The sequence below is a fragment of the Pelodiscus sinensis genome, chromosome 18 (assembly GCF_049634645.1).
Source record: "Pelodiscus sinensis isolate JC-2024 chromosome 18, ASM4963464v1, whole genome shotgun sequence".
Lineage (NCBI taxonomy): Eukaryota > Metazoa > Chordata > Testudines > Trionychidae > Pelodiscus > Pelodiscus sinensis.
Window position 1 is genome coordinate 34,863,100 of NC_134728.1, and position 144,179 is coordinate 35,007,278.

The following is a 144,179-nucleotide window of genomic DNA, read 5'->3' on the forward strand; positions in this document are numbered from 1 at the left end:
CTGGGCTCTGCTCGGTGCAGGGCTTCATGTGCACCAAGAGGAACTCATCTTGGAATTGCCAAACCAAAGGGTTAAGCCAGGGGGAAGAGAAGCAGCACGGCTCCCCTGCCTCTGCTCAAAGCGTTAGGGGACTCCCTCCCCGGCTTGGGCTAACATGCTCCTGTCCAGCTTTCCTTTACAATGGAGGTGGTGAGAGCGGCTCCCCCTGGTTCAGCCTACTCTAAGCCCTGCGCTAAACCCAGTGGTACTGGGAGCCAGATTGGCCCCCTGATCATGTGTCCCAGAGCTACCGAGGGGGGAACTCTGCAGGTGGAAATCACCCCCCTACAGCATGGAAGAAGGTTCCGGTTCCCTATTTCTTGCCACCCTATGGAAGTCGTTCTGGGGGCAAGCGTCATGTGGGCCATGAGTAGGCGAGGCAGAGCTGGGCTGTGAGGCCTATCACTCACCAATCCCCTCTGCCCAACACAGACTGCCTGGAGATGGCCATGGATTCCCTGGCTCTAGTACATGTGTTGACGTGTCCACTGGGCTATGGGGCCACCCTCCGAGCCAGATAGCTGGTGGGCAAGAGGGAGGGCACAACAGGCTTCCACACCCCACTTGGAGATAGCTATGAACATCTAGAGGCCTTGCTACTCACTGGGCCTCCTGTCCCTTAGGCATAAGAGGTGCTGGACCAGGCCTCGTTCTCCTTGTGCACCAGTGAGAGTGGAGAATCAGACCCTTGGTCTTCAGAGACATGATCCCCCGATGTTCCTCCAGCAGCACACAATGCCCTTTCCTGATCGCCTACCCCTTAGGTCCAGGGGCATTGCACAATGAATTGAGTCATGTTTGCAAGGAGCAACAATTCCCGTCCCCACAGCGCCAATCCACATCGAAGGAGGAGGAACCAGAGTGACTCCACTCTGCTCTCTAGTTCTACCACCTCTGGGGTGTTTACTGGCTCTGCTCTGATTCCTGACCGCCTGGAGCTCAGAGGGTGACATTCCCCTCTGTGCAGCGGGTCAGCGTTCCAGCTGTGCATCACGTACGGTCTCATCTGGGGGATTTTAGTGGGACGTGAGTGATGCACAGGCTGTCGCTCTGAATGAAAGGAAATTCTCCCAGAGAATGTAACGCACTATGGATGAGCTCCCAGAGCCATTGATACCCAGGGCAAAACATGCATTGACCTCAAGGGAGCCAAGATTTCACCCTGCAGTACTGGCTCTCCCCTCCCCACATGCTGAAGGTGGCACATAACCAACCTATGCGCTCTCCCCTCCTATACATCCTGACAACCCCAACTCCTGACCCCTAATCAACCCTAAACCTAACCCGTAATCTCAACCCCTAAGTCTAGCCCCTAACCAACCCTAACCCTAACTCTAGTACTAACCCCTAGCCAACCCCAACCCCTAACTCTAACCCCAACCCTAACCCCCTAATCAATCCTAACCTTAACCCAAATGCCTAACCCCTAACCAACCTTAACTCCAGCCCCAAACTCTAACCCCCAACCCTAACCAACCCTAATCCCTAAGACTCACTCTAACCCCTAACCCTAACCAACCATAACCCTAATCCCAACCCCTCACCCCAACCCCTAACCAACCCTAACTCCTAACCTCCTAACCAACCCAAACCCTAACCCCTAATGCTAACCCCAACCTTAACCCCTAACCCTTGTCTCTAACCCTAACCCCTAATCCTAAATCCTAACCTCAACCCTAACCCCTGACCCAAACCCTAACTCCTACCTCTACCCCTCATCCTAACCCAAGGGAGGGCAGAATTTAGTCCTACACAAACAACAAGTGCCTGGCCCAGACGGAGCAGTCTGTTCCCCACCACAGCGATGAGTCCGCCCTTTGTCGAGTTTTCAAAAGGTAAGAGCTTTCAGGCTAACACGTTGGTTAATAATGCACTGGCCAATTGCAAACCACTTTAAAACGAGACCATCCATTAGTGCCACCCTCAGGGGGTTAGCCCTTTTTCGAGATATCCAGCCTTGAGGCCAGGCTTGCCCGGGAGCCCAGGGCCAGATGGGAGCATACATAATACAACAGGCTATTTCTGGAACAGCAGTTCTAGGGCTCAGATCTAACCCCCTTGCACGTCTCTCAGCTGTTCCAACACACGCAGGAAGCAAGCAGGCAGGACTATGGGAGAGTTTCTCCGGTTTGATGTCCAGCCTTTTCATGAGGTCAGCCTGTGCGGCCCCAGGTGCACACAGATCCCTTCCAAGGGATTTGATACTGAATGCGAGAGAGACTTAAACACACCTCAGCGAAGGAGACTGTGACCCTTGTGCATCTCTGCACCATCTGCAGTGGCATCAGGGTGTCATTGGCTCACGGAGACTGACAGCCAGAGCATTTTGGGATTGTGGCATACAGAAGGATGCATCATGTGACGGATCCTTATTTAGTCCAGACCAGGATTTAGGATCTGTGAGTGGCCAGGGAGCAGAAAAAACTGCAGGGTCTGTCTGTAGGGAGCCTCAATAAAGAATCCTCTCTGTATTCTTTACAGCCCAACTCTGTCTCTTTCCTACACAGGATATTTATATGGGCTCAGGCTTCAAAACTCTAATTGGAAATTGGGTTTGCAGTCTGGATTTTAGTCTTCATAAGCTGTCTGGAGTGGTTCTCGAGCTTGAGTGCCTATCGGCGGGCAGACTGTCAAAAGCAGGGCAGACACCCCAAATGGGTGGTATGTTCTACAGTTAGATGTCACCAACCCAGAAGTAAAGTAACAGCCTTATCATGGAGATATGGGCAACCCCCTTACGCATTCCAGTCCTCTTGCCACCCATGCAAGCTGCACTTAGTGATACACACACACACACACACACGCACACGTTACTCTCAGTCACCAGTCACCACCCTGGATCAATTTCTATGTAGGTCACATACCAAAGCCAATGCTGGCAGCCAGTCCTGTAATAAACTAAGTCTGTGTCTAGACTACACCTCTCTGTCGACGGAGAGACGTAGGTTAGGCATGTCGAAATTGCTAATGAAGCGGGGATTTAAATATCCCACGCTTCATTAGCATAAACATGGTTGTCACTTTTTCTCAAAACGGAACTTTTTCGAAAAAAAAACAAAAACCCTCGGCAGTCTAGATGTGGATCTTTCAAAAATAGATGTGGATCTTTCCCTTTTTCGAAAGATCCCTTATCCTACATAAAATGAGGTTTATAGGATATTTTAAGAAAGGGTTGTATTTTCGAAAGATCCATGTCTAGACTGCTGGGGGTTTTTTCCCGAAAAAGCTCTGTTTTGAAAAAAAGTGGTGGCCATGTTTATGCTAATGAACCACGGGGTATTTAAATCCCCGCTTCATTAGCAATTTCAATGTGCCTAATCTACATCTCTCTGTCGACAGAGAGGTGTAGTCTACACACACCCTAAAGGTGTATTAACTAGGAAAAAGGACTAAGAGTTATTTACAGGTCAAAGCAAGTAAGTATATCAGCACAAATAAGCTTCAGTCCATGATTCCAAAGGTGACACAGTTGTAGTAATCTATCAGTTCAAAATGTCTTTCGGGACGATCCCACGCTAAGCATCTCAGGGCTCTTTGCTTATGTTTAGAAAACTTTACCCTTCGAAGTCTAGATAATAGGAAAGAAATGGAGTTTCTCCTTGTCGGGGATGTTTCTTCCCTCCGTTCCAGAGTCTAAAACTGATGGGATGAGTTTATTTCTAGGTCTTCCCTTCCTAGAGGGGGTTAGCAATGCAAACAAGAGGGCTTCTCTCCTTTGATGCTGCATAACACTTTATTTGCTTCAGTGGACCATCCCCAGCATTTAATTCATGCTTCTTTTCCTGTTTGATGAGTTACATAACTGTGTGGTTTACTGTACAAACTATATTCCGTGGGCTATAGAGGTGATAAGTGAGATCAATGAATGCAGCATCCTACAAGCATTTTATAAAGTCTAAACACTATACACATTCTTATCAACTTAACCTCTAATAGAAATTTTGATCATGCTAACACATAAGTAAGCAGGACTGGCTTCTAGCTAGTCATTTGTAAGTGCTCAGTGAGTCCTGATACCTTGGCATAAGTTAACACCTAGTCTACTAGCATCACATAAAGTTCAGGGGGAACTGGATTTTATGCAGAGGCTCTCTAAAGGCAATGTTCAGAGAGTGAGGGAGCCCATGATATAAAGTTTGCATTCACCTAAGTCTCTAGATCAGACACTTTTGGAAAACCTAATACACAGAACCAATTGCTAACTCTCCTTATAAGTATTAGTTAGTGTGTGTGTGTGTGTGTGTGTGTCTGTATATATGTATATATAGTAATTAGAGATTTCTGTGCCTGTGTCTGTAAGATCAGGGTTTGGTTGTTCCAGGAAAATGGGATGTGCCTGGAATTTGATCGTTTTCCATACCACGGAAAGGGAGGGGACAGAGAAGGGAGGGACATGAGCCTCAGTCACCTCTGGGGGCAGCAAGCTCAGGGAGAGCTATCCTGCAGAGTCCCCACTGGGGGAAGCCGCACCCCAACAGAGTGGCCAGCTGTGGATGGGGCTCACCATCTAACCTTCCATAGGCAAGTGGCTTCCCTGCTTCAAACTCCAGTCCTCCCCCTAACACCTGGGCCAATGATGCAGCCCCTGCCCCCAAGAGCACCACCAGGGTCACCAGCTCAGCCCGGGCTGCCCCTAGAGGATCCACTGGAGGCTCCCCCCCACCACCACCTGCTTTGCTGGGCTGCCCAGTGTGGCCGCTGAGAGCCAGCCTACATGGCTCCTCCCTTTCCCCCCAACTCAAGGGCCAGGCCTGAGGAGCATGGATGGGAGGCCTGCTTGACTCCTTGCTTCCCCTGTGCTCCCTGGCTGGATCCCTCCCCCAGCCCTTGGCACCGGGCCAGCCCCCCAACCTCAAACCCCAAATCCCAAGTCAGCCTCCTTCCTCAAACCTCAGGCTGCCTCCCCCAAAGCCCTGGGCCGGGCCCCTCCTTTCCGGGCCAGCCCCTGGTAACACTGCCTGAGTGAGTATTTCCTCACAACAAAGAGCACGTCTGGCATTTGGTCTGGGTAAATTTCAAAGAGCTTTTCAAAGGAAATCCTCACCCCAATTTTAAAGACAAGGAAAGAAAGGCACAGGCCAGGCAGGAGATGCAGCTTCCAAGATCACCCCGCAGGCCCATGGCAGAAGCTCGTCTCTCTGCCCCCAGGTCGGTGCTCTGCCCGCTAGCCTGCTCCGTCATGATGAACATTTCTGTCAGCATTTTAAAGAAAATGCCTAGAAATGAAAGAGTTTGAAGGGGAGGGGTTTATTGTTCACTAGTGTGTTTACTCTGGGCACTTCATATGCTTAGCAAAAGGGAGGAGACAGTGGAGGTGGAGGGAGATATGGTCTTTCAAAACTGTCCCCCACTTACAGTGGGCACCACCCACGAGTGATCATTATAATCATTACAAACTGAGTTTATAAGCCACCCGTGCACTAAAACACCCACACACGTTCCTTCAAGGAGCTACACCAGGACTTAAAACTCAGTTATAAAACTAAATAAAGTAGTTCAACATCACAGTTAAAATGTCCTGTGGTTAAATCGATGCCGACTCTGCAGATACAATAAAGTATGTACTGAATGACAGTCAAAAAAAATATCCACAAGCCTCCACATAATCCTGTCACTTCCCAGGAAAAAATTGTAGTGGATTTGCTGGATTAAAAATATCCAGAGTGATCCTGTATGTGAGGATTCATACACGTGCACAAGACACGAGGGAGGCTGCATTTGGCTACCCATTTCCAATGTGAGTGAAATTCTGGCCCCACTACAAGTAGGAGTTTTGCCTTTAACTTCTCAGTGGAGCTAGGATTTCAGCCCATGTTTCTAAATGGCACTGTAGCATGCCAGACAGCATGTCCTGGGGTGGGGCCAGACAAAACATGGGAAGAACTGGAACTTGTTGGAACTCTGCCCATCTTATGTCTGCAAACATTTTGGTTCATATTTTTTCCAAAAAGAAAAAGAAAAATATTTCCCTCCCTTTGTCCCTCCCTGCCTTGTTACACTGGACATCATGTGAACAGACATATGGCAAGATTCTGATCTTCTCAGCTGAACTCAATGGGGCTATGCAGCTGTAGAACTGGCATAAGTAAGAAAAATGAGGAGCAAAGGCAGTACCCGGAGCTGTGTAGGCTGGTTTGCAGTAGAACCTCGATTGTCTTGCCTTCACAGAATCAAAGAAGTGTAGGACTAAAAGGGAGTCCGAGAGGTCATCAGGTCCAGTCCCCTGCGCTCAAGGCAGGACCAAGCATCATCTAGAGACCATCCCTGATAGATGTCTGTCTAACCTGCTCTTAAATATCCCCAGTGATGGAAATTCCAAAACCTCCCTGGGCAATTTATTCACACCTTGACAGTTAGGAAGTTTTCCTTAATGTTCAACCTAAATCTCCCTTGCTGCAGTTTAAGCCCATTGCTTCTTGTCCTATCCTCAGGGTATGTCTATACTTGCAGCCTAATTTGAAATAGGGCTGCAAATGTAGGCATCTGAAATTGCAAATCAAGCCCGGGATTTAAATATCCAGTACTTGATTTGCATCTTCCCGGCTGGGCGCCATTTTTGAAATTGACAAGACCGGAATAACTGCCCGCATCTACACGCGGCAGTGAAACGGCCGTTGGAAATAAAGCCCTATTTCGAACTACTCATTAAACCTCATTGCAGGAGGAATAAGTAGTAGTTCAAAATAGGGCTTTATTTCGAACGGCCGTTTCACTGCCGCGTGTAGATGCGGGCAGTTATTCCGGTCTTGTCAATTTCAAAAATGGCGCCCAGCCGGGAAGATGCAAATCAAGCACCGGATATTTAAATCCCGGGCTTGATTTGCAATTTCGGATGCCTACATTTGCAGCCCTATTTCAAATTAGGCTGCAAGTGTAGACATACCCTCAGAGTCAAGGAGAACAATTTTTCTCCCCGCCCCTTGTAACACCCTCTTAGGTACTAGAAAAGTGCTATCCTATCCCCTCTCAGTCTTTTCTTGTCTTTTCTTTTGCTGGGCATTATTTATAGAAAACTAAACAATGTCAAGTTGTATCAATAAAATGAGATTGCTATTATCCTATAAGCATTAATGCCTTGGTGCACTCAGTTGCTTTTGGACAGTATTTTGGATAGCCCACTGATTTGGGGAGGAGAGATGGACCTTATCAACTGAATTACTGTACTGGCTGATGACAGCAACTGAATTTATTAGCATCTAGCCGGGTTCCTGCTTAGTTTGGCATTATTTAAATGACTGGATTAGAAAATAAAATGTTTAAATTAAAATATACATTTGTATGTACAGGAAACCCCCAACATGTCACCACCCAAATTATGACCCCCGCACTTACAACCACTTTTGTAAGTGCGGAAAGGGCCGAAAAGCTAAGCCCTTTGTTTTAATTTTCTTATTCTGTTTTATCCAACAATCAAGATGCAGACAAGCAATCCCAGAAGATAAAAGTTTGTCTTTTATGCACCACTTTCAGTTTTCCTAGTTTCTATCTACCTAAGTATCTGGATCTATACTCATCGCCATGGTCTTTGGTCACCTGATTCATTTAGTGCTGAAGGATGCAAGATTTGTTGACTTCACTTTCAGAGTCTCGGGGATCATCCAAGTTTTCCTTTTAAACCTCCCCAGAATGGACAATTAACCTTGCAGTAGCATACCTCCTCTGTGAAGCAGAAACATCTGAAGATACATTGCTAGGTTAATCAAGCTTGAGAGTCATTGCTCCTTCATGCAGAAAAGCATGAACTGAATCTCTGTTGCTTCTCTCGTTCCTATGTCTCATATCCTGGGTAACAGTGAAAAAGGACAGGAAACATCTCAGAAACCTGGCCCGGTTTTGTGAGATGCTATTCCCCCACATCTCACAGCCCTAGGTTCTGACTGTGACCAATTGCATATACATATTACAGACAGTAGGGTCCCTACAGCCAACAGATGTGTTAGAAATGGGGCCCAAACCTAAGAGCAAATCTGAGCGACTCTGAGTTTGGCGCACTGCCTTTCTGGCTCACTCTCCCCCCACAAATGGGGAGCTGCTTGCCCGAAAGTAAGTTCTTTTCCAGTTCTGCCACACGCCATTCCTCTGGACTGGCTGAGGGGCTAATTTCATGGAGACAGACTCTTCCTGGCTGTGTCTAGACTACACCTTTCTGTCGACAGAGAGATGTAGGTTAGGCACGTCAAAATTGCTAATGAAGCAGGGATTTAAATATCCCGCACTTCATTAGTATAAACATGGCCGCTGCTTTTTTTTTTAAACAGAGCTTTTTCGGAAAAAAAGAAAATGGAAGTCTAGACGTGGATCTGTCAAAAATAAACCCTTTTTCGACAGATCCTGTATTCCTCAAAAAAAGAGGTTTAAAGCATCTGTCAAAAAAGGGTTGTATTTTCAAAAGATCCGCATCTAGACTGCCGTTTTTTGTTGTTGTTTTTTTTCGAAAAAGCTCTGTTTCGAAAAAAAGCGGTGGCCATGTTTATGCTAATGAAGCACAAGATATTTAAATCCCTGCTTTATTAGCAATTTCGACGTGCCTAATCTACATCTCTCTGTCCACAGAGAGGTGTAGTCTAGACACAGCCCCTGTGTCCTTCTTTTTTCCTCAGCTTAGCTTGCCAGGAAAACTGCAGCCCACCAGCCATTGCAACCACATCTGAGCAGGGAGTGGAAATGCACAGAGTAAGGGGAAGACAAGCTGCCCTCCCCAGTCAAATGCAACCTTGAGAAACAGCAGTCTTTGTATTAGGTTGAAGTTTCCCTCCGAAAAGCTCTGCAGCAAGGAGAACCAGCTGCCATGAGGGAGGCAGAAAAAAATGGCAGGAACTTCAGAGAAATATGAAGCATAAAGAATCATAACATGATTCTAGGATGTGTTAACGGGTGTATTGTGAGCAAGACACGAGAAGTCATTCTTCCGCTCTACTCTGCGCTGGTTAGGCCTCAACTAGGCTGTGTCTAGACTGGCATGATTTTGCAGAAATACTTTTAACGGAAAAGATTTTCCGTTAAAAGTATTTCCGCAAAAGCGCGTCTAGATTGGCACAGATGCTTTTGTGCAAAAACTGCTTTTGCGCAAAAGCATCCGTGGCCAGTCTAGACACAATTTTGCGCAAGAAAGCCCCGATCACCATTTTAGCCATCGGGGCTTTTTTGCACAAAACGGTTCTTCCCTGTCTACACTGGCCCTCTTGAGCAAGTATTCTTGCGCAAAAGGGCTTTTTCCTTAGCAGGAGCGTGCAAGTATTTGCGCAAAAAGCATTGATTTTGTACATTACAAAGTCAGTGCTCTTGTGCAAATTCAAGCGGCCAGTGTAGACAGCTGGCAAGTTTTTGCACAAAAGCAACTGCTTTTGCGCAAAATCTTGCCAGTCTAGACGCACCCCTAGAGTATTGTGTCTAGTTCTGGGCACCGCATTTCAAGAAAGATGTGGAGAAATTGGAGAGGGTCGAGAGAAGAGCAACAAGAATGATTAAAGGTCTAGAAAACATGACCTATGAAGGAAGGCTGAAAGAATTGGGCTGAAAGAATTGGAATAGAAAAGAGAAGATTGAGGGGGGACATAACAGTTTTCAGATATCTAAAAGGGTGTCATAAGGAGGAGGGAGAAAACTTGTTCATCTTGGCCTCTGAGGATAGAACAAGAAGCAATGGGCTTAAACTGCAGCAAGGGAGGTTTAGGTTGGACATTAGGAAAAAGTTCCTAACTGGAATAATTTGCCCAGGGAGGTTGTGGAATCCCCATCTCTGGAGCTATTTAAGAGCAGGTTAGATAAATGTCTATCAGGGATGGTCTAGACAGTATTTAGTCCTGCCATGAGGGCAGGGGACTGGACTTGATGACTTCTCAAGTTCCCTTCCAGTCCTAGTATTCTATGATTCTATGATTTCCCTGACAAAGCACTGGATTGGCAGCACAAAATTGACTCTCACAACATGAAGCGAAAGCAAACCTCATTGTTGAGGTAGAAAAGCTCTTAGGGTATGCCTACACTAGCCCCCTATTTTGATCTAGGGAGGCTAATGAGGGCCACTGAAATTGCAAATGAAGCGTGGGATTTAACTATCCCGCGCTTCATTAGCATGTTCCCGGCCGGTCGCCATTTTAGAAATTGACTAGCCCGAAGTAGCTGCCCGTGTCTACACGCGGCAGTGAAACGGGATTCCGAATTAAAGTCCTAACTCAAATTAGCTGTTATTCCTCCTGCAATGAGGTTTACCAGCTAATTTGAGTTAGGGCGTTAATTCAGAATCCCGTTTCACTGCCGCGTGTAGACACGGGCAGTTACTTCGGGCTAGTCAATTTCTAAAATGGCGACCGGCCGGGAACATGCTAATGAAGCGCGGGATATATAAATCCCATGCTTCGTTTGCAATTTCGGTCACCCTCATTAGCCTCCCTAGATCGAAATAGGGGGCTAGTGTAGACATACCCTTAGTTAAAAACACATCTCCATCTCAGCAAGGGCAGGGATTGGCTCTATAGAAGCGATCGGTCTGGGTACTGGTTCTGCTCAATATCTTTACCAATGATTTAGATACTGGCATAGAGAGTACTCATTAAGTTTGCAGATGATCCCAAGCTGGGAGGGGTTGCAAGGGCTTTGGAGGATAGGGCCATAATTCAAAATGATCTGGACAAACTGAAGAAATGGTCTGAGGTAAACAGGATGAAGTTTAATAAGGACAAATGCAAAGTGCTCCACATAGGGAGGAACAATCAGTTTCACACACAGAGAATGGGATGTGACAGTTTAGGAAGGAGTGCCACAGAAAAGGATTTACGGGTCAGAGTGGACCACAGGCTAAATAAGAGTCAACGGTGTGACACTTGCAAAAAAAGCAAACATGATTCTGGGCTTCATTAACAGGAGTGTTGTGAGCAAGACATGAGAAGTCATTCTTCCGCTCTACTCTGTGCTGGTTAGGCCTCGGTTGGTGTATTGTGTCCTGTTCTCGGCACCACATTTCAAGAAAGATGTGGAAAAATTGGAGAAAATTCAGAGAAGAGCAACAAGAATGATGAAAGGTCTAGAAAACATGACCTGTGAGGGAAGGCTGAAAGAACTGGGCTTGTTTAGTTTAGAAAAGAGAAGACTGAGAGGGGACATGATAGTGGTTTTCAGGTATCTAAAAGGGTGTCACAGGGAGGAGGGGAGGAAATTGTTCTCCTTGGCCTCTGAGGATAGGACAAGAAACAATGGGCTTAAATTGAAGCAAGGGAGGTTTAGGTTGGACATTAGGAAAAATGTGCTAACATTCAGGGTGGTTACACACGGGATTAAATTGCCTAAGGAGGTTGTGGAATCTCCATCACTGGAGATATTTAAGGGCAGGTTAGACAGACACCTGTCAGGGATAATATAGACCGTGGTTGGTCCTGCCAATAGGGCAGGGGACTGGACTTGATGACCTCTCGAGGTCCCTTCCAGTTCTAGTGTTCTATGATTGTACTGATGCTTGTGTGCTTCCTCATCACCAGTTGGTGTGGTGTGAGCTTTCTCCTTTGAAGTGGTGTAATTAGACCATATATCCCAGAGGCATAACATGCGAGAATGAATTAGGGTCCAATGGCAAGTGCAACAAAAATGGCACATAACCATAAATTCCATTTCATTATGAAAACAACTGCTTGGTCTGGCTGCAGTAAAAAAGAAACAGTTTAATAGCCTGAGCACAAAAAATAATCGTTGGGAATTACAAATCTCCTAGGACTTTGCCTATATAATTCTTGTGGGGTTTTATTTTAGGGCACTGCATGGAATACAAAGCCACCAGCCATTTAGAAGATAAAAGCCAAGTGACAGCATCCAGATGCTCCATAAGCAATTGATTCGGTGAGAGAAAGGGTTGGGGCGCAGTCTGTCCTTTTAGAGACATTAAGGCCAGCTACTGTGCTGTGGGAAGAGGCTTCATTAGAGGGCTAAATGCCCCTTAAATAGCTTCCCCCCCCCCCCAAAAAAAAATTACAACCCCAAGACACAGGCGAGAGTGGAGGAGATAAAGTAGGAAAGTCACATTCATAGAGTCATAGACTACTAGGACTGGACGGGACCTTGAGAGGTCATCGAGTCCAGTCCCCTGTCCCCATGGCAGGACCAAGAACTGTCCATCCCTGAGAGACATTTATCTAACCTACTCTTAAATATCTTCACAGATAAATTCCACAGCCTCCAGGGGCAATTTAATCCAGTGCTTCAACACCCTGACAGTCAGGAAGTTTTTCCTAATGTCCAACCTAAACCTCCCTTGCTGCAGTTTAAACCCCTTGCTTCTTGTGCTATCCTCAGAGGCCAGGAAGAATAAGTTTTCTCCCTTTGCCTTGTGACACCCTTTTAGACACCTGAAAACTGCTCTCATGTCCCCCCTCAATCTTCACCAGCACAGAGCGTTCTGGTTTCTGATGCCTCAGCTCTGCTGTGTATAATGGTCGTATTCCCAGAGAGAAAAGTCCTGGGAGTTCCAGCTGCAAAGCTCATGAACATCCAGCAGCCTCCTGAAAGTTGATGGTAAGTTAATTTACTTCATGCATTTAACAAGGGCTCCTTCACGGCTCAATGACAGACATCACAGATAGAAATCCTGGTAGATCCTCCAGTTAGACTCCTGGCCAATGCAGCTTTGATTCAAATCATTTTAGATGCTGCCGTGGGTTGGGGGTTGGGGGGGGGGGGAGAGGTGAGCTTGATTACTATGCTGTGAATCCAAAGCAACCATCTTAGCTTCAGCGGAGTAAGACAAGAGTCTGCTGTATGGACCTCACCAAGGGCTATTGGCAAGTGCCATTGGACCCAGATGCCAGGCTGAAATCAGCTTTTATGACCCCTTCGGGGCTCTGTGATGTCCTACTCCTGCCTTTTGGCCTCAAGGGGGCGCCCTGGCTTACATCAACAATATTTGCATTTTTAGCCAGACTCAGAGGGACCACATGTCCCAGGCCAGCCAAAGGCTAGGCTGGCTGCAGGGGGCTGGGCTGACTGTAAAGGCTGGGAAGTACAAGGAGGGGACGGCAGGGGTGTCTTTCCTGGGCCAGAAGGTGGGGAGCGGCTGCTTAAAGCCAGAGCTGGCAAGGTGGAGGCCATCAGAGATTGGCCAGTCCCCAGATGAAGAAGCAAGTCCAGGCTTTCATTGGGCTGGCGGGGCACTGCCGGAGGTTTGTGCCCCACGTTTGCTCCGTCACTGAGCTGTGTGAGAAGGGTGGTCTGGACCGAGCAGTGCCAGGGGCTCTCTGTGCGCTGAAGGAGGCCTCGGTCAGGCCCCAGTGCTGGTAACCCCAGCTTTGACAAGCCCTTCCTGGTGTTCCCCGACGCCTCCGACACAGGGCTGGGAGCGGTGCTAATGCAGGTGGACAGAAGGGGGAGCGATGCCCCATCGTGTACTTGAGCAAGAAGCTGCTGACTTTGGATCAGGACTACGCAGCTGTCGAGAAGGACGCCTGGCTGTGGGGCGGGCCCTCGGAAAGCTGCAGCCGGGTCGATTTGGGCGGCATTTCACGGTGGGCACCGGCCACTCTCTCCTGACAGGGCTGCGTCAAATGAAAGGAGCCAGCGCCGAGCTCTGGAGGTGGAGCCTGCTCCTGCAGGATCCCAACATGGAGGGGGCCAGTGTTAAGGGGAGCGCTAATGTCAGAGCCGATGCTTCATCACGGAATGGGGTCCCTGCCCTCCCCCAGGCCACTGGCTACATGGTGCGGCTCAGCTCAGCCTCGAAGGGGGGAGAGCTGTGACGAAGCGGGGATTGTATTCCTTTCGTTATGCTGCGTGTGAGTTCTACCGCCTATAGTAACCCCGTGGCTGTGCCTCAGTTTCCCAGGGCACCGCACTAATACTGAGATGGGGAAGCTACCCAAGCCACAGCATGTGCACAGTGGCTGATGCCTTTGTAACCTGAGTCCAAGAAGGGGTGCATACTTTTGCCTGGGAAGGAGAACGAAAGGCTGAGGAGGGACTGGGGGCCAGCGTGCAGGCAGGGGCTGAGTCAGCCGTGGTTGGCTTGGGGTGCTGGGAGGGGTTCGGGGGCCTAACTTTGAGCTCCTTTTCCCAAAATGGAAAGCACTGACAGCCAGGGGCAGATGAGAGTTTTGTGGGGCCCAGGGCAGCACAATTTCTCTGAGCCCCCCTTTGGAGAAAAAATAGAAAAAAGGCGTCAAATGCACAAATTGAAGGCTATTTTCATATTAAATGTGAATTGGGTAAATTGGATAGAAACTTAATTTAGTTGGGTAATTTTTATTCTAATTACATTGTAATTCATTTTTAAACAAAATTCCGCATTAATAAAAAAGGGGGGGAGTCCAAATGTTGAGCAAAAAAAGTGCCCTCCCCCAAAAAATAATCATGGCACCTTTAAATCTCACACTCCCCATCCCCACCAGACATGACAGGGCAAGACTGTCTCAAGTGGCTTTCCAGCTGAGAAAAACTGAAAATCCCAGACATTTTACTGGTCCCGTATTTTCTGGGGTTTTTTTTACCTGACAGAAGCCACAAATACTGGACTGTCAGGGCCAATACCAGACACCTGGCAACACTAGTCATAACTCGAGCCTGCATTTACAATAGGCCAAGGACGTAAGTCGGGGGATTCTGGCCCCTTCCCCACTTCGGGAAAAGGTGATAATGGTGTGTGGGGGGGGGGGGAGAGTCGTAAATCAGGCTGTTATAAAGCAGGGGCCTCCTGTATTTGTGGGAGGGGCGGGAAACCTCTCTTGGGTTAGGGGACACTGACCCTACAGAAAAATCAGCTGGGGCCGCACAAGCGGGCCAGGGACCAGCAGGTCTGGAGCAGGTCTGGCCAGGGGGTTCTCCCACAGGCGCTGCCTGGCCATGTGCTGGGGGATTAAAAGCCTGGGGGGAGCGGTGATTGGTGGGTTCCCGCAGCTGCCATTGTCCAGGTCCGGCCAATGGGCTTGTGCGGGGCGGCGGAAGCAGCCATGAGGGACCCTCCCCTGCCAGCTCGCAGCTCCTGCACCACAACGGGCCCGGCCACGCTGGTCTGTTCTGCGTGGGGAGGGGGGGGGCTGTTGCTGCCATGCGGCCGGACCCGACCAGCGCGGGGTTTGCTCCAGCTGCTGCAGCGCCTGCGTGGGCTGCCTGCTGCGGTGGGGGCGGGGTCAAGGGTCCAAAGCACCACGTCGGGCTCCCTCGCGGGCCCCAGGCTGCCGACCCTGCTCTGAGCAGAGCGGGTGAGAGTTTTCAAACACCGGTGCTGGCGCGGGGCCTGGGGCAGCCACCCCGCTCGCCCTGCCCATATCCGCCGCTGCTGACAGCTCTTGGTTCCGGGGCTGACAAGCCAGTTCTGCACTGTGTCCCTCTTGACTAAGAAACTTTCTCTTCTACCTGCTGGCTGAGTCACATCTGAAGGCGGGTGTGTGTGTGTGGGGGGGGGGGGGGGGTCCGGTGACTCGCTGACAGAGAACACATGGCCCTCGGATTTGAAGGTGGCCAGGTGCACTTAAAACAGCCCTACGGCTGCCAGGGACCAAAAAAGATCCCAGCTCTGCCCTCCTCCCTGCATTTGCCACATTTCCAATGCCGGTGAGGGACTGAACCACCCCTCTTGATGCGCCCAAACTATTTTCCTTTCAACCTGCCTGGGTTTCAGATGAAATGGTCTGGCCCGGAAATCTTTGCTGTTTGATCCATTGCAAAGAGTTCTGCTGAGGAGCGTACCAGGATGACACAACCGCTCGCTTGTTTTTTAAGACGAAATCGCCAAGAAAGGCAAAGAGAAATGCTCCCGTAGCTTTGTTTTCCCTGCGGACGGGCTGCAGGCAGCTGGGTTCGTATTGACAGCTCATTTAGACCAGTAATTGTGCCCTGTAAATACCGTTCTGCAAACTGTTTTCCTGAGAAAGCTTTTTCCTATTAAGCATTCCCGCTAGTCTGTGTCTGTCTCCAAAGAACCTGGGTGGTTCCTGGGCAGAAATAAAGAGCCAGGATTTACTCACCCAGCAGCAGATATTCCTGTCCCATGGGGCCTGGGACAGTACCGTAATACCGTAAAGCAGGTTGAAATCCCACTTGGGTAGCAGGGCCTCTCAAACAAAGGGCCCGGGGGAAACTGCCCCTTCTGCCTCACTCCCAGGTGGCCCTGGATTCAAACCTCGCTTGTGCCTTACCTACACTTGCTCTACAGTTTCAGTATAGAGCAGGGGTGGGCAATAAAATGGCAGCAGATGCCAGGGTTAGCCTCTGGTGGGCCGCTGCTGCTATATTTATCTGCACCTCCATAGGTACAGGCAATCACTGCTTCCATTGGTTGGGAACAGCGATCCATGGCCAATGGGAGCCCCGTACCTCTGGCAACACAGGTAAATATGGCAGTGTGGGGACCCACCAGGGGCTAACCCTGGTGGACTGGATCCGGCCTGCGGGCCAGTATTTCCCCACCCCTGGTATAGACCATACCTTGCTGACAGGAGGGGTTTTACCTCAACAGAATAATTCTTCCTTCAACCTCGCATTGTCTACCCCAGGGGGTTAGTCAGCTCGACTATGTTGCTCAGGGGGAGGGGTGGATTTCACACCCTTGAGCTACATAGCTGGGTCAACTTAACTGTTTGGTGTAGAGCAGTCCTGAGAGCTGACCGGATCTCTGCCTTTGCTAAGGCCTAACCCCTCAGCCACCTTACACCTTTTCGGCTGTGCCCCACCTGCTCTCCCCTGCTCTCTAGCCAGCCCTGTTTTGCATTGGCGCAGGACATCCGGGAGGGAGGTAGCACCAGTGTGACTGGGCTAGTGCGCAGAAGAAGCGACAGTAGCAATGTCCCTACTCTAGAGAAGCCCTTCATTTGTGAGGCTGCTATTGCCAATGGGCTTCCACCCAGGACAAATGAAAGTCTCTTTTGGAACTGGCGCGTGGCTTGGTCCGAAAGCAGTGTAGGCAGGACCTAGACGATCACGGGGACTAAGGCGATGGCTTTAAAAACAACACATGAGCTATCTGCATGGGAACCGATTTTAGGGTCGTGAAGCGCTCTGATGAAAGGGAACAAGTTCACTTCCCTCCTCTGTGCTGGTGTGATGATGGCCAGCTGCTGACTCCGGAGCCAGGCCGGTGTGCTTTTTGGAGGAGAGGGCTTCTGCCACTCTGCTCCGCGGCTTCGCTGGGTCAGAAAACCTCCCCTGGAGCATCGGTGGCAGGTAAGAGAATGGCAGAACTCTGACTTTTCCTTCTGTCCACCCCTTTCCTCCTGTCTATGGTTCATGCATTTGTGGAAGGGCTTTATTAACATGTGCCACTTACTGTCTTGGCCCTCATGTCCCTGTAAATTCAAACACCCCCTTTAATTTCAATTCAGTGTCAAATACTGCCACTAGCTGCGTTCACGAAGAAGTCGTGCAGAGAACAGTGCCTGTTCTTCCATAATCAGAGGCTCATTTAACTGCATATCCAGTAATGTGATCAATGCCATCAAATGCCAGCAGTGCCCCACTGCAAAATATATTAGACAAACTGGGCAGTCCCTATGGGAGAGAATCAATGGACACAAACCAGATATTCATAAAGGGAACATACAGGAACCTGTTGGTGAACACTTGAATTTGCCAGGTCATTCATTAAGAGATCTTCAAGTTGCTGTTTTGTTACGGACCAATTCCACAAGCCAAATACACAGGGAAGGGTTGAAACTACAATTCATTCACAAGTTTAATTTGCACACCAATGGTTTGAATTGAGATACCAGATGGCTGGGACATTATCAACCAACCAAACAATGAAGGTGCCAATGGTTCTTTGTCTGTGTAGATTCTGGTGTTCCTACTCTTCTTCTCTAATTGCTAACTAATGGTCCTTATCTGCTTCTTTTAACTATCCAGTTTTTAGGTGCTTACAGATTATCAGTTTTCTCTCTTACGTACCAGCTCAGTTTTCCCTTTGATATTTATATACCCACTGTCTCCTTTTGTCCCCCTCCCACCTCCTATTTTTTTCCTGTCCTTCCCTCTTCTCCCCTATTTATTTTGGTTCTGAACATACAACACTCCAGTCATATGAAGAAGTGGGCTGTGCCCACAAAAGCTCACGATACCATCTACATGTTTGGTTAGTCTTTAAAGTGCTACCAGACTATTTGTCATTTTTCAAGTTTGTTCTTCCATAGTAGCTCACATAGTTCCTACAATTTCTAAAAGTGGAGATCCCAGAAGAAAGCAGCAGAAGTTAAGGCACAAAATGGGGGGCATTTGAACGTAGAGCATTTTAAAGCTGCTCTCAGGTACTTTTTTCCTCTCTTAGCAAATGACAATAGGCTCACAGTGCATGCCTACACTAGCAAATTAGCCCATCATAACATGGGATTTTCAGATCTTCTCTCCTGAGCTCTCTCGCTCTGTCTCTCTCTCTCTCTTCCTACTGCCTCCCCCCGCCTCAGCTCTCCTCCGTCTCCTGCCTCTCTCTCCGTCTCTTTCTTTCTCTTCTCCTCCTCCTCCTGCCTCTCTCTCCCATCCGTCTCTCCCTGGCCCCCTTCCCCTTCCCCCCCGCCGTAGCGCTAGGCTGAGTGCTGCCTGCTCAGCCGGGCTGCCGTGAGGGAGGGGGGCGGGGCGGTGACGTACACGGCTGGGGCCGGGGCCGTGTACATCAACGGCCTCCCTTCCCCTCCCACCCCAGGGGAGCCCAAACAGGCCCTTGCGCTGCTGGCTCGCCCGGTGGCCCAGATGAGGGGCGCAGCACTCAGCTGAGTACCACAGCAGGAGGGAAAGGGGGGCGGTGACGTACACGGCCCTGCTCCCTGGCCTTGTACATCACCGCCCCGCCCCCCTTCCTGTCCCACCAGGCCCACCTGAGCAGCGCTCAACTGGGCCCCGGCAGGGGAGCGAGCAGCGGCAAGCGGCCCGTGGCTGCACCCCCCCCTCGCCAGGTCTGTTTCCCACACCCCATCTCCCGTCCAGCCCCACGGCCCCGATCCCCCCCCCAGGTCTGCTTCCCACCCCCTCTTCCTGCCGGCCAGCCCCACGGCCCCCCGGACACCCTCCCTGCCAGCGCTGCTTCCCTCCCCCTTCTTCTGGGCCCCCCATCCTCTCCTACAGCCCCCGATCCCCCCCAGCTCTGCTTCCCACCCCCCTTCCAGCCAGCCCCGCCCCCCTTCCCCTCCCTCCCCCTCTGTGGTGCTCTACGCTGCTCCCAGCTGAGCAGCACTCCCGCTTGGCTCTGGCGGGGGAGCAAGTAGCAGCAAGCGGCCCTTTAGAGTCCGCTTTGGGAGCGTGGACCCCAAACAGCCGCTTGCTGCCCCGGGCCCAGCTGACCTCTGCTCCCACCGGGCCCACCTGAGTGGCGCTCAGGCTGGGCCCCGGCGGGGGAGCAAACAGCGACAAGGGCTGCTTGCTGCCGCTTGCTCCCTCACTGGGGCCTGGCCTGAGCACCGCTCGGGTGGGAGCGGCGCAGCGCACCACAGCGCACCAGGCAGGGAGGGGAAGGGGGCAGGGCTGGCCAGAAGGGGGGTGGAAAGCAGAGCTGGGGGGGGTGGGGGCTGGAGGAGAGGATGGGGGAGGCCGGAGGAAGGGGGGAGGGAAGCAGCGCTGGTGACGGGGGTGTCTGGGGGGGCCCTTGGGCCGCTTGTTGCCACGGAGCGAGGGGAACGGGGGCGGGGCGCTGACGTACACAGCCAGGGGGCGTGGCCATATACGTCAGCGTTACAGACGCACAGACACTGGGCTACTATATAAATGATCACAAGGCGAGCGTCCCCACTACCAAGTCTGTTATTTTGAAATAAGGGGCATGTAATTTTGTAATAGTAACTCCTACTTATGAAGAGGAATAAGCTTATTTCAAAATAGTAAGTTCGGGAGTTATTATTTCAAAATAACACATCCAAGTTATGTATGATCAGAAAAGAGATGGGCAGGCCAAGTAGCGAGAATGAGACACAACAGATGGACCACACGTATACTCCATTGGAATCCACGAGACAAAGAAAGAACAAGAGGAAAGTCTACAGCACGTTGGGTGGATCCTGTATGGAGGATTCATGGAAGGACATGGACGAGAACGGCACAAAGCAGGACAGCATGGAAACATTGTGATTTGTATCAGTGGTGAGACTATTCGCACTGATGAAATCATGGATCTCCAAGCATTCCAATAACTTATTTCAAAATAACCTGGGAGTGTAGACATAGCGGCTGTGTCTACACTGGCATGAATTTCCGGAAATGCTTAAAACGGAATACTATTCCGTTTTCAGTTTTTCCGGAAAAGGTGTGTCTACATTGGCAGGCTGCTTTTCCAGAAAAGCCCTTTTTCCGAAAAAGTGTCTGTGGCCAATGTAGACGCACTTTTCCGGAAAAGAGTCCCGATCGCCATTTTCGCCATCGGGGCTTTTTTCCTGAAAAGACTACTGGGCTGTCTACACTGGCCCTTTTCCGGAACAGTGTTCTGGAATAAGGACTTATGCCCGAGCAGGAGCAGAATAGTTTTTCCAGAATAGCGGCTGATTTTGTACAGTAGAGCGTCGTTGCTTTTCCGGAAATTCAAGGGCCAGTGTAGACAGCTCGCAGCTTATTCCGGAAAAGCGGCTGATTTTCCGGAATAAGTGGCCCAGTGTAGACACAGCCAGCCACTGTGGTGTATCGCTGAAGTAATACGTATACTATTTTCATACAGATACGTTCCATACAGGAATATATAGGAAAATATTCTTATGTGGAAATATTCATGTAGCCAGATAAGTGTTAGTATATAAATGGCAAAGCCACTTTCCTGGTTTAAAAAAAATCCCATTACCCCTCCCCCACTAAAAGTCACATAAAAAGTAATTTGTGTTTCTCCTGCCCATATGTATCTCCCACTAATGAGATGGCCCTTTCCCCACTTTCCATAAAGAGACAGATCCCAAATTAATGTAAATCAAGGCAGCACTATTGGCTTTATTGACGGTCTGGTGATATACAATAGCTGAGGGTCTAGTCTACTGAGCTAAGCATGGGGTTTCAACCCAGGGAATTGTGGTCCCATAAGGTCAAAAGTAATCAGTAGAGGTCATGATCACCCTACTCTTCCTACATAGTTAGTGGGCTAGATCAGAGGGGATTCCCATGGTTGGGACTGGGTCCAGGCACAGAATCTGTAAAGCAACACTAGACACAACATGCAGAATTTCTCTTGGCTTCTTGATTACACATGTAGAAACACTCCTATCAAGTCCCTCTTTTCAATATATTCTCATCTAGAAAATCCAGTAATATTTCAGCTGGCAATAACTTCATGCACTGACATGCTTTTTTCAGTTTTCTTTGCAAAGTGTAAACCAAATCGCACCTTAGAAATACATTTGTGTGTGTGCTTATTTATGTTAGCATGTATAAGGTGATGTAAATTTCCCGTTAGCTCTTCCTGAGTGAAAGCATAACTGATCAGAGCTTTCAGAAAATGTCAATGTACAAGGAAGAAAATGTCCAAATATCCATTCAAGAACAGAACAGGGCAGAGGGTGAGAGGTGGAATGGAATGCGGTACAGCCCATTGTGAAATCAATTGGCAGGAAAAAGTGCATCTGCTAAGTGGTAGACCAATTCACGGATCTTTTTAAAGATTCTGATAGTATTTAATTGAGGTGCTTTTAGAGATAGATGTATGCTTTTATTTGTCAGGCAAGTAGACAAAGCTGCATTTTGATTGTTGAAAGGCAGATGACATTGGGAGAAAATGAATTCATCTATGTAGTTCCAGTTGTGTGTTCTCTATTGCTCCGCAATTCCAGAGAAAGTGAAACACGAAAAATTGGGATGGCATTTGATGGTGTTTGACTTTTATTTGCAGCCAGTCAGGCACGCAGAATTACTGGACAAGATGTTGGTTCCTCACAGAAAAGGAGGACAATATAACAAAAGCAATATGGCTTAGTAGTCGCAGATCTCAGACTTTGCAATGACGGTGGCACGGCTGGGGACAGTTTGCCAGGAAGTTACACTATATAAATAACCTCCTTGCTGTTTAGCTGGATGTTAAGGAGAGACTGTGAGCTGCTCAATATTATACTCTTTAGATAAGCATAATCTCCGAGGTCTTAAGCATCTTTACCAAGGAGTCAGTTACACCTTATCACCTGGGTAATATTTCAGGCCAGTGCCCAGTGAACAAGCAGGAAAGCTCATCCGTTCACTCACTGTAGTGTGTTGCAGATAAGCAGAAGGGAAAGGAAATTGCACTCCACTAGCTGCTGTCATAGGCAAAATAGCAGGTGTCCTTACCATATTGGGTCACACGGAACCAAAGTTTCAGTTAACAAGGGCTTGGGTCAGGCCTGTTTTCCTTGCCCTTGTCTCCTCTGTTGGTCCAGAGGCCCAAGGGCAGGTCCTCAGTGGATGAAGACTGGCAGCTCCAACCAAGTCCATGGCACTTGGAAGATTCTCCCCCAGTGAGAACTTGTGGCTGAAATTTACCATCAGCTACGTAGTATCTCACTGGTCACATGGCTGTATTTGCTGAAATACATCAGCAGGAAAGCAATACAAGTGTAATTTCACTGTGAGCTCCAACTTTGTCATTTAACTGCATAAGAAGAACATAAGAGCGGCCGCGTGGCTCAGACCAAAGGTCCATCCAGCCCAATGTCCTGTTTTCTGACAGTGGCCAGTGCCAAGTGCCCCAAAGGGAGTGAACAGAACAGGTACCATCATGTGATCCCTCCCCTGTCGCCCATTCCCAGCCCCTGACAAGCAGACTGGGGACACTATCCCTACCCAGCCTGGCGAATACCCATTGATGGACCGAAGCTTCATGAATTTATCTTTTTTGAACCCTATCAAAGTTCTGTCCTTCATATGTGTAAAGCATCCATCAATGGGGAATATAGTGGAGAGCTATGGTATTGTGGGCCACAGACAACATAGAAAATTCCAGCAAATATCGCTTCCCCTTTCTGCCAATTCTGTCAAGTTTCTAGAGTTCCCCCTCCTTTTTAATGCCAGCCTTGAAACTTGTCTCCTAAAAAGCAGGAATGGGGATATTTGTATCTCATGGAGAGTTCTGATATTTTACACCCATCAGGCCATCCAAAAAATGTCTGGCTAACACTGGTAGGAAATAGTGACATGGTTGTGATGATCAGTCTATATACTGGAGATGTAACCAGCCATTTACATGCTACGTCTTCTGATGGTATGGGTTCTCCATCACATGACTTTCAATCAGACGTGTACGTCTTTTGAAAAGACATGTTCTAGCTCAAACAGGTTCAAGATCTGTTCAATACCTTCATTAATGATTTCGGTATTGGCATAGAGAGGAGCTTATTATGTTTGCAGACGATCCCAAGCTGGGAGGGGTTGCAAGGGCTTTGAAGGATAGGGTCATAATTCAAAAAGATCTGGACAAACTGGAGAAATGGTCTGAGGTAATAAACACAATGAAGTTTAATAAGGACAAATGCAAAGTGCTCCACATAGGGAGGAACAATCAGTTTCACTCATACAGAACGGGAAGTAACAGTCTAGGAAGGAGTACGGCAGAAATGGGTCAAAGTGGACCACAAGCTAAATATGAGTAAAAAAAAAAGCAAACATGATTCTGGGCTGCATTAACAGGAGTATTGTGAGCAAGACACGAGAAGTCATTCTACCTCTCTACTCTGAGCTGATTAGGCCTCAGTTGGTGTATTGTGTCCAGTTCTGCACACCACATTTCAAGAAAGATGTGGAGAAATTAGAGAAGATCCAGACAAGAGCAACAAAAATGATTAAAGGTCTAGAAAACATGAGCTCTGAGGCAAGGCTGAAGGAATTGGGCTTGTTTAGTTTGGAAAGGAGAAGACTGAGAGGGGACATGAAAGCGGTTTTCAAGTATCTAAAAGGGTGTCACAGGGAGGAGGGGGGAAAATTGTTCTCCTTGGCCTCTGAGGACAGGACAAGAAGCAATGGGCTTAAATTGTAGCAAGGGAGGATTAGGTTGAACATTAGGAAAAATGTCCTAACATTCAGGGTGGCTCAACACTGAAATAAATTGCCTGGGGAGGTTGTGGAATCTCCATCACTGGAGATATTTAAGAGCAGGTTAGACAGATACCTGTGAGAGATGGTCTAGACCATGCTTGGTCCTGCCACGAGGGCAGGGAACTGGACTTGATGACCTCTCGAGGTCCCTTCCAGTTCTAGTGTTCTATGATTCTATGATAAGCATAAGTTATTGAGTTTGACGTAAGACCAAGGAGGTGAAGTTCTGTGGCCTGTTTTATGCACGAGATCAGACTAAATCCTCGTAATAGTCCTTTATGGCCTTGAACATGATATGTCCTTGCCACGAAGTTCCTGACCCTTCCCCGCTGTTGGTGGAGTTACCGAGGAAAGTCAGCTTTGCAGGCTGTCCTGGACATCACCACTGGGCAGAGGTCTGGATGGGAGGGTGCCTGGCCAGAGCGGAGGAAGCGAATGATCCAACCAGAAGACCCAGGTCAGTGATGAAGCTGGATCACGTCTACCTGTGGCATGTACTCTCAGAAGTGCAGAGTAGTCCCAGTGGGAGAGGCTGAGGCTGGCTTGGACAACTGCAAGCTCCCATGTGCTCTGAATGGAGACTGGCCTGGAGAAGCACCTCATCTACAGAGCCCTGACTCCTGATTGGACAGCCCCAGCGACCCAGCCAGGAACAGCTTGGACTGTAAGGGCACGTCTACACAGCAGAGTTATTGGCAATATACAAAAACCTGTAGGAGAACACTCTCCCTGGACACACAATAGCAGATTTCAAGGTAGCCATCCTGCAGCAAAAAAACATCAGGACCAGACTTCAAAGAGAAACTGCTGAGCTGCAGTTCATCTGCAAATTTGACACCATCAGCTCAGAATTAAACAAAGACTGTGAATGGCTGGCCAATTACAAAAGCAGTTTCTCCTCTCTTGGTGTTCACACCTCCACATCAGCTGCTAGAAGTGGGCCTCATCCTCCATGATTGAGTTTACCTCGTTATCTCCAGCCTGATTCTTGCCTGCATATTTATACTTGCCTCTGGAAACTTCCTCTACATCCATCTGACGAAGTGGGTCTTGCCCATGCAAGCTTATGCTCCAATACATCTGTTAGCCTATAAGGTGCTACAGGACTCCTTGTCGCTTTTGCAGATCCAGACTAACATGGCAACCCCTCTGATACTTGGCAGAATAACTGACATTACTCGGAAATAACATCGTCCATGTCTGCTCCACAAGCGGTTATTTTGACATAATGTCAAAATGCTCTCGAGCTGGAGGACTTCTTACTCTGACTCGTGTGACCCTCACTGCACAAGGCATAAGGAATGTCGGGGGAAGAGTGCTCTACCTTGGACATCCTGCTGTGTAGACAGAGCCAAAAGCCGAAATAAGCTATTTCAACGTCAGCTACGTAACTGATGTAGCGCAAGCTGTGTACCTTGTTTTGGCTTTAGCCCTGCTGTGTAGACGTGCCCTGTCTAAGCCTCTCTACCCCGGGTACTTGAAACTTGTCCCTTTCCTGCCTGCTCAGTAAAATCATGGTTCCCATAAGCCAAGTATCAGGACAGTTACCTGCCCCCACCAGGGCTAGTGCTGACAAGGCTTAGCTGCTGAAGCACCTGCACTGTTTGCCTCGGAGTTGTGGTGCACCTGGCATGCAACTGGCCGTTGGTCCTATCCAGCACCAAGCAGCAGGAATAATTACAGACCAAATGCTTGAGACCCAGCAAAGCAGCCACTTGTAGCAGAAGCTCCATCAAAGCCCAGACCCACGTGTGCACAGCAGGGAAAATATGGCTGAGGCCGTATCATCTCTACTGTGCCTCTGCCTGTCACGGGAGAGTTTCTGCACCCTGCAGGTCTGCAAGTGACGCTGTGCAAGTACCTAACGTACCAGAGATGCTGACTTCTCATTTTGCCAGTGGGGTGCTCAACCGCCCCCTTCACTCTAGGCCCCACCCCACTCCACCTCCCACCCCAAAACTTCTGCCCCCACCCTGCCTCTTCCTGTCTCTGATCTGCTCCCACCCCACCTCTTCGCCCCTCCTCTTCCAAGTGCACCCTGTCCTAGAATCATAGAATCCTAGAGTTAGAAGAGACCTCAGGAGTCATCGAGTCCAGCCCCCTGCCCAAAGCAGGACCAACCCAACTCAATCAACCCAGCCAGGGCTTTGTCAAGCTGAGACTTTAATACCTCTAGGGATGGAGATTCCACCCCCTCCCTAGGGAACCCAGCCCAGGGCTTCCCCACCTGCTTAAGGACGTAGAAGTTCTGTGTGGGCAAGGGAGAAGTTGGTGAGCATAGGGCCACTGGTGCATGACGCGGGGGAAGAGGCAGAGGGTGGGAGTTTGGCACCATAAGTATCTAGCAGCCTTTGAGTCGGCCCCCATCTAAATGTGCTTTGCTCATTTCTTCTGCCCTATCCCAGTGGTCTCCAACCCTTCTTTTTCATTCACAAGTCCCTACAAAATTGCAAATGGAGGCACGAATCCCTTTGGAAATCTCGGACACAGCATGCAACCCTCCGGGGGACTGTGGGTCACAGTCTGAAACCCACTGTTCTGTTCCACCTGGAATCCCAATTACATCCCCTGACTTGTTGATGTGGTGTCCAGAGGTCTGTTAGTTTGATCACCGTCATACCTGCGTGCGTCCAACGCGTTACTGGAATCCTGATACACCATGTCACCACTGGTAACAGAAGCACAGCAATAATCTCACACTCATTTCTTCTGAGCCGAGTCATTTGCGACGGCACCGCGGGGTGGTGTTCTACGGCATTCATCAACCGGGACTGCCCCTGTGACTTTGCACAGCCTTGGTTCGGTCCTGCCAGGTTCATGAGGACGGATCTGTAACGTGACCACACAGATCAGATCTCCCAGGAGTATCCAGCCAGGCAGCTATCTGACAACTCTTCAAGGGCAGGCAGATCTGGGGAGAGGGCCCGGCTAAAGGCCAGCACTCCTCCTGCTTCTTAGCCAATGCAGAATTCCCTATGGAACTGCACAGATGGAAAAATTTAGAGGAACTTTTAGGTTGCTCTAAATTATGCCGGGGCTATTTTGGTCCATGTCTGGCTTGGGATTGGAGAGGCAGAAAGGTGCCTTAGAACCACATTTTCCCACTAGTTTTTTCTGCTGTAAACTCAGTTCAAAAAACTTCCAGCTGGAAAATCCAGCGCTTTCCATTTGAGAAGAAAGGAGAGAAAAACATTCAAGGAACTCGTCTGAGAGAAAGAAAAGCAAGTCCCTCTGGAGGGAAGGAATGTTTCTTCTCCTACCCTGACAGCTTCTCAGAATGAAAATGAAGGTGATTATTACAGCTTAGATCTGCCCCTTTAATAAATATGTGTCAGACCAGCTCTTCAGCCCTCTTACTAGCTATTGTGCCAATTATCAGAGATCTCTGCTGAAAAGCAACTTTTTACTAAGCAAATCCCAGACTCTTCGGTATATGCAGACTACTATATCCATGTCCCACCTGTGAATTTAGTCATTAAGGTTAACTTCTACAAGAGTGTCGAAGTTTGGGTGAGTTAATTTTTGTGAGTCTAAGTAGAAATACCACAGGGTGTCTGAAGTTAGACCTCCAAAAGGTCATGGAACACAGCAACAGCTGTTCCTAGGGGAGTGCGGGGCCCGCGACAACCTCAGCCCACCCCAAGGCCCACCCTGCCTCTTCCCACCCCACCCTATCCCCCCTCAACCCTTTCCCCCCCCAAGTCCTGCCCCTGTTCCACCCCGCCGCTTCCTGCCCCAATTCCTTCCCCTCCCACCCCATTGCACCCCTTTCCCCGCCCCCTCCCCCAAGCGATGTGACCCAGAGGATTAGCTGGGGGCCTGCGGAAGTGGTGAAGCTCAAGCTGGGGGAAAGGAGGAGCAGAGCAAGCTGGGGCCCTCCACTTCCTGCATCTGAGTGCCAGGGTGGGCCCCACTCCTGTGGCTGGCACCAGGCCCCTGGTAACAGCCCAGGATACCCTGGGCAAAGCGCGGGGCCCAGGGAGGCTGCCCTGAACTGTCAGACGGATGTCCCTAAAACCATCCTTGGCAAAATGGGCAAGGGGGACATCCAGCTTCCTGTTCCCACGGCAGCAGCTGAGCGCTGCAGGGACCCCATTGCCTGGTGGCTGGGAGGCTAAGGGAGGAGTGAGGGAAGCCGATGGGAGAACTTCCCGCGGTACGGACGGCACAATGTCATTAACGTCCCTGGAGTTGTGTATCGGACGTCGACTCCCCCCTTGAGTGTATTCCTGGCTTGAGAAAGGACTGTGGGAGGATGTAAGGAATGAAGAGTTTATCAGATCTGATGCTTGATGATTCCCTGTTCTGTTCCCTCCCTCTGGGGCACCTGGCACTGGCCACTGTGGGCGGACAGGACACTGGGCGAGATGGACCCTTGGTCTGACCCAAAGTGGTCATTTCTATGCTCCTATGCTCTGAAGTCTTCTCAAGCCGTAGGCTGAGTTCAGGAGGATGCAGGCGCGGTGAGAAGGGCTATTTTAAATGTGCGAGGTTCGCCGGAGTTTCCAGAGCACTTCTCAGAGTCTCTCGATGGGTAACAGCTCATTTAGGCGCGGCCGTTTTGTGCACGTACTTGGGATTACAGTTTGCCGTGTGCATACTTTTCATTTGACACTGAATTTCTCGGGCCATTCTGTTGCCAAGTCACCCAGTTTTGCGTGATCCCTTCGTCACTCTTTTCAAACCGCTTTGCACTTAACTCTCTCCAGTACTTGTGTATCCTCTGCGAACTCTGCTCCTGTTGTAGATCACTTGTGTCACAGCCCTGATCCCAGTCATGGAGCCCCCATTAAAGGAGGCTAGTCCCTAGCTCCGCCCATTCCACCACCCACTCAGCTGAGGCCCTCAAGACCCTTCTCCATCCCCCTTGGCCAGAGAAGCCCCAGGATGGCTGGAGAGCCAAACAGACCGCCTCTCACCTGGAGGAGTCCTGGGCCAAATGAAGCCCTGACTGTCCCCGACCCACCTGTAATCTCTCTGCACCTTCCCTTCCCAGACCCCTAGTGGCAGTGGGGGAAAGCCTTTCACTCTCATCTGAAGAAGCTTTTCACTTGCCCCATACAGGCTCTGGAATCGCTAGGGAGGTGATATTCGCTACCCAGCTTCATCGGTAACCTCCTGAAATCTCCCGCAGGCAGCATAATAAAACAAGAACTTCTCCCCTAAAGCGTAGCAACTGGGTGTCTGGCAAAAGCCTCCCCTGGCCTATTAAACCAGCCACCCGTTATCCCCCAATACGTATCACTCTCCATTCTGAAAACGGACCCTGGCTTCCTGCCCTGTGGTTCCAGTTTTTTAACCCCAAGTGCCCAGCAAAGCTCTCAGGATCCTCTCCCGGCAAAGCTCTCTGAGCCTTTTGCTATTTTAACAGCCTGCCTCTGTTTAGAAGGGCAGGAGTTCCTAGCAGCACAGAACGTATCCCGCTCCACACGCAAGCTCAGCTCCCGGGTGCTGAACCCCCGAGTACCCACGGGCTACGTCTAGACTGGCAGGATTTTCCGCAAATGCTTTTAACAGAAAAGTTTTCCGTTAAAAGCATTTGCGGAAAAGACCGTCTAGATTAGCAGGGCGATTTTCCGCAAAAGCATCTGTGCCAATCTAGACGCGGTTTTGTGCAAGAAAGCCCCGATCGCCATTTTCGCAATCGGGGCTTTTTTGCGGAAAACAAATCTGAGCTGTCTACACTGGCCCTTTTTTGCAAAAGCTTTGTGCAAAAGGACTTTTGCCCGAACGGGAGCAGCATAGTATTTCCACAAGAAGCACTGATTTCAGACAGGAGGAAGTCAGTGCTCTTGTGGAAATTCAAGCGGCCAGTGTAGACAGCTGGCAAGTTTTTCCGGAAAAGCGGCTGATTTTCCGGAAAAACTGGCCAGTCTAGACACAGCCCAGGGGTTGATTATCCAGGGTAAGGAAAATGGGTAGTAGAGGGACCCGGGCCCTCCCTCGCCTCTGGGTCCCAGCCCAGGGCCCTTTAGGCAGGGCCTATGGCTCCCGCCCGCTCGGCGGGGAATCCGGCCCATACACGCCAAGCCGCACGATTTGTCCTTTGCCCGGGGCTGCATCCTGGTTCCCCTGGGGCCTATTCACCTCTGAGTCAGTACTTGCCGGGGCTGCCGTCAGGGTTGTGGGCGCGCTCCTGCCGGCTCTGTCTCTGGGTCAGGCACAGGCAGCGACTCCAGTCTCAGCTGCTGCAGAAACACCGATACGGCCTGGGCTACTTCACCCTGCGGCCTCCCTCGCTGCAGGGCTCGCTCTGCTTTTATTCCCAGGCTCTGCTGAGAGCATGCCCAGCAGGGCTGGAGGGCGGGGCCTTCTCAGCCAGCTGGGCCTGGGCTACCCCTGCTCTCCAGTGCGGGGCCTGTCTGCCCCATCACAGAGCCTAAGAGAGTTGGGAACCCTTAGAAATTCAATGTAAATGGCATGTCTATCTCCCATAGACCTCTTTAAAAATCCCAGCGGCTTGTCTCAACGCTGCTTCTCAGGAGCGTGCAGAATGCAGGGATGAGGACAGGTCCAATGCCATGTATGTAACTCCAGAACCGGCAGAACATTAGGAAGGTGCCTCAGACCATTACAACCAATGTTAATCCGAATTGATAAGAGTGACTTTATGAGAGAGAGGAAGGTGAAGGCAAGTGAGCTGAGCAAAGAACTGAGGCAGGGCATTCTAAAAATCGAATAATGCTGACACTGACTCTGTGTGGCCTTGGTCAAATCACTTAGCCCAGCTTTTTCGGTTTCAGATGGAGCTAATAATACCGGCCACCTTGCAGGAGTGCTACAAGAATCAGACAATGACATGGGCATGTTCCTGAGGGGAGGCTATTTGATTTTGGCAATGCATCTGCTCCAGCACTGGACCCCAAAATAAGTTATGTCTGCCCATGGTCCCCGAGGGACAGCTGGGGATTGCCAGAGCACAATGGTGCTTTGGCCAAGGCTCCTTCCCTGTCCCCATGACAGGGCTGGTGGGTGGCGAATGATTAGTGCAGGCACTGAATACACTGGCTTCCCCCACCAGGGAAATTCACAATTGGCCATTTCTGCCATCAAAGCAACACCGAAGGTTTAGAACGCAGGAGCGAGTCTGGTCCAATCTTTTTAATGTGCTTGCTAGGTGTTATTATTGCACATCTCTGTGTAATGTTTTGACTGGCTGGTCTTGTCAATTACAGTCTTTTTCCATTAAAACTGACCTTTTTAAGAAGCCTCAAAGCCTAGCTGAAAAGAAGCTAATTTTGGAGCTCACATTACCCACTGCAAATGCACCTCCGAACCACTTTTCCCTTGCTCTGTGTTGCTGCTCTTCAAACTCGGCAACAGAGACATTTCACACCTGTTATTTTTAAGACAAGACAGTCTTTCAAAGAGCCTACTCTGCCTGCGCTGGTGACAGAAGCTGTCGTACGTTACGCTCGTCAGGAGGGCTTAGACTATACCCCAATGGGCCTCTGTGGATGGGAAGGTTGAACTGGCGCTTTTTGCAGCGGAACATTCATTTTGCTGACAGGGTAACAATAAGGCCAGTAACTCAGCACATGGACTTTTAACATGACATTTGCTATTTACATGAAAAGCCGTTTTTATAAATGGGAAAGTGACTTGTCAAACATTCACATGTGTGACTTGTGACTGAGACGTTGGCTTGGTAGGTGAGGGAAAAGGTGTTTTGTCTTTTTAAATAGAAAGTGCTGAGTGTAGCCATATGAAAAACCCATCACCGATGTGCTAATAATGGGCAGACTGGGCTCCATTTATCCACACGCCATGTGCTTCCCAAGGAGACATCACCTCTGAACCAAAGTTTGCATGATATTCAAGGAGGCTGTGTATAAACTGGCCAGTTTTTCTGGAAAATCAGACGCTTTTCTGGAAAAACTTGCCAGCTGTCTACACTGGCCGCTTGAATTTCCACAAAAACACTGACTTCCTACTGTAAGAAATCAGTGCTTCTTGTGGAAATACTATGCTGCTCCCCTTCGGGCAAACGGGCCAGTGTAGACAGCTGAGATTTGTTTTGTGCAAAAAAGCCCCGATGGCGAAAATGGCGATCGGGGCTTTTTTGCACAAAAGCGCGTCTAGATTGGCCACGGACGCTTTTCTGCAAAAAGTGCTTTTGCGGAAAAGCGTCCGTGCCAATCTAGAGGCTCTTTTCTGAAAATGCTTTTAACGGAAAACTTTTCCGTTAAAAGCATTTCCAGAAAATCATGCCAGTCTAGACGTAGCCAGAGAGAAAAGGAGGGTATCTAAGTCTCTCTCACACATACAACACTGACTACACAAACATGCAACTGCTATGCAGCCTTCAGTTACTGACAGGTGGACCCTCAGACAGTTCAGCGTGGTTGCATACCCCGTATTTAAGCTGCTTATCCAGACTTCGGGCTTGATTTGTATCTGATGTAAGCAGCAGCAACTCTATTCTGTGAGAATTTGAGCCCCTCCTAGCAATTCAGGGAAGATCTCACCACTTTCTGGTGGTGACAAATGGCAGAATGAGGAGTGATGGTCTCAAGGTGCAGTGGGGGAGGTCTAGGTTGGACATTAGGAAAAACTATTTCCCTAGGTGGGTGGTGAAGCACTGGGCTGGGTTCCCTAGGGAGGGGGTGGAATCTCCATCCCTAGAGGTTTTTAAGTCCCAGATTGACAAAGCCCTGGCTGGGTTGATTGAGTTGGGGCTGGTCCTGCCTTGGGCAGGGGGCTGGACTCAATGACTCCTGAGGTCTCTGCCAGCCCTGGGATTCTGTGATTCTATACGTTTCCAGTGCTTTTCTTTCTAGACAGCCATTAACCCCATTGTCTTGTGGTATTTCAGCATTGTGAAAGGTACCAGACGGTACAAAAATGTAAAATGTTGGGGTTGCACGAGAGATTTTTAATCAGCTATTTCAGATCCTTTAAAATGAATTCACTTTCTGTTGCGGGTGATCTCTCATTTGCCCTAGGTGCGTGTCGCTGGCAGAGGTGCTAGAATATACCAAAAAGTGACCTTTCAATGTTTTCGTTACTATCTGTGGGGTTATTGTAAGTGTTGTTCCGATTATCTGACTCCCCAAAAGGGGTTGCAAATATTTTTTTTGTAAACTTAAGATTCTAAAACGTGCCAAGTGAAGGTGAGTGAAATAAGTGGACATGTGAAGAAACATGAGAAAGGCCAGACTGGGTCAGACCAAAGGTCCATCTCGCCCAGTGTCCTGTCGGCCCACAGTGGCCAATGCCAGGTGCCCCTGAGGGAGTGAACACAACAGGGAATCATCACGTGATCCCTCCCCTGTCACCCATTCCCAATTCCTGGCAATTAGAGATTAGGGATGCCCAGAGCATTGTGATGTGTCCCTGACCATCGTGGCTAATCACCGTTGAGGGAAGCTATCTCCCATGAACTTATCTTATTCTTTGTGGACCCCTCAGAGGGGTAGCCATGCTAGCCTGTAACTTTAAAAACAAGTGATCCTCTGGCACCAGAGAGACTAACCAAAACATGTAGAATCGTGAGCTTTTGCGGGCAAAACCCACTTGATCCGATTCATCTGAGGAAGTGGGTCTTACCCAAGAAAGCTCTTGATTCTATCTATTTTGGTGAGGCTCTCAGGTGCCACAGGACCACGCACTGTTGTACTTTTGGCTGTTACAATATCCCCTCATCTACTGGGTAGGTACCCTGGTCTTCCCTGATCTCAAAGTCATTTTTATTTATAATGTCTCCACCAGTCTTTGTATTACCTATCTGACTAGGGCAGGGGCCTGTTTTAGCCTGGTTTCCGCATTGAGTTCAGTGGCAGACAGTTGGGGTACGTCTAAACTAAATGGCTCCGTCGATGGAGCCATGTAGATTTGTTTGTTTGGCAAAGGGAAATGAAGCCGCAATTTAAATAATCGTGGCTTCATTTAAATGTACATGTACAGCTGATCAGCTGTTTGTCGGTTCCACACGGCAGCCATGTACATTTAAATGAAGCCGTGATTATTTAAATTGCGGCTTCATTTCCCGTTGCCGATCAGCCTAATCTACATGGCTCCATGTAGTTTAGACACACCCTTGCTGATGCACAGAACAGCCCTGTGGCTGGTAAGCGTTAAGAATGAAAAGGAAAGGAAGAGGGGAAAGAAGAGAAGCTGGGATGGGAAGAACACCCAGACCTGTGTTTCACAAACAGAGCTCCCACCACGCTAACCACTGCTCCCGCAAATGATCAAACCCATGGTCAAGACAGGACAGACACTGCAACAAAATTCTGTTTGGCGGGTTAATGACATTGGTAGGGCTCTGAGAAAGCACAGAATTCTCTCCCTTCTCTGAGCAAATGTACTGGCTCCAGGGAGAACGAGGGCACCTGTTTTCTGGAGGACACGCTGGGTAAGGGAGACACCTGAAATGACTTCACCACACTCTTCCTGCATCACTAGCATTTCCCCAGATCCTGCTGCGGACAGGTGCATGGGGGATGAAGCTGGTGGTTACAATCTGGGCCCTTGTCCATAAGCTTTTCTATAGCTCGTCTCATGGTTGTATCTGGGCAGGCTGCAGTTGTAATGAATTGATCTCTGGGGGGCCCGGGAAGTTAATGTTACTGTCCCACAGGAAACTCACGTCCTGCTGGAAGACTCATGGAGGAATAAGCAAAACATTCTCAGCCGGACACCCAGAGGTCTTGGTGTGCATCTGTGCCCAGCTGAATCTGGGCTTGATCCTGTTCCCATTGATAATCCCCATGGATTTCAAGATGTCACTATTGAATGAGTGATCCCAGCTTCCTTGTCCCTTCCCCTTGGCCAGCTTCTCCCAGGAGCCTGGGGATTTTGTTCCCACCTGCACAGACTCTGCAGTGAAGTGTACAGCAGAGCCTCCGTCCTTCCCTGGCCACAGGGCTTGCTGTGCCGCTAAGTGGCAGGGAGTTACAGACGTATCGACACTCCCCCCACTCACCTCGGTTCCCGTCTCATCACAGCTCGGCTTTGATATTGCTTCTGGTGGAAACGGAGGGTTTGAGATAAAAGGTCGGCAGGGCAACACAAAGGCCTTTTCGTTCAAACGGGTTTTCGTGCGTCTAGTTAGTAGCGGAGCCAAGCAGTCCAGCAACAGGCTGGCCTTCTGCAGCAAAGCTCCTTCCTTTCAAGCCTTCCTCCTTCGCTGCCTGAACATCGCACACGTATCAAAGCAGCGACCTGACCCGACGAGACGTTGTTCAGCTCTCAGGCTGCCAATTGCTTGCTCAGAAGGCGAATCTACCCCCCTGCGCCAGGGCAGGCAGGACGGGGTCCCGCTGACGTCCCATTTGATCGCTGGCGTTTGAAGAGGCTCTTTCCGGATAAAGCAAAAACCTTTGGAGCCAACGTATGGAAACCTCCCAAGCACCTGGCGCCGAAGAGGGAGCTGTCCTCTGGCTGACAGAGATTCTGAAGCAATTTGTCAGCTTTGCTGGGCTGAAAAGAGGTGATGGTCCTCCAGTGCGTCCCCAAGGGCTGCTTAGGAGTGGCTGTGGGGAGGGTCATCCAAAATACTTGGGGTAGTGAGTGGCACATTCAGGGGCCCGGAGAGGTAGCTCTGACTGAGGTAAAGGGCATCAGGATGAGGGCCAAGAAAAGCAGGGGCATTTTCTCACCAAAGTCAGGCGGAAAGAGCCTGATTCGTTTTCCCTTTATGGTGGGTCAGAACCTGGAAACAGACAGCTGAGTATCGAGCATTTGTGACCTGGCTCAGCCTTCCCCTGCCTTTGTGGGCAAATAGCGCAGCGAGAACGGAAAGGGCAGAAGCTTCGGTGGTGTTGGAACAACACAATGAGCATAACGAAGGGCCTAAGATAGACACTGCTCCTTGAGCTCTATCCCCCTCTCTCATCGCCCTGCTGGGGATCTCAGGCAAGCCATTTCTCCCTTTTGTGCCTTTGTTTCCTCTCCCACCCTGTCCATCTGCTCTTGATAGACTGTGGCTACATCTGGACTGCAGGCTTCTTTCGGAAGAAGCTTTTCCAGAAGAGATCTTCCGAAAAACTTCTTCCAAAAGAGAGTGTCCAAGCTGCCCAAGCGCATCGAAACAGCGATCTGCTTTTTCGACAGATAGCGCCACACTGATGAATGGACATTCTCTTACATTTCAGCTGTGATTACTACGGGCGGAGTGGCCACCAGGGCACCTGTGCTTTTTCCTCTTCCCTCTTCTGTCAAAAGAATTGCCTCTTCCCCATCCACACACGCCTTTTTCTGAAAGAGCTCTTTTGGAAAAGGCGTTCTTCCTCCTAGAAAGAGGTTTACCAATGTCGGAAACCACCCACCCTCGTTCTTTTGATTTTTTTCAAAAGAACACAATTGCAGTGTGGACATAAGTGAGGTTTTTTCCAGAAAAACGGCCATTTTTCAAAAAAACCCACTGTAGTGTAGACATACCCTGGGACTCTGTGGCAGGGGCTGTACCATAGGTACGTGCAGCGCCTTGCACAGTGGGGAATTGTTCTCCTTTGGTGCCTGCATAATTGATACCACACCCTAGAGGACATGCCCTCAATCAGCAGGCTGGCTGTTGCAGCAGTTACTAGAAGTTCAGTCTAAGAGGTTTATGGTTCAGCCCTCAGCGGTGCAAAGAGTCGGTGCTTCTGGCGTCCCATTGAAACCTGTGGGACTTTGAATAGGTAGCCGAATCTGCGGGAGGGGGTAGGGCAGTCCTTTGGGAGGAGCGGGGAATAATGCTGATGAACGTGCGTTCTGTGCGGTAGCCTCCCAATCAAAGAACCTCCAAGGGCTTGCCATGAGCTAAACACGGCAGTGGTTAGTGGCTCTGCCTCATCCATATCGTTAACTTCAGATTCATCAGCCCTCCTCAGAGATCCCCGGGCTTCCTGCTTCTTGTGTAGGCAGAAACACCATCTGAGCAGGCTTCCATTTCTGCCTCCTTCCAACAGACGATAAATCAGGGAGTGCGGAGACAAGTGAGGTTACACACAATAAATATGCCCCACCCCCAGTCTTACAGGATCAGCGCAGCTTCGCGGTGAGGTCTGGCTCATGTCTGTCACTGCACACGTGCGGGCGTCTGGCTCCATATAGTGTAACAGGAGCCTCCTCCCACACGGCCTACACAGAGAGAGGCCTGTAGTGCAAGGCCGATCTCTCTTCCCCACTGGGCAGTGCAACGTGGGTGACTCTGCGTCAGCTCGCTGTGCTCGGCTGGAGCTCCCAGGAGGACTGTGTTCTGTGCAGCCTGGGGTCACAGCACCGACTTCCTCCACGTAGATCCCTCCGCCTGAAGCCAAGGGCCGTCGGCTCCACCTGCAGTCACGCCTGGAGCACAGAATCCAAACGTTACTTTTTCCTCCTCATCTTTCTGAGTGGAGAGGAGCCTCCAAAGCCAGTTTGCAGCACAAGCCTGGGGAGGTGATTTTCATGGAGGCTAGGTCCGTCAATGGCCATTAGCCAGGAAGTTGGGAGTGCGTGGAGGATGATGTAGGGGTCAATTGCGGAAGAACTCTGTACGTGTGACGTATAGGGGTGGTGAGGCCTGCATTCTCCCGTTTCCCATCTCCCGCCCCTTCCCTACAACTGATGAGCCAGAAGCAAACCTCTAGGAACATACGTTATTGTAGCAAGAACGAATTGCAGATAAGGGCGGGGACGTAACAATCTTGTTTATTTAAATGTATTGATCATGTAAACAAAGTCAAAGGAAAAGCAAGTACGGCTGAGCCATTCTATAACAAGCAATGGGTAACCCCTGGATATTTCCAACCTTCCACAAAAAAGGTAGAGACACAGTATTTAAACGGCACCAGAGCTCAGCAATTTGAACCTCATCGATGGGCTTTGGGTACCGGCACCTTGGAAGCTGAGACAGTCTCCCACTTCATCCGCAGCCAAAATGGGGTTTCCGGCTAGCCGAAGGGATGTAAGAAATGCTGCTTTTCCGATCATGTTGTTCTTTTAGTTAAGGGGCACAGCTGATAGCCGTCAGGAAATAAACTGCTTGTGTTTGACAGATACCTGTGTAGCTGGTTTTTTTTTACTTTGAGAACCCAGTGTCGCACCTGAGACTTACTCTTGCCGGCAACAGACGGTCACTCGATGATCGCCCGTTGTGTGCGTTCCCTCTGAAGCAGCAGGCATTGGCCACTGTTGGAGGACTGGACACTGGCCTAGATGGATGACTGGTCTGAGCCAGTCTGGCCGTTTTGATGGCTTTATGCGACAGGGAACGTTTTCCCACAGGTACATGGTGTTTAATGACAGGCTGCTTACAACACGGCAATAAAGGAAGAACCAGGTGCCGTTTCCTGCCATTCTGCAGAAACAGAGCTGTTTCCACAAGAAATAACCCCCAGCTCTGTGGCAGACTGGAGACAGCTGTTTGTTACAGCAAGCCAGCGACGTACAAAGACAGGGCAGAGCTTGTGACTTTCACACCACTTATTTAGCTTCGCTCCCTTTCTCGGTCTCGTCTTTCGTTTGTGTCGTGTTGCTCAGACTCGCCTGACCTTGAGTCTGGTGCTTGCTGACGTCTGTACAGGGAATACACTGCTTCCCTCACAACTTGAGAGAACTAGGGCCCTGCCAAAGCTGGTGTTGCGTTACAGGCATTTGCAATGGGAACACTTTCACTTCAGCTGTTGCGGGTTTAAAATAAGCAGGCCAGCTGTATCTGTGCCCAGCGGCATTGTGGCCTGAGACAGTTCAGCTTCTGTTCTCAATAGAATTGCGAGGAAGGGCTAAACTTAGCCATCATTCATCACAGGGTTTATGGACCTCTGAAAGCTGCATGGCAAAGCACACTTTCCGTAATCAGGGCAGGACATTTTATTATGCTCCTCCAACAGCGTAACCTTAGCTTAATTCCAGGTTAATGGAACTAAGGGAAGCTCTGGAAGAATATAACTTGCCAGCAAGCAAAAAAATCCAAAATCTATATCCCTTAAGGCAGTTAACATTGTACAACCTTAGATCTGATCTCAGGAACAGGGTCAAACAAGCAAAAGGAATCTGAGCTGTAAGAGAGCCCAGAATTAACAGAGTGCAGTGAGCTGGACTAGGCGGGTGCTTGTCTTTCACTCTGTAAAAAGAGCACCCTATGCACAAGCAGGATGTCCTCTCGGTTACAGCATTGGGACAGAGAACAGCTCCCATCGCCGGTATGTTAGGGTATGTCTACACTACCACCCTAGTTCGAACTAGGGTGGTTAATGTAGTCAATCGAAGTTGCAAATGAAGCCCGGGATTTAAATATCCCGGGCTTCATTTGCATCTTGCCGGGTGCCGCCATTTTTAAAGCCTTGGTAGTTCAGACTCTGTGCTTGTGGCTACACGCGGCACGGAATAGGTTTTTCGAATTAGGCTTTCTAATTTGAACTACCGTTACTCCTCGTGGAACATGTAGCCGCGGGCACGGAGTCCGAACTACCGGGGATTTAAAAATGGCGGCGCCCGGCAAGATGCAAATGAAGCCCGGGATATTTAAATCCCGGGCTTCATTTGCAACTTCGATTGACTACATTAACCACCCTAGTTCGAACTAGGGTGGTAGTGTAGACATACCCTAACAGACTTGTACCGACGTCTTCCTACAGCAAAGAATTCCACCGCCGTAGCTTCCATAAAACAATTCCCCTTGAAAAAGGTTCTCTGAGCAATTATTTTAATGGAAGAACACCTTGATGCTTCTGGAGATGCAGCATGCTTTTGTGTGGACAGAGAGTCTGGAGAAACTGATCCATTCTCAGCTCTGCCCCTGAGCGGCTGTGTGGCCTTACACAAGACTCTTCACCACCGTGGGCATGTCTATCCTGCATAGCAAACCCACGTCAGGGCTGTCCAAGCTGGTGCTTGACCATCTGGACCACCTTGTGTTTCCCTCTCTTACTTGCAAGCTCTGCAAGGCAGGAACTCTCTTTCCATGTCTCTGCACTGTGCCTTTTGTAATGCCCTGCCTCTGGCCGGGTTAGCAGGAGCCAAGATTAACCGAGCGTGTTTGGACCAAAATGCATGTGCTTCAGCCATTTGAGCTAAACGCTCTCTCTCAATTAGCCAGGACTGTGGCAGGCTCAACAGCCAGTCTAACCTGAGACTGGGAGTAGCAGAAGAGCTTGTAGGCAGGTTGCAGACCAGGGTCAATACCAAGGCTCGAAGACCAAGTGAGGTTTCAGATCAGAAGGTGAGGTCCAAATCCTAGATTCCTAGGGCTGGAAGAGACCTCAGGAGGCCATCAAGCCCAACCCCCTGCTAAAATCAAGGCCAGCCATTCAAGAGCAGGAATAATCATGACAACTACAAGAGATCCATCACAAGAGCTCCCTGGACCATTCTTTGGGTTTACAGTGCAAGAAGCCAGTCAGGAGCCATGAGGATGCTGCCTGTTGAACCTCTTGAGGTAGGACTTCCATGGACTGTGTCCACCATTGGTGGTCAACAGTGGAGTGCAATCCAGCTCCAAGGGCTGCTGGGTGGCAGAGTAGAGGTGGTCCTACCTGGCAGCTCTAGAGACCCAAGTTCAACAGCCACTGGGTCTTGTATCTGACCTGGTGAGAGGCTGCCGTGCCAAGGGTGATGCGTAGGATCCTTGCAGGCAGTGTACCTGAGACTTTGGGATTGAAAAGCATGCACTTCTACAATTTTAGCAAGAGAATAATGCCTGGAGATGCAAAACAGTAGCAGCCTCGTAAGCCTTTATGTGTGGCCCAACCCCAAATCTGCACCGAGTTCCTGTGCTCTAGACAAGCACATTACAACGTGATAGGCATGGCGAAGCAGAGATGTAACCCTGAGGACCTGTACGGGACTGTCAGCTCTGCCCCCCAGGAGGCTGGGGGCATCTGACTAGTTCAGAGATATGCTGGAATTAGGACATGTGTCTCCTTGGCTTGTCGCTCAGCATGCTATCAAGGGTAAGAGGACCAAATCTCTGTCACCCTTCCCTGACATGTGATATGCCACCAGCTGTGCAGCCATGTGCGACGGATCTGCAGGATGAGTGACACTTGGCAGGCCTGAAGTCATTGCCATTGGACCTTCTCAGAGGAGGTTTTCTACAGGCTCTGTGGCGTGGGGAGAGGGCAGGAGGAAGCGGTTCTGTCCCTTTCTAGAGGGTTCTACCACAGCATTTCAGCCTGATATCGATTTCCCTGGGGGGACATAGAATCATAGAATCATAGGACTGGAAGGGACCTCGAGAGGTCATCGAGTCCAGCCCCCTGCCCTCAAGGCAGGATCAAGCTCCGTCTACACCATCCCTGACAGATGTCTATCTAACCTGTTCTTAAATATCTCCAGAGAGGGAGATTCCACCACCTCCCTTGGCAATTTATTCCAATATTTGACCACCCTGACAGTTAGGAATTTTTTCCTAATGTCCAATCTAAACCTCCCCTGCTGCACTTTAAGCCCATTACTCCTTGTCCTGTCCTCAGAAACCAAGAGGAATAAATTTTCTCCTTCCTCCTTGTGACACCCTTTTAGATATTTGAAAGCCGCTATCATGTCCCCCCTTAATCTTCTTTTTTCCAAACTAAACAAGCCCAGTTCATGAAGCCTGGCTTCATAGGTCATGTTCTCTAAACCTTTAATCATTCTTGTCGCTCTTCTCTGTACCCTTTCCAATTTCTCCACATCTTTCTTGAAATGTGGCGCCCAGAACTGGACACAGTACTCCAGCTGAGGCCTAACTAGTGCAGAGTAGAGCGGCAGAATGACTTCACGAGTTTTGCTTACAACACACCTGTTAATACAACCTAGAATCATATTTGCTTTTTTTGCAACAGCATCACACTGTTGACTCATATTCAACTTGTGGTCCACTATGACCCCTAGATCCCTTTCTGCCATGCTCCTTCCTAGACAGTCGCTTCCCATCTTGTATGTATGGAACTGATTGTTCCTTCCTAAGTGGAGCACTTTGCATTTCTCTCTATTAAACCTCATCCTGTTTACCTCCGACCATTTCTCTAACTTGCTAAGGTCATTCTGAATTATGTCCCTATCCTCCAAAGAAGTCGCAACCCCACCCAGTTTGGTATCATCTGCAAACTTAATAAGCGTACTCTCTATCCCAATATCTACATCATTGATGAAGATATTGAACAGTATGGGTCCCAAAACAGACCCTTGAGGAACTCCACTTGTTATCCCTTTCCAGCAGGATTTAGAACCGTTAACAACCACTCTCTGACTACGGTTATCCAGCCAATTATGCACCCACCTTATCGTGGCCCTATCTAAGTTATATTTGCCTAGTTTATCAATAAGAATATCATGCGAGACCGTATCAAATGCCGTATCAAACATGATAGCGGCTTTCAAATATCTAAAAGGGTGTCACAAGGAGGAAGGAGAAAATTTGTTCCTCTTGGTTTCTGAGGACAGGACAAGGAGTAATGGGCTTAAAGTGCAGCAGGGGAGGTTTAGATTGGACATTAGGAAAAAATTCCTAACTGTCAGGGTGGTCAAATATTGGAATAAATTGCCAAGGGAGGTGGTGGAATCTCCCTCTCTGGAGATATTTAAGAACAGGTTAGATAGACATCTGTCAGGGATGGTGTAGATGGAGCTTGATCCTGCCTTGAGGGCGGGGGGCTGGACTCGATGACCTCTCGAGGTCCCTTCCAGTCCTATGATTCTATGATTCTATGATTCTATTCCTCCCAGCTTCCCAGCACTCACGACCTCACTGTTGCAAACCGAACGTGTTGTTCCCAGTCCCCCTGCTGCATCTAGGATTAGCATGGACACCTTAAAAGACCCATCTGGGTCAGCACAACCAGGTTAACTCTGTGCAAGTGAAACAGGAACCCTGCCCAGACATTCAAGGATGCTCACAGCCATAGGCAGCAAGTGCCATGGGCCCGAGGTCTGAGAGGGCGTTTTTGAAAAGCAATCATTCTGATGATTTCGCATAGCTGTAGTAAGTATTTCTGCAAGATGCAGAATTGTTCTATAATGCAGCTAATGCAAAGGGGTGTGGTTGAAAAGGCTAGCAAGATTTTCGAATGCATAAGCAATGGGGTGATGAATAATACCCAAAAAAATCCTGTAGAGTCTTTCCATAAAACATCTTTAGCCATGCCAGTTCTGTAGCCAGTGCTATACTGGTTACTCCACCTCATATGTAGTAAAAGGGACCCTAACCCTCATGCTTTGAGGTGTAGCCAATATCTAACTATAAGGCTATGTCTACACTGCAAGGCTTTTGCGCAAAAACCCGTGGAGCGTCCACACCCCAAATGCGCTTTTGCACAAGGAAATCAAGAGTAAAAGGGCAGAACAGAGGGCTTTTTCCGCCATAGGTAAACCTCCTTTTATGAGGCAAAACTCCCTTTTGTGCAAGGCAAGTGTGGACGCTCCAGAGGGGTTTCTTGTGCAAGAAACCCCTATGGGAAAAAGCACAGGTGCTCTGATGGCCGTTCTGTGAATGGCCATCGGAGCTTTCTTGTGCAAGAGCGTCCATGCAGTGTGGGCGCTCTCATGTGGAGGTGCTCTTACGCAAGAAGTTTTTGCACAACAACTCTTACGCAAAAGGCTTCGTGGGCAAGAAGCATGCAGTGTAGACATAGCAAAAGGATATGTGATTCTGCAGGTAAAGCTAAGATTTAGGATGGAATCTAATCCCTCTTTCTGCCTATATAAGAATGGCCATACTGGGCCAGAACAAAGGTCCGTCTAGTCCAGTATCCTGTCTGCCAACAGTGGCCAGTGCCAGATGTCCCAGAGGGAGGGAACACAACAGGTAATCCTCACATGATCCCTCCCCTGTCATCCATTCCCAGACAAACAGAGGCTGGGGACACCATTCCTACCCATCCTGGCCAATAGCCATTGATGAACCAAACCTTCATGAATCTATCTAGCTCTTTTTTGAACCCTGTTAAAATCCTGGTCTTCACCACATCCTCTGGCAAGGAGTTCCACAGGCTGACTGTGTGATGGGTAAAGAAAAACTTCCTTTTGTTTGTTTTAAACTTGCTGCCTATTAATTTCATTGGTGACCCCTAGTTCTTATGTTATGGAAACAAGTAGATGACTTTTCCTTTTCGCTTTTTCCACACCAGTCTTGATTTTATAAACCTCTAGCATATTTAAATCTAGAGTTTGAACTAGGGTGGCAGTGTAGACATACCCTTATAGTGTGTTCCCTGTTACTACACTGTTCTATACCATCGCCAACCCAACAGAGTAATGAGATACCTGTAAGCTGTTGACTTTTGGGATGGGGGAAGCTTAAATGTAATCAATGGGTGACAAGATCGTTAGTCCAAAATGTGGAGGGGGAGGGGCACGAGGGCAAAGCGTGTAGTTGTTGGCTAATCCACATTAGCATGTTCTTTTGCCTGCAGCCATAAGGAGTGAGTTAGAAGCTGTGGGGAGGCAATAATCCAGGTGAATGCCAACACAGCAGCCTGTTGATTGTCCCATGAATTTTGACCCAATTCTAGATGCACATATGTGCAAACTTGCCCCATAGCAGAGAGGTAGCCAGACTTCAGGGAAGGGCGTGTTTCCCAGACCCCCCACGGTGCTAACCAGCTCATTCCACTCATAGGTGGCCTCGTCAGCCACCATAAGTTTGAAGAATCGTGTCGCACCCGTGGTTGGCTGGCCATCAGCATCTTGGAATGAAATATCCCTTTTCCGTTCAGGAACCACAGGAATGGTCATGTTCTCCAAATGGTGAAAGGCCCAAAAGGACAGAGCAGGCTTAGGTAGCAACCCACAGCCCCCACGCCCCAAAGCCTAAAGTGCTCTGCGGTTTTTAAGCACAACATGTGTGATTTTAGCATGCCCAGTTTGTGAACTCGTTTGCCCTCGACATGCTACAGGCCCCTCTTCTCTGCTGATGAAGTGAAGACTTTTTTGAAGGACTGAGCTATCAACGTCCTGTTTGAGGTCTGCTTGCGGGTCCGTCAACCTCTGTAGCCTCTTGTGCCTTGGCAGCTCCCCCGTACTCCAGCAAAAGCCGGGGCCTGCGAGCTCTCAGATGGGTCCCAGGGGAAGTGTTCCTGTCATGAATGTTCAGCAGACATGCTGGTCAGGGCCAGTAAGCAGTGTAATTCCAAAGTGAGGAGACGGGAGAGCCACAGGTGGGCTGTGGGCAGCAGAGCACAGTATGTGCAAAACGCACAAGCAAGGGAAACGAGAATGGGGGCCGGGACAAGGGGACACACAAAATTAGGGGGCTTTTTGATAGCAAGATCTGCACTGTTCAATGGTTTGGTTTATGCACTTCGTTTTATTGCTCCTTTGGGAGTTTGTTTATTATGGTCGTTTCCTGTTCTAATGGCAGATGGTCTGCCTGGCTCCACGGAAATATTGGGTTTGGGGTTTTTTTTGAAGACAGCCATGTTCACAAATAAAGTCTTTATTTTATTAAGACTGTTTATTGCCATCACTACATCACATCACATCACAAGCGTTTCGAATCATAAAGATAAAGACTGGGTAAGGCACAACTGGTAAGTTGTATCTGAACACAGTTTCTCAATCGATCTATGTACATCTATCCATAATGCACATGCCTGGGTCTCCCACCCCATTTCGTACACAGTAAGCTCACCCTAGTAAAAATTTGTCACAATCTGGGCATGTCTATACGAGGAAAGCATTTAGAAATAGAAATAACTACATTTGAAATAATAACTCCTGAAATAACAAAATCAAACTAGCATGTCCCCATTGCGGGGAGCCTCGAAATATGTCCGAAGCAGGTTCTGTTATTGTGGACTCGCTACCTCGACTTAGAACCCCAGGAAGCACTGGGGAGAAATTACTCCCGCTATTTTGAAATAAGCTTATTCCCCGAGGAAAGCAGGCATGCAGGTTTTCAAACAACCAGTCTGTTATTTCGAAATAACGGTTTTGGTAGTGTGGGCTCTCAGCTTGTTGTTTCAAAATAACTCCTTCGTGTAGACCAGGGCTAAGCCTCTCAGGGCATGTCTACACTGCATTCCTCTTTCGAGAGAAGGATGCAAATGCAGCCGAGCCAAATTGCAAATGAAGCGCGGATTTGAATTTCCCACGCTTCATTTGCATAATCGCATCCGGCCGCTTTTTTGAAATACCCTATTTTGAGATTAAAAACGCTGTGAAGACGCGGTTATTCTGAGAAAAAAAACTTCTTTCAAAATAACCGTTAAATCTCATTTTATAAGGAGTAAGGGTTATTTCAAAAGAAGGGTTTTTTCTCAAAATTACCGCGTCTACACAGCGTTTTTAATCTCGAAATAGGGTATTTCGAAAAAGCAGCCAGACGTGATTATGCTTCATTTGCAAGTTCGCTCGGCTGCATTTGCATTCCTCTCTCGAAAGAGGAATGCAGTGTAGACTTACCCCAAGAGTATCCCCTATTCCGTCGTGTGATGTGACACCATCTCATTTACTGCAAACCTGGCTATGCAAATACATGCACAACGGCACTGGTTTCTCTGTCCCATTGGCCCATGTAAATGCATAACATGGGAGCACAAAGCACCCCTGATTTCTTTTGCCCAGGAGCATCCTGCTCTAGTTGTGACAGGTAAACTTTCTGGCTGAGGGGACCGGTTCAGCAATCCATTACTGCCATAGCTCCATTCAGGGTAACCGGCTCACCCATTGACTTTATGGACCCTATAGGGGAGTAAGAGCCTCCTTAGGCCTTTATGTGAGCTACGTAGATCTTGGGAATGCCAAAGTAAGGGCTGAATGCCTACTTGCTCCCTGTGCCCCCTGGAGCAACCGGGCAGGGAGTGAATGAGGCCATAGGACGGTGCAGGTCGGTTGATAATTTGCAGCTGAGAAAGACCAGAAATGAGTGACTAGTTCCCAGAGTAGGGTAGAACAGGGAGATATTGTGATTTACAGGCCCACCTCTGAGTGTTATTTCTGGGTGATGCAGATTACAGCCCACTCCATGCTGAGGTTGTGCCCAATGGCCCAATCCACCTGTAGTTTATAATAGGTAATTTTGCATACTGGAGGCAATAAAGACACATTATTTTTCCCATCTGCCCTTTAAATGTCATCAGAGTCCTCTATAAAGAATGTTTCCTGGCCCCTCCTCCCTGATTTTGAACCAGATGCCACAAGACAGACTGGGACACCTGGTATATAAAACAATTTTTAATATGCTCGGTGGGGAACAACGTCGTAAAAGACGGACATATATAATCACACTACCTTGTGAACACCCAAACGGAGCTGTGCAAATGATCTACTGCGCAGGCTGTCTTTCCCCGTGCCCTGCTCCAGCCTCTCGTTATTTGCAACCAGACCGGGACATCCCCAATGGCATTTGTGGTTTGACATGATTTGTGAATTTCCTCGACAAAGATTTCCTGCTCAGTTGGGCACCGAAGATTTTTGCACTGAATATTAGTCGTTTACAATTACAGCCATGTGGGTCAAACAAAACAATCTTTTGGGTGCAAGCTGCAACTAGGCTTCCCAGAATTGACTTAGGGTTTCAGCCCTTCTCTCATTGATTCTCAGTCAGTATTGGGAGCTGACTTCCTCATAGAGCTGGAAGAGACCTCAGAAGGTCATCAAGTCCAGCCCCCTGCTCCAGGCAGGACCAATCCCAACTAAATCAACCCTCAGGAAGACACCCACTCAGTGTTCAGACGATGGATGGTCACCGTTTCTTCCTCAAGTGACATCACCAATACAGAGGCTGTTAACCACCGACTTTCTCACAGTTGCCATGGTAAAACTGCCACTTTCCTTTAGAGCAGTGTTTCTTAAACTGTGTTCCATGGCACAGGAACAAAAGAATTTATAATGGCCAAATTCAAAAAGTTCCTTAATAACTTTTTTAACCCTTTTCTCCATACCTTTTTTTTTTTTTTTTTTTGCTCCACAAAAAATCCTTGGTGTTCCTCATTAAAAAAAATGATTGTCTGGTGTTCCTCGGTCTTAAAAAGTTTAAGAAACACTGTTTTAGAGATACTTCATCTCCATGTTCCCAACAGAGCTTGTTCTTTTTCTTCCTCTTCCTGATTTGCCTGTAGTCTTGCCGACAGTACGACTGCTGGAACTACTGGTGGGTGACCGTAGGGCTAGGGGAGGCAAGTCCCCAGCTCTGCCCCCAGTCCCACCCCTTCTGTCTTGGCCATACCCGCATCACGGGGAGGTGGAGTGGCACTAGGCCTGAGCCTCCTCAGGAGGCATGCGGCCTGCGCCTCCCCAGCCTGGAGCATGCAGAGGGAGGAGAGTGCATGGCCCCAACCTCCCTAGCCCCTGAGCACAGGGAGGCTGGGCACGCGGGGGCAGCAACACTCTGCCCCCAGAAGCCTACAGTAGGCATTCTGGAGGCGAAGTGTGGATGGAGCCAATGACTTCCCCCGCCTAGCATACCTGCCGCCCATGGCTAAGACCTCAAAACAGGGCTTCAGTGTGACTTAAGTTGCGTATTTAGGGTGACAACTCACAGGGGACTGAAGCAACAACCTCCAGACCTAGGAGCATGAATCTCTATAGCTTACACTGAGAGCCAGGCTCTGTGCCAGAAGGCTCAGCAACAGACTCATCTCCGTGTATGCAGCACAAAGGGGACCATGTGACACACAGTGTCCCGGGAGGCACTCATTGGCCTGCCAGAGTTGTACAGAGGGGCCTTAATGTGACTAAGAATGGGGCTGAGTTTCCTAATGCCCCTTTGGGATAAACAAGGGTTCATGCAGCCACTTCTAGGGATGCACATCTTGGTTGGTGAACAGTAACAGTGCACCCCAGTTTAATTCAATGGTCTTCAGAACCAAGAGGAAGGCAAGAAAATTGTCTGATCTAACTGAGATTGCAGGGAAGGCGACTGTAAATGTGGGAATGCGGTCTGATTTCTCCGGTTAGTGTTCTTTCCGTGCTGTGTGACTTTGGCTTCATTGGGGTGTCATTGGATTTATGGATGGATGGTTGGAAAATGTCTGTGAAAATGGTTATTTTTTCGAATGGAAAATTGAGTCAATGAAAAATTTCCTGGAAAGTGTCTGTACAGTTTAGATTTTTTTTCAATAAAAAATCTAAAAATAACAAAATGGGAAATCTTGGGCCAAAGATAGAAACTGCTTTAGATTTCAGCCAAAAATGTTTGGTTTGGGAAATTTGACCCTCCAAAAATTTAAATTTCCTGGTGCTCAAACACCCGTTTGCTGACCAGCTCTAGTTTCATGTCTCATCTGAAATGAGCTTTGAGCGACACAATGCTACCTGCTGAATCCCCAGCAGCACTTTTACAGTGACCAAATTGCCCATCCCATTACTGATGGTGGCCTCAGCTGCAGAAACAGAAAGCGTGGGACAGATGGTTCTTGCCAAAATCTGAAATAAAAGGCACTTGCACAGCTGATTACAGACTAAGAAAACAACCCTAATAGGAAATCGGCAGGATCCCTGCTCTGCTTTTTAAGGCAGTCCTCCCCAATATTTGTAGAGATAATTAACTGAAAAATTCCCACCTCCACGATCATAAAGCTGTGGAATGACTGTTCTAGCGACAGCTGCTTGACAAAAGACTTGCAACAACAGAGTATAACTAAGACTATTTTTAAACAGGTCATTTGATTGACAGAACATGATTTGGGAACAGCGGTTTCTTAGTCAAGTGGGCAAATCAAATTGTGTTTGTTATTTAAGGTTTTGTTGTGCAGAGACTTTTTCTGAGCAGAAAGCTCTTACGTGGATTGACATAGACAAGGGTGCTAGACTGGGGCGGGAGGTGGGCGCCACTAAGACCCAGAGTGTAGAAAATTGTGTCTGTTGCTGGTGTATATGTATTCTCTCTGCGCTAGATGCACAGGGATGGTGGAGTGCTGTAATGGAGGAAGGAGGGCACAAGAGACGTAACAGGCAGGCAGGAGAAAAGGTGGCATGGGGGCGTCATTTGGGGTATGTCTAGACAACAGGGTTTTGTCGACAGATACTGTTGACAAAGAGCGTCTAGACTACATCCAGTTCTGTCGACAAAGCAAGCCGCTTTGTCGATATAACAGTGTGGACGCAAAGGACAGTGTAGATGCAATAATGCCTTCTATCGATAGAACTCTGTCGATAAAAGGCGTTATTCCTCGTAGAATGAGGTTTACATATGTCGACAAAACTGCTGAGTTTTGTCGACATTATGTCGACATAACTCAAAGGCAGTGTGGACGCAGGTATAGTTTTGTCGACAAAAGTTCACTTTTGTCGACAAAACCCTGTAGTCTAGACATACCCTTGAGCTCCCCGCCTCAGGTGCCAAAATGTTGTGGGCCAGCCCTGAGAGCATCTTGCTCTTATTCTGATGAGGAAAGGCACAGGGTATAGAATCACAGAATCCTAGAATGGGAAGGGACTTCAAGAGGTCATCAACTCCTGTCCCCTGCCCTCATGGCAGGACCAAGCACCATCTAGACCATCCCTGACAGGTGCGTGTCTAATCTGCTCCTACATATCTCCAGAGATGGAGATTCCACAACCTCCCTGGGCAATTTATTCCAGTGTTTGACCACCCTGACAGGTAGGAATCTTTTCCTAATGTCCAACCTAAACCTCCCTTGCTGCAGTTTGAGCCCATTGCTTCTTGTGCCATCCTCAGAGACCAAGGAGAACAATTTTTCTCCCTCCTCCTTATAACACCCTTTTAGGCACTTGAAAGCTGTTATCATGTCCCCCCTCAGTCTTCTCTTTTCTAAACTAAACAAGCCCAATTCTTTCCGTCTTCCCTCATAGCTCTTGTTTTCTAGGCCTTTAATCATTTTGTTGCTGTTCTCTGGACCCTCTCCAGTTTCTATACATCTCTTCTGAAATGTGGTGCCCAAAACTGGACCCAATACTCCAATAGAGGCCTAATCAGAGCAGAGCAGAGCAGAGCGGAAGAATGACTTCTCATGTCTTATTCACAACACTCCTGTTAATGCGTCCCAGAATCATGTTTGCTTTTTTTTTTTTTTGCCACAGTGTCACACTGTTGACCCATATTTAGTCTGTGGTTCACTATGAGTCCTAGATCCCTTTCAGCAGTATTCCTTCCTAGACAGTCGCTTCCTGTTCTGTATGTAGTGGGAATCAGTGTTTCAGGGGAGATGATTATTAGGCTAAGCTGTAGGAACATGGGATAAAGGACTGGAAAGGCCTTTCTTGGTCATTAAATCCAGTTCCCTGTTATTTCAGGCAATCCTGTTGCATCATCCTGTTCCTAAATGTATCAGCTAGCCAGGTGATTTGCCCCCCTACTCCTCCAATTGGAAAGCTGTTCCAGAGCCTAATTCTCCCAGTCCTGCAAGTTTGGTTTTACATACTATTTATCTCATAAACAAAGTACATTTGCTGGGTTGTCTCTGGTCCCTTTTCCTTTACATCAGCCAAGAATAAGCCTGAATGATGGTCGTGTGACTCCACCGCTGCCTTGCTGTCTCTGTTCCAAAAACAGCCGAGTACCCCTGAGTGTGACATGGCAGCCATGCCGCGGAGATGGAGGCCACCCTATCTTTTCCTTCTAACTATTTCTTTCCTACTAAAAGGAATCATCTCAGAAGTTTGATCCCTTCTGTGCTTTTGGCAGGCAAAGGCAGGCACCGATTCCCACTGGCATTACTTGTCTTATCATTCTTTCTGATGAGATGAGACATGAGAATTAAGGGAATGCAAACATGTTCTCAGACTCAGCTGGTGGCAGGAGACACGAGGGGACAAAACCTCCTTGAACATTTCCAAGGTAGAATCTGCCCCTCAGATGCTATCATTCTTTACAAGGTCTCCTGTCTTTCATGCTTAACGTTTTCAGGGTAACTGACTTGTAGAAAATCAGGTCAGTTGACGTGGTTGCTGAGTTACTGCCACTCATCTCCTCTCCTCCCCAAGGAGAAAACTTTTGAGATGAGCGTTTGAACAGCCTGTTTGAACAAAACTCAGTGATCTCACTGACTTTCATTGAGCTTCACAGACACAGGCTCTGGGAACAATGGGCTCAGGCCACAATTAGAACACAGCCCAACTGGAACAGTAGGAATATTGCGACGAGGAGTCCTGTGGCACCTTATAGACTAACTGAAGTGTAGGAGCATAAGCTTTCGTGGGCAAAGACCCACTTCGTCAGATGCATGTCAAGTAGGAATATTGTACCCCCAGCCTTCAACATGCACATACTAATGACCAAAGATGAATGGGTGTCTACTCTAAAAGGAAACCATTCCGTTTAGCATGAGCACTTGGCTGATGCAGTAATTGGTAAGGTATAAAATAGCCAGGAATCTACCAGGGGATTTGAGAGCAGCTTTCAACTTCCTGAAGGGAGGTTCCAAAGAGGCTGGAGAGAGGCTGTTCTCAGTAGTGACAGATGGCAGAACAAGGAGCAATGGTCTCAAGTTGTGGTGGGAGAGGTCCAGGTTGGACATTAGGCAAAACTATTTCACTAAGAGAGAGGTGAAGCACTGGAATGGGTTCCCTAGGGAAGTAGTGGAGTCTCCATCCCTAGAGGTGTTTAAGTCTCAGCTTGACAAAGCCCTGGCTGGGTTGATTGAGTTGGGATTGGTCCTGCCTAGGGCAGGGGGCTGGACTTCATGACCTTCTGAGGTCTCTTCCAGCTCGATGGTTCTATGATTCTATGCTACCCCTAAGTGTTCAAAAATCACGAGTTAGCCTTCCCCTCTCCCCCCATCACAAGTTTGGCTTAAAACTCATGAATTGTAAACAAATACAAATGTGGAGGGTTGTAGTTTGAGCCTTTGAATCATATAATCCGAGGATTGTAAGAGACCTCAGGAGGCATCAAGTCCAGCCCCCTGCCCAAAGTAGGACCGACCCCAACTCAAGCCGATACTTAAAACCTCTAGGGATGGAGATTCCACCCCCTCCCTAGGGAACCCAGCCCAGTGCTTCCCCGCCCGCCTAGGGAAATAGTTTTCCCTAATATCAAACCTAGACCTCCCCCAACCTTTGGAGGTGATGCTTTCAAGATCTTCTCTTAAAGTAGGGATAGAATCGGTAGAGTCATAGAATCATAGAATACCAGAACTGGAAGGGACCTCGAGTGATCATTGAATCCAGTCCCTGCCTTCACGGCAGGACCAAAAGCAACATCTAGATCATCCCTGCCAGGTGTTTGTATAACATGCTCTTAAATATCTCCAGTGATGGCGATTCCCTCTCCCCTCCTCCCCCCCCCCCCCCAGGCAATTGATTCCAGTGTGTAACAACCCTGGCAGTTAGGAAATACACTTTTTTTAAGGCTGCCATTTCGAGAAACACACCTGGCTCCAGGGGCTGCAGCCTTAAGAAAAACATCGAACACCACAAGAGTTGGCAACGCTGAGTTCAGGAGAGGACACTCCCTGGAACTATGGGGTGCGTGACACTCACTCTATGGACCCACTGCGCTGTGGTTTATGCAATAGAGCGGCACAGCTAATTGGTGGTGATGTGGTAATGTGTGCTGAATATAAATCGTTAGGTAACTGTTACTTTAACTAACATAATTTCAAAAATAAGGCAGCACAATCTGAGTCATGTTTCATGCCAGGCTGAAGCCCAACATGAAAATCTGTCTGCTTCAAACTCAGAAAATTATCATGTCATGGCTGTTCCCCATTCTGGCACTTTGAGTGCAGACGGTGGGGGTCTGAAAGAGACTTCAGAAATTCCTCACCTCGCTAAGCTTCTGCTTAACAACTGCCACCATCCAAGTGAAAAAAATCCCTTTCTTTTTGAACCAAGGAACTTCTTTTTGTGGGGTACCCCAAGCTCTTTTAACATAAGAGAACTTGAAAAAAAATCTAACTGTAATCTCTGATAGTTTAGGCATGCCTACACAGTCTTAGGCATGCCTACACAGACCTCCTATTACCTCCCAGGACACAAGAATCAGCTCATAGTCTTAAAAAAAGGCAATTTTATTAACAAAACAAAAAGATACTTGGTAAAGCCTATTTGGTTGCTAGGTGTAATAAACGAACTGAGACAGATGAAAGCACAGAGATTTGCTTCCTTGGGATTCTACTTCAGTTACAGTGTATGGGTGATGGGCATATGATCCAAGCACAGAGGCATTCCAAGCCAGGAAATAAAAGAAATTAACCTGATCACGGCTAACTAACCATTCCCTGTCTACTTACATTTGTTGCTTCAAAGTTTTATTTTCTTAGACATGGTTATTGCTATAAGTTTAATTTCTACAGCTCCGGCTCATTCCAGGTCTCTCACAGACCCCGTGAGAGGGGACACACAAAGGAGACCGAAGCAGGCAAAACCTGTTTTTCAATTCAAATCTGAACACTTTGTTCCCATTGGATTTCTTGGCTCCTTGCCAGCACTTCCTGGATTTTTTCAGGAATTCTCTTTACAGGCAGTACCCCTCCCATCCATACTTAAAAATGGAGAGTTCCTGCAGCACTTGCCCTCCCCCCCATCTGGCTCCGGATGCTATGGGCAGCACTTTTGCCAGGCAGGAGGCAGTGCTTACCCACGTCCCCCATCAGAGACAGTGGACCAACGCCAGGAGCAGCACAGGATCCCAGGGGCAGATCCAATCCAGCAAGTGGAAAGGCTCTGGGGGGAGGAGCTCTTCTGAGAACAAGAAATGGCTGAGCAATTACAAAGCCATCAAGGGTCAGGGATAGTGGCTGCCGGCAGAGGCAGGCCCTTCCACATGGCTGGGTGCTCGGGGCCGGGATTCCTACAGAGCCTTTGCCTGCTTGGCAAAGTGATTCTTGGCCTTCTCTCCCTTCCATAAAACTCTCAGTGAAAATCCAGGCACCTCTGGGGGGCTATTCCCATCCTTCCCCCTTTTTGTATGGTCAAAATAGAGGAGAAAAATACTGCAACAACTCAGTGGCTGCCTTGCATGCCTTAACTGTTGCTGTGAGCCATTGAACGTCATTGCAACAGCTTGGCTAGAGTGCATCCCCTCCTGCTCCAGGGGATCCTGTGCCCTTTGGGCTCTGTGTGACTGCCAGGTGTTAGCCTATAATTCACAGTCGAGCTGTTCCGATTCCATTCAGCAGCAGTGTGCGTGCTCTCTTGCTCGCTCGCTCTCACACACACACACAAATACCAACTGATTGCAATATTTATCAAGCCAAGTTAGCAGAAGTAATATCTGCACTCTCTTTTCCAGCCTTCATCCCTCCATCCGGTGTGAAATGTTTCCCTGCACACAAGGCCGTGTTCAGTATTCACCGCACACCTGCAGGTATCAGCGTGGGGTCTGCACTGACTGAACGACTCTGCCCTTAAGTTGGAGTCCGTTGAGGTGTAAGATGCTTGCCTGCAGCAGCAGGTCAACATGCCGTGCTCCTCATTACATTTTAAAATGTAGAGGGGGGGAAATGGGATTGATTGAAATGTCAGGTGGCAGCCTCTTGTTTCCACTGTTATGAAAGAGCAAGTTGAAAATAATAATAATAAAGGCCCATTAGCTGCACAGTCCTTTGCCTTCTGTTGGATTAAATGTGAAGAAAGAAAGAAAGAAAGAAAGAAAGAAAGAAAGAAAGAAAGAAAGAAAGAAAGAAAGAAAGAAAGAAAGAAAGAAAGAAAGAAAGAAAGAAAGAAAGAAAGAAAGAAAGAAAGAAAGAAAGAAAAGTCCGTGTTGTCTTTGGCTGGATTTAGCACTGGCTCTTGACAGCCCTTTCTCACAAAGGCGGCTTGCTGAGAAATAATGCTTTACATTCCCAGGGCTAACGCAGATGGAGACAGCCCTCCCACAATCCTCGGTGCTGCTGCTTCTGAGAGCTGGCCCGGCCTGCAGTCCTATCAAGTACCTTCAAAGTGACAGAAAGTGCAAACGACTGGGGGAGATTTAACCATGGAGAATCCCAGGAGCAGAGATTAGGCTGCCTGACGTGTACAAATGGCCCCACTAATTACTAGCTACTGGGAGAGTAAATCAGGTTGGCCCAGCCCGTATTTCAAAATTTGTTCCAGTGTTGATTTGGCAGAAACCTCCTTCCCTGTCCTTGCTTTTATTTTAGTTTAATGAGATGGATGTTCCAGCCAGAAGGACTGAGGCCCTCGCTTGCTTTGAGGTCCCTGGAGTTCTGTGGTAATGCTGAGGAAAAGGTTGTTATCCCTTAGGACTGCAGGTGTTCCTCTTTGAGGGGCCAGGTCTAGGAGGTGCCCGGTCCACACTACGCCCACCGGGACAATGGGCATCGGTAGCGGTGATCTTCTGCGGCGTAAAGACAAGGCCATAAATGAATTCAAAAGTAACCAGTACATAGCGGCTACGTCTAGACTGGCAGGATTTTCTGCAAATGCTTTTAATGGAAAAGTTTTTCCGTTAAAAGCATTTGTGGAAAAGAGCGTCTAGATTGGCATGGACACCTTTGCGTAAAAGCACTTTTTGCGGAAAAGCGTCCGTGCCAATCTAGACGCGGTTTTGCGCAAGAAAGCCCCGATCGCCATTTTCACCATCGGGGCTTTTTTGCGCAAAATGGTTCTCAGCTGTCTACACTGGCCCTCTTGCGCAAAAGGGCTTTTTCCCAAATGGGAGAGTCATTGTATTTGCGGAAGAACACTGACAATCTTACATTAGATCATCAGTGTTCTTGCGCAAATTCAAAGCGGACAGCATAGACAGCTGGCAAGTTTTCCCGCAAAAGAGAGCACTTTTGCAGAAAAACTTGCCAGTCTAGATGCAGCCAGTATGTATAAATTCAGATAATATCTAAGGGTATGTCTACACTACAAAGTTAGTTCGAACTAACGGACGTTAGTTCGAACTAACTTTAATAGGTGCTACACTAGCGCTCCGCTAGTTCGAATTTGAATCGAACTAGCGGAGCGCTTAGTTCGAACTAGGTAAACCTCATTTTACGAGGACTAACGCCTAGTTCGAACTAGCTAGTTCGAACTAAGGGCTGTGTAGCCCTTTAGTTCGAACTAGTGGGAGGCTAGCCCTCCCCAGGTTTCCCTGGTGGCCACTCTGGCCAACACCAGGGAAACTCGTCTGCCCCCCTCCCGGCCCCGGAGCCCTTAAAGGGGCACGGGCTGGCTACGGTGCCCGTGCCAGGTGCAAGCCTGCCAGCACCCAGCTAGCAGACCCTGCACCTGGCACGGCACAGAGCCACCCACCCGATGCCCCCCAGCCCACCCCCTCTTGCCGGGACCAGGCTGGCGGCTCCCGGGAGCTTGCCCTGGACCGCAAGAGGCGGGCACCTTCCTGGGCTAGTGCGGACATCGTGGACCTCATCCACGATCTCCGCACTAGGCACAGGAAAGTGGCCGTCTAGGGCAGGAGAGCTGCCAGCCTGGCCACCCAGGAGCAGGTGTGCATGAAAATCAAGGGGGTCCACTGAGACCCCCGACACTGAGCCCTGAGCTTACAATGGCCATCCTGGGTCAGACCAAAGGTCCATCTAGCCCAGTAGCCTGTCTGCCGACAGTGGCCAACCCTAGGGACCCTGGAGGGGATGGACCGAAGACAGTGACCAAGCCATTTGTCTCGTTCCATCCCTCTCCAGCCTTCCACAAACTTTGGGCAGGGACACCACTCCTACCCCCTGGCTAATACCACTCCATGGACCCAACCTCCATGACTTGATCTCACTTCCCTTTCAACTCTGTTCTAGTTCTAGCCTTCTCAGCCTCCTGCAGCAAGGAGTTCCGCAGGTTAACTATTTGCTTTGTGAAGAAGAACAACTTTCTCTTACTAGTTTCAAGCCTGCTACCCATTCCTTTCCTTTGGTGTCCTCTAGTCCTTCTTTATGGGAACTCAGGAAGAACTTTTCTGAATGCACCCTCTCCACCCAACCCCTGCTTTTAGAGACCTCTATCCTGTCCCCCCTCCGTCTCCTCTTTTCTAAGATGAACAGTCCCAGTCTCTGTAGCCTTTCTTCATCTGGGACCTGTTCCCAACCCCTGATCATGTTAGTTGCCCTCCCTTCTCCCAGCCTTTCTCTTCCCCCCCCCCACCTCCTTTTCCCAGCCTCCCCCAGTTTTTTCAATAAAGACAGAGTCAATGTTGGAAGAAACGTTATCTTTATTTTGTACATCAATAAGAAGGGGGGCTAGGGAAGGGTAAGTGGAAGGAGGTGAGGGAGGAATGGGGTACGAGCCCCCGATGGGGAAGACTGGGCTGGCTCTGCGGGCTTCTGGGGGTGGAAGCTCTCCTGCAGCCCCCCAATTACCCTCTCTCCCCAGATGGCAGCCTGCGGCAAGTGCAGCCGGGCTGATGGCCGAGTGGTGTGATGTGCCCAGTGTGGGTACTCCGGGCACTCCAAGCCAGAACTTCTTTGCAAGCGGGGCACCCCTTAGAACTGTGTGTCCGGGGTGGGGGTCGGGACCCTTTAAGCGCAGCCCTCGGCTAGCCTGAGACAGCATCTCCACGCTCTAAGTCCTCCTCTGATGCCCTGCCGGCACTGCTTCCGGCCATCCTTAAGCCCTGTTCAGAGTCCACTCAATGTGGACTTGCTAGTTCGAATTAGCGAAACACTAATTCGAACTAGTTTTTAGTTCTAGACGCGTTAGTTCGAATTAGCTTAGTTCGAATTAACTAATTCGAACTAAGTTAGTTCGAACTAGCGCTGTAGTGTAGACGTACCCTTAGAGATGTGGCTTTACAAAATCAACAGGAAAATATGTATCTTTAGACTAAGGCTATATATCTTAATATATCTTTTAAAAATTGCCATGAATTTTCTTAGATTGAGTTCCTGAAATACAGGGATTTAAAATGCTGGGAAAAAGTGCTATGTAGCTATATTGCAGGAAACTTATACAGCAGAAATAGATGCCAAGAGAATTAAGATAGTGTGAGTAGGTGTTGAGTATCAGTCACTATTGAATTTTAAGATCAGAGGCATCTTAATTCGTAAAAGTGAAACTTTTCAATGTATACAGTCTTGGCTTGATCTTGAAGAAAGTTATGTTCTTTTTGAAAATTGTTTCAACTCCCCCCCCCCCCCCAAGTTAATTCTAGAAAGCATTTACAATCCAAGTAAAGGTAATTCTGAATTTTCCAAAGACATTGAAGTTGTTCTGCTAGATGATATTTCTGCTCAATGGGAGAAAGTGATGTACAGAGAGAGAATCCAGGGTCCTAAAGAAAGAAGGACATGAAAACAGCAAAACAAGGACTTTAGACTTGAGAAAAGTGGATTTCTACCAATTTGGAGAAACAGTAGGCAGGCTCCCATGGAAAGACGAATTAGGATGAAAAGGCGTTTAAGGGGGCTGGCAGTCCCTAAAAGATGTCACTAGAGGTTCAACATCAAGCTATTCCAATGCTGAGGGAATATAGGAAGAGCTTCAGAGGGTCTATGTAGCTGCCCAGGGAGCTTTTCAACTATCTAAAACCCAAACCATACAGGAAATGGAAGGACACATCACCGAGGAAGCGTATGTGTGACAAGCACAAGCATTTATGGACAAAACCTGAGCAGCCACGCCAAAGAATGAGTCACAGCTGCACCGAGTGTTAGAGGCAACAAAAGACATCAGGGCTGGGTTGGGCTTCCCGCTCCAAGAAGAAGGTGCACTGCTAACAGAAGATAATATGAAGGCAGAGCTGTTTGTTCTCTGCCTATTTTGCTTCGGACGTCTCACAACAAATGACGTGTGACCCAGCCAAGTTGCCACACATAATAGAAAGGGGGGGATGCGGCCTGAGATAAGGAACAAACACATCAGAGAGCTTCTGACCAATGTGAATGAATTCAAGTCGGTGGGTCTGGATGCTATTCACCCCAGCGTGGTGAAGGAATAAGCCACGGAAATCTTGGATTCACTGGCACTAACAACAACTAACTGATGGAGAGGTCCTGGAAGCCTGGGGATGAGCTAACACAGAGCCCATCTTTAAAAAGGAGGAAAGGGAAAAGTAGAGGAACCACGGGCCAGCTGTATTAGCTTACCAGGCTAGGCTGGCTCTAGCGTATCAGACATTCAAACTGTGGGCACCTTGGGGAGAAAGGGGTTATCATTAACAACGAGCAGAGATAACACCAAACCAGCTGGTTTCCTTTTCTGCCAGGTTAACTTCTTTGAGGGAGCAAACAACCGTGGTTGACAAAATATATTGGACTTCAGCAAGGCTTTTGGTGGTCTCATGTGGCATTCTGATAGAGAAGCTGGAGCAACATGGACGTGGCAGAACAACCATTAAGGGGACACAGAACTGGTGAGACCACCACAAACAAAGTGTAACAACTGGAATGATGCCAGTCTGGAGGGAGGGCCCAAGGGGGATCCCCCAGGGATCTGTGCTAGGTTATTCCTACAACCCAGCCATTAATAAACATATGAGAGAGCATCTTGATCCAACAGACAGACAGCACAAAGCTGGGAGGGCAACCACCACTTTGGAGGATACTGCTAGAATTCAAAGGAGCTTGAGAAATAGGAGAGCTGGACTATAAACCAACTGAACCTCAGCCCAGACCAACGTCAGCCCTGTGCTGTGGCAGGAGAGGAGAGGTGAGGTATTTAAGCCCTGGGATGATTAAGGCAAGGTTACTACAGGTAATTGGAGCACCTGGAGCCAATCAGGGCTCCACATAAGCCCTAATAAAACCCTTCTGCTTCAGCTGGGCAGAAAGGCGGGAGGGGAGAAGAGTTAGCTGGAGTGTGGGAAAGACTGAGGGCTATCCTGCTTTAAGGGGGAGAGGGCAAGCAGCCTGCAAAGCTGATGAGGCTGGGATCCCTTCCCACACTCTTGTTCCCCAGAGCACAAGCAGAGCCTCCAATGCTCAGGAAGAGGGGCTAGGGGTGGCCCTGTGACTAAGAAAACCAAATCCAGCATAGGCGAGTGCTTGCTTGGTAGCAGCCCAGCTGGGCAGGGTGGCAGATCCAACCTCAAAAGGAGACAGTGATGTGATGCTGGTGCAAGTTCAGCTGTGTTACCAGAGGCCTAGCCTGCAAGCCAGGGGAGGTGAGAGCAAGGCTCGGCTCGGCTCTGCACTGGTGGGACCTGAGCTAGAGCACTGGGTTCAGTGGTGGCCACCAGTGTGTAGACAGGATGTACAGACCCTGGGAAGGCTTCAGAGGTAGGCAGCACAGACGGCCAAAGGGATGGGATGCAGGCCTTCCAGACTGGCCAGGCCCAGTTTCTGCAAAGGAGGACGTGAAGGGGTGATATGATGACAGTCTTCAAATATTTGAAAGGCTGACACAAAAAAAGATTGAGAAGCTGTTCTCCCTTGCCGCAGAGGGTAGGACAGTGGGCAAACAGTGCATTCAAACTACAGCATACTCCATGGGGGAAATGCCAGTCCTTTTCTGTGTGTTGGGAAAATGAGCGATGGTATGCCGTTACAGGCTGAACCGTCACAAAAAAAAGCACTGCCTGTAATACTGGGATGAAAGGGGGATACTACACTGGACAGACATCTGGACGAAACACACATGAGCACCTCCCCTGTGATACTGAGCACCCCTATTCATCCCTCCCCCCACAAAATCTGTCTTGTGAGGTTGGGATGGGTTTGATCACAGTATGCTGATCATGCTAGCGCTTCCTGCCTTCTGGGGCTCCCCATTGCCCTGTCCTACTGGGCCAGAAGCTCTGGTCTTCCCCGGCCAAGGCCCAGAGCTGGAGTTAGCACCCTGCTGGAGAGCAAAGCTGAAGCAATTCAGCTCTGGGAGGGCTCAACTGGAAGGGTTCAGCACCCAAAAAAAAGACTAAAACCCCCAATCCATCTTACTCTAGTTTTACACAAAGTTGTCTAGGTTTGGGGCAATGAAAGGGGGCAGTGCAGAGTGCTTGCTCCCCCTCCCATGTCACAAAGTGTTTTTTACTGAGTACAAAAAGCAGGATGCAAGTGGTTAGAAGTGAAAACAGATCAAAGGAAACTGCTAAATTAAAACAAACAGAAATGCCAGCTTGTCCTGATCCACGAAGAAAATTATTTCCTGCAAATTCTTACCCTACACAGCTGTTCTAGTCATAAGCAGCCTCCTAGCTTGCACTCAATCCTTCCCCCTGTTCAATCTTCGATTTCCCAGCAGGCATTTTAGGTGGCAATTGGGAGGTTCTCCTGGAAACTGCCCCTGTTGTTTGGTTTCTTCCCTTGATATCCTTTTCACGCATGGCAGGAGTTCTTGGTGCTCAGTTCAAACTTTTCTCACCTTCAGTGGAAAAGTACAGTAGTAGTTGGTTTGAATACTGAGCCACTAAGTTCCTAAAGTGTCCCTAATGGGCCTCTTTAGCACAGTTAGAATTAAAACCAGATTCATGCTTCATATTTCTACCTTCACATACAAGAATGATACATGCAAAAAAAAATTAGATCTACAACTTCAGCAGATTGTAACTTTGAAATCGACATGTTACATGATGCATTTTGCATAAAGCGTCTTTGAGTTATGCATATTCATATTCATATTCATATTCATAAGCCAATCTTCATAAAGCATGGGGGCCATGACAGAGGTATCATTTGAAATCTAATAACTCACTGCTCATTAATATTCTTGCATGATGTGTTCACAGGTTGTGTCCAAAGGGCACAGAGGTAGGCTGAAGTGTTTAAACCAGCCTTTTCAGGGGGCTTGTCATAAACAGGTTTTCTTTACATGGGGGAATGTGTATTTAATTCTCCTTCCAGGCTAGTGTGCAGGTAAAGATAATATAGGCCCCTTTTTACTTATTAAGCTAACAAGTGGGAGAAGAACAAGCATGGAGATTCCTTCCCCACCAGACTTGAATAAACATTTCAAAGGTGTATTAGGCTATAAAGACAGCGGGAGGTCTAAATTTCAGGTGATAAGCAATGGAATCAACTGATGATATACAACATTACCATATTACAAAAATGCTTCAATTGAGACCTTTTCTGCAAGTTGTTAAACTGGTGGTGAATCTCTTTTTGAACGATCTCTATTATCATAATAGAAAGAATTATGGATACACGTGGCTGCGTCTAGACTAGCATGATTTTGTGGAAATACTTTTAACGGAAAAGTTTTTCCGTTAAAAGTATTTCCGCAAAAGCGCGTCTAGATCGGCACGGATGCTTTTGCACAAAAAGTGCTTTTGCGCAAAAGCATCCGTGGCCAGCCTAGACGCGACTTTGCAGAAGAAAGCCCCGATCGCTTTTTTAGCCATCGGGGGGTTTTTGCGCAAAACAGTTCTTCCCTGTCTACACTGGCCCTCTTGCACAAGTATTCTTGCACAAGAGGGCTTTTTCCTGAGCGGGAGCGTGAAAGTATTTGTGCAAGAAGCACTGATTTTGTACATTACAAAGTCAGTGCTCTTGCGCAAATTCAAGCGGCCAGTGTAGACAGCTGGCAAGTTTGGCGCAAAAGCAAGTGCTTTTGTGCAAAATCTTGCCAGTCTAGATGCACCCATGGGCATTGGGCTTTTGTATCTGTAAGCAAATGAAGGGTGAAATGAGTTTCCTCCAGGTCAGGGGGAAAGGAACTATCTATCACCAAAGAAATTAAGCAAGGTGGAATCAAAACAACGGAGGGTCTATTTACATAGAAATCAAGAGGGATGGGAAGCCCCCAATTAGGAAAAAACAGCATGAAGAACTGAACACTGGATGATATGAGCAAGGACAGAGTCCATTTGTGGCCTCCAGGACTAGACGGATACAAGGGAAGAAGAGAGCCGTTGAAAGCCGAGAAAGGGGTGTCCTTCCATTGAATGGGGTGGGGGTTTGAAGTCTCTGTAAACTGACAATAGGTGAGAAACCATCCTGAACAAAACAAATATCTTACTACATTCAGATTTTAGCTCTGAGATATAGGCTTTCATTTTTATTGGCTTGCAACACTTGCTAACTTTGTTCCTTTTGCTTGGCATCACTTAATCTCGTCCCGATTGCTAAAAATGGGTTTATTTTTACTATAAACCAAGTCAGTTCTGTGCTTTAATGAAGGAGTATGTATTAACTCAATTAAGTTAATAAACTCTGGTGTGATTTGTGTGTCTTCTGGGAACTTATTCTTTTTCTGAACTGTCCAGAGACATTGCAGAGCATATGGTTTTGGGGGAAGTTAGGACCAGAAGTCTGTTGGGGTCACCTTGTTGTTTGTAACTAAGAGCATGTCTACATGAGGAAACTATTTAGAAATAACTAATATCGATTTAATAACTCCCAAAATAACAAAATCGAACTAGCGTGTCCTCAGTACAGGGAAGCCTCGAAATTATTCCAAGGTAGACCCCATTAATGTGGACACACTACCTCTGACTTAGAGCCACAGGAAGCACTGGGGAGGAATTAGTTCGAATGACTCTGAGGAGTCGTTATTTTGAAATAGCGGTTCCAGAGCGGCCTCACTCCCGCTATTTTGAAATAATTCTTATGAAATTAGTGTTATTCACTGGCAGGAGAACGGATTTCAAAATAAGCAGCCCGTTATTTCGAGATAATGCGCTTGGTCGTGTGGACGCTCCACTTATTAATTCAACTTAAGAGAGGTTATTTAGAAATAAAGCCCTAGTGTCGACTAGGGCTAAGTCTGGTGGGAGTGGGTCTCTGGGTTGTACATGGGATGCTGGGGTCACAGTTGTTGAACTAGGGCTATCCAGTACACAGACCAGCCCGCTTGTGGGCTGGTTGTGAGCATCCAATGGTAGAAATCACAGCAGGAAACACTTTGAGGCACACAGGATTGCAGGGCAAGTGATGACAACCCCTCACTGGTCGGCCCTGTACCCCAAGCCCTGCCACATCCTGCCTTCACCAATAGGCCCCAGCCCATTCCCCCACGTATACTCCCTGCTAAACTTCCTCGGTCTTCAAGCTCTTCCCTCCAGCCCCCCGTACCTGGCTCTTCACAGCCTTCCCCGTGCTGTCACGCCGGCACCGCAGTGGTATGCGCAGAGCACAGCGGAGCAGCTAGAGACAGGCCCAGGCATAAAACAACAATGAACATTTTCGGAAATAGTTGGGCTTGGTCAAACTGTAGGGACGAATTTTCCCAAGTGTTCTGAGGAGGATTTTCAAAGTGGTAACTCTTCTGTCAGAGCGAAGCAAGGACGGGGCCTGGGCTGAGTGTGGGTCTACACTGAATGCTGGGTGTGTGTCTGCAGTACAGGTAACCATCTTACCTGAGCTGCCTTTCATCTAGCTAACTGGGCTCCCAACAGCGGTGAAGCTGAGTCTGCACAGGCTGCCCAGTCCCACCCAGGACCTTGGGGATGTTGCAGCTGGCTGGTCTTTGCTGAAGTCTGTGTTGCCATGGTTTCACTGCGATTGGTACCCAAGATTAATTAAAGCTAGCTTGCGTGTGGGTACACATGCTGCAGTCACACCTCTGATTGCACAGCAGACATGCCCTCAGTGACACCAACACTAGCCTTCGCTGTGAGGTACCGAATTTCTGTCAGGCTTGAGGAGCAGATGGTTATGCTTAACACAGCAAGTGCAAGTTCCTCTCCTTGTCTGAGGCGGTGAAGGGGAATCAAGTGTACAAGATTAAAGCACTGTCCTGATTTTATGCTAGAGGAAGCCAAGAAAATGTGAGGAAAGTGGGCCATGTTTTAAAAACATGACAGAATTGAAGTGTTTCCTATAAAAAAAATATTGCCCACCCTGCTGCCTTTACAGAGGGGTGATGGTGCTTGTGCTCCCCCTGGAGGGCCCTTTATCCTTTGTGCCTTCCTTCCTGGGGTGCTGGCTCTGTGCCTGGGGGAGGGGAGGATGGAGCCCTCAACTTCATGCACCTGGGGGGCCATTGTGCCACTGGAGGAGCCCTCCAACCTACTTCTTGTCACAGGCCCCCTTATCCTTCCTACCTTCCAAGTGTGTCAACCCTATCCCTCGGGAGGTTGGTGGTGGGTTTCCCCAGGGCCTGTCTCCGAGCAAGGCCTGTCTCGGGCCTGTCTCCGGGCAAGGCCCCTTTGCCATTCTATTCCGACTGGGGTTGACAGGTGCTCCCTGCCTTACACTGAGGTGTCCCAACAGGACCCCAACCTGGCCAACCGCCAGCACCGAGACTGGGCTTCCTCTCCCAGGACACTGACTAGTGTGTGACAGCTGCGGCATGTTGCCATGCAGCTCTCCAAGGCAAAGACCTTTCTCCGAAAGACAAAAGCATGACAGAGAAAAAGCCCTTGGAAATCCCTGCACCCTTACCGCAGATTCCCCACATGGCCAGCCTTCCACCTGGAACGCGCCGTAAGCCCCTCCCTCCTCAACTCACCCTCCGAGCGCTCTCTCCAGCTGCCCCTTGCTTCCGGTTTCTTCTCCTTATAGCCCCCCTCAGTATCTTGTGAGCCCTGTGATTGTCACCCTGCTGCTCACCATCCCCCGCCTCTCCCCCCACACACACACACACACACCAGACAGTGAATTTGCCCTCAGCTGCTGATAGCTCCCTGTCACACTGCCCCCTGGAGCAGAACATAACCACACACAGACCAGCCATGGTCCCCACGGGCACTGTCCGGTGTTGCCGTATCTGGTGCACTAGCTTCCTACCACAGCTCTGCTCTTCCTGCAATAGGGAAAGCTCTTCATTCTTTCCCCCCGCCCCCCCCCCCCCCCCCGGCCACAGGAGGCCAGGTCCGGGGACTCCTCGCCCCTCCGTCTGGGTGGGGATGGATACCAGCTGGAAGAAACCCTCTTTACCGTCGTAGGGCTGCCGGGGAAGGTGAGGGAAGAGGAACAGGACCTGTTCAGCTGTTTCTGCTCCCTCCTTCTCCCTCCCTGACTGGTATCACTCATCTCTCTTCCTCCTGCTCCACCAGAACTTTCGTCAGCTCCTGAAGCTGGAAGGGCAGGACACTGCCAGCCTCCTTAGCCGGCCTGAACATTTCTCAGAGTCTTCTCTCACCCTAGCCAGAACGGCTGCAGTAGGTTTCAGAGTCACCACCCTTTCAGTGAAGTGGTGAGAGTCAGCTAATAGGCACATAGTGTTGGCCAGGATTGGGATACACTGGTAGAGCCGTTGGTGGGTGTCCCAGGATCTGAACAGTATGTGGAGTGGAAGATCTGGACTGAGAGAGGTTAACAGATGTGCCCAAGGAGTGCAGCTAGAATGGCTTACACACAAAACACAAACACAAATACAGTTCCTCAAACTCTCACCCATTGCTGCAAAGGTGGCATGAGGTTACCAGCCTGTGGCAGATGGAATTTCTGTTTCATGAAGGAGTTTGAAATCCATCTGCATTCTGATTTGGAATGACACCTGGAAATTTCAAAATTTTCTACAAAAAAAATCCCCCCCACCCCCACCCCCACCCCCAAATCATTACAGGTCCAAGGACATGTTTTGTAGAAAGACTAGGAGAGCGAAGGAATGTTTTATTGGGCTAATTTCTGGTAGTGAGAGAGACAAACTTTAGTGCTATGCAGAGCTCTTCAGGTCCAATGTGGACCTTCATCCTGGGACTGGCACAGCTACAACACCACTTCTTTCAATTAATCAATTCATTCATTCATTCATTTGAAAGTATTTTACCCCACCTCTCTATTCAAAATAAACTTCTTTCAGTTCTGACTTTTATTTTACACAACACAATGCAATGCGCATTTCCAAAAAAAGTCAAAATGGAAAGTCATTTTGGAAGGAAAATTTGAAATGTTTGCTTCTGAAATTGAGGAAACACATTTTTTTTCCCAGCTTTATTTTCCCTCCAAATGAAAGTTTAGCAAAATGGACACAACTTCATGAAGCATTTCAGTTCTGAGCAAACTGTAATTTCCAGCAGAAAATGATTCCATCAAAGAATTTCTGACCAGCTGGACTGTACAGGAATGTGGTCTGTGAAACGGGGGCATTCAATTCCAGATCTAATCCACCCCAAGGACTTAGAAATTATGGCTACTGCTGCTCGGCAGAGTAACAGATCAAATTCTCTTTTAAATTAAATGTCAAAATGTGTTGACTCAAGGTAAATGTTGAGGAGAGAAAATCCCAAATTCAATATTCATTTGGAGAATAAGAGAAACCGAAATAACACTTGAGGACATGCATTATTAATCAGTGCTTTATGTAATGACATTTCACAAGAGCTTCTGGGGTCTTCTGTCCTCAGTGATCAGTCTCAATTCTGCTGTTGCTTCAACCATCTGATCAAGGAGAAGACCAGCAGGAACAACTCCACAGAAGATGGCATCAGTCGTAGCAAGTGCAAAGAGAAAGGAAACAAAAGCTGAGCAACTGGTAAGCTCTAGCCAGATTTGCCAATACACAAAGGACAAAAGGAAAGCAATGGGAAAGGAAGTCTGAGTCAATATTAGAGTTATTATACTGTGCAGCCCCATGCAAGAAAGTAGAACAAAAGTGCTACTTATTGCTAGCACCATCTGGAACTGGGGATGCTGTCAGTGCAGAAAACATCTTTCATTATAGTTATCTGAACTGGTTGGTTTCAGATATAAAAAGGGGGAAAACATTTTTCTTCCCTGATTGTGTGTGTGCCCTGTGATTTATATTCTTTACGGCATTTTTATGAGCTTCTGTAGCACATCATAGAGTGTAATAACAGCATGGTAATTGTGTTGGCTGAATGTCCTGGCACTTAATTATAATCCTGTCATTGTCATTTGCCAGCTTGTCTAACAGAATAACCTTGCCATGTGGCTGACATCCAAGTTAAAAATAAAGGGAAAAGAAAAAACGAAAGAAAAATGGCAAGGGAAAAAACAAACAAGTGTTGTGTCAATAGAGGAGACATATGCTTGAAAAGTCTGTGACGATATTCTAAAGACACACAGCTTGCTGGAGCTGTGTTCATGGCATCTTTAGACTGCTTACCTGAGAGTCATGTCCACAAGAAGGACATTCTGAGATTCAAACATGCTAAATGGATGTTTGGATTCAAAGCTTTCCTTTTCCTTTTCCTTTTCCTTTTCCTTTTCCTTTTCCTTTTCCTTAATCCTACTAGAATCTTTTCAGTTCCAGGCCAGCTGAAGCCAAGTTTCAGCTTCTGGATCATGCAAAGTCCTTCCCTCTACAAATAGGGTTTGTTCCATTTTTCTTTCCATGTTGAGGAGCTACACATCCTTGAAGCCTTGAAATAGCTTCTGTCCATGAAAATAACCAACACATGCCACAGAAGGGAAAGCCTGATTACAGTGAACTTCAAAAGTTCTCAGAAAACAAAGACTAGACTGCAAGGTTGGGAATTTTAATACTTAGTGCTTGGTATTTGTTGAGTACCAGAGGGGTAGCCGTGTTAGTCTGAATCTGCAAAAGCGACGAGGAGTCCTGTGGCACCTTTGTCAGCCGACGGTCAGGGCAGTGTGTGTGTGTATGCTTCCGAGAAAAGGTTTAACGTCCGTGTCTTTACTGCTAGGACCGGGGTCCCGTCGCAGAGGGTGGCCAGCAGGCCAACAGACGCCCCGTTATATAGAAAGAGTTTATTACACCTTAGATTTTAACTGCTAGAACACAGGGGTTCCTTCGCAGCGGGCAGCCTGGGAAAGGCTGGAAAGGTGCCCCAACGGATCTTGTCACCTGGGAGTGACACAGATCCAAACGCCCAAGCTCTCCTTATGTCTGTCCCTTTTATGACCGGCTGAAGTTCTTTTAAATTGTGCTTGGTTCTGTTACAGCAACTGAAGGAGTCAGGTTAAAGCTTAAACAGTTACAGGTTTATTAAAAGACTTATAAAAGCATATGGTTACAATGGCTATTGCTCTATTTCTTAAATGCTAACAAATACAGATTTTAAAAATGGTTACAAAGAAAATAAAGATAGAAAATAGAAATAATGGTACCAAGTGACAGCTTAATCTTTAAAGAGCTCTAAGTCTATGTATATATATACTTAAACAAAGGACCACATCCAGGTACAATTTTTACCCCTTTCTGTGCCTCTCGACTCCAGCGTGTCAGGCCAGGGCCGGTCTCTCAATTCCTAGGAAAGACGAATACGAGGTGGGCGTCCCCTTGGAACCTCGGGAGATCAAACACCAAACCCGACCAGCAGATAGATGGTAGATTGACACTCAAAGAGAATGCGCTGCTGGACCTATCTTTATACCCCTAGGGGCCCGTATTCTCTTTCTTATCTAAGATGCCGAATTCTACTGGTCCGTTTTGTGGCGCCAGTTCTTACAAGCAAGTTTCAAGTTAATTTACACTTGCAAGAGAGAGAACTAAATTGTGAGCACTAGACATTTTTTTTACTGGGCGAGAGATTCCTCCCCCCGCGGATGGATGTGTGTTCGTATCAATATGGATTTGAGTCAAGGGCACTCCTTGGCAGCCTCTTGGTCAGCAATTGGCGTATCTCTGTTTACAGCCATTCACGGTCACACAGCCTGGGCCTTCTGCTCTGTGTGCCCTGTATGCTCCAGGCAAGCAAAAATGGATGTTACAAGGGGGGGTTTCTGTCTGGCTACATTCCACCCCCTGATACGACACACCACATCCCAGGTACAAGATGGCGGTGATACCAGCACCTCTTGCCCACCTTGGGGGAATCTAGAAGTGCCCGATGGCCGGAATAGAAGGTTCAAGATCTAGGAATTGGCGAGGGTCCTTTCCTAGTGCTGTATATCGAATGTGCACAAAAAAGGTAGCTGCTTTAACTAGGCATTGCACAATACATAGGGTTATGCAGAAAATGATTACAAAAATTACAGTGGTTAGAGCAGTGGTTATAACAGAGTGTAAAAAAAGGAGTTAGGGAAAATCTCAGCTGTTGGGCTAACCAATTTAGCCATGAGATGTTTACATTCTTAGTTACAGCATGTCTTACCCCATACCATCCATTGCCACTTCCTTTGCCTCCCCCCAAAGTTATTTTGAGGATTGCGGTGGTCGCTGTTATCGAACCATACCGGTCTCCATTGGAAGATGTCACTCTTGTTCCATCAGTTGTTTTGGGCTGAGAGGGACAAACTCGATTCCCAGTCCAGTAGAGGAGTTAAGTAAGGTGTTCTGGTACAGCAGTAGCAGTTGGGATGAGGAAGAAGACCATGGCGAGTTGGAGTACCATGTCTTGCTTCAGCTTAGGTTTCTTTTTCTATAGTTCAGTCTATAACAACAGCGATTGCAAGCACTGCAACAGCAAGCGGTATATATACAAAAAGTTCATGATGGTTTCCTGGATCCACACCAGCGCTGGGAGGGATACATCCCACTGGAGCACTGTTCAGGGCCATTGCCTCAGTTTCCTGTAATAAAACAAAAAAGTTCGCCGGTCTTGGATACAATCCAAGCCTCAGTAATGGTTATTGGTGTTAGCCCAGCGTCTGCAGTGGTCCAGACTCCTTTTCCCTTGTAGGAGTGCAGTATGTAGGTTTGCATTCTTAAACTGGGGTGTTTGATTACTACAGTGTCTTCAGGTGCATATTTAGAATCTTTGAGTGGCATAGTGTGGCTAGGAGAGGTTCTCCCTGTAGAGAAGAAATCTCTTACTGATCGGACTGCCCGTAGGGGTCTGCCGATTGTTTAATCTTTGCACCACAGTATCTAATCTGTTTTCCTATTTGCCATCTGTGGGCCTTTGGGTCCTCATGGATTCTTTACTTCCCCACTCCCATGGGTAGGCACGGGGGAGATGGGGACTCACCACCATAAGGGCTGGGTGGTCAAAGCTATCCTATTCTTCAATACTGGCTTCCTAATTTAATTTAGTTCCATTAATTAACAATCTAATCAGTCTCTGGTCCAAATATCTGGTTAGATCTAGTGAAGTGGACACAGAGCTGGACAGATCCTTCAAACTATCTAGGATCACTTGGTTGGCTTGGCTGGTGTGTAGGCCTTTACAGGCACTGGATATTACTGCATCTACCAGCCTGTATTCTATACAATTTCTGGGCTATGGCATAAGTGTTGCTGACAGAGTTTCCAGGCTCAAACTAATCTGCGATTGTATCTGTTAAGCCCCGTCGTTGCCTAATTAGGCACTTGCCAATTTGATTAGCCAGTCTAGCACACAGCTGGTCTATACCAGTGTGGAACATCACTAAGGTAAGGACTAGTGACAGTTGTCCTGGTTCTGGGACAGGGGTCTGTTCAGGGCACAATTCACAATTAGGAGGCTTTTATTTTGTCCTCAAGGTCTTGGTTAATAATATCTAAATAAAAGCAAGTTAGCAATGGCCATTGTTTAACAAATGACAGCCATGCCTCAGGGGTTACCTTGTCTGGGCTTTAAATGGTAAGCCCCAGTGGGAGTCAGTAGGTCCAACTTCAGTGGCCTGATGTTAGTGTTTAGCTTCTTTCCCACAAAATTCTACACAAACTTTAACTCAGAGGACTGTGTATTCTTTGTCCTCGTAGTGTTCATGTTGTTACAATAAACAAAATGATTCTGTGTGAATGAGGGGCGGCCCAAGGCCGTGTATTCTCATTGCCATTAGCGTGTATTTGTTCTATATATGTGACTTGAAGGAGGTTACGTTGACTAGAGTCACTGTTTCTTCTTATAGGACCAAGCATGGTTCACAGATGTTTAATTGATAACTCATGCAATTCTATAATTCTTGAGGCCTTTTAAGGCATCAGGCACCAGTGAGTAGCAGGGCAAGTAGCTGTTATTGCAATGGTGAGGTTACTAGTTTCCTCATTGTTGTGGGCATCTTTACTTAAATATGCTGATGTCCCACTTGCCTGTGTTGTTTCTTATAGATTTCTTATTATCTCTGGCGCTCTAGAGCTATTAAAGCAAAACTAATCTGGTGGGGGAGAGGGCTGGTACCTCACTCCCAGTTTTTCTGTTCACGTGATGCACTCCTTGCTTCTTTCCAGTTTCTTCTTTATTCACCTGTGGAGACATTGTTAACATTCTCCTAGCCTAAACAATTACTAAACTATCATCCTTTCACTAAAGTTTAAAGTTGCCAATTGACTAAGTTTACAGTTGCCAATTGATTGGGCCCAATTATTAATTTTGTTGGTTTAAATTCATGCTTCTGCTTTACTCAGAGTATCCTTTCATTAAAACAATATCTTACACACAACAATATTTTTAATTCGTGTTACAATTAAGACACACAAGACAAACTTGGACAGAACACAAACTTATTGTGTCATGACACAGAACCATGGTTTTTTGTCGTTGTTGTTTGTTGTTTTTCTTCAGCTGGCACCAGCGCTTTCTGATGATCTGAAAGACAAGAAAACATTTCTACCCCCGTCGGGGTGGTCTATTATAATTTAAAATACTGCCTAAGATCTGCTAGGGGAATCAGTTACAGCTAGTTCCTTACCACTTCCATGGGCGAGTGAGCTATAACTTTACGAGAACAAGGGCGCTTCATCGGTACTCGTGACCTTCCACTCCCTCGAATTACCTCTAGAGTTGCTAGCCTTCCCCAACAATGGCATGCCTCAGTTTCCCTCTTGTACCACAGATCAGGCTTAATGTGTAAAGCTATAGTGCTTTTCCTTAGCACAAGGTGTTGGTTGGCCAGTTACTGTTCCTGCAAGCAAAAAGCTTTTATTTTCCTGAAAAGAATCATATGTACAATGTTACAGGCTTACTTATGAGGGACAGTTGGTTTCAAACCTCTTCAGAACAGACAGGCAGTCTGCACCCACTTACAACCTTGGATCTGAGAGCAAGCTAAAAGTGTTATCAACTCAGCCTTGAACATAGACACAATGAAGTTTCAGAGTTTGAATTTCTTAAAACAATAACTTGGTTTTCTTAGAGAGCAAATTTAACCTTAAAAGTTGAATGCCTAACAGAAGCACTAACCAATTTGTGCATTGTCTGTTTGCAATTTTAAGCAAGAGGACATTGTCCAAAACAAAATAAAACTATTTCATTTGAAACCCACAAAATAAAGTGACAATATATAGAGCTCATTCTTTGGACAGTCATTTTCTTTTGGGCTATTCCCGGTGGCAACTCCTTTCCTTCTAATATGGGCTTAATGATTGGGAGAGGAGTGTGAAGTGTTATGGCTTGAGCTTGGGTTAGCTCCTCTGTTTCCCTTAGTGCTGTGTAGGCTGTCAAAAGCACTTTTCATAAAGCGTGTAATTTAACTGTGACCTCTGCCATAACTTCGAGCCAAACTGTATGGGGCGGCGGGGTACAGTTTCTCCTTCTTGCCATAAGGCATAGGACATCTCTGTGTTTCCCACAGTAAGGTACAAATGAAATGGGGCATTCAGGTGAATCGGACCCATAGACTGATAAGTGCGTATCTCATTATCAGCTGTCTCTCAGAGCTTCCTCATGGGGGGGGGGGGCTCATTCCCAGCGAGCATGCTTCTTTAGCAAATTATACGGGGAGTAGGTACAAATTAAGATTCCCCGTTTTTTCAGATCTTTAATTAGTTCACAGACCGGAGCCATAGCTTCAGCTGGAATGCTGTACTGTTTTATCTTGGTTATAGTGGAAGGCGGGAGAGAGGGGGTTTGAACTAGCAAAGTTTTAAAGCCAGCTCCAAAAGCTCATTTTTCTCCATTAATTACTTTCTCCTTCCCCTCTCTAGCCTCAGGAGGAGCCGTTCCTGAAGGTGCTCCATGTCCTTATTTAGGGTTCGCACCCGGGTATCCAGGTTCTGGCATTGCTCCCAGAGTTTGTATCTCTCTCTCTGCACCTTTATCAGCTCTGTTTCTAAGTTCCAGTAGCTAGAGCAGGCTGCTTGCCACACACCCTTTAACAGCCAGATGCAAGCGCCTTTCCTTAACATCTCTTTATCCCACTTAGGGTTGCCCCATCCCTCTCGGGCAAACTCCTTTTCTATACAGTTAAAATCCATGTCAATCGTGACTGGCTTCATGCTGCTGTATTTGAACCAATAGCACAATCCTGCCGACTACGCCAATTCTGTCAGCCGACGGTCAGGGCAGTGTGTGTGTGTATGCTTCCGAGAAAAGGTTTAACGTCTGTGTCTTTACTGCTAGGACCGGGGTCCCGTCGCAGAGGGTGGCCAGCAGGCCAACAGACGCCCCGTTATATAGAAAGAGCTTATTACACCTTAGATTTTAACTGCTAGAACACAAAGTTCCTTCACAGCGGGCAGCCTGGGAAAGGCTGGAAAGGTGCCCCAACGGATCTTGTCACCTGGGAGTGACACAGATCCAAACGCCCAAGCTCTCCTTATGTCTGTCCCTTTTATGACCGGCTGAAGTTCTTTTAAATTGTGCTTGGTTCTGTTACAGCAACTGAAGGAGCCAGGTTAAAGCTTAAACAGTTACAGGTTTATTAAAAGACTTATAAAAGCATATGGTTACAATGGCTATTGCTCTATTTCTTAAATGTTAACAAATACAGATTTTAAAAATGGTTACAAAGAAAATAAAGATAGAAAATAGAAATAATGGTACCAAGTGACAGCTTAATCTTTAAAGAGCTCTAAGTCTATGTATATATATACTTAAACAAAGGACCACATCCAGGTACAATTTTTACCCCTTTCTGTGCCTCTCGACTCCAGCGTGTCAGGCCAGGGCCGGTCTCTCAATTCCTAGGAAAGACGAATACGAGGTGGGCGTCCCCTTGGAACCTCGGGAGATCAAACACCAAACCCGACCAGCAGATAGATGGTAGATTGACACTCAAAGAGAATGCGCTGCTGGACCTATCTTTATACCCCTAGGGGCCCGTATTCTCTTTCTTATCTAAGATGCCGAATTCTACTGGTCCGTTTTGTGGCGCCAGTTCTTACAAGCAAGTTTCAAGTTAATTTACACTTGCAAGAGAGAGAACTAAATTGTGAGCACTAGACATTTTTTTTACTGGGCGAGAGATTCCTCCCCCCGCGGATGGATGTGTGTTCGTATCAATATGGGTTTGAGTCAAGGGCACTCCTTGGCAGCCTCTTGGTCAGCAATTGGCGTATCTCTGTTTACAGCCATTCACGGTCACACAGCCTGGGCCTTCTGCTCTGTGTGCCCTGTATGCTCCAGGCAAGCAAAAATGGATGTTACAAGGGGGGGTTTCTGTCTGGCTACAACCTTATAGACTAACTGAAGTGTTGGAGCATAAGCTTTCGTGGGCAAAGACCCACTTCGTCTGATGCATGTCTTTGCCCACGAAAGCTTATGCTCCAACACTTCAGTTAGTCCATAAGGTGCCACAGGACTCCTTGCTGGTATTTGTTGATTCCTTTATATTCATCCATCCAGCAAATAATCAGTGGCCAAGAAGACAACCGATCAGACAAGCCAGCCTATGTCAGTGAAATCTGGCAAGTCCAATATTAGTTTATCTGGTTCCCTCAGGGTATTCGATACATCACAGACCAAGAACAGGAAACCTCAAGTGTAGAAGAGCTAATCTGCAAGCCAAGAACAGAACAGCAGAGTAATCAGTGCATTGGAAAGCCACCACACTTGGAAGGTTTCCTAAAGAAGCTGAGGGAACTGCTCTCAGAGGTGGTGTAGAAATTCTCGAGGTGCACAACTTCAACAGGTGTACAGACAACAGCCAGGGGGAAATGGAACATCAATTCTACGGGAAATTATGTTTTTTCCAACTTTGTTTTTATTCCAAATTGGAACAAAATGTTTCAATTCCTCATAGAACAGAGTTTCAAAAATATTCAAATCAGAACCACCAATGCATTTGGTTTCAATAATGTTAGCACATCGGAGGTGGGCAATAATTTTGGAAGGGGGGGGCCTCTTCACAAATGTTGGAAGTGGCTGCGGGCCGACCCAGAAGAGGCGGGGTTGAGAACGATCCTGCTGGGTATGGTGACCTTACTTTCTGAACCAGCTGCAGCTGGTGAGAACAGTTTAATTTAAATTATGAAACAGGTTAAGCGTTTTAACTTTCTCATGTTAGTTTATCAAACTTCATTTTAAATTAAGTAAAATAATATGTCCAGCACGAAAGGTTTCAGTGTTTTCTTTGTTTAGCGGAGGAGTTGGGAACCCTTTTTGGGTCGAGGGAGGCAGGAAGCCAGAGTCAGCGGCGCCTCCGGGGCTAGCCCCAGACCACGTGGCCACGGAAGCAGCGCCTCAGGAGCTGATCCTGTTGAGGAGCCTCAGCCCCAGTGACGCCTCCTCTTCAGCGGCAACGTAGGAGGTGGAGGGGTGGGGCTGATCTCTTTCCCCCGGGAGGGGCCTGTAATTAGGGGCGGGACCTGTAACTGCCTCACGGGCCGGATCAAAGCCCAAGGCGGGCCAGATCTGGCCTACTGAGAGGCCTTTGCCCTCCCCTGCAGCACATCAGAATATAAAATATAGGCTGTGTCTAGACTGACAAGTTTTTCCACAAAATCATCGGCTTCTGTGGAAAAACTTGCCAGCTGTCTACACTGGCCGTTTGAATTTCCGCAAGAACACTGACGATATCATGTAAGATCATCAGTGTTCTTGCAGAAATACTATGCTGCTCCCGTTTGGGCAAAAGCCCTCTTGCGCAAATCATTTGCGCAAGAGGGCCAGTGTAAACAGCACAGTACTGTTTTCCGCAAAAAAGCCCCGATCGCGAAAATGATGATCGGGGCTTTTTTTGCGGAAAAGTGTGTCTAGATTGGCACGGACGCTTTTCCGCAAAAAATGCTTTTACGGAAAAGCATCCTGCCAATCTAGATGCGCTTTTCCGAAAATGCTTTTAACGGAAAACTTTTCCGTTAAAAGCATTTCCGGAAAATCATGCCAGTGTAGATGTAGCCATAGTACCTCAGAGAGGCAGCCGTGTTAGTCTGTGATTTCAATAATAACGAGTAGTCCTGTGGCACCTTAGAGACTAACAAAAATACATCTAGTAGATAATAGTGGTCAAATATAAAGTATAATACAATATATTAAAATATCCCAACATAAGTGAAAACTATAATGAAATGATAGTCAAAACAAAGTATTCTCATGAAAATGAGACAGCAAAATCATTTGTTTTGATGCTTTTCTGTCTACCATTTCATTGAAATCACATTTCCATTTCAACAAATTTTCATTTTACAAAGGAAAATTCTGTCAAATTTTTCTTGACCAGCTCTAACTCAGGCTCAAAACTCCTCATTTATCTTTTCTACTGCAGGTTTCTCTCACGCAGTTTCTGAAATGGCTCATGTATGACCCCATGTACCAGATCTGATTCCCCTTATCTCCAAGCAAGGAGATCCTACTATCATGGCCTGTCTTTGGAAGCTCAGAGACCAAGCTTCTAAATGCTAAAAAGAAATAAAACTCTTATGTAGTTATGCAGCCAAACCACAGAAGAACTAGTGACACATTCCAGCCAGTCACTGACTAAGCTGATAAAGTTGTCACCACCAACAACTTGACACCTTCACAAGAAATGAGAATGAGTGGCAAAACTCACCAGACCTAATTATTCTACAATACATTGTAAATCTGTAACCTGAGATAAGGTAAAATATGCAATATATAATAGTTGCAAAAAAATGGCTAAATTGTTATGTTAACAAACACAATAAAAAACAAAGGTAGATGGTATCAGAGGGGTAGCCGTGTTAGTCTGAATCTCCAAAAGCAGCAAGGAGTCCTGTGGCACCTTATAGACTAACCAAAGTGTTGGAGCATAAGCTTCAGTTAGTCCATAAGGTGCCACAGGACTCCTTGCCGCTTTCAAAGGTAGATGGGTAAAAGCCTGTGCTGATGAGTCTCCATTGCTTTGCAACAGAGAATTCCTCCTTTCCTCAGAACGCCACACTCTTCTGGCCTCTCCTTGTAAGGTTTGGTGTGGTGTATGAAGGCACGGACTCCGGCCAGTGCACGCACGAAATCGTTTTATTGCAAGATTACAACTATCTTTATACCCTCTCAAACTTCCCAAAAGTCCACATCCTGCTTTTCATAAACTGTGCTTCTTCACAGTCCCAAACACGGCATTCTCGAAGGTCGTTGACTCAGGCAGATGTTGTTATTGTTGGCTCAGGACTCTTGCTTGGTTTCGTCCTTGGGATGCCCTGTCACGTGGCCAAAGCACTATATTTGTTGATTCTCTACAGTTTGGGACGTCAGTGGCTTCTTTTATCCACATTTCAAACTGGGATTTATCTCACTCCTGAAAATGTGAAGAGTAAGAAAATTAGAGCCCTCCCCAGCACTACACGCTCTGTGACTTTACCACACGGGGAACGCTGAGGAGCAAGGATGCAGTGTTTGGAGTGATAGCAACTGCATAAAAACAGTTCTAAGGGGTTTGCATCTGTTCTCTTCCTGGTGACTCTGGTTACGGTAAGGAACGGAATTTGGAGTTAAAAAAGGAATAACAGGAATAGGAGCCATACTGGGATCTAGGCAATTGGTTTCAGGTGGCCCTTGTGAACACACAGTCACTTTGAATTCGATTTTTCCATTTGGAGAGAGACCTGCTGAGAACCCTCCGGGTGGGAATGGAAGTGAATTAACCAAATTTGTATCTTTCCTATTCTCCTCTCTCATGTCTGGCCACATCTTTTCTGAATTTGGATGTGTGTTCTTGTCTCTCTGAGTAGCAAAAATAGGTCCTACGACCCACCGGTTGGATAGATGGTGGAGAGTGCAGAGAGGCAGCCCTTGCAGGGCCGTGGTAAGATCCAAGCAGATCCACCCAGCACAGCTGAGAGAGCAAAGGTTTCTTTTTCGCTCTGTGCAGAAACTCTTTAGAGGTAGAGTCACTATATAAAACTGGATTTTTCATTCAGCAGGAAGGTGACAGGGACAGGTGCTAGGAAAAAGGAGAGAAGCTAGCTCCACCTCTTGGCTAGTGCTACATAATGCTCCCACACACGGGTTTTAGGACGCAAAAGTAATGCCATGCTCCGGAGTGGTTGGTGATAGAATCAGAAAAGCTTAGGGTGGGAAGAGAGCTAAGGAGTCCAACCCACTGCTCAAAGCGGGACCAGCCCCAACCAAATCATCCCAGCCAGAGCTTTGTCACGCTGGGACTTAGAGGGTTTTAAGGATGGAGACTCCACCCCCCTCCCCAGGTAACCCATCCCAGTGCTTCACCACCCTCCAAGTAAAGTCGTTGTTCCTAATATCCAACCTAGCCCTTCCCCACTGCAACATGAGCCCATTGCTCCTTGTTCTGCCATCTGCCACCACTGAGAACTGCCTCTCTGCATCCTCTATGGAACCCCTCTCCAAGTAGCTGAGGGCTGCTATCAAATCCCCCCTCATGCTTCTCTGTGTAGACTAAATAAGCCCAGTTCCCTCTACCTCTGCTAATAAGTTGTGTCCCAGCCCCCTCATCATTTTTGTTGCCCTCCAACATTCACATCCTTTCTGTACTGAGGGGCCCAAAACTGGAGGCCATGTCCAGATGTGGCCTCACCAGTGCCGAATAAAGGAATATTCACTTCCCTAGTTCTGTGGGCAGTGATCCTACTAATGCAGCTCAATGTGCCATTCGCCTTCTTGGCTACAAGGGTGTCCTGGTGACTCACATCCAGCTTCTCATCCACTGTCTCCCCAAGCCCTTTTCTGCACAGCTGCCTACATTTAAGGACTCTAAATTTCCACCTCAGCACCGAATTAGATGTTCTGGTTTCCAAAAGACTTCTCGCCTGGCATCTCCCATTGATTTCTCTGGGATTCCCATGTATATAAAGCTATGCCTGTGCATAATTGGGGCGTTTGTGTGCCCACCTCTCTATTATCAGGGAGCAGCTACACCAGATGTTCCTGCACATGAGCATGAGACCACTTTACCGGCACTTGCTTGTTGTTGTTTCCTATAGAATCATCACCAACGCGCACGCCATGCTGGTCATGATCCATGCAGCCGGCAGGCTGTTTCCAGGATAGAGTCCGAGCGCAGAAAGCTTCATGCTTCTTTATTACCCTTTAGCATGGCTCTTGTGATACTGCACTTCTCAGCTCTCCCAGTTCTCCGCTGAGACCCTGCAACATTCCTGCATCAGGAATGCAAAAACAAAACTGAGCTGTGTTTTCTGGAAGGCAAAAATTGGGGTTCCTCCATCCTCCTCTTCAGCTTGACAAGCAATATTTCACACAGTTCAAGCCTTTGTGATTGGGAATGATCTCATATGGTAATTTCTTCCATTTTCCCTTAAAATAACCCACAAAACATTTTCTACTTCATCTTTAAAAGGTAACTGTGAATTTGACAATTTTTCATTTTTTTGATGAATTTCCAAATACAGGTTGGACCTCCCTGGTCCTGGCACACCTGTGGTCATGCCGGATCACTGATGTTGCAGGACAAGAGAGTTCCGGTTTACAGAGTTTCAGCCTGTAGCAAACGGGGTAAGAGGCACATTCTATCCAGAATTTTCTTAAAATGTGTTCTAAAATTTTTCTACATTCCCAAATCAAAATTTGCCATTTAACACTCCCTGAGTAGTGCCAGCAATACATGGGTTCGTCTAGACTACATGGCTCCGTCGACGGAGCCATGTAGATTTGTTGTTTTGGCAAAGGCAAATGAAGCCGCGATTTAAATGATCGCAGCTTCATTTACATTTACATGGCTGCCGCGCTGAGCCGACAAACAGCTGATCAGCTGTTTGTCGGCTCGCGTGCTAGTCTGGACGTACCCCCTGTCGACATCAAAGCCCTTTGTCGGCAGCCCCGGTAAACCTCATCCCACGAGGAATAACGGGGCTGCCGACAAAGGGCTTTGATGTCGGCAGGGGAGCGTCCAGACTAGCGCGTGAGCCGACAAACAGCTGATCAGCTGTTTGTCGGCTCAGCGCGGCAGCCATGTAAATGTAAATGAAGCCGCGATCATTTAAATCGCAGCTTCATTTGCCTTTGCCTATGTGTCTAATCTATATGCCTCTGCCGACAGAGGCATGTAGTCTAGACACAGCCCATCAGTCATAAGAATGCCTAGTCTAGGCAAGACAGAATTATAAATTGCAAGGAAGTTCTATTCTTGCCCGCTTTACCTCACATAAAGGAGTTAGTTTCTATATGACCAATGCCTCTTGTAATCTGCTGTGTTTACAGTAGCAACTCTGTTTTGAAGACTGTCAACTCAAATGTTCTCTATCTAGATATTTACCTGATCCTCCTCACCATACTGTCGAGCACCTCACAGTCGTTAATGGAGTTCAATCTTCAGTCCTCTGCGAGAAAGGGAAGAGTTACTCCCAGTTCGTAACTAAGAATGGCCAGACTAAGTCAGAGCAAAGGTCCATCCAGCCCAGTGTCCTGTCTGCCCATAGTGGCCAATGCCAGGTGCCCCAGAGGGAATGAACAGAACAGGGAATAATCAAGCAATCCCTCCCCTGTCATCCATTCCCAACCTCTGACAAAGAGAGGTTAGGGACACCATTCCCATGTCTCCACTTGCTGGAGGATTGGTGCTCTGATGATCAATCCTCCGGGGTTCAATATAGTGGGTCTAGTAAAGACCTGCTAAATCAAATGCTGAGAGTGCCCCCATCGGCGTTGGTACTTCTGCGCTATTGCAAGGAATAAGGGAAGTTGATGGGAGCATTTCTTCTATCGACCTCCCACTGTGGGGCTGCCCCAGAAAACCTGTGCAAAGTACGTCGACTCCAGCTACACAATTCATGTAGCTAGAGTTGCAAAACTTGCACTAATTTTCTCTGTCAGGGTAGACCTGCCTAAGGCCTGGGGGACATTAAATGACTTTCCCAAGAACACTCAAAGTTTGATAGACACAGGAATTTGACCTGAAACAAATGCCATCTCCTCTAGAACGCTGATGCTTCTTTCTCTTTTTTTTAAGACCCAGAAGCACTTATTCATGCACTTTCATTATTTATGTGAGTGGTGACATACAAGCCAAGAGGACCACGTACGCAAGTAGAGCTGGGCACATGCATAAGAGTTTGCAGAAATCTACCAGGCTGCCCCCTCCTCTTCTCTTTTCCTCTCCTCACAGACGGGAGACGCTGTGCTTGCAAACACTGTGTGTGGTTTATTTAATGTTCCCGTCACTTTTACAGCATCCTCTAATGCAGGGCTACGCAACTTTGGAAGCCCCAGGAGCCACAGTGATACTTATAGCACATGCTGAGGGCCGCAACTTAAGTGTGGTTGTATATACATGCAAATATATATGTAAATCTATGCAAATAGCTTCTTTCACACTGATGGGCATGAATACAAAGCTTAAGGCAAACTACACAACACGCAGGCCCCATGTAAGTCAGTTCTGTTGATATTAATACAATGCAATATTTACCCAATTTCCTCCCATATGACAGCACTTTTAATGAGCAATGACAGTCCAGGAATTTAACTACTAAAACAGAAGACCATTATATTGACTACTTTTTTGTTTTGGCTCCCAACTGCGGGCCATGTGTTGAGCCTCACGTAAACCCAAACTGCACCGTGGGCCGCAACAAACGGGCCACCCCCGGGATGCGTGTTGAGTAGCCCTGCTCTCTTGTGTAATCCCTCAGCCCCACTTAGACCAGGGAGATCTCCTTTGCTGTAGCTCTCAAAGCCAGCCAACCTCTGCCCTTCCCTCCCCCTTCCACTTCCTTCCTGTGTTTGCATCTACTCCTTGAACAAACAGCTCATTACAGCTCATTCTAATCGGTCTACTGGGTACAGCTTTGCCCACCTGGTTTACTCTGGAGTGACTTACTTGGTGACACAGTGATCAGAGGGCTGGTACAGCCCTCGTTCACAAAGATATAGCTAATTTGCAAACCTCGTTTAGCGAGGCAAGCAATGTAGATCGCTGGAACTCCTCTGAGCTGACAATGAGGCCCTGCTTTGTGCTTTTCTGTTTCAGATGTTTTAGTGAAACAGAAAGACAATCGATTTGCCTTGAAATATTTCCTCCAAAATACTCTTTTATGGTGAGCCAGGAGGAGTTATGAAGCCAGGAGGAGGTTGGCTCCTTTGGATACCATGGTGTTTGTGTCACCCTAGCTACAGCGGATGTTTGGTACCTTACGGGGTATGTCTAGATTACATACCTCTGCTGACAGAGGCATGTAAAATAGGCTACCTGACATAGTCAATTTAAATATCCCAGGGTTCATTAAAATAAAAATGGCCACCATGCTGTGCCAGCTCAGCTGATCGTCAGCACAGCACACGAGTCAAGATGCAGATCGGTCAACAAGGGAAGCCTTTGTCGACCGCTCCTGTAAACCTCATAATCTAGACATACCCACAGTGCGGGGGCCTGGAATTCTGCAGTCTGGAGCCTGCATGAGAAAGGGGAGATGGCCAATAAGGTTTGGGACACATACAGTATGGCTATGTCTACACTCGCGGCTTCTTGCACAAGTATGGCTGTTCTTGCGCAAGAATCCGCAGAGCGTCTACACTGCCTGCCTGCTCTTGTGCAAGGAAATTTACAGTACGGCATGGTAAGAGAGGCTCCTTGTGCAAGAGCTACACTCTTTTTTTAACAGGTGTAAGCCCTCTTGTGCAGGAGCTCTTGCGCAAGAGAGCAGTGTGCACGCTTGGCAGGGATTTCTTGCACAAGAAAGCCCTATGGCTAAAATGGCTGTTGGAGCTTTCTTGTGCAAGAGAGCGTCCACACTGCCGTGGGAGCTCTTGTGCAAAAGCACAGCGTGCACATGGCAGTGTGGACATTGCATAAGAACCCTTGCGCAAGATGTTCTTGTGCAAGAAGCCGCAAGTGTAGACATAGCCTATGAGTGGAGCACCTCGCTTTTCCTGAGCACTGTTTGGTGAATGTAGGGCCTGACTTGAAGCCAGCCAACAGATTCCCTCTGACTTGTGTGGGCTTGGGGCAGACTCTGAATTCGTGATCCTGAAAACACTGCTGCTTTTTCCAAAAGCATATGCAAGCAGGTAGATTGGATGGCTCAAAGGTTTGATAGTTTGACAGAGGCTATTCCCAATTTGGCTGGCTGGCTCATTCAACTCAGGTTGGTAGCAATTGAACACTGTCAGGGGCTGAAGACCTGACATCAACTAGAGATGCTCTGTGCATTTCCCTGAAGCCACGTTACAGAGAGAAAAACAAATGCCATCGCTCTTCTTGCACTGCGGCACGTGTGTTGTGTGGTGCAACATCCCTGCCACCAAGCATTCGAAAATCACAAGCCTCACCCCCAGCAGTTACAAGAGTGCTTCCAAAAATAACAAGACTTTGAAGAACAATACATCTTAGGTTCTTTTGATTTGCATTTTGGTGTGTGATGCTTTCGGTGCTCCATTCCCCCATCTGGTCTCTGTAACCATGAAGGCTAGAAATGCACCTTTTAAAAAGAAAGGAAATACGAGAGTCCCCAAACATCCGTGGAACTCCAAATGCTGGGCCTTTAAATAAAAAGATGCACTATCTATGGCTGTGTCTAGACTGCAGGCCTCTTTCAAAAGAGGATTTTTTGAAAGATACTTTCGAAAAAGCCTTTCGAAAAAGAGCGTCTAGACTACAGCCAGTACTTTCAAAAAAGCGAGCTGCTGTTTCAAAAGAGCGCACCCGGGCAGTCTGGATGCTCTTTCAAAAAAGCACAGTTTGCATTACATAGCGCCTTTTTTCAGAAGAGCACTTTCGAAAAAAGGCGTCCTTCCTCGTAAAACAAGATTTCCTGTGGTCGAAAAAGCTGCTGTGTTCTTTCCATTTACTTTTGAAAGAACGCGGCAGCAGTCTAGATGCAGGGGAAGTTTTTTTGAAAAAACCCTGTAGTCTAGGCACACCCTATGCCAGAGGTGAGGAACTTCAGGCTTGGGGGCCAGATGCAGCCCCTGGGTGGCCTGGATCTGGCGCCCGAGGCTTGTGTTAGGGAGCCCATGCTGGTGCTCCAGCCCCCCCTCTGCTTCCCTGCAGGGCCGGAGCGCACAAAATCTACTAGCCTGAGCCCCCCAAGACACTGGTGTGTGAGGGGAATGTGGGGAGAGGTTAAAGCGACTGGGACTTTTCAGTTTAGAAAAGAGGAGACTGAGGGGGGATATGATAGAGGTCTATAAAATCATGAGTGGTGTGGAGAGGGTGAATAAAGAAAAGTTATTCATTAGTTCCCATAATATAAGAACTAGAGGACACCAAATGAAATTAATGGGTAGCAGGTTTAAAACTAATAAAAGAAAGTTCTTCACACAGCGTGTAGTCAACCTGTGGAACTCCTTGCCAGAGGAGGCTGTGAAGGCTAGGACTATAATAGAGTTTAAAGAGAAGCTAGATAATTTCACGGAGGTTAGGTCCATAAAAGGCTATTAGCCAGGGGATAAAATGGTGTCCTTGGCCTCTGTTTGTCAGAGGCTGGAGAGAGATGGCAGGAGACAAATCGCTTGATCATTGTCTTCGGTCCACCCTCTCTGGGGCACCTGGTGTTGGCCACTGTCGGTAGACAGGATACTGGGCTAGAAGGACCTTTGGTCTGACCCAGTACGGCCGTTCTTATGTTCTTATGAGAGTCTTTCTCCATCTCAGATGGGGCTCACATCAGTGAGCATTTTGTGGGTTTTTTCTTCTTTTGTGTTTTTTTTCTTCTTACTTGTGGGCAGCGCCCAACTGATTTTTCTCTGGGCCAGTGGCCGCCGACCCAAAAAAGGTTCCCCACCCTGATCTCTGTTCTCATGATAAAATCAAGTGCACCTGCTTGTTCAGGGTTATGTAACTAGATCAGGGCTACTCAACACGCGTCCCGTGGGCTGTTTGTTTGTGGCCTGCGGAGCAGTTTGGGTTTACTCAGGGCTGAACACATGGCCCATGGGTGGGATCCTTTGGACATGGCCTCCACAATGGTGAGACATCTCCCCGACAGAGTGAGCATTCAAAAATGCAAGCGGACGGGCTGGCTGGAACAGGCGGGTTCAGGGTGTCGCGTTTCTAGCCCCCAGGGTGGAGGTGCTGGGAGCACCAGGGCATTGTGGGAAGTGCTGGCTGCTTAGCCTTGTGGGCGGAGCCTGAGAGGTGCTGACTGGCTCACACGGGCCACGTTTGGGTCCAGCGCCGCAGCTTAATCTTTATATTCATGCCCGTCAGTGTGAAAGAAGCTATTTGCATAGATTTGCATAAATATTTGCATGGATATACAACCATACTTAAGTTGCGGCCCTCGGCATGTGCTGTATCATTGTGGCCCCCGGGGCTTCTAAAGCTGAGTAGCCCTGCTCTAGATAGTCAAATTAAACATCGCCCCAGGTAGCAGGAGTCTCTCCGGGGTCAAGTTCAGGCGAGAGGCCAGAGACTCAATAGCCACTGAAACTCAAGCTTGTCCTCCAGGTTAGTGGGCGTGAAGCATTTCCATAGTGCGATCTGGAGAACTCTGGTTGCCGCCCCCAGGGTTTTCTGACTCTACGGTAGAGCCGATTTTGTTTGCAGAGCTGCTGATCTGAACACTAAATTGACATGAAAAATTAAAAACTAACACTGAAGTATTTGCAGTTGCCTTACCGTTGATTTAATATCTTCTCCTGAAGGGCGGCCTGTCAATACGTTATTAGTCACTAATGTACGTTATAACGAGTGCACTGTACAGAGGGAGGCTGGAATGGATTTTAGTGGCACGGCAGGAGGTTGGGAGCCAGAATTAACTCAGGGTGCCCCTTCAGCAAGTCATTTAACCTTTCTGTGCCTCAGTTTCCTCACTATTCTTGCAAGGGATTTGTGGAGCTGGCCCAGAGATGGCGATCATTGGATGAGAAGGGCTGTGAAACCCTGAGCCTGCACAGTTCAAGTGAGTGGGGCTTGTCACGGTCACAGGGAGCTGTCTGGATGGCTGGGTCCAGCACCAGGGCCTACACACGGCAATTATTTTCGTAATGACACATTGCGCTGGGCTAGTCTCTCACCAAGATACAACCCACGTAAGCCAGCACCAGGCAGGCCCACTGACAGCAATTCTGGGCCTCAAGGCGGTACAATAAAGGGCCCTCTGCCCTCTCCCTCAGCTGGGGCCACAAGCCCCCACACACCAGGAGAAGCCAAGTGCCCCTCCCCCTCTACAAGAGACTTGGGCTGACCCAACTGGCCCCCACGTGCTCGGTGGAGCTCCAGGATATCTGCACCACACTTCCCTTCCCTCCTTCCCTTCCCCGGGCCCAACCTGCCTGCTGCAGCATCTCAGAGGGCTGGGACATGGGGTTGGTGGGTGAGGCATCTCCTGGGGCAGCTTTTCCTTGATGGCACAGACCCTGGGGAGGGGAGAGGGCAAGCAGCTCTGCGTGTTGCAGCTACCCTGCACCCACCTACAGGCACCACCCTGCGCAGCTCCTATTGGCCGCAATTCCCAGCCAATGGGAGCAGCTGAGGCAGAGCCTACAGACCAGGGAGGCATGGGGAGGGAGCTTCCCAGTGCTCTCCGCTGCAGCTCCAGCCTGGGGAGGGAGCTTGTGACAGCGTGCGGAGCTATGTCCTCCCCTCACCCTGCCAGGCAGGGCCATATGCCAGAGACTTCAGTAGCTGCAGCCTGTGGCCCTGGGCTAAGGCTGCGCTGCAAAAAAAAAAAAAAAAAAAGCACTTTTGGTGGCCTGGAGATCTTCACTTAGCATGTGGCCGTGGGCTGCAGCTACTAAAACCCCCTTCTTAATCGGGCTCTGGCTGGCCAAGGTGCATTGTTGGTAGATGTAGTCTATCTAGGAGAGCTGCCCCAAAAAGGAGAATGGGGAGAAGAACCCCAGAACTACACATTTCACAAGGTACTACAGTGGCATTTCTTATTTGAACTTTGTACTTTTTTTTTTAACTGAAAAAAGAGGAACATCGTTGGTTCAGATTGTCCCCCCCCCCCCCCCCCGCCACCCAATGAAAATGCAGAATGTCACTTAACTTTTTATGAAAAACAGAAAACAGTTTTGATGGAGAATTCTGTGGGTGACTTGACAATTTTATAGAAATCAGGACTTGCTCTTTAATGCTGTCAACCCCCCACTCCCCAAAGAACTGACTTGCAATAAGTATGATCCAATAATAAATAATTTGACTAGATCTATTGGCCAACCATCACCACTTACATTACAATTTTTTTTGTTTTTTAGGTTTTCCTATAAGGTTTTTTAAGCAGCTATCTAATATTTATATCTGCATATACAGTAATTTGTTGTGAATGATTTATTAAGTATTTATAACAGCTGAATAGCAACGCTCATTTAGTTTATTCTGAACATTACTTATTTGATTGTGAATTATGTAGTCAGTTTTTAAACACTCATATTTGCCCCAAGATTTCCATGCAAGTTTTGTTCATTAATTATATCTTGTCATCAATGGTTACAAATGGCAAACTCTGAACATGATCTTTCTGTGAAGAACGATGGATTAACAGATTTCAGAGGTCACCATGCTGTTTCAGAGTTTATCTGCATGGGGAAATGATACTACTATAAACCAGCATGTGAATTTAGACTGATCTATTTATACTGATTAGCTGCATTTCTCTCTCTTTGGAAAGGGTTTAAACAGACCCCCAAAAGCCACTCTGATTCCAGAATAGCATGTTAACATGAAGTGCTGTACTGGCTTAACTACAACATCAAGATTGACACAACCTGCCCATGTAGACAAATGCTCAAACAAAAATAAAATTCTCCTTTCAACAAATATCAAAGTAACATGGACAAGTATTCATGGAACCAATATTTATGGGGTAGATTTTCCAAGCACTCAGCATACAGAAAGATTTTGAAAATCCCACCCTAAGCCCTGGTCTACCCTAGGGAGTTATTTCAAAATAACAGGCTGGTTATTTCATGATTTGTACCCCCACGTTCCTCAGGGAATAATGCCTATTTTGAAATATCATTAATGTGGATGCTCTGTTGCTGCTATTTTAAAATAACCACCCCTCAAAGTAATTAAAAGTAATTATTCCCCAATGCTTCCTGGGGCTCTAAGTTGAGGTAGCACATCCACAATAACAGAGCCTGCCTCGGAGGTTCCCCCGTAGTGGGGATACGCTATTTCAATTGTGTTATTTTGGGAGTTATTATTTCGAAGTTAGTTATTTCAAAATAATTTCCTAGTGTAGACATGGCCTGAGTGTTCAGTAGTTTCTATCAGAAGCCCCGAATGCCAATTCACACAGGGAACAGAAATCGGAGCATGTTCAAATTTGAACTGCGGTTTGCAGTCAACCCACAGAGAAACACAACTGAAGAGCTATTCAAATGAAGTAGAAAAATGAATAAATTGGGGAAAATTGGGAGCAGAATGTGAGTTAGATGCATGTATCACTCACTGTGAATTATTCACTCAGCCTGTGTCTTCATGGTAAAGCTTGGTAGAATGTAATCGGTCTGAAACTAATAGACTTCTATACACATTATGCTACAAACCTACATGATTTAATAGAACATAAGATTGCTGTAGGGTTGAATAGGATGGTTCAGGAAGCCTATAGGAAGGCATATAAGTCCATTAAATGTTATAGGATTTTTCCATCAGGCTGCTGTACTGCTGCTGGAGTCTGGCACCATTACAGAAGTGTCTCTGTGGTAGGGAACTCAAATATCTAAGGACAGACTTTTAGTCCGATGCAGGCACCAAAATAGGGTCTTTCTGGTGGTGCTGAGCAGAGAACATGAACTTGAGGGGGCCAGTTTTTTTCAGAACTCAGCACCCAACAGCTTCTGTTGTCTTTGAGTTTGAGGCTAAAAGAGGTCAGCAGTTCATCCCCTCTAACCTCCTGCATCCTACCCCCATTATGGTGAGTCTGGGCAGCTTTCCAAATGATCTTAGTCTCTACCCACCCTAACCAGGTTTGACACTCTGGCCCCTGGTTACTTACGGGGTCTCAAGAGATGTCCCCAAAGCCTGAGGCACCCAGCGTCACATGCACAGTGCTCTGAGACACCCTCAGTCTCTCCTATTACAACTGTGGAAGAACCTCTGGGCCAAGAAGAGGGGCCAACACCAGTCTGGTGTTAGCATAACTGCCACTGGGTAGATTTGAACCTGGAAGCTCAGTGTAGGAGTCTCCGCAGCTGGAGCTATAACCCAGCTGGCTCTCAGCTTAGGCTGTAGAGCGCCCTTGCTCTTATCTCTCGCTGTAAGTGGTCAAAGCGTCACCGCACAGGACAGTGACCCACACGCGGTGCGTGGCTTACATGAGCACACTCACCCAGGATGTGCGAGACCCAGAGCCCACGCCCCCTGCTCCAAGCGTTCTCGTTTATCTCCCGCAGAACAAATAAAGCGGTAGAGACCCATTTCAGAAGTGTCAATGCCCAGAGTCATCACACCCCAGTCGCTTTGTGACTCCAGCTCCCAGCGTCCCTGGCTGTAGCTTTGTGCTTGAACTATTCAGATGAATTAAACCAGAAGGTCTGTTTTGGCCGTATTGGGTCAGACCAAGGTCCATCCAGCCCGGTATCCTGTCTGCCGACAGTGGCCAGTGCCAGATGCCCCAGAGGGAGGGGACACAACAGGGAATTTTCATTTGGTGATCACAACAGGTAATCCTAGTTCTTATATTGTGGGAATAAGTAAATAACTTTTCCTTATTCACTTTTTCCATATGAGTCATGATTTTATAGATGCCTGGCATATCCCCCCTTAGTCTCCTCTTTTCTAAGCTGGAAAGTCCCAGTCTTTTTAATCTCCCTTCATATGTGACCCATTCCAAACCCTCATCATTTTTGTTGCCCTTCTGTCACAGGGCTGGTTCCCCCTCAGGCTTACAGACCTGTCATCATCGGCGTTGTCCCCCCCCCCCCATCACACCACCCGACACCCGGGTTACCCTGTTCCCAGCTCAACAGTCTTGCGGTCCGTGAGTCCCGAGGTGCCCGTTTCTGGCTGGAGGGGCCTGCAGGGCTCAACGTACTGCGAGGAAGGAGGGGGACTCGGGCCCACCCCTCTCCCGGCCCAGGACCCTAAAGGCAGTGGCATGGTTGCGCTGTCTGGTTGGTGGGGATTCCCCGAAACTCACCAACCCTCAGGGCATAGGGCGCCTTCGCCTCCGGTCCCCGTCCTGGGCCACTTCCTCCTGCCTGTGCCCGCCAGCTCCCTTCTAGCCAGTCCTGGCTTATCCAGCTTTCCTGGGCTTCTGCCCGCTGGCTCCTTGCTCCCTCTGGCCTCTCCCCCGCCTTGGGAGTTCGTCCTGGCTCCCTTCTCTCTGCTGGGGCCTGGCGGCATTTAAACTCCCCGCAGGCTGCGGCCCCGCCCCTCTCTTCCAGGCGCGGGCCAATAACATCAGCGGACGCCTCTCCCCGCTCAGCCTCAGGTGGTCCCAGGCAACGCCCGGGCAGGAGCGCCAGAGAGGCATGCAGGCATCCTGGGGTTCAGCCTTACCCGTGCCTCCTGCCTTCTCCAGCAGGCCCCTGGCAGCCCGTTCCCCACCCAGCGCATCCACTGGCAGCCAAGCTGTGCAGGGGGCTGTGGTCTCCATGTGGCCGGAGCTCGGTGCCCCGTCACACCTTCTCTGAACCTTTTCCAATGCCAGTATATCTTTTTTGAGATGAGGTGACCACATCTGAAGGCAGTATTCAAGATATGGGCGTTCCATGGATTTATATAAAGGCAATAAGATATTTTCTGTCTTATTCTCTATCCCTTTTTTAATGATTCCTCACATTCTGTTCGCTTTTTTGACTGCCGTGGCACATTGAGTGGATGTTTTCAGAGAACTATCCACAATGACTCCAAGATCTCTCTCTTGAGTAGTTGCAGCCAAATTAGTCCCCCTCATATTGTATGTATAGTTGGGATTATGTTTTCCAATGTGCATTACTTCGCATTTATCAACATTACGTCTGCCATTTTGTTGTCCAATCACTTAGTTTGGTGAGATCTTTTGAAGCTCTTCCATCTCCCATCATCTCAGCTGTTCCTGCCGAATCCACAATCCTTGGCCTCACCCTGTTGGATTGCATTGAATCCACATCAACATAATAAACATCGACTGGCAGGGTTCTCTAACAGCTGTGCAATTCTGAGTCATTACTGCTAGGTTACTTGGAAACCAAGAGTGTGGCCAGCTTGAGAGGAAAGCCACCACCGGAGGGATTCCTTAAGCTGCTTAACATGAAGTGTAGCTCTCCAGACACTCCATCACCAGCTGAAAATCAGTCATGTGCCAGGGTGATGGGCACACAGGCGCCAGCTCCTGGAGTCAGAGGATTATACCAAAGTTTGTGTTACAGAAAAATATGTTTCTAGCCTTAACAACTTCAAAGAAAATCTTCCAAAAATTACCTGAATGGAACTGATGCAATGGTGTATGCCTTGGGCCTGGTCTACATTAGATCCAGTGCTCAGCTATGTAGAATACATAGTTAGAGTCTACTTCCTGTAAACCGAGGTTGGCAACATCCCCACAGCGGGAGACTGATGGGAGCAAACACTCCCCTCAGCTTCCCTTACTCTTCGCAAAAGCAGGAGTACCAGACACCAGTGAGGGTGCCCTCTGAGTTTGATTTAGCGAGTCGTAACTAGACTTGCTAAATTGAACTCCGGAAGATCGATTGCAGCAGCGGCGATCTTCCGTGTAGTGTAGACGAGGCTTCAATCTGCAGGGAGTCAGAAGCAATAGCTCCCACATGCCAACAGCTGCAACAGAAATGATATTAGGGAGAGCACACACCAGATTTACAGTAAGTATAAATCAACATAATACCATTCGAGCCAGCAAGCTGAGGACCTGAGCCATGATGTGCGACCTGCTTCAGAAGCCTTCTAGATGAGAGGAACTATATAATTGTAGGGAACAGGAGCATTATCATTATTTTCTGCTTTGCTTCTTTAATTTAATTTCATGCTTCGTGTTTGTTTTATTGGTGGTTTATGCACTGGGACATTCATAATCATTTATTATTGAGGGTGATAGAGAATGCCTAACGTTTTAGGAGTGATATGACATTTACATTCACTTATGAGTTATTAGATGTCTTCTTACAAGTTAAGATAAATGTCAAACCTCGACATCTTGTATTTTGCACATCATTTAAGTTTCCTCTGTAGCTTCCTCTTGGTTATTCACTCAAATAATTCTCTTGATTTTTATTCCGGGGATGGAAGAAAACATGCTGACTTGGAAAAGTAATTACAATATCCCATGACTTACATGTGGCACGTGTGATATTCACTATAGGGCCTGATTCCGAATCTTTTACACACTGGAGGAACTTCACCGAAGTCAGCAGAACTCCTCCTAGAGTTCATATATTCAGCAGGAGGAAGAGTTGCAGAATTCAGCCCTGTATGTGCTGTAAAATAAAATGATGATGCAACGTAACCATCTGATATGAACCCAGCTCCACACAGCAAAGAAAATGGATAGATTTCCTGCTGAGTCAAATCTTCTCCGCATTACCAATCTTGGAAACAGTTTTAAAAATTTCAGACACACTTTAGAACTCCGCAAAGCGGTATTGTTTGATGCTTTCCTGCTTAAAACAGTGAATCTCGATAGCAAGTAGGCGTATGTTCCTCGGAATAGAAATCAGGCTGGAAATCAGACAGCATCTGGCCCAGCACAGGAGATGTTTCCACAGATGCTGGTTTAGCCCTGGTCTACACTATAAATCAATACTGGTAGAACTATGTCCCCGTGGGGCGTGGCCTCAAAGACCTGTTGTTATTGAGCCATGTTCCCCTGGAGAGGGAGGTTGGAAATAGCCGGCCTTACTCTGCCTGACCCAGAACCTGTGAGAGAGTCAGCATGTGGCAGGTAGGATCCCTGCTGACACAGTGGCAGACGGATCTGCCACTGTTAGGGCACTGGGCCTGCATCCCCCCCCCCCCCGCCACTCAGTCCACAAGTAGTAGTCTCTCCCTCCCTCCACTTCTGTAGGCCAACCGCCTGCGACTGCCTGCTCTCTGCCTGAATTAGGAGACCCGACTGTTTGGTGCCCCACCCTGAACCAGGGCCTGGGCCCCTGTTGACTGTTGCTCAGACGGAGCATAGGCCTGAGCACTGGGACTGGTTGCTACAATTTGTTGCCCCGCCCTGAGTTTGGGCTGGGCTTATTGACTATTGGTTTAAAGGCTCCGTCTGAACCTAGGCCTGAGCTCTGGCCTAGTGTTGCCTGCCCTGAGTGAGGGCCAGGGCTTATTGACTCTGTCCTTGGCCTGACTGCAGGTCTGAGGCACAGGACCAGTGTGTGCAGCCAGTTCCTCATGTGGGTTGAGTAGCTGTGGAGTGTGGTGGAGTGGGTCACCCACTGCCTGAGAGAGGACTGCTCCTGATTGGGCTACATCCCAACTTAGAGAGCACTATACTGACAGGAGAGCTTCTGGCTACTGTCATGGCTCCTTCCCCATGATAAATGCAGAAGTGGGGGCCAGCAAGTATACCCCAAAGCCTTATCTACCAGGCTTTGGTATAAAACTTCCCCCAAAATCTTAAAAACCTAGATTTTGGGAATAAAACTTCTGCTGCCACCACCCAAATATTAATAACAAGATTAGGGGAAAGATCATTTGGGAAATCTCACCCCTATTATAAAAATCAGGACACACAAGTAACCAAAGCCAGGTTAATAAAAAGAAAAGAGAAAACTTTTATTATTACAATAATATTCCTGTTGCAAGCATAAGGATCAGATGGAAAGGTAACAAAATATATTCATGGAGGAATTACACCATGGGCTAGAACTTAGTTAAAAAGAAAAGCCAAACTCCACTTAAGCAGTGCCAGATCTCAGATACCATACCCAACCCTTAAAACAACAAAGCCTAACGAAACTACCTAAACTTTACCCTACTTATAGAAAGTGAAGAATTGTTTCTTGGAGAGCGAGAGAGATGCTTGTCCCTCCCTGTAGCTGCAGAGGACTTCCCAGAGAGACAAAAAGAAAAAGGAAAAACCCCAAATTCCTTTGCCCCAGTTTGAAAGTCCCACCTACATTCCTATTGGTCACTCCACCTGGCTAGGTGTAATTAACTCCTTAATCCCCAGGCTGCTGGCTAACCCTCATAATCATGACAGCTACCACTTGGGGAGATAGAGTATCTATGCAGACAGGAGAAGCCCCCTGTCGGAGTAGGTAGCATCGTCCCTAAGTGCTACAGAACTGTAAGTGTAGGCAAACCCTAGGGGAAGCTCAGAGAGGCTGGTTCCAAGTCCATTAAGGGATCACTTTCTTGCTAGTGTCTTCATAATGCCACAGTAGACATTAGGCATCTGCCCATTGGTGCTTCCGTGTCAAGGAAATAGCAGAGACTGCTGGTGGTTCTTTTGTAACCCCTGGCCCTGACTTAGGGACACCAGCCAGCAAAACCCTCTTTCTGCTCTTCAACCTTCTTCCAGGAACCACCTTCCACATCAGTCAACTCATCTCCTGCTTGGCTCCTGACTGACTTTTTATAGTCCCCAGGGCTGTCCCACCCTCTCAACTGGTCCCATTGGGAGTACCTGGAGTAGAACAGGAGGACTGAACCCAGTTGCATTTAGTGGGCCCAATGCAACAGTGGGCTTACAGTGTCCCTTTTGCATTTGATTTCTGAGAACAATGCATTTAAACCACCAATACTGAACATTAGCAGGAACATTAGCAGAAAGCAAATTTTGAACTCATAGACCCAAGAGAGAAAACGATGGTCTAGCCAATCAAAAACCAGAACCAGTAGCATGTGACCTACCATGAGTGCCCGCTCAAAATGAAACACATTTTGACTACCCATAGGGATTGTTCCGGAAGAATCTAAAAGTTGCTTGAAGAAATTATCCAGGAAATGATTTTGAATGGCCAGAGCAGGACAGGGAGTCAGAACCTGCCACAGGGACCGTTCACTAGCAGAAAGGTCAAATATGTCAAATAAAGTACCTGTTACAAATTCAAACAATGAAACTTTTACCAAAGTCTGTAGACGCTGGGTTTGTCAGTTCTAGTTTTTGTTGAGAAACTGAAAAATTTTGACAGATATGAAAATGTTCAGAGAAAACTTTTGTTTTAGTCAAAAGGCCCTTTCAACACATTTTTTCTAGGTAAAAAACCCTACTTCTAACACGTCTTATGTAATGGCAAGTGAGGAGAATTGCCAGACTCTTATTGGCTGTCAAGTAGAGGTGTTAAAATGTGTGTAATGAAGTAATTGTGTAATGCTGAAGATTTCAAGCAGTTACATGGTTACATACGGGGCTGCAGTTGGCTCCCTAGTAGCCTGTGCCTGCAGGAAGCCAGCTTTTAAGCTGGCTCCCCGCGTCTACTGAGAGCCTGCGTGTTACCGTGAAGGTTTATCTACCCCCATTTATACAGTTACACTTTGACAACCCTACTGCAGAGGTTCATTGAGCAGCTGTCTTACTTGCCACTTGGGTCACAGCCTCAGCTGGTGGAAGTCAGGATAGCTCTGCTGAAGTCTGTGGAGCTTTGCTGATTTATATCAGCTGAGGATCTGGCCCTTGGACTTTCACTCTCGATCCAGCAGATTTGGGAAGAACACAATGAAATGGGCTACGGACATTCAGCTACATGGCAGCATGCATTGCACAGCCGACACCGGAGAAGAGAAGAGTGAGGGGAGGATATGAGAGCAGCCTTCAATTACCTGCAGAGGGGTTCCAAAGAGGATGGAGAGAGGCTGTTCTCAGTAGTGACGGATGACAGAACAATGAGCAATGGTCTCGGGTTGTAGGGGGGGAGGTCCAGGTTGGAGATTAGGAAAATCTATTTCCATGGGAGAGTGGTGAAGCACTGGGATGGATTCCCGAGAGAGGGGGTGGAATCTCCATCCCTAGAGGTCTTTAAGTCCCAGCTTGACAAAGCCCTGGCTGGGTTGATTGAGTTGGATCGGTTCTGCTTTGGGCAGGGTTGACTCGACTTCCTGAGGTCTCTTTCAGCCTTAGAGTCTATGGCTACGTCTACACTGGCATGAATTTTCAAAAATGCTTTTAACGGAAAAGTTTTCCGTTAAAAGCATTTTCGGAAAAGCGCGTCTAGATTGGCAGGATGCTTTTCTGAAAAAGCACTTTTTTTTGGAAAAGCGTCCGTGGCCAATCTAGACGCGGTTTTCCGCAAAAAAGCCCCGATCACCATTTTCGCGTTCGGGGCTTTTTTGCGGAAAACAGTACTGTGCTGTCTACACTCATCTTTGGAAAAAGACTTTTGCCCGAACGGGAGCTGTTACCAGATTTGCCCAGTACTCTGGGGTATGCTCATTTATCAGGGTTACCCTTATGGGACTGGGGGAAGGTTAACAGTTCTATCAGTGTGCTGTTGGTGCTTACTTGGGCTCTCATATGGAGCTGAATTCTCCCTGCTTCCAATTCCCCCTCCCACTGGAGCTCTCCTGCAGGTACCAGGTTCCTCAGGATGGGGTTCTTACCACCCTGGCAACACACACAGACACTCACACCCACTAACAGAGCACGTCTGAGAGGACTGGGTACTCAGCACTCACAAGCTGACCCCCTCATATGTCCCTGGACTCAGCTGGCTGGGTTTCACAGCAATGCCACACTGCACCCTCATGTGCCTTTGGACTCCGTGGGCTGGATTAAACAGCACTTTAAGCTGCCATCCTCATAAGCCCCCAGGTTCAGCACCCCCTATCCCCACTTTCACACCACAGTCATTCACTGGTAAACCACACGATGAGCAAACCCCACAGGATTTTGGGCACTACAGGGATCTTTTGCTTGGGTACAAGAAGCGTTGTTGCAGAGCAAATGGGGAAGCCAAAACAACACCCCTTAAGGAAGAGTGAGCAAAAGAGAAAGAAAGAGAGAGAAGCAACCAGCTTAACAATGAAAGTGATTTATTTCTGAGTAGTGAATAGATATCAAACAGTTACAATATTAAATCTAACAATTACAATATTAAATCTAAATTGAAACTGATTACAAATGTTAGGTAACCATATAACAGTTTACACAGGGCAGGGTCAGGAGGCTATGCTTAGAGAGAGAGTTGATGAGAGAGAGAAAGAGAGAGAGAGAGAGACCTCACCACTCCACGGAGCTTGCACTGATCGGGGTTCCCAGATGATGACGGTAGCCGGGGGTCCAGAGGGCAGGAGAAAAGCAGGACAGAGCCCCCAGCACGATCAGACAGGAGATGAAGAAGTCTCAATGGAACTGATGCAGTTTAAGTCCAGGTATCAGAACAGTTTTCTTGGGGCAAGAATAGGAGTTTTTATAGGGATAGTTCAAAGAGAAAGAGGAGAGACAACAGAGACTGATCACCCCTGGTTATGGGGGATGTTCCTTGAACGAGCTCACAATGCAACTTGGCAGTTTCAGTATTTTAGGTGTCAATAGGATTGTTACTAGAATTGGTCTGATAATGACTAATCTGGGTGTGAGCAGGCCTGGGTTCATTAGCATCTGGAGCAGGGATTTCCCATCAGGCAGTGCTTCTCTGCTTTCGGTGTCCCATAGTTCACTGCGGTCCCTGCCTTGGAAGAGCTGCTCTCCATTCTGTATGCTAATGAGATGTCCCTCTGTTCCATCTTTAATGCAAATGAGGCTGTGGTGTTTCCTTAATTGTATCACCCTTGTCTGAAGCAGTTTAGGTGTGTCTTCCCGGCCTTTTCATTGCTTTGTCTGATTCCAACAAAGGCTTAGGGGAAGGGGGAGGATGGTTTTCCATGAGTGTCACTCCCTGGCTCCCAAAAGCACAGGGCTGGTAGGTAACAGAGCAGCATAGTTTTTCTGGAAAAGCACTGATGATTTTACATGAGATCGTCAGTGCTTTTCCGGAAATTCAAGCGGCCAGTGTAGACAGCTGGCAAGCTTTTCCAGAAAAACTGGCCAGTCTAGGCACAGCCTGTGATTCTATAATATTGACTTGTGTGGGGCAAGAAGCTGCCCTTTGCTCTTCTTAGGAATTTGATCTGTATTCAGAAGTGTTCAAATACTCCAGTTAAACAGCTCTGACCCCAGGATTTGTCTGCGGCTTATTCCCTTTGACTATTAGCTATTCATTTACCTGTGGGGTGTGACTGCTTAGGCTAGTCACATGGTACTGTGTTTTCCCTCCTAGAACTGCCTGGAACATGACTAAAATGAAGAAAATCAACGAGATGTCTGCATGTTTCTGATGTGAAACTTCATGCATATGGATGCAGGAGTATTTGGAAGACTTCCTTGCCATTTCCATTAATGTTTGTTTGCTTCCTTTGCTATGAATTCTCTTGGGAGCAAAAAGAGCCATTGGCATAAATGTTGGGAAACAAAGAGAGGATCAGAAATCCTATCCCAGCCAGTTGGTGGTTTGGAGCCAAACATACCTGTTTGCCCAGCTTCACTGAAGCACATTTGTAGAAGTCAGTTATTTTTTTAATCCAATACATGTTGTGCTGACAGCTAAAGCAAAATATTTCAGTCAGAGAGAGTTTGGTTACCCCAAAAATTCCCACCGGAGGCCACCCTGGGTTACACTAGCATGGGTTTATTGATAAACTAAAGAGGATAGAGGTTTAAACCAAAGGTTTAAACTAAAGAGAGCTATCTCTCTCACACACACACAAACAAGCACACACACACACACCTCCATTCATTCCCTCATTCACACACATTCATTCCTGCCCGCGGGCACTCACACACTTACACAGGCGTATGGGCTGCACAAGGGGCCAAGGCATGTTGGTTCTGGAGGGTCTGTCTGCTGATCATGGCTGAGGAGCTGGTCAGGAAGGGGGGCAGAGGGAAGGGCCTTCTGTCACGTGCTCTCTCCTTGTATCGTTTCTGTACAGCTTCCGTGACTCATCTATCTTTGTCACCAGAGAGCATGCTCAGACTTCCCTTGGTCCAGCAGAGCAGCAATCTGATGACTCATCACCATGTGCCCAGCCTTGCAACTTCAAACACGCACACACACACACACACACACACACACACACACACACACACACACACCCCTCTTTTCATTCATGTAGGGGAGAATGCAGTTTAGAGCAAGCTACAAGTAAAGTGCCTGAGGGCTACAGAGGTTACAAAGTTGCAGCTTACAGTAAGTTTCTGAACTTATAAAACAAAGTTGCTGAAAGTTACAAAGTTGCCAGGTTTTACAAAGATTACAAGTTGCAGAATGTAAAATGCAATGCGGACAAACCATCAGCAATGAAGTGACTTAACAGACAATTGCCCCCTCCCCAGCAATGGGGTCAGCTGGGTTTTGTCAGTCTCTAAGTCATGTGTTGGCAGGACCTTACAGTTTAGTGTATTTCCAGAAAATGCATGTGCAGAATCAAGTAATAGCTCAGGCGGAGGCTTTTTATGCAACAAGTCTTACTTCCAAGCCACTGCAGTGGTGTGTTACCCCTTCTCAAAGCCGTGGAAGCCAAGACCTAATTGCTGCTCAGAGCACATGGCTGGTGAGCAACTCAGGCTAGCACTTTAGCAACAATGGATGATATATTGCAAGACACCCGCCCTATTCCCAGTCCCTGGGAGACCATCACCCCGCCACCTTGGCTGTGTCTGATTTTGCAGAAAAACTTGCCAGCTGTCTACACTGGCCGTTTGAATTTCCTCAAGAACATTGATGATCTCATGTAAGATCGTCAGTGTTCTTGCGGAAATACTGTGCTGCTCCCGTTTGGGCAAAAGCCCTTTTGCTCAAATCATTTGTGCAAGAGGGCCAGTGTAGACAGCACAGTGCTGTTTTCCACAAAAAAGCTCCGATCGCGAAAATGGCGATTGGGGCTTTTTTGCGGAAAGCCACGTCTAGATTGGCCACAGACGCTTTTCCACAAAAAGTGCTTTTGCGGAAAAGCATCCTGCCAATCTAGACGCGCTTTTCCGAAAATGCTTTTAACAGAAAACTTTTCCGTTAAAAGCATTTTCGGAAAATCATGCCAGTGTAGACGTAGCCCTTGAGTCTAGTAACACTTCCCAGGCACCTAACGCACCATCAAAGGCTGCTGAGAAATCAGCTGGCACAGAATAGCCTGCACTGTGAGAGCATTCTGGGCTACTCTTGTGGTTGCACTGTAGCAAGACTAAAAATAAAACTCAGAAAGGAAGCAAGTGAGTTAAGGAATGAAAGGGCTGGAGCGTCAGCACTTCGGAGCCGGGATCTTGTCTCAGAGCCAGGCCTAGTTATGGCACTTGGTCTGTAATGTGCATCTTCCCATTTTCTCTGGACCAATGATGATTGTTTATAGCTACATAAGGCCTTTCCTCAGGAGACTCCCAAGTCACTATGCTAGCTGTGGTCCAACTGTTGACTCGCCTGCTTCTAGAGACCACATAAGCATGTGCTTTACCTTTATGCCTATCCAGGAAAACACGTATTTAACGTAAACAATGAGGAGTCCTGTGGCACCTTGTAGACTAACTGAAGTGCTGGAGCATGAGCTTTCGTGGGCAACGACCCACTTCGTCAGATGCACGTAGTGGAAATTCCAGAGGCAGGTATAAATATACAGGCACGTGAAAATTCCTACCTCTGGAATTTCCACTACATCCATCTGACGAAGTGGGTCTTTGCCCAAAAAAGCTTATGCTCCAACACATCTGTTAGTCTATAACAGTGTTTCCCAAACTATGGGCCGCAGCCCGATACCGGGCCATGGGAAAGAAATACCTGGTCTCAGCGTAGCTGCTGGGAGGGGAGAGAGGTGGAGCAGACTGGGAGGAGGTGTGCGTGGGGGGGGGACCAGCTGCCAGGAAGCAGGGTTGTCTGGCGGAGATCGGGGCGGGGAGGGCGGGCAGGTGGTGGAAGCAGGGTTGGGGGCAGCGGGGCCATCTGGCAGAGATTGGGGGGGGTGGGCAGTGGAAGCAGGGCTGGATGGGGGATGGGGGGGCTGGATGGGGGAGATCTGGAGAAGGAGGATGGGAGAACCAGCTGCCGGAAGCAGGGCTGGACGGGGGCAGCGGGGTTGGCCAGGGGAGATCGGGAGGAGAAGCGGGGGGGGGGGGGAGCGAAACAGCCGGTGGGAAGTGGGTCTGACCCAGGCACATGATCCGGATTCCATTTCCCCCCCCCCCCCCCGCCCATACCGTCCCTCGAGTAGTTACAAACTGCCAGGCTGGGCAGAGGATGCAACCGGGTGGAACACTGAAAATGTATTCATTTTTCTTTCTTTTTTTAGATGCGTTTATATTTTTGGGCTGCAAAAAACAGTACTGAAAAAAACGGGTTCCAACTAAAGTAAAAAGTTTGTGAAACCCTGGTCTAGCCAGCATTCGATCCATCTACAGTTGATTTATCCAATCCATGTTCCCTTAACTTGCTGGCAAGAATATTGTGGGTGACCGTATCAAAAGCTTTGCTAAACCTGGCACTGGGGGTTTTGGGAGAACCAAAAACAACTTATTTGAATATGCATCATTTGCTTAATGAATATGCAAATATGCAAATGAATGTTACCGGCCCTCCAAAATCTCATGAATGAATTTACTGGTCCCATTGTCAAAAAGTTTGGGAACCCCTGGTCTATAAGGTGCCACAGGCCTTCTCGTTGTTTATGCAGATTCAGACTAACACGGCTACTCCTCTGATATTTAACATAAATACTTCTGTGAACAGGAATATTTTCCTGAATCGTAGCCATCGAATCCACTGTGCTCCAGCCCTTGGGGAAGCAGCCAGCCATAGCCTCTTGGAGCTGTGCAGCCAGGTGACAGGAGAGGCAGCAAAGGAAGGTGCAAGGTCTGGGATTCATGAAGCCAAGGGAAGAGCTCTTACTGGATGCTCAGGCTCATGCAGACAGAGAAGGAAATTCCACAGGATAGATCTTGTGGAGTTTCCTGGCCATTGGTTCCCCCGAGTACTTGTTGTGTGACCAAGTACACAATGTGTCCCAGAATAAGTCACATGTGCATTTAAGATGCGCCTGCCCTTCCCCTACCTCATGCTCTGGTCTACCTCTATCCTTGTCACTTGCCATTCTCCCCCTTCCTGTGCCTTCATCCCCTCCCTTTGCTTCTTGTCCCTTCAGCTCCACTTCCTAACCTCCCTCCTCATCAGGTCCGATTCCCCACCTCTCCTTAGCCCTGCATCCCTTCCACCCCCGCCACCGCACTAACCCCCCACCCCTCTGATTGGCCCCAGGCTACGGCCTCCTTCTCCTCACTAAGCGGGCTCCGGTGTTGGGTGAGTCGAGGGCACAGGACGAGGTCTCCCTCCGCTCGCTACTCATGCCCAGCACCGTAGCAGCCTCTGCTAGCTGTGAGGAACAGTGGCAGCGAATGTCCTCCTCAGCGCTGGGATGGAAAGAGCTCGCTCTCTCCACGGGGGTGGCACACGTGCAGTCCGGCCACAGGGCGGGGCTGGCGTGTGCTCAGAGCAGAGGAAACCCTGGGACAAGCTAGCTGCCTATCTTGTGTATTTTCTGAGATTTACTGGCCAAATCAGGTCACGTTTTCCTGGGACTGGCAAAAGGGGCGTGCCCGGCAACAGGTGAACCCTCCGCCAAACATCAGGCTTCTGCTCTAAAGAAGGGTAGGTGCTTGGGCATCTCATTAACACAGCTGTCTGATTTTTTAACATGGCAACGTGCAGGGCAACAAGAATTATTAGGGGGCTGGGGCACATGGCTTCTGAGGAGAATCTGAGGGTCTGACTACACTGCAGCCTTATTTCGACATCTCATTTCGAAATAGTTATTTCAAAATGAGTTATTTTGAAATAATGCGTCTACACACAAAATGCATTTTGAAATAGCGCATCCACACTGATTGGACGCTGAATCACATTTAAGGCCAGCCGGAACTGGTTCCGGAAGGGCATCAGTTCAGAAGTTACCTTGTGGCCAGGGCGGCCAGCAGGGCACCCTGGGAAGGGGTGGAGGCCCCCTTTTTCGAAATAAGCATCTACACTGCGCTTATTTAGAAATAGCAGTTTTGAAATTGGCACTATTCCTCGTGGAATGAGGTTTACGAATTTCGAAATAAGCCCTCTGCTATTTCGAATTAATTTAGAAATAGCAGTTGGCTTGTATAGATGCTAGGAAAGTTATTTCGAAATAACTTTGCTGTGTAGACATGCCCTGAGCGAACTGGGTTTATTTAGTCTGCAGGAAAATGAGGGGAGATTTGATAGCAGCCTTCAACTACCTGAACGGGGTTCTATAGAGGATGGAGAGAGGCTGTTCTCAGCGGTGGCAGATGGCAGAACAAGAAGCAATGGTCTCAAGTTGCCATGGGGGAGATCTAGGTTGGATATTAGGAAAAACTATTTCCCTAGGAGGGTGGGGAAGCGCTGGGACAGGTTCCCAAAGGAGGGGGTGGAATCTCCATCCCTAGAGGTGTTTAAGTCCTGGCTTGACAAAACCCTGGCTGGGGTTGGTCCTGCTTTCAGAAGAGGGTTAGACTAGGATCACAAAAGATTAGGTATAGAAATGTAGCCGTGTTAGTCTGGGGTAGTTGAAGCAAAATGCAGGACAATGTAGCACTTTAAAGACTAACAAGATGGTTTATTAGATGATGAGCTTTCGTGGGCCAGACCCACTTCCTCAGATCAAATAGTGGAAGAAAATCAGCACAACCATATATACCAAAGGATACAATTAAAAAAAATGAACAAATATGAAAAGGACAAATCACATTGCAGAAGAGAAGGGGGATGCAGGGGGGGGGGGGAAGGAAGGAAGGTAAGTGTCTGTGAATTGATGATATTAGAGGTAGGGAGAGTGGGATGTTTGTGAGTTAATGGTATTAGAGGTGATAATTGGGGAAACTATCTTGGTAATGGGTGAGATAGTTCAAATGTTTGTTAAGTCCTTGTTGGAAAGTGTTGAATTTTAACGTGAATGACAGTTCAGAGGATTCCCTTTCAAGTGCAGATGTAAAAGGTCTTTGTAGCAGAATGCAGGTGGTTAAGTCATTGTCCTTTCTGGTTAAAATGGCAAGAAACTGTTTTCTCTTTGTGATCTTGTCTGATATCTGTTTTGTGGGTATTAATCCTTTGGCGAAGTGTCTGAGATGTTTGTCCAATGTACATAGCAGACGGACACTTTCGGCACATGATAGCATAGATTATATTTCTGGATGCGCAGGAATATGTGTTCTTGATCTTATAACTCACTTGGTTAGGTCCAATAATGGTATCAGCAGAATGAATATGTGGACAAAGCTGGCAACGGGGTTTGTTGCAAGGGAAGGTACCAGGGTTGGTATTATGTAACTTTGTTCTCACCCACAATTATTTCCAGTTTGAGAACAACTTATACCTCCAGATCAGCAGCACAGCCATGGGTACACGCATGGCCCCACAGTATGCTAACATCTTTATGGCTGACCTAGAACAACGTTTCCTCAACTCCCGTCCCCTTTCACCCCTCCTCTACCTACAGTACATCGATGACATCTTTATGATCTGGACGCATGGCCAAGAAACACTGGAGATATTCCACAGAGATTTCAACAACCTACACCCCACCATCAACCTCAGCCTGGACCATTCTACACGAGAGATCCACTTCCTGGACACCACCGTACAAATCAACAATGGAAAATTAGACACCACTCTCTACAGAAAACCCACCGACTCATACAGTTACCTACATGCATCCAGCTCCCATCCAGAACACACCACACGATCCATCGTCTATAGCCAAGCCCTTCGATACAACCGCATCTGCTCTAATCCCACTGACAGAGACCAGAAGCTTCAGGATCTCTACCAAGCATTTATAAATCTCAACTACCCACCCAGAGAAATAAAAAAGCAAATTGAAAGAGCCAGACAAATACCTAGAAACCATCTACTTCAAGACAGACCCAAGAAAACCAACAATAGAACACCACTTGTCATCACCTACAACCCCCAACTTAAACCTGTCCAACACATTATCAATAAACTACAGCCTATATTGGAACAGGATACCATACTCAAAGAGGCTCTGGGAGACAGACCCATAGTCTCCTATAGACAACCACCTAACCTCAAGATGATTCTTACCAACAACCACAGGACATACCACACTAATACCAACCCTGGTACCTTCCCTTGCAACAAACCCCGTTGCCAGCTTTGTCCACATATTCATTCTGCTGATACCATTATTGGACCTAACCAAGTGAGTTATAAGATCAAGAACACATATTCCTGCGCATCCAGAAATATAATCTATGCTATCATGTGCCGAAAGTGTCCGTCTGCTATGTACATTGGACAAACATCTCAGACACTTCGCCAAAGGATTAATGCCCACAAAACAGATATCAGACAAGATCACAAAGAGAAAACAGTTTCTTGCCATTTTAACCAGAAAGGACACTCTCTCAATGACTTAACCACCTGCATTCTGCTACAAAGACCTTTTACATCTGCACTTGAAAGGGAATCCTCTGAACTGTCATTCATGTTAAAATTCAACACTTTCCAACAAGGACTTAACAAACATTTGAACTATCTCACCCATTACCAAGATAGTTTCCCCAATTATCACCTCTAATACCATTAACTCACAAACATCCCACTCTCCCTACCTCTAATATCATCAATTCACAGACACTTACCTTCCTTCCTTCCCCCCCCCCCCCCCCCCCCCCCGCATCTCCCTCCTGTTCTGCAATGTGATTTGTCCTTTTCATATTTGTTCATTTTTTTTAACTGTATCCTTTGGTATATATGGTTGTGCTGATTTTCTTCCACTATTTGATCTGAGGAAGTGGGTCTGGCCCACAAAAGCTCATCATCTAATAAACCATCTTGTTAGTCTTTAAAGTGCTACATTGTCCTGCATTTTGCTTCAAAAGATTAGGGTAGAAAAAGATCTCAGGAGGTCATCTAGTCCAGCCCCACACTCAATGCAGGGCCAGTCACAGTTAAATCGTCCCACATTCATCTGATGAAGGGAGTTCCGATTTGTTTTCCGTAACACAGAGCGCTGCCCTGAGCCCCTCCTCACCCCCAAACTCTCAATCCAGCCCCTTCCCCCCACACACCAATACCCTGTTCTGAACCCCTCCGCCCCCACAGCCTGGGGGTGTGGGATAGCTTAGTGGTTTGAGCATTGGCTTGCTAAACCCAGAGTTGTGAGTTCAATCTTTTCAGAGGCTATTTGGGGCAGAAATTTGTCAGGGATGGTACTTGGTCCTGCTGTGAAGGCAGGGGACTGGACTTAATGACCTTTCAAGGGTCCTTCCAATCCTAGTAGATAGGCAATCTCCATTAATTTATAGCCCACCCCCTACCCTTAACTCCCCCTCATCCTCCACCCCTTTCTCTCAGCTCCCCCCATATCTGCCAGTCCCCTGACCTGACTGCTGCACCCCCTCCCCTCAAACAAAAAAGTTAAGGACCAGAGCAATGCCAAGTGCATCTTCTAGTCTGCAATAAAGAATTTTTCTGGTAAATCTGTATTGCCCATGGACCATAATTTTCACTCCTTCATAATGGTTTTAGCATGTTGTGCAAACTAATTGAACACTTGCAATTCAACAACACTGCAATGTGGAGTCCCACAGGATCGATTCTATTGTCTGTTGGGATGAACTTCGGACTCATCACCCCACAGCATTTTCGGGGTAGCTGTGCTCACTCACCCAGTGCAAATATTTGCACGAATACTCCTGACACTTGCACCAACATTATTATGACTAAAAAGACAGCTGAGTGAGTGATTAGAAAAAGTGATTAAGAGGCACTTAATCTCAGCTCAAGGCACATACAGACTTTATTCCAAAGCATGTCCAGACACACGCTTTTGCCTGAGCTCCCCAATTCTAGCATTTACAAATGAAATTCAGCTGAGAGCAGAGGATGGACGACAAGCAAAACCACTTATTGCCACTGGACCACAATGGACAAGGGGGTCACAAATTCTGAACTGAGAAATTAAACTCTAACATCCAGGTGAAAATGAAATGAATTTGCAGGAGAACTGGAAAGCGTCTTACAAACTAAAACCAAAGCCGTGCAATTGGCCATTTCCTCTGCAACAGCACTAACAATAGGTCAACAAAGGCGGAAGTAACCTTAAAATGTGTTTATTTGTAATGTGGGCCCCAAGGGAATCTGTCACAGAACTGGGCTCTTGAACTTTTCAAGGCTTTTCGGTTCACCTTTAACTGCCACTGACAGACAAGTGGCCCCAAAGGGCTCCATCCTCCCTTCAGGAGAAATTTCTTGCATGTTTCCCATTGTTGCAGGAGACCGAGCTTGCGAAAACCAAATGCAACGTTTCCTGTCACACACGGAGAGGACACTCGGAGCTGTGAATGAAGGCTTGTCTCCACTAAAGCTTAACTGAGCAATAAAAAGGATTAAAGGGTCTAGAAAACATGACCTCTGAGGGAAGATTTAAAGAATTGGGGTTGGTTAGTCTGGAAAAGAGAAGACGGAGGTAGGGATAACAGTTTTTAAATAACCTAAAAGATTGTAACAAGGAGGGGGGAGAAACATTCTCCTTAATGTCTGAGGATAGGAAAAGAAGCAACGGGCTCAAATTTCAGCGAGAGGTTTAGACTGGAAATTAGGAGGGGTTAAGCACTGGAATAAGTTGCCTAGAGACACTATGGAATCTCCATCACTGGAGATATTGAAGAGCAGGTGAAACAGGGAAGTGCCAGGGAAGATCTAGACGGTGTTTGGTTCTGCCGTGAGGGCAGGGGACTGGACTTGATGACCTTTCAAAGTCCCTTCCAGTCCTATGATTCTATGACACGCAGGTATTTCTGTTATTTCTTAGTGGGACAGAGAAACCGGTTGCTAAATGGGGATTCCACTGAGCACATTTTTAAAAGACGTTTCACAAATGTTGGTTTCACAAGGGCTATTTTTGCTCACTTTTCTGCTTTGGAGGAAAGAACAGGTGGGAATTAATTAATTATACACAAATATTGGCAGAAAACAAATGTTGAACACACAACCTTTATAGCATTTGCTCTGGAAATACCTGACTCTGAGAAATACCTAGCCAATCATGGAACAGAAACAGTAGCACATGACCCTATGCAGCCAATCAAAACTTTTGAATATTCATATTAGCCATGAGACAGAAATGATCCCCTGAGATTATTCACCCAAAACTTTGAAATAATGCAGGCATGTGAGGAATGGCATGGCCAGAACATGGACACTTCACCAAGGCCAGGAGTAGGGTCATAGTGCCTGCTTCTCAGGGCTGGGCCAACATCCCTGGCAACAGGACATTCAAAGTGTGCCCAAAATGCAGCATGGAGACCACGCCACCCTCCCGCTCCTCCCCTGGTGCTGGGCAGACCTCAGCTGGTGTGCTGGGTCCCATTGTGGTCACCACTATCGAGGAATGAGGTTGAGAAATCCAAAAGGAGCCAGAGACAAGTGATAAGGGGACTCAGAGGGATGGAACACCCGCCACCTTCAGCTTCTGCTCATGAACTGGGTCTGTTTAGTTTGAAAAAGAGGCGATCACGGGGGGACATAATAATGGTCTTCAAATACTTGACAGGCTGCCTTAAACCAGAGAGAGAGAGATTGTGATTGTTCTTTCATGCCACAGAAGGCAGGACACAAGGCAGTGGGTTCAAGCTACAGCTCAACAGATTTAGAACCCAGGAAAAGCCTCCTACCTGTAAAAACAATAGGACACTGGAACAGACGCCAAGGGAGGTTGTAGAATTGCATTCAAAAGGAGCCTGAATTGCCATCTTTCTTGGATGGATTAGACACAAGTCTAGCATCTTGGCTGGGCGTAAAGAAGATGACTTTTGCATGCTCCCTCTAGCCCGATGGTTTTCAGAAGGGAATTCCATGTTTGCAGGAAGCTGGCGAAGCCTCGCTGACAGACGGCAGTTAGAAAATGAACAGTGCTTCGAGGAAACGAAGTGATGGGCACAATACAGGGAAACTTGTCAGCTGCGCATGAGAAGTACAGCATGTCGTCGCATCCGATGTTCCAAAAGGCAAGACCACATTGTCCGAAAAACAACCCCCTGCAAATGCAATCAGGCCAAAGTCTTCACACAACAGCGCTTGTTCTCTTCCCTCCCGCCACTTCCTGTTCCTCCGCCCACCTCTCTTTCCAGCCACGCCCACCTGCCACCCAGCCAGTGCGGAAAGGAAAGCCAGGCCATTATCCTGTGGCACTGGAAGCTCAAGATGCACCCTCTCTCTCTGACACACACCACAGAGACTTTGTAAACTCATGTCTGTATTGACTAATCACCACAACTTTCCTGTAACTACTTCTTCTTAAAGTGGGCAGGATCTTTTCATAAGGAAGTAGCTTCTGGCCCAGGCCACTTGCTGCTTTAAACTAGAGCAAATGGTGGATTCTCTATAACTGGAAGTCTTTAAATAAGGATTAAAAGGTTAGATGCCTACTCCAGGCCTAAAGGTGAGGTTCTGGGCCTGCGACGCGCAGGAGGCCAGAACTAGATGTTCATGATGGTCCCTTTTGGCCTTAATCTGTGAAAACTTTAAGAACTCCTGGGTTCTGTAGAATTTATCCTAAAAACCTTTAGAGCTTATTGGAGAATAAGCACCTTTCTCTCTGCTTTCTGAATGATCCTACAGCATCATATAGCAGGGACTTTATTCTTCATTGAATTCTGTTGGATGGGTCAAGAACACAGAGTTCTCATTCCTCCTTAAATGCTAGAGGAGTTTTGCAAAAGGGTTTTGTCTCCCATTCCTCCATTGTGCTAGTCCACAATCTCCGTGGCTGTTGCCCCAACTACCTCATAAGGGATAGTCCACACAGCCATAATTGTTGTGCTATGGATGAGTGTGGCTTTAAGGCCTGAGCTTCCCAGAGAGTCTGTGTGGGGTGCTGTGAAGCTCCTGTTTATGGACAGCCAGCTGGAACCAGACACCTAATACATCAGATCTCTTGAAAGCACCTTAAGCATTGAGTGATCACGGAACACGAAAATCATCAAGGGAAAAGAGCCCCACGCTTTTCTCCTCCTCGTCTGCCTACTTCTGTACTGCTGCGACTGCCTGGCCAGGCTGCCTGGCTTTTTAAAGTGTCATGCTCTGTTATGTGGTATTTTATAAGTAGCTGTCAGTGTGTCCATTGAAATCAATGGGGTTACATTAGTAGATGCGGTATAAGTATTAAGATATGTGTAGCTAGACCATTCCCTGGCTCTACATCTGCTTCTGCTGAAAGGCTGGAATCATTTGCTCACCTGAATTTACCCTCATTAAGCAAGTGGTGAGGTGCATTAGCCAGAGGACAACAGACGGGGCCTTAGCATCACCACAGACAGTAGATGGTACTTCCTCCAGATCTCAAGATTTAAGCAACTGTAGAATGGGTCAGGAAGGGAAAACGATGGTGTTGCAAGACGTGGCACTAGCAATTCAGCGGGGGTGCTCGTCTCTCGGAATTCCGACTGACCACCCCACTGTGCGAGCATGGTGCTGGCACCCACGGGACTGCTACAGCCATCCTCCAATGGCGACATACAATGGCTGTCTTGTGTGGTGGTGAGGTTTGAAAATCCCATGACGCTATCAGTGGAGCCTGGAGGTCCTGTCCAGATTCCAGTTTAGGGAACCCTGCCCTTCCTACCCCAAATTCCCCCTGTAGTTTAGATTGGCTGCAAAATTCTTTTTCATCTGTAGTCACCTCTTGGGTTGACCTGCTACCTCTGTTCCACTGCAGAGGTGGCTGTGCGGATGACTGACATGACGCCTGTAGGTGTCACTAGTAAGGTTTCACTTTGTGACCTTTGGCTGGGAGGTCCAATAGCAATGCAGTGTCAGGGTAGCTGTGCCTGTATTCCCCATCTGTTGGTCCATGAGGGCACCCACTGAAAGGTTTCTGGCTTCCTGTCATCATCTCGCTTGGGCAGGGACCTGTGTCACTCACTCCCGAGCAGAGTCTGTCCAGGATGTACAGTGCCTGCCTACACAGAGATCCCCAGCAAGCCAGGCTGCCTAACCCAGCCAGCATCTGCACTTTGCTGGTTCTATGAAGAAAACTTTAGGGACTACAAGAGCCTATACAGGCTTAGAGGCTTCCTAGAGATCAACCCAACCCCAACTCGGGCTCTGGCCGGAGTCGACCCTTCAGAAGCCACAACTGAGTTTCCCCTGTAGTTATAAGATCTTTTAGAAGCAGAACAAAAGCTGACGAGCTAGTCAGTAGTCACTCTTCTCTAGGGAAGGCATTTGCCAAACCAGAGGTGGGCGTTTGTATTAACCTCACCCTAAGCATTCCCCAGGAACTCCACTTAACACTCATTATCCCAAAAATCTCTTCTTGGCTGGATCGTTTTTAATACGGTGCCTTTGAACTTCCAGGTCTTACACCTGTCACATCTCCCTCCCAGACAGGCTGTGTACAATTCTTGCCCAAAATAAAATGTGAACTTTGCATTTAATACAATGGTCTCAGAGATACTTAATTCAGTAAGGTGTCCAAAGGGTACGCAGGGAACTGCTGTATCCATCATACTAAGATCTATGGCTGGACAGGGGACTTCACCCTAAACAATTGATTTAATGGGAAATCAATAGGTTGAAAATGGAACAATCAGTTTCTGCAGAGGGTGACATCCAATGGCATTTAAAACAGAGCACATGGAATTGCCTCTATCCCATTGCACTGAATACTAACAGAAATTGATTTCACCTGCAGAGGCCAGCACTTTCTTTTTCTTTTTCTCTTTCTGACTTTGGATGCTTTGTATAATCCCACTTTGAAACTAACAATGGGACAGTAGCAGCAGACTCTGTGTAAGATCACAGGCTCCTAGGGCTGGTAGAGACCTCAGGAGACATTGAGTCCAACCCCCTGTCCAAAGTAGGATTAACCCCAACTAAACCATCCCAGCCAGGACTTAAACACCTCTAGGGACGGAGATCCCCCAGGCCCTAGAGAACCCATCCCACTGCTTCCCCGCCCTTCTGGAGAAACAGTTTTTTCCTAATATGCAGCCTAGTCCTCCTAGGCCTAGATCACACTGGGGCTGTAAGGGGCATAATTCTATATATCATGGGAAAGGTACCAAAGAGTTTGGCAGATTTGGGAATTAAAAGAAAGGCTTCACTTGGCTTCATTTCCACACCCCATAGAGAGACGAAAGGGAAGACTAACCCAGGTTAGGGTGAAGGCTTGAGCAGTCCATCTTTGCAAAGGCTCGGAACCTGATTCCCCTCTGACTTAAACCAGATTAACACCAGTCTCACACAACTGTGACTTCATTGCAGTTACTCCCAGTGCACACTGATGGGAGTAAGAGGAGAATGAACTCTTGGGAAGGGAATAAAAATGGACTTCGCTTTCCCCTATGCTGAAACAGCCATGCATGATGGGTAATGGGAGGAGATTCATTCACCATTACAGATTGGCATTCATCCAACCTGAGTGGTGAATGTTCCCTCATCTGAGGGGACGTATTTGTGACACTATTTCGGCTGCCACACTTGTTTGTCTTTTGAACCTGCCTGCTGGTTAGTGTAAGATTCTAGAGTTGTAGAGAAAACAGGACCAGTCCGTGTATCTGGCTGCCATGCTATCTCCTATATCTGTTCAGTGGAGGCTCCTGCTTCTTTGCAAACAACGAAACCTGTTGAGTGGGAAGAAAGCCAGGGGAGCCAGCGAGCGAGCGCTGGGGAGCGAACGTGACCATGGTGCCGCTGTTGCCTGGATACTGTACCAGTGAGAGCCCTGAAGAGAACTCGCTGGCGCTGTGGTTCCTGACTGGCTGAAAGAAGCAGCCGGCAGATTCTGAAGTGAATTTAGTGTCAGTGTATCGGGGGTTGTGGGTTTTGCATCCTGGCCCACTGGGAAATCAGGAGCCAGTGCGGTCCAGGAACTTACCACTGGCTCTCGGTTGTCAGTGAAGCACAACTCCAGCAGAAGTCTCCCGCCCTGGGATCTGATTGACAGAACACTAAGGGGCCTGATGGTTCCCCCCTTGTATTTAAACCAAACTAGGAGCAGAGCAAGTGGATCGTGAATCTGGGTGTTCCCGCCATGGCATCGCTGCTCTTGCACTGCCTGCCCTGCTCTCTGACTCATCTCCTGATAACGGGCCTGTCTCCTGGCAGGAGGTCTGCCCTCTGGCACAGTCTGACTCTGACTACCTACTCTCCGACTCCTGCTCTGACCACTAGGCCAGGCTGATCAGCTCTTGGTCAGTGCTCAGACGGGCAGCCATGAAGACTGGCATTATCAACCTCTGCTCCGCCATGGCTCAGAGGGACAAGAGCAGAGAGGGCCTCCCTCACCGACTGGGCCACCAACGAGCCCTTAGCTGGAGATCCCAGAACCCAGCCTGGGTCCCCCTTTTCTCATTGGCCATGAGGAAGTTGCTGGACCGAGGGACTGTGATGCTGCCCCTCCCCCAGAAGGGGGAGGAGGGAGGACACACAAAGTGCGCAAAGCCAAAGGGCTGTGTCATGAGGAGGACACCAAGGTCCTAGGAGTGACGTGGGCCCCTGGAGCAGAAGTGATGGTGGCAACCCCAGAGGAAAATATTTTTGTTCCCAACCAAGTTAATACTTAATTTAAAAAAAATGAGCAGCTATTGTTATACATACAGGGTGCGTCTAGACTGGCATGATTTTGCTCAAAATCTTGCCACCTGTCTACACTGGCTGTGAGTATTTGTGCAAGAACACTGACTTTGTAATGTACAAAATCAGTGTTTCTTGTGCAAATACTCCGACACTCCCACTCAGGGATAAGCCCTCTTGCACAAGTGGGCCAGTGTAGACAGCCACGTTAATTTCTTGTACAAGCCCAATGGCTAAAATGGCCATCTCTTGAGCAAGAGAGCATCTACACTGGCACGGATGCTTTTGCACAAAAGCAAATCTTTTGCGCAAAGGCACATGCCAGTATAGACGCTCTCTTCCGCAAATACTTTTAATGGAAAAACTTTTCCGTTACAAGTATTTGCACAAAACCATGCCAGTCTAGACGCAGCCATAACGTAGTCTGCTAGGGAATGAAATAGAATATTCAATAAGGAAGCAGGTTATTTCGGTTTAATGTTATCTCAAATATACGAGACAAAAGGGATCGTGTGGCAGCACTGATGTATGGGAGCTAGCGCATCATGACAGCATGCTTAGCAACAAAGTGTTGCCATGTTCAGGAAGTTAAACAATTCTCCTTCCAGGAAGTGGTTGTTGCAGGCTAAGTGAAGGAGGGTATGTCTACACTACTCCCTAGTTTGAACTAGCGGGGTAATGTATGCATACCGAACTTGCTAATGAAGCCCGGGATTTGAATTTCCCGGGCTTCATTAGCTTAAAGCCAGCGCCGCCATTTTTAAATGCCGGCTTGTTCGAACCCCGTGCCGCGCGGCTACACGCGGCACGGGCTAGATAGTTCGAACTAGCAAGCCATTCCGAACTATCTGTACACCTTGTTCCACGAGGTGTACAGATAGTTCGGACTAGCTTGCTAGTCCGAACTATCTAGCCCGTGCCGCGTGTAGCCGCGCGGCACGGGGTTCGCACTAGCCAGCTTTTAAAAATGGCGGTGCTGGCTTTATGCTAATGAAGCCCGGGAAATTCAAATCCCGGGCTTCATTAGCAAGTTCGGTATGCATACATTACCCCCCTAGTTCGAACTAGCGGGGTAGTGTAGACATACCCGGAAGGAGTAAAGGCTGACGGTTGCACTGCCTTGGCTCAGTCCTCATGCTTGGACACTGCGTATATTCAACACCTACCAGGTCGCCTAAGCCTCCTCCCGTAGAAGAAAGTGGCCAAGCTCCCATGGCTTTCGATGGAAGCAGGATGAGGGAGCGGGGGGTGCTCTGAACTGTACAGGGTCAAAATCCAGGAGGCCCAATAGGCACATTTTTGATACAGACGTGCTTGCTAGGTTACAGAAGCAAAGACCGAGAGCCATGAACTTGGGAGTCACATAGCCCGTTCCCTGCGAGCTGCTTTGTAGACCACTGGCTAAGGGGCAGTCTCTGAAAGCCCCTTGGCCGCTTCCAGTCAGTCCCTTAAAACGCCACAGTTGAAGGGAAAATAGTTTCCTAGGGGCCAAATTTGTCCACCACAAAACCCTTGGAGTGAAAGGCAGGCAGATGATTTAGCTAAGTGGATAAAAGGCAGTACACAAAGGCAGGCTTTGCTGATTTGGGGATCTTCAGCATTTTTTAAAGTGTTTAAGTATTTTTCTTTTGCCAGGAAAAGCTTTTCTGTTCCCCTGACAGATCATGACAGAGGGTTTGGGGTTTTTTTAATGCCACATTGGTTAATAAATCAAGTAAATCTCAGCATGTAAAAGAGAGTAGCATGGACAGACTTGTAAATAATTAACCACTCGTTTCCTTAAAGGGGCAGAAAATATCCAGTTAGCACAGAACAGGCAGAATTTAGACGACTCCCTCCAATGAGGAAAACAAGGCTGGATCCCGCGAGGTGCAAAGCGGCGAGGAGCTGTGTTCTTACATTGTCACTGGGCCAGAGCAACAGTGCTAGCCAGAATGACTCTACAGATCAACACTTAGGCTAGTGGCTTTCAAACTGTGGGTCGTGCCCCAGGACTGGGTGGTGGGATGTCGGGCGTTGGGGCTCGTTGCTGAGGGGCGAGAAGATGAGCAGCGGGGGGCTAATGCAGCTCCCTGCCTGTCCCAGCACCGCAGACTGCGCTGCGCCCCAGAAGCAGCCGGCAGCAGGCCCGGTTTCTGGGGGAGGGGGCAGAACAGCAGACAGGGCTCCCCGCACGGCCCCTGCCTGAGCGCTAGCTCCATACTCCCATGGGCTGGGACCCTGCTGCTGGCTGCTTCTGGGGTGCAGCCTGGAAACTGCCTTAGCCCTCCCCCACTGCGCTGCTGACTGGGAACTGCTTGAGATAAACCCCTCCTGCCCCAACCCACCCCCAGCTGGAGCAGGAGGGGCCCACACTCTAGTCAAATTGGGTCGGGTCATGGAATCAATAATGTTCTTCAACTGGATCATGAGAAGAAAAGTTTGAAACCTCCTGGCTTAGGCCTCAGCTCAGATTTTGGTGACCTACATTCAAGTCCCTCTTCCAAGCCCTATTTCCTAGTGTATAGAAAGGGAGCAGCCTCTAGGGCAGGGCATGAGAGCAAAAGGTTTGGACACCCACTGGACCTGCTCCCAGAACGGGGATATGAATCAGGGTGTCCGAATCCTGGCGAGGCCTTTGACCTGGGCCACAATAGCGTGGGGTAGCACAGGCTGCAGCTCGGGCCAACCACCTTTGTACAAACCCAGGGGCTACTTCTACACTGGCATGATTTTCCGGAAATGCTTTTAACCGAAAAGTTTTCCGTTAAAAGCATTTTCGGAACAGAGCGTCTAGATTGGCACGGACGCTTTTCTGCAAAAGCACTTTTTGCGGAAAAGTGTCCGTGGCCAATCTAGACGCGCTTTTGCACAAAAAAGCCCCAATCGCCATTTTTGCCATCAGGGCTTTTTTGCGCAAAACAAATCTGAGCTGTCTACACTGGCCCTTTTGCGCAAAAGTTTTGCACAAAAGGGACTTTTGCCCGAACGGGAGCAGCATAGTATTTCCGCAAGAAGCACTGATTTTACAGTAGGAAGTCAGTGCTTTTGCAGAAATTCAAGCGGCCAGTGTAGACAGCTGGCAAGTTTTTTCCAGAAAAGTGGCTGATTTTCTGGAAAAACTGGCCAGTCTAGACACAGCCACCCACTTCCTGAGCAGAGGAGCCGACAGCCATGCCAGGCCCCTGGCAAAGTGGGAGGAGGAGACCCTGGCACCAGGCTCTCAGAAGGAGCGGAGCTGAGGGCAGAAGGGGCGTGGCCAAGCGCAGTTGGCCCTCAGCACCACCCAGAGCGCAGCGCCCCCCACCCGGTGCTGTGTCGAGCACACTGCGCAGCGCCCGGTGCTCTGGCGGCAATTTAAAGGGCTCGGGCGCTGCCACAGTAGTGTCGGGAGACCCGGGCCCCAGAGCAGTTGCCCCCATTGTCCCGCTGCCAGTGAGCCTGAGCCATAGCCTAGGCTAGCCAGACCTGCTGCCCCCAGCTGCACTGCCACGTTGGGCATGCTCATTCCAATGCAGCCGATGGATGTCTCTCTGCCTGGGTTGGGAAGCGCTCTCCTAGCCACTGTGTAGACAGACTGAGGTAAGAGCTTACGAGCACATCTACCTTCTGGGCACTGTCTGGGCACAGCTCTGTTCCAATGCCAGCCGGCCTGCCTAGTGTACACACAGCCCATGCTAACGGAAGAGGCTGTCTGCCGCCGTGGGAAGACCATCTCCCGGAATGACTGAAGCTACATTGACAGAACATTCTTTCTTTGAACTAGCTGCATCCAAACGGGGTGGCCATCACCTACAGTCTTCAGCTAAAACCTCTCCAACACATCTGTGATCTACAACCCAGCCTGGACAACGATCCCTCATTTCACAGGCCTTGGGAGATAGGCCAGTCCTCGTGCACAGCCAACCAGCCAACGTGAAGCAAATTCTCACCGGCAACTACACACCGCACCACAGTAACTCTAACTCAGGAACCAATCCCTGCAACAAACCTCAGTGCCAACTCTGCCCTCATATCTACACCAGTGACACCGTCATAGGACCTAACCAGATCAGCCACGCCATCACTGGTTCATTCACCTGCACATCTACCAATGGAATATACGCCATCATGCGCCAGCAATGCCCCACTGCTTTATACATCGGCCAAACTGGACAGTCCCTACGTAAAAGAATCAATGGACACAAATCAGATATTAGGAATGGCAATATACAAAAACCTGTAGGAGAACACGTCACTCTCCCTGGACACGCAGTAGCAGCCATCCTGCAGCAAAAAAAACTGTCAAGACCAGACTTCACAGAGAAACTGCTGAGCTGCAGTTCATCTGCAAATTTGACAACATCAGTTCAGGATTAAACAAAGACTGTGAATGGCTGGCCAAGTACAAAGGCAGTTTCTCCTCTCTTGGTGTTCACACCTCCACATCAGCCGCTAGAAGTGGGCCTCATCCTCTCTGACTGAATTCACCTAGTTATCTCTAGCCTGCATATTTATACCTGCCTCTGGAAATTTCACTACATGCATCTGACGAAGTGGGTCTTGCCCATGAAAGCTTATGCTCCAATACATCTGTTAGCCTATAAGGTGCCACAGGACTCCTTGTCTCTTTTGCAGCGATGATACACTTTTGAAAACGGCACTGCAGAGTTTGACACTGGAGAAGAACATTTAGCTTTTACGTAATGCTTTTCATCAGCAGACCTCAAAGCACTGATCAAAGGAGGTCTGTACCATTAGCTCCAGTTTAGAGATGGGGCAAACTGAGGCACATAAGTTAAGGGACTTCCCCAAGGTCACAGTGCAGACCAGTTTCGGAGCCGGGGATAGAAGCCAGGTCTCCTGAATCTCAATCAAATGTTCTACCCTTCAGGCCAGACTGATTTTCAAAATTTACCTCCTTGCCTGTAGTAATTAGAACCTCTCTACAGGCTGAAAAAAGACAAGGCCAGATGGAGATCGTTTTTCAATAAAGGTAGAACAAGGATAGCCCTGGATACTTCAGTGCACGCTCGCTCACAAAGACCCTGGAGAGAGAAGAGAAGCTTTTTGCCTTGAAAAGTACCTGGGATTAAGTCCTGCCAGAGGGGGATCCCTCATCCCGGGTTTCTCATTACCCTCACACTTTTGTTAGTTCACCATAGTGCTCTTTATTTACAGAGTGTTACACAGCTCCATGTCCCACCACCATGCCCCAAGCTTCAACCTACCTGCTAGGCACAGAGGAGAAAGGAGGCAAGAGAGCTCCAATCCTGAATTTATTTGTCCTTCTTCCAACTTTCCTCTCTTCCCCTTAACAGTCCCCAGCTGACAAGTTGAATCCCTGGTTAACTGTAATCCCCCCGTCCTACCCTCTGATCTCCAGATCTGGTCCACACCGACAGACTTACAAAGGACATGGAGTGGGTGAGCTATTGTCACAGGCTCTCAACATCTGGGAGACAAAAAGCAGCTGTTTTGGCTCTGTCCCCCGTCCGTCTTGTCTTTCCTACAGGATCCCCAGAAGAAGGGCTCCAGGATTAGTTAGGACCCATTAGAAAGCGTCCTCCTGTCTGCTTGGAAATCAGCTTTTTGCCACATTCATGATTTATTAATTAGTAGTATTATGCTCACAGCCCTGGCATACAGATGGGAAGGCTCAGTACTGCTCTGATGATCCTGTGGGTCCCCCAGAAATGGCATGGCTTTTCAAAGTGTGGCCTTTGAAGTCCTGGGCCGGTGTTTGACATGCAGGCCTTTCTGCACGAGAACACCTAGCAACACGGAAATGAAATAACAGGCACAAGGTGCTAGTTTTGCAGTTAAGGAGCAGTGAGCTGCTATAGCTGTTGCCTTCACAAGAAGTGTTCCTTAGCCACTTTCTATAAGCTTGTGGTACAAATACTATAAAATCCTCATGCAAGTGATGCTCCACATACAGAAAAGTAGGTAATTCTCTAAAACTCATTGACAGCCTTCTGCTCCCCCAAATCTGTAACCAAACAGCATTTGTTCCTTTGTTGGCTGGGTTGATCTCTAGCATGCGCATACATTATAACACTGATAGGATGCTGGATGTGAAAATGACTTATTTTATTATCTGCTTCAGAGGGGTAGCCAAGTTGGTCTGTAACTGGAAAAACTTAAACAACAACAAATAGTCTAGCAGCACCTTAAAAACTAAGAAAACATGTAGATGGCATCATGAGCTTTCTTTTGTGGGTACAACCCATTTCTACAGATGAATGGAGCATTAAAAGTCCAGATCCAAGAATGACTATGGGAAAGGGGGGGAGGGGGAGTGAATTAGTGTTCAAGTTACAAGACGCTGATAAGAACAATTTGCACCTTCTCTAAGATCCCATTGTTTAGTTGGTTAAGTCATTAGGATGTGGAAGGTAGTGTGCTAGCCAGACAATGTCTTTAGTCATACCTCTATGACAGGAATCAAATTTGTGAATGAAGTTAAGTTCCAACCCTTCCCTCTGTATTTGCCTTGTGGAATTGACCTGAAACAACAGGGTGACTTTGAGATCCAAGCTCTTGCCCTCTAGCACCCTCACTCTACTTATGCTACATTGATGACATCTTCATCATATGGACCCATGGGAAAGAGACCCTTGAAGAATTTCACAGGGATTTCAACAACTTCCACCCTACCTTGAACCTCAGCCTGGACCAGTCCACATGAGAGATCCACTTCCTTGACACTACAGGTCAATTATATGACAGACACATTTCCACCACCTTGTACCGGAAACCTACTGACAGCGACACTTACCTTCATGCCTCTAGCTTCCATCCAAGACATATTTCTCAATCTATTGTTTACAGCCAAGCCTGGATTTGCTCCAATCTCACAGACAGAGACAAACAGCTACAGCAGCTGTAGCCAACCTGTGTCCTGAGAGCCACATGCGGCTCTTGTCCCTCAAAAGTGCAGCTCGCGATGCCGCTCCTGTGCCCCCCCAAATGGCCCCTGCCGGCCCTCCCCAACCCCCGGCTTCCCTGTGCTTACCAAGTCGGAGCTGCGGGGTTTTAAAAATGGCACCCAAGATGGCAGCCTCCTTTTTAAAAAAAATTAATTTTTTTCATCTTGCTTAACTTGTTCTGGGACAGGGCTTTTTTTTTTTTTTGCTTGACAATTCTGGTGTGGTTCTTTGCATTTTTTCCATCGCTGTTTTGGCTTGGCCACCTCTGACCTATAGGATCTATACAAAGCATTCTTAAAACTGAAATACCCACCCGGAGAAGTGAAGAAACAGATAGACAGATCCAGAAGAGTACCCAGACATGAACTACTTCAAGACAGGCCAAGAAGAGAAAACCACAGAATTCCATCTGTCATCACCTATAGCCCACATCTTAAATTGTGAAATTGAATCCATGATTTTTGAGTTCCAATCCCGCACACTATCTGCCACTAGCCAATGCTTTCTCCCCAGGTAAGGCAAAAGCCCCTTCACGGTCTTTGACATTTAGGCTATGTCTAGACTGCAGGCTTCTTTCAGAAGAAGCGTTTCCAGAAGAGAGCATCCACACCGCAAAAGTGCACTGAAAAAGTGATCTGCTTTTTCGAAAGATAGCATCCATTCAGTGTGGACACTCTCTCGCATTTCAGCTGTGATTACTATGGACGGAGTGGCCCCCAGGACACCTGCGCTTTTTCCTCTTCTTTCGAAAGAACTCCCTCTTCCCCATCCACACACGCCTTTTTGCAAAAGAGCTCTTTCACAAAAAGGCTTCTTCCTTGTAGAATGAGGATTACCAATGTCAGAAAAACCTCTCTGTTCTTTCAATTTTCTTTCAGAAGAATGTGATTGCAGTGTGGATGTAATTGAAGTTTTTTCGGAAAAACTCTGTAGTGTAAACATAGCCTTAGTGAGCTTTAAAGAAAAACACAGCATTTCCTTGTTCTTTTTGACAGTGTCTCAGTGCAGACATTAAGCTTCCCGTATTCTCTACTTCTTGTTCCTTAAGAGAAGCCAAAAACACAAAATAGAATGTAACAGAGTCACAATCCCAATAAAGATCTCAGTCTGTTGCTGGGGAAATCTACATGTCACAAAATCAGTGCTATGATTATGGGAGGAGAGGAAAGACAAAAATGACATTCAGTATTTGGTTCTTGAGGAATGGGTGTTAGCCACCAAGTCTGGTGTTTCAGGGACAGCCATCCTCTGGATTAGTTCAGGTGATGATTTACAGTGATGTGCTGGAAAAGGCAAATGCTTACAGCTGGGTGCTTTTTTTTTTTAATTGTAGCAAATAATTTATTTTTGGCAATTTTACTTTCTGGGCACTGAAACTATTTGCAAATTCCGTTCAAATTCAGCAAATAGTTTGGTTTGGGGAAAAAAACAGGGAAAAAAGGGAATTGTCAAAGTTTTTGCACTTACTAAAAAATAGTTTTGATGCTGTTACAGAACAACATTTTGAAACAAAGGGTGAATTTGAAACAAGATTCAACACATTTTGATCAACCCAGATGATTGTTCTCCATATTTTTGTGTCAGCAAGAAAAATTAAAAGATTTCATTTACGTTCACACAACACTGATTTTTTTTCTCAGTTCCTAGGTCTGTTGTAGAAATAACCTTTGGAATCAGACTAGTAGCTGCTACAGTTGCACTTGCATCTGGCAGCTGGAATGTGGGTCAACAACCAATTGCACAATATTAAAACCTTTCCTTCCTCAAAATATACTCAGGTTTTTCTTCTCAGAAGAAACACCTGTACTTAGGAAGAGCAATAATTCTGCTGATACCTGCCTATTGAGTGAAATCACAGAAAAAAAATACTTGAAATTGTTACATAACAGACAGCTATTCGCTACCATCATGCATTCAGGTTCACGCTGCTTTTTGAACTTTGATGGAAGGGCAGTGGAATTAAAAAGTTGCCCCTGAAGAAATGCAGCTTGGTCTGAAAATATGACATCTTTGTGCCATTTCCCCCCAAGCAGTGCTAAATTTAGTTGCATCACTCCTAACACGACGTTCTCAGCTAAATCCCTGGGCTTCACTTTGAAAATTTCAGGGAGTGTGGTATAGTGCAGAATCAAAGCAGCATTCTTGTTGAATATACCTTTGATCAGAGATGTGAGGCATATTTTCAACCCTCTGAAACTTGACTGATTTGGGGTTTCATTACACACATGAATCTCAGTCCATTTTCATCAAAGGCTTTGCTAAAGTTCACCAATCTTGCGATGGAACCTTTGATAGTTTATGGGTTTGCATGAAATTCAGTTTTGCTGTGGGAGGGGGAGCGGGCTGGCATGAAACTAGATGCAAGAGGTTTTGACTGAATTTTGAAAGTTTGGGATCACACACACGTCACATGACCAGATTCTCTGTTGAATTCACAGCTCCTTTTGGCTGTAATCTGAGATCAAAGGATAACTCTGATGGGAATAAGTCTTTTTGGTTTGCACATCTTCCTCCGTTCCCCCTATGCCCCCCTTCCCAGCAATAACAAAATGTCCCCAACACCTAGCTTTACAGACGAACACTCTGTAACTCATTTAAAGGAGATTCTATGATTCATAGAATCCCAGGGCTGGAAGAAACCTCGGGAGACATCGAGTCCAGCCCCCTGCCCAAAGCAGGACCAATCCCAACTCAATCAGCCCAGCCAGGGCTTTGTCAAGCTGAGACTTACAAACCTCTAGGGGTGGAGATTCCACCCCCTCCCTAGGGAACCCAGCCCAGTGCTTCACCTCCCTCCTTGGGAAATAGTTTTTCCTAATCTCCAACCTAGACCTCTCCCACTGCCACTTGAGACCATTGCTCCTTGTTCTGCCACCTGTGACCCCTGAGAACAGCCTCTCTCCAGCCTCTTTGGAACCTCCCTTCAGGAAGTTGAAGGCTGCTTCCAAATCCCCCCTCACTCTTCTCTCCTGCAGACTAAACAGACCCAAATCCCTCAGCCTCTCCTCACAGGTCATGCGCTCCAGGCCCCTCATAATTTTGGTTGCCCTCTGCTGGACCCTCTCCAGTGCATCCACATCCTTTCTATACTGGGGGGCCAAGCCTTTCAGTCCCACACTGGTACCTTGTGTATGGGTGCGAAGTAAGCTCAGAGGGTGGACCCTATCTCTACTGTGTCCCCTGGTGACCATTTAAGTTTGTGGATGACACTGAGCCGGGGGAAGAGGCAGATACGCTGGAGGATAGCTATGAAGACAGGATCCAGAGTGACCTAGACAATTTGGAGGATTGGGCCGAAAGAAATCTGATGAGGTTCAACATGGAGAAGTGCAGAGTCCTGATGGACGGATTTATACAGAGGTAATAAGATACTGTCTCATTTGCTATCTAGCTGATTCACCCACCCCAGATATCACATACGGCCACGCTGGAAATTGGATACCTGGATCTCTGGATTTGGATCCACACACCCACTGGTTGAGGGATGTTCAAATCTGGGCTTTACAATGCCTTTGCCTTCACTGCAGTTAGAGATGTCACCAAATCTCCCACGACGGGTTTGTCACTCTTGAATGTAGGATTCAGAGACATGACGTCCCTGTTCCTGCTGCAGATGTACAAAGCTGAAAGCCTGATTTGCATCAGCTGAACTGAAGTGACATTTGCATGAAGTGAAATCACGAGTCCTCATTGGGAAACTAGACAGATAGAAATGAAAGTCATAAGGGACAGCCAGCTCTGTGGGGGCCATTTAGTTAACAGGATTACAGAGTGTCTTACTGTCACGTATGGGACTGCCCCCTTCCCCCCCATTACAAAGGTGTTTTCTGTTTTAAAATGTCCACTAGTTTGACATATTGAAAGGAAAAATTACTGTAATCTGCTCTGGCTAGTCTCTTAAACTGAATAATCCTAGCACGGTTTTGTATGCAGTAAGTGACCATCACCATTATATACTATGTGACAAATAATGCAGGAGCTGAGCTGAACTTCTGATAACAGATTTGGATTGACTTTAGTGGGTTTTGCATTGGCATCAGCCAGGGTGGGGAACCTTATTGGGTCGGGGGCCACTGACCCACAGAAAAATCATTCAGGGGCTGCACACAAGTGAGAAACAAAAAACCTCACCCCTCACCAGCATGGGCTCCCCTTGGGGGCTGGATCCAGGCAACCCAGGAGCTGCATCTGGCCCCCAGGCCTTAGGTTCCCCACCCCTGGCACAAGCAATCAAAAATTGTTTGTTCATCTAGCTGGATAACTTGCACTTGCACCTGATTGCGAGAAGAGCCAGGTACGCACAAATTCCCCTGGGAGTGGCAAACCAGACCAATGCGGATCCATGTGGAAGTCCTGCAGATGGGTTGGCAGTGTCTTGAGGGAAGAATGGGCAAGAAAGGATAGCATTTGGACAATCTTCGCAAGAGCCTGATTGTAACAGGGAGGAGAATGGAGGGAGGTCAAAGAGAACACCAAGGTTGCAAGCTTGGGTGATGGAAAAGATGATGAAGTTGTCAAGCAAGGTGGACTGATTTCAATCAAAACAAATTGCTGATTTCAGTAATTGCGTGATTGCAGTAATCAGGGCCCCTCGATTTAAATCACTGATTAGAATTGTGTTTTGCATTTGAACATTGTAATTTTCCTTAAAAACCAGATTCTCATTATTGAGTGACCATTCAAATGCCTGTCGGCAAATAAACACCGCCGGTGCACTGAATTTGGTGCTGCTTTTTGCTCACCTGGAGAATGCACCATATCTACAGACATTTACCAGCAGACTTACCCGGCGTCGCGCAGACCTGGCTCAGGGAGGCGGGAGGGGCACAAGGCTCCTATCGGCGCTTCCTGGGCCAGGGAGGGAGGGAGGTTAGCCCAACCCAGAGGTTGGGGGAGCAGCCAGGGTTTGTGGAGGGAGGGCAGCCCGAGGTTTGGCGTTAGGAGGGGTCCACATGGGGCCAAGGATCCAGAGCCAGTTCTCCTCATAGGAGGTAATTGGGTTGGTCAGGCATGACCTGCCCTTGGAGAATCCATGCTGACTGTTCCTGATCACCTTCCTCTCCTCCAAGTGTTTCAAAACAGATTCCTTGAGGACCTGCTCCATGATGTTTCCAGGAACTGAGGTGAGGCAACTTCCACTAATTTCGCAGTTGGGGTTTCTTTAAAACTTGGGATCAGCATGCATTGTTGAGTATTTTTTTGTATTTACTTTAATTGTGTATAATATTTTAAATTAGCCAATCTAGGTTGTCATAATTTCAAATTTAAATGTATATAGAAAGTGTGCATCAGTCTGTGCGTCTGTCTGCCTGTGCATCTGTGAGTCTGTTCACGAATTCCTCTGAAATTGTAAGAGCTAGGACCATCACATTTAGTAGGCAGCGTCCTCCTACCCTAATGTAAACCAGCGTCAGGGTTTGGTTGTGCCCAGAAAATGGGAAGTGCCAGGAATGGGACTGTTTCCCATAACATGGGAAGGGAGGGGGCGGAGAGAGGAGGGACGTCAAAGGGAGGGGTACAGAGAGGAGGGATGTGCTATTGAGAGTGGCCAGCAGGGCTGGGACGCCGCCATCTTGCCTGCCTCCAGGGTGGGTAAGTAGCCCCCCTACTCTAAACCTGGAGTCTGCCCCACCCCCCAGGGAGAGCTTGCAGGCTGGGGAGGAAGCCACTGCAGGAGGGGCAGCCCCCAGAGCCTCGCCTCCCCAGACTGGCTGCAGGGCAGCAGCTGGGGGGACGGGGGCTGGTCAGCACCTTGGAGCCTGACCCCCTCAAGAGTCACTAGAGGGGAAATGGCCCCCAGAGCGTGGTCCTCCCAGACAGGCTGCGAGGGGTGCAGCTGGAGGCCAGGAGCAGCCCCCTGAGCCTCACCTCCACCTCAAAAGCCTGCAGAGCATGGGTGGGGGGCTGCAGGCAGCCCCCAGAACCTCATCAAGGGCCCCATTTCAGGAGAGTAGGGGGGCAGCTGCCGTGTGCTCCCCGTTCCCTGGATGCTAAGGGAGTGAGGGGAAAGCGCTTGCATTCTGTGCATGAAGGGAGCTCACTGGCCAGGTGAGAGAGGCACACGCAGACTGCAAGCACTTTCCCCGCACTCCCTGAGGGTCCAGGGAGCAGGACAAAAGGCAAGCCACATCCCACAGCGCACAGCTGCTGCCCCCCCCATACGCCGGACATGACACCCTTGAACCTCCCCTCCCCCAGACAGCCTGCAGGCCATGGGGGGACTGAAGGCCGGGGGCAGCCCCAAGGGCCCACCAGACAGCCTGCAGGGGTGGATGCTGATGAGGGCTGCCCAGGCCTCTTGGGAGGAGTTGCCATTCTCACTGCCCCCTGACCTCCCAGCCGCATCTTGAGCCCCCTGCCCTGACTCCTGCGCCTCCCACCTGCCTGGATTTCCACACGCCCTGCCCTAAGCCCCCACTTCCTGCCTTGAGCCTCCCACATCTCCCAACCCAAGCCACCCACACCCCTGCCCCTCCTCACCCCTGAACTCTCACTCCAGCCTTCATTTGCCTTATCACTGAAATCACACATGGATATTAGTCATTCATTTAAAACAAAAAACCCTCCAGTTAAAGACCCGAGCAACTCTGCATACATCAGCTAGTAGCTAAATAAAGGGATCGGTAAGTCAGTGGTGCAGTAAGTGCTGTGAGATCGCTGGCTGGAAACAGAGAAGCAAAGCTGTGGCTGCAAAGGAGAGCATGTGGCTCTGTCAGTGTTGGTGTGTATGTGGGGCATATACAAGTTAGACAGTCTTTGTGTGTGCTTGACTATGGCTTGGAACAGGGGCATCAGGCAGTGTGGGGAACACTGCAAATAACACAACATGCGAAGCTGTGCCAGTGCCTGCATTTGAGCCCGGGACAGTAAATGACGGCTATACGCACATCGATGAAGAGCTCCTGCCCTTCCTTGGAGGAGAGGAGAGACAGTCCAGAGTATCGAAGGGCAGAACGGTAGAACCTACTATTAATTCAGACATTAACTCCCTTCCGATGGGGAGATTGAAGGAAGCCCAACAAATCCGGAGTCTCCATGACAAAACCAACTTGTTACTTTATAATTCAACAAGTGTTACCAGCTCCTATTATTAGAAACCCAAATTAGCTCTGCCATGGGAAGAGGCTGAACTGAATCCTTTTAGCCTTGTGTAAGTTAATTACAGTACACGTGTTAAAAGCGGCATCTGTCTTAGTCAATCTAGTTGATTATTGCGCTGCTTTATTTTTAGTTCTCAGCAAGATGAAGGAAGACACTAATATCAATGAAGGTTTTCTGCAGATATTGCTCTATTAGGTGCTCTCCAGAACCAGCCCTGCGAGGGTTCGGTCAAGAACTTCTTTCCCTAAGACATACTGCTCCTGAGATGGGTTCGATGAAGTACCAAGTAATCCGAGGGAAGAAAAGCCTTTGACGGCAACTTGGAGAAGAGATAGACAGTCCCTGCCACAAAGGAGGCAATAGCAACCCTAAGCCTGTCAAACTTTATAATGTGCTACAGACTCTGTAACCTGGCTACTGTCTCGCCAGGGCGCTGCGTCTATACCAAGCTCCTCTTAAAGCAGATCTCACTGTTGTCATAACTACAACAAGGAGTCTGGTGGCACCTTAAAGACTAAGGGTATGTCTACACTACAATGTTAGTTCGAACTAACGGACGTTAGTTCGAACTAACATTCATAGGCGCTACACTAGCGCTCTGTTAGTTCGAATTTAAATCGAACTAGCGGAGCGCTTAGTTCGAACTAGGTAAACCTCATTTTACGAGGATTAAGCCTAGTTCGAACTTACTAGTTCCAATTGGCCTGCATCCGAAGCACAGTCCATGTCCGGCCCTTTTTGGCAAGGCCAAGGCCCTCCGGCCTGAGTCCATAACACAGTTTAGGGTTGTAGCAGGGACACACCCCAGGTAGGAGGGCCCAGGGCCCTGTGAGCGACCGGGTAGCGGGTCACTCCCTCGGCAAGGCAATCCGGCCAAAACACGCCACGGTTCTCTGGGCGGGAGAGGAGGCTCGTGCTCCTGCCCTGGGCCACTTCCTACCTGGTTCCCTGGGGTTCCTTCCCCTGTACTCGCCCAGCTCGCTGCAACCTCCGGGCCGGCGTCTCCTCAGCAGGCAGTGCCTGGGTCACACCTGGAGTCTTCGGCAACAGCTGTGCAGGAGCTCCCTTCACAGGTCCTTCTCCTCCAGCTGTCTCCCTTGACTTAGTCCTTCCCCAGGCTTTTATAGTGGAGCTACTGCCCAGGCATGCTCGGGTAGGGCTGTGGGGGAGGGGGCCTCTGCAGCCAGGTAACCCTGGCTGGGCCCTGCATGTTCAGTGTGGGGCTGCCTCGCACCATCACACTCTCAAATAAGAAATCTCCTAAACCAAAGATTTGGGGACCTCCGGCTCCCTTTCCCCTTGCTGTCTTTTTCCCATTTGAATCATTTCTTTGAGATCCTGAACTCAGCAGACAGGCTGCACAATACAGACCATCCGTCTCTTTACATGTGCCCCAATTAATTAACTTCAGAGCCTCAACTCACCCCCGAGAAAAACACTTTGCTCTTTCGGATGCTCCCTTTAACAGAGAGTCTATTTGACAAGAGGTTCTCGGGAATGTTCCCGGCTGTTCGAGCTGGTGACTCATCTGAAGCACAGGGCAGGGCGGGTCTGTGTCTCTAATGGAAAGTGGCATGTGCACCTCCCCTGGGCAAGGGGCTTGCCAGCTCTTCCTGCTCAGGAGAGGCACCATTCAGGAGGCATCCATGATCTTCCTGCAGGTCTTGGGAATTTGGCCCTGATCCTGCTCTCGGGAGTGTCTGTGCTGACACTGCCAAGCCTGGTCTCCCAGGTATTGCAGTCCCCAGCCATGCTGGTAACACACCTCCTGTGCTTCTCATAGCACCCAGGCATTGGCAGCAGTGACTGCCTGGAGCAAGGCTCCCCACCCTGCATCCTGTAGTGCTAATGTCCACTGAATGCACTGTTGTCCCAGCGACACTGGAGCAAGTCTCCTGTGATCTGGGCCATTGGATGCACACTGACTAGTGCCTGAATACCCTGTGAGGAGACTTTATTGAGTCTCGGACATTAAATTATGTTAAGAACGAGTTACACTTGAGAGGGTGTATCAGTAACTTAAGGACAAAAGGACTCCGGGATGTTGCAATGATCTCAAAACCCAGCATTATAAACCCAGGAAATTCAGAATGATGGTTACGCTGAAGAGAAATCCAAACATGTTAAGGTAAGAATTGCACAACTGAGGTACACAAGGAACCTTAACTCTGCCCTGCATTAGCCCTATTCCACTGAATGGACGTCAGTATTCGTGGTCCAAGAACAAATTAAATTGAGTTTTAAAGACACATCAGTATATTTAAGCCCTGCTCATAGGGCAAAGGAGTAATTCAATTAGCTAGTAGTGGTAGTAGTTTTGTATCTTATATTTAGTCAAGCAACTAAAGAGACACTTGACACAGTTAGCCTGTGTGCTTACAATATTTTATATGTATTATTCATGTAAAAAGAAAACATTGTAACAAATAAAAGAGTATTCTGGAGAACATCTGATTATTCACCTGTTTAAAACCTGCAACTTTTTGTGTAGCATATCCTTAAAAAAAGGGAATATCAAGGTGAACCAACAACGTCAAACTACACTGGACCAGCACATTACTAGGATGTTTCTGATATAGATTGACTCTCCCTGGTCTGGATCCGTGGGACCTGAAAGGTCCTGGACCAGGGAATTTGCTGGATCAAGGGAGGTCAATGCACCAGGGTCTCCGCCTTTCCTCCATGGCTGGCCCGCTACCGCCCGAGGCTCTGTTCTCCCCACGGAGCATGGGGGAGTTTTTTCTGCTGCTGGACCAGTTATCTGAGAATGAAACATTAGTCTCTGCTTTCTGCAGTCTAGCATGAAATTCACTGAAGATTTAGTTTGAGATGGAAATGTCACCCTGACAGATTAATTGAGCTATAACGTATGTAAAGAAATGTAAAAAGAGAATGCAGTTGCATTACCCGGCGTTAGCACCTCCGGTAGGCTCTGCTACCTGCTATAATGACTGTGTTGAATGCATTCCCATGGGAACCAAATAAGGCATTTTAATGTGGAAAAATATCATCCCAGGCTTATCCTCCGTGAGGGAAGGGAAAATACATCTGGGAAGCAATTTTGGGGTGGTCACAGTGGTTCACTTATCAATATTAATAATAATGCATAAAACTGGGGCTGGTGCATTATCTCCCGCCTTGCAGAAGACAGAGACCGAGTTCCATGTAATTTAATTTCAATTAGTGCATTGAAGCTTCTTAAAGATTGGACTCGCTATACTTTTACAGCTGCTTTCAGACTATTAAGCACAATACAGGGAAATTATTATGTAAATGAGAATTATCATATTGCTTTATTATCTTTCTCTCCCTCCTCTCCCCTGGTAATTGGTGAGGGAAAAGTGGGAACAAAACGGATGATGGCAAGAGTGACTAATGACAGCTTGGTAGCAGTCTCTCCTCTCAGATGGAAAAGCCCAGAATTTGTGTGTGTGTGTCCCTTTAATTTAATTTCCTGTTAATTACCTCAGAGAGGAGCCATAGGCCAGTCTACACTGTGGACGCTCCAGCAACACAACAGCACTGGAGACGCACGCCGGAGACGCTTCCTACAGCAGCGGAAGGGTTTTTTCTGTCACGGTAGGTCATTCATGCTGGCTGGGTTGGTGGAAGCATCGTCCTGTAGGCCTAGACATATCTACGCAGGGGGTCAGCACGCTATGGGATGCAGGGTGTGAATTTCTCACACCCTGAGATACTCCAGCCTCGCTTTTAAGTGTGGATAAGCCTCTGGGTTCTTTGCTTTTCACTGCCATTTCCCTCCACGCTCTCAGGGATGCTGCTAACGCTGGTGCTTATCAAAGACACGAGAGATGCTCGTTTATTCTAGACGGCTGCTCCTAGCACCCGCACGACCTTGTCCCCAAATGCAGGACATGGAGAGAACGTGAGCACTGCATTGTTTTTTACTTACCAAAGCCCAGCAGTATGATCCACTGAAATAATAAGATAACTATTATAAACGGGAGGAGCAAGGGTACAAGAAACCCTGGGGTTAGTGATTTACCTCAGGAAAAAACTGATGAGTGGAGACATTTTTTAAGGTGGGAATTCTGAGTTGCTTAGGATTTGGACACCGAATTCCCATTGATGGCTAATAGAACTAGGACTTCATACCCTTTATATGGTGGTGAAGAGGTCAGCTCTTGAGGAAGTTGTTCCAAAATTCTTGTTGTTTGGACAGACAGAAAGGGAAAGAGAAGAAGAGAGATGGGGCCTGACTCTGTAAGGAATCGCTCTGCACCTTGTAGGATCAGGCCAATAGAGAGACAGGGTCGGAGACAGACCGTCAGGCTGAAAAGAGAAGAAAGAGAGACAGGGGAGGGGGGAATCATAGAAGAGAAAGGTCAGAGAGAAAAAAAAATCAAGCATGGCACAATAGTGTCCTCAAATATTAATATGAAGCTGAGGTATAAATAGAAACAAACACATGCGCCTGAATCTAATAAGGGCCTTGTTTACAAGAAAGCAGAATGATTCATTTAGCTGGAACCAGATTCCAAAATCAGGGCAAATGCCTGTAAAAAAGTGTAAAAAATGGAAGTGTCTGTATAGGTGTGTGAAATTTTACTTCGTGCTTTCAACCTGCTCCATTCTCCTTGTACAACCAGCCCTCTAGGGACACACGGAGACTCTCAAGGGCCAGCATTGGAAGGTGGCGGGAACTCGGACAGACCTGCCAATTCCAGGTCTTTCCTCCAGCCACTCGCTCAGGATGGGGAACCTTTTTGGAGTCAAGGGCCGCTGACCCACAGAAAACTCAATTGGGAGCCGCATAGACGTGAGAAGCAAAAAAACCTTCAAAAGTCCTCACTGAAGTGGCCCCCTCCAAGAAGAAGAGAGACACTCCCCTTGCACACCAGAGCTGCTAGTCACCTTTTATCTTCCTCCCTCAGACAGGAAGAGTGTGTGTTGGCAGGACACAGACACGCCTATGTGGTATCAGTACAATCAGCAGTGTGCAGAGCCCACCTTCTGCCTGGGCTCCCTGTTCCTAGGGCGACCCAATGGTGAACTCAGTGGTGCTGAGTTCTGAAATACTCGCGCACGTTTACAGCAGCTTCTCATAAACTCAAAACTAGGGGCTTCTAGCGCGTGAGACATGGCCATGAATAATGCAGCCCGTGCCATTTCCCTTGTGTTCTCTGTTTATACAAAATCCCTTTTCTTTCATTCACTGCCTGAGTTCTCTGTGTGGTGCAGCTCTCTGCATTCACAGTGCAAGTCCGCATGGCAGCCGTTGTTGGGGAAAGCTGGAGGCTGCAGCCATGGGCTGTGGCATAGCTGGGGCGGTGGGTGAGACTCTTGGCACTGGCACTTGGCAGTCTGGGGGCATTTGAACAACTGCCTGTAGGTCAGGAGTGCACAATAACTTTGATGGGGGGGCCAAGTTCAAGGGCTGCACTTCTATGCAGTGGGGCGGAGTCTGGGACGGAAGATGGGTGCAGAAGGGAGTTTGGGATGCAGGAGGGGGTGTGAGGTCTGAGAGGGCGTTTGGGTGAAGGAGGCAGTTGTGATCTGGATCAGAGATTTGGGGGAGGAGATTTGGGAAGGGATATGGGTGCAGGACAGGATTCTGGCCTGAGGGAGGAATGTAGGAGAGGGTGCAGAGTCTGGGAGAAACCTGGAGGAGGTGGGGAGAGGGAGTACAGAGGGTTTGGGTGGTGACCTGGGGCAGGTAATTGGAGGGAGAGAAGGCGAAGGGTGTCACAGGCATGCTGTGGCCAGGAGCAGCTTATCTCATAGACTTATAGACTCATAGGCTTCAAGGTCAGAAGGGACCATTACGATCATCTAGTCCGACCCCCTGCACAGTGCAGGCCACAGAATCTCACCCACCCATTCCTGGAATAATCCTCTCACCGATATCTCAGATATTGAAGCCTTCAAATAGTTTAAAGACCCCAAGATGCAGAGAATCCTCCCGTTAGTGACCAGTGCCCCATGCTACAGAGGAAGGCGAAAAACCTCCAGGGCCTCTGCCAATCTACTCTGGAGGAAAATTCCTTCCCGACCCCAAATATGGCGATCAGCTGAATCCTGAACATGTGGGCAAGACTCACCAGCCAGACACCCAGAAAGTTCTCTATAGTAACTCCTATCATCCCTCCATTGACCTATTTACCACTGATAATGAACAGTCAATTAGTTGCCAAGATCATGTTACCTTCATAAACCATCCCCTTTATAAACCCATTGAGCTTAATCTTGAAGCCAGATAGATCTTTTGCCCCCACTACTTCCCTTGGAAGGCTGTTCCAGAACTTCACTCCTCTAATGGTTAGAAACCTTCGTCTAATTTCAAGTCTAAACTTCCTACTAGCCAGCTTATATCCGTTTGGTTTTGTGTCCACATTGGTATTAAGCTTAAATAATTCCTCTCCCTCCCTGGTATTTATCCCTCTAATATATTTAAACAGTGCAGTCATGTCGCCCCTCAGCCTTCTTTTGGTTAAGGTAAACAAGCCAAGCTCCTTGAGTCTCCTTTCATAAGACAGGTTTTCCATTCCTCGGATCATCCTAGTGGCCCTTCTTTGTACCTGTTCCAGTTTGAATTCATCCTTCTTAAACATGGGAGACCAGAACTGCACATAGTATTCCAAATGAGGTCTCACCAATGCCTTGTATAACGGCACTAACGTCTCCTTATCCCTACTGGAAATACCTCACCTAATGCATCCAAAGACCATAATAGCCTTTTTCACGGCCATGTCACAATGGCAGCTCATAGTCATCCTGTGATCAACCGAGGTCCTTCTCCTCCTCTGTTACTTCCAACTGATATGTCCCCAGTTTATAACTAAAATTCTTGTTATTAATCCCTAAGGGTATGTCTACACTACCCCGCTAGTTCGAACTAGTGGGGTAATGTATGCATACCGAACTTGCTATCCACGAGGCGTACAGATAGTTCAGAATGGCTACGTAGTTCGAACTATCTAGCCCGTGCCGCGTGTAGCCGCGCGGCACGGGGTTCGCACTAGCCGGCTTTTAAAAATGGCGGCGCCAGCTTTATGCTAATGAAGCCCGGGAAATTCAAATCCCGGGCTTCATTAGCAAGTTCGGTATGCATACATTACCCCGCTAGTTCGAACTAGCGGGGTAGTGTAGACATACCCTGAATGCATAACCTTACACTTCTCACTATTAAATTTCATCCTATTGCTATCACTCCAAGGTCATCCAGATCTTCCTGTATGATATCCTGATCCTTTTCTGAATTGGCAATACCTCCCAACTTTGTGTCATCCACAAATTTTATCAGGACACTTCCACTTTTGGTGCCAAGGTCAGTAATAAAAAGATTAAATAAAATTGGCCCCAAAACTGATCCCTGAGGAACTTCGCTAGTAACCTTCCTCCAACCTGACAGTTCACCTTTCAGTAGGATCTGCTGTAGTCTCTCCTTTAACCAGGTGCTTATCCACCTCTCAATTTTCATATTGATCCCTATCTTTTCCAATTTAACCAATAATTCCCCATGTGGTACTGTATCAGATGCCTCACTGAAATCGAGGTAGATTAGATCCACTGCATTTCCTTTATCTAAAAAATCTGTTACTTTCTCAAAAAAGGAGATCAGGTTGGTTTGGCACGATCTACCTTTTGTATCTAGGCCTGCAGGCACCTGAAGCTGTCTGCTGCAGTCCCAGGCTGGTCAAAATGGCTGGTGGCTCTGCTTCTGTATGGGGGGACGGAGGGAGGGAGGAAGCTTCACATGCTGTCCTTGCGCCCAGCAAAATTTCTCAGCTCCTATTGGCTTGAAACTGGCCAATGAGAGCTGAGAGCTCTTGCTGGAGGGTGGGGGCAGTACGCCAAACCTCCTCCCTCCCTCCCCCTCCCAGAGTCCAGAGCAGAGAGCAGCCAGCTGGTTAAAGCGGTGGGAGCAGCTCTGTGCCTAAGGGCTGCCTCTTGCCCACCCTGCCCTAGAAGTCGCAGGGCGGTAGATCTTCAGGACACTTGGCAACGCCTGAGCAACCTAGGCTCTAAGCTGACTGCGTCTCACCAGAGGCATCCTAGAGATGAGAATAGGGAAGGGGGGCCGCACGCCTGGCACACTGCCTGTTCCATCACTCACCTGCCAGCCATGCTTTGAGCTCACAGCCATCGCGGAGGCATTGCCTGGGGCCTGGACTCGTGGAGAGACCGGATCATCCAAATGAGCCTGGGGAAGCCTGGAGGGCTTTCATGTGCGTGGAAAGCAGGCTGCTGGGGACGGTTTCTCTTCATAGGAAATGGCTCCATTAAGCAGTAAGGGATAGCAGGCAGCACATCTCAGGATGGTTAGAGAGTTTCCTAGGCACCGGCATAAATCAGCAAGCCAAAGGCTCGTGTTTACTGCAAGAGAAGTGGCACGGATACTCTGCTGTCAAGTAGCCGACGAATTCAGTTCTGGACGACTGCCCTAGATTTACCTCCAGTGCTTATTTGGTCCTTGCATTGGAAGTAAAGTCTGTTCCCTGCCAACGGCTGCCCCAAACTCTAGCCCCTGGCATCAGGGGCCAGCCACAGTCCACACTGGCCACTCTCTCTGGCGGCAAGGTGTGGTGCAAGGGGAGTGGGGGGAACCCGGCCCAGCCCCTACTCTGGGTCCCAGCTCAGGGACACTCTGGCGACAGCCTGGTCCTCCCCTCCTTCACTCTCCCTTAACTGCTCGTGTTCTCCGGGCCACTGTCATGTCACCCTGGCAGCCTCCTGGCCCTTACTCCAGCCTGGGAGGTAACAGGCTGGAGCCCCTCTGAGCCTGCCCAGCACTGCCCTACTGAAAGTGCTTCCCCTTTCACTGAGACCTAGTCCTGCCCCTCTCGGGTTAGGACCCAACGAGCCACTGCTGTGCCGAGCTGCTCCTTATAACAGGGCTGCCCTGGCAAGCTGCCTGGTGGTTGGCTTTGTATAAGCCCTTTCCCGATTGGTCAGGGATCAACGCAGGCTTTAACTCCTTCCAGTCAGAGTGGGGCCGCTGCCCCGGTACAGTTACCGTCTGTTGTCATTCTGGATTGTAAGAGATAAAGTAGCATTACACTGACCCTTCCAGCAAGAGTATTTCCTATTTCGTATGGGACATGAGCATAACACCGTCCCCCACCCCCCACACATTGCCTCGCCTGTTTGGATTCAGGGTGGGGATTAGCTGTGCCTGTCTCCCGCACCTAGCAGAATGAAGGTCTGATAGTGGTTGGGGCCTCTGTCTTTTCTATCAGGTCCAATTGCAAAGGGAACCGCTCAGTTCAGTCTTTCAATGGGATCTGACTTTACATGCTGCGTTCGGTACAAAGGCTCTCTCCCCTTAAGCACTTTTAGGCACTTTGTAGTTACTTATTTGAGAGGACTTAGCTCTACACTTGCTAGGTGTTATTTTGAATTCACTGGAAGATCAAGGATGTTACGAATCCGGAGAGGTGTAATTAGGCCTGAGTTCTAGTCTTCTGCATGGTATAACGAATGCGGAACAATCTCACTGCAATGAATGCTGAAGGGTGAATTTCACTTACCTTTTATTTTAAACAGCCTTGATCATTCCAATCCATGTAGTGCCTTATGCCACAGCTAGTCCCATTATGTTTTATAAAGCCATTCCAGCATAAGGTTTAAAACAACAGTAATGCTGACAGAAGTGGATATTTTTTACATAATTCTACTTTTGTATGTTCAAATATCTTTTGTTGTATGACCATCAAATATTTATAATAAAATACTAATATAAAGCAAGCTCTGTACACTTTGTATTCTGTGTTGTAACTGAAATCACTTATATTTGAAAATGTAGAAAACATCCAGAATATTTAAATAATTGGTATTTTTTTAATGACAGTGTGATTGATCAAGATCAATTTTTTTAAAATTGCAAGTAATTTTTTGATCACTTGCCAGCCCTAATATATATATTGATGGGCCTTGAAAATCTCCTTGTATGTGGTATAGGTCACCCACGGTAAATGAACCAAGTAGGAAGAGTAAAAAAGTGGAGAAGCACATTAGAAACTATCTGGGAGCACAGAAAACCTTGGTTATTATTGTGCCAACAATAGACATATATAAAGAAATTAGATAAAAACATAAAAACTCTGACTGGAAAGTTGCATCTGAATACAACTTTTGTTAATGCCCAGAAGGATAATATATAAGGACCCAACAAATATAGAGAGAGCCAGAATGCCTTAAAACAGGCACAATTCTCCTCAGCTTGTTTTAAACTGGCTCTTTCTAGCATGGATGTCTGCAGCCTACCTCAGTGGGCCCAAATGAGGTGGCTTCCCTTAGAGCCTGCAAACAGGACCAGGAAGTCATTCTGCGATGATCTGGGACTCTCTCTGTACAATTGAGGAATTCTGCTTGACACCGTGAAGATGTTCTACAAGGGGTTACTGCAGGAGGTTTCAAACGTCACTGCTCTGTGACCTCCTTCTGAAAACAAACTTATTACATGACCCCAGGCTGGGGGCAGGGTGCTCAGTTTCCAGCACTTAGAAAGTTGGCAACCCTAAACAGAGAGGAAATGGTTACTGGGACTGAGCCTGGGCAGACCTGGTCATCCCTGGGCTGGAACTCAGACTAGGAGTAGGAGGCATGTTTGAGTTCCCTTACCAGCCACTGGGAAAGTGACCCTAGACTTAGACTTGGAGCAGGCGGTCCCCTGAGACAGTGTTCAGCCAGCCTCCTTAGTTGGGAAGGTGGGGGGCAGGCAGGGGCAACTTCCCCAGGGCCTAGCATCTTGAAAGGGCCTAGGGTCCCCAACCACTGCCACCACGACCTCGACAGAGGCAGTGGTCAGAGCGCCAGATCCTTTAAATTGCCCCCGGTGCCCCTTGGTGACACGCGCCCTGTGGCCCCAGTGATGCTGAAGGGAATTAGGACACTACCTTGCCCCTTCCACCTGAGGCCCTGCCCATTGTGAGGGCCCAGAGCCGGCTCCCCCCCAGTGCTTGGCAAGGTCTCTCATCTCTGGCGGGAGGCTGTATAGTGACCTGGTGCATTGTGAAGAGAGAAAAAGGGCTGTAACATGGGTGATCAATAGCAGGGTGCCAGGAAGGGCCTAGCCACAAGGAGGGGCGCACAGTGAGCGTCCTCCTTTCCTAGCCCTTCGAAAGGTTATGCCTGAAGGCAGCTCCAGCCATGGAAAACCAGGTTTGCTTTCTTTCCCCACAAGAGAGAGGGGAGGCAGGAGCAATGGGAAGTGACCTGAATCAAAACAAAAGGGTCCCCAGGACCATGAGGGGTTTCAATAAAGAGAAACACAGGGACAAGGCAAGTCGAGGAAGCAAAGGCCAGGAGAGTGCAGAGTCGGAGATCTGGGCAAAGAGCTCCAGGAGGGAGAGGTCCCTCAGGATGTAGCAGCCTCCGGAGGCAAGGAGGCCTGGCTGCTTTCCTGTGCCCAGGGGTGCCACGGACTTGGACCACAGCCTAAGGAATGCCCTGGGCTGTGAGAAGACTGAGGCAGGGATGTATGCTCAGTGTGTATTGCCCTGCCAATGGCTGATTGATCAATGGTTCCACTTCTTGTGGAGGGCCTAGGAACAAACCATCCCCATGTAGAAGAAATAGCCAATTTAGCCGGAGACCTGCTTGGCTTTGGCTTACCAGGGAAATCTGCAATGAGCTTAAACACAGCTAGGAAGCTCACAAGACGTGGACACTTGGACCGATGACAAGGGAGGAGTATAAATACGTTGCTCGAGCACACAGGGGTGTGGCCAGGAAGGCCAAGGTGCAATTGGAGTTGCAGCTAGCAAGGCAGATTGAGGGGAACAAGATGGGTTTCTACAGGCATGGTAGCAACAAGAAAGAGGTGAGAGAAGGTTTGGGGCCCTTACTGGGTGAGGGAGGTAACCTAGTGACAGATGACGTGGGAAAAACTGAAGTACTCAATGCTTTTTTTGCCTGTCTTCACAGACACTGTCTGCTCCTAGACTACTGCACTGGGCAGCACAAGATGGGGAGGAGAGGAGCAGCCTTCGGTGGTGAAAGAACAGGTTAAGGACTACAGGCAGTCCCTGGGTTACATGGATCCGACTTACATCGGATCCCTACTTACAAACGGGGTGAGGCAACCCCGCACTAGCTGCTTCCCCGCAGCAGACCAGGGAAACGCAAAGCTAGCGCCCCCCCCCCCCCCAGCAGACCAGGGAGACGCAAAGCTAGCGCCCCCCCCCCCCCAGCAGACCAGGGAAACTCAAAGCTAGCGCCCCACCCAGCAGACCAGGGAGACGCGAAGCCAGCGCGCCCCCCCCCCCCAGCAGACCAGGGAGACGCGGAGCGGCTTTTCTCAGCAGACACCTCAGCTTGAGAATAAAGGCCTGAGGGAAGTGAGGTGTGGGAGAATAAAACTGAGCTCTGGAGGAATGTTTGGCTAGAGTTTCCCCTACAATATGTACCAGATCCGACTTACATACAAATTCAACTTAAGAACAAACCTACAATCCCTATCTTGTACCTAACCCGGGGACTGCCTGTATTCTGAAAAGCTGGACAGGCACAGATCCATGGAACCAGTTCTAATGCAACTGAAGGTGCTGAGAGAGTTGACTGATGTGATTGCAGAGCCACTGGTCAATCCCATGGAAAACTTGTGGCAATCGAAGGAGGTCCTGCATGATGGGGAAAAGGCACACGCAGGGCCCTTCTGGCATCTTTTAAAAAGTAAGGAGACGCTCGGGAACCACAGACTGGACAGCCTCACCCCAGTTCCTGGAAAAAGCATGAAGCGGCTCCTTGAGGAATCCATTCTGAAACACTCAAGGAGAGGAAGGTGAGCAGAACAGTCAACATGGATTCCCCAAGGGCAAGTCCTGCCTGACCAATCTGATTGCCTTCTGTGATGAGATAACTGGTTATATCGCGACTTGAGCAAAGCCTCTGATACAGCCTCCCAGAGCCTTGCCAGAAAATTCAAGTGTGGCTTGGATGAATGCACTGTAAGGTGGATGGGAAGCTGGCCAGATGATCAGCCTCAATGGGTAGCGATCAACAGCTCAATGTCCAGTTGGCAGCTGGTATTAAGCGGAGTGCTCTAAAAGGTGATCCTGGGGACAATTTTGTTCAATGTCTTCGTTAATGATGTGAATGATGGAATAGCTTCCACCCTCTGCAATTTTGCAGATGGTACTGATTTGGGGAGAGAGGCAGACTAGCAGACAGGTTTTTATCAGATGCATTTAACATTTTTTACCAAATCATATTTAGGTCTACTTTATACTAACTAGTATAAATAATTGTAGCTTCCCGGACTTCAGTGAAGCTTTAACACCAGAGGAGGATCTGACCTCTGAATTATCCTGGGCATGTAGCTTGTTTGAAAGACATTTGCTGCAAGTATTCAATCTTCGGAATCAAAGCTGCTTTGATTGGTTGCACAGATCATGCGGTGTTTCTTAACTAGAAGAATGCTACTTTGAGACTCAGGTTCCCAATGTGAATAATCACAAGCATGTATTCAAAGTTGCTTTCACAAGGGTTTTCCCCTAAAACTCCTTTGAACACTGGTGTTTCTGGGAACATTACCACAAGTAAAATCGTGCTGGAGCATTCTCCGCAAGCCAATGAAAAAGGAATTCAAATGTAGTCCATCTGGCTCTGCTGCTTTAAAATCGGTCCAGCACTATCATCTAGACACATATGGGTAATTAAAAATAAATCATATGCAACTGCTTTCTATCTTAATGAGACAATATTGTGCACTGAACTAAAGATGGATTCCTACCACAAATGGATCTAAACGTCAACAGAATGTGTGTTCTGATTTGTTGTTGCAAAAATAGGGGTGAAATCCATATCCACTTTCTCCCAAAGTCTGAAGATATTTGGATCTTGGATTTTGATGCAGGCTGATGTTTACAATGTAAATTGCACTGTTACACACATCCAAAGACAAGGCTTTAGCTTATACTGGTGGAAGAGATGGGCTGGAAGAGAGATTCACTTCTTTAGAACAGTAAAGCAAGTCACCCAGAACTGCAGTGACTGGTGCATTAATAATGTTTCAAATACTTTTTTGTTAGAAAAGTGATACTATGGCAAAACAGAAAGCCCTTAAGGTTTATGGGGGTATGTCTACACTAGAAAGTTAGTTCGAACTAACGGATGTTAGTTCGAACTAACTTTCCTATGCGCTACACTAGCGCTCCGCTAGTTCGAATTTGAATCGAACTAGCGGAGCGCTTAGTTCGAACTAGGTAAACCTCATTTTACGAGGACTAACGCCTAGTTCGAACTAGCTAGTTCGAACTAAGGGCTGTGTAGCCCTTTAGTTCGAACTAGTGGGAGGCTAGCCCTCCCCAGGTTTCCCTGGTGGCCACTCTGGCCAACACCAGGGAAACTCTATGCCCCCCTCCCGGCCCCGGACCCCTTAAAGGGGCACGGGCTGGCTACGGTGCCCGTGCCAGGTGCAAGCCTGCCAGCACCCAGCTAGCAGACCCTGCACCTGGCACGGCACAGAGCCACCCACCCGATGCCCCCCAGCCCACCCCCTCTTGCCGGGATCAGGCTGGCGGCTCCCGGGAGCTTGCCCTGGACCGCAAGAGGCGGGCACCTTCCTGGGCTAGTGCGGACATCGTGGACCTCGTCCACGATCTCCGCACTAGGCACAGGAAAGTGGCCGTCTAGGGCAGGAGAGCTGCCAGCCTGGCCACCCAGGACCAGGTGTGCATGAAAATCAAGGGGGTCCACTGAGACCCCCGACACTGAGCCCTGAGCTTACAATGGCCGTACTGGGTCAGACCAAAGGTCCATCTAGCCCAGTAGCCTGTCTGCCAACAGCGGCCAACCCTAGGGACCCTGGAGGGGATGGACCGAAGACAATGACCAAGCCATTTGTCTCGTGCCATCCCTCTCCAGCCTTCCACAAACTTTGGGCAGGGACACCACTCCTACCCTCTGGCTAATAGGACTCCATGGACCCAACCTCCATCACTTTATCTCACTTCTCTTTAAACTCTGTTCTAGTTGTAGCCTTCACAGCCTCCTGCAGCAAGGAGTTCCACAGGTTAACTATTTGCTTTGTCAAGAACAACAACTTTCTCTTACTAGTTTCAAGCCTGCTACCCATTCCTTTCCTTTGGTGTCCTCTAGTCCTTCTTTATGGGAACTCAGGAAGAACTTTTCTGAATGCACCCTCTCCACCCAACCCCTGCTTTTAGAGACCTCTATCCTGTCCCCCCTCCGTCTCCTCTTTTCTAAGCTGAACAGTCCCAGTCTCTGTAGCCTCTCTTCATCTGGGACCTGTTCCCAACCCCTGATCATGTTAGTTGCCCTCCCCTCTCCCAGCCTTTCTCTTCCCCTCTCCCACCTCCTTTTCCCAGTCTCCCCCAGTTTTTTTCAATAAAGACAGAGTCAATGTTGGAAGAAACGTTATCTTTATTTTGTATATCAATAAGAAGGGGGGCTAGGGAAGGGTAAGTGGAAGGAGGTGAGGGAGGAATGGGGCACGAGCCCCCGATGGGGAG